At 46.0% G+C, this 102,258-nt stretch overlaps 1 protein-coding gene and 2 long non-coding RNA genes across 3 annotated transcripts; 1 reads left to right on the top strand and 2 right to left on the bottom strand.

The window, feature by feature from the left end:
• Positions 1–36,725: 36,725 nt before the first annotated feature.
• Positions 36,726–87,630, bottom strand: LOC139049637 ((3R)-3-hydroxyacyl-CoA dehydrogenase-like). The gene is made up of 3 exons (XM_070525286.1): positions 87,351–87,630; positions 76,561–76,754; positions 36,726–40,389 (listed from the first exon to the last, which is right to left on the bottom strand). Exons 1-3 carry the CDS (start codon positions 87,499–87,501, stop codon positions 39,973–39,975), a joined length of 762 nt encoding a protein of 253 aa, XP_070381387.1. The 5' UTR covers positions 87,502–87,630; the 3' UTR covers positions 36,726–39,972.
• Positions 45,721–50,440, bottom strand: LOC139049638 (uncharacterized). Its single transcript, XR_011508450.1, has 4 exons — positions 50,202–50,440; positions 49,249–49,347; positions 48,152–48,279; positions 45,721–46,103 (listed from the first exon to the last, which is right to left on the bottom strand). It is a non-coding gene; the product is annotated as an uncharacterized lncRNA (long non-coding RNA).
• LOC135904605 (uncharacterized) lies at positions 56,397–60,079 on the top strand. The gene is made up of 3 exons (XR_010565170.2): positions 56,397–56,542; positions 57,511–57,638; positions 59,685–60,079. It is a non-coding gene; the product is annotated as an uncharacterized lncRNA (long non-coding RNA).
• Positions 87,631–102,258: the final 14,628 nt, after the last annotated feature.

Here is a 102,258-nt window from a genome sequence, read left to right on the forward strand (position 1 = left end):
CCATGAAACTCGCCGTAAGGATGCGCTGCTGTAGCAGTTTCTTCTTGTAACAGAACATTCCTTTATGCACTGAAACACAAAAGTAACTTGAGCACGCCTGTATTTATACATCGCGTTGGGAAATATTACCTCGAAACTGGTGTCACCTTAGAAATTCATCTACAAATTCAATTCTCGTGTGGTACACCATTGATTGTCCCAAGGGTAAAGCAAGTGGTTGAATTCTTTTATTTGGCATGTCTCCTTTGCCGAACACGTTGAGCTAACAAATTATCTAAGTCTAGCGCTGATGTCAGCAGATGTTGGCGGAACATACATGACTAGTAGATGTAGGGGTGTACATGCAAGTGTGTCGGCCATTTCAATTAAAGACAACCCACCATGACCTGGTACCGAACAAGCGCACCGGACGTGAGGTCGAAAGAAATAATGTGTCTAGTATACTCAAAACGGTACTGTCTGAGGCTGAGGTGAGTGCTGAACACACTGACAAAGTATCGGTCAATATTATAGCTGTCAAAGAATTTACGGAAGTTCTTGAAGAGCTAAAATAATTGCTGAAATTTAGACAGAGACACTTAAGGCTGGTTATGTGTAGGAATGCGAAAGCATTATAGTCCCTTTGAGGAATTTTTTTTCGTACGCTCCTTGTCCGCGCAAGCTTTAGCCTGTGTTCCAACTGTGCTCGGCTCAGTAAGGCCAAATCAAAACCCGCCAAGCGCCTTAACGTGTTCGCTTGCCGGCGAAGAGCGTATAAACTTGAACTGAGCAATGACGCATCTACTAAGCACCTTAATTTTTACTGACCCAAGAACCGTGGAGCATTCCTGGCCTTCTTGCACCCCTGAGGCCCGGGTTCAGTTGTAACCGAGACCACAATTTAAGAAATGTTATTTTCAAAGGAATTAGTTTAGTTTGTTTACAGGAACAAACCTCAGAAATGTGGCGTCAATCCGAGCTTTTTTACGTGTTTTTATTATTTGCACTGTCAGTAAATTTTTGTACCATCTCTTGATGTTGCCGCATTTTCTCCCTCATGGGGCATGTACTGCTTTCGCATTAATAATTCTGCCTCAAATATTGGTGTAAAATCAAGAAGTCTCCTCGAGAATTCGTTTGCGAAAGTTGCGCTTCCTGGTGGTGAAATGGCAAAACATGGACTTTCTTCCTCTTTTACTCTATAAGGAATCAACCCCTCGTGTCTACTAAAACAACTATTTACATTCCTACTATTGCTTGTGCGCGTCTTTCCTCTATGAGCAACCCTGTTAATAGGCCCCAGGCTATTCTTGAAAAGGCGACATCAGCTCCATCTCGTAAACATGTGAAGCAAGCGAGCGATGGGATAAGTTATTGTCGTTGTTTCTTCTGTACTAGTGGTGCCTAGCCGTTATTGTGATCGGCGAAGCATTCGGTCGTTTCCACAAAATGAGTAGAAACACTTTGGTAAATAAAAGCTATCTTACTGGCGAAAGACGTACGTATTATTGCGTGGTAAAAAATGGACGCAGCCTGAAATCAGTGACTAGGAAACTTGCCATTGGACAAACTAAGATGTACGTTCCAAAAGCTAAGCAGAATAATATCATCAGCTACTTTGTTGATATAGTAAGAACAGCGGCAGGATTTCATACTGGCCTGCCCAATACTCGGAGCAGCCACTATACCTCCATTCGAAGTAGTAATTACCATGTTAGAGATGTTCAATCTATAACTAGCGATGAAGTTAGAAGGGCCATGCAAGACATGAAACGGAGAAAAGCGGCTGCAGAAGATGGACTAGCAGTCGATTTAATTTGATGGAGGAAACCTAATGCTTGAAAAACTGCCGGCGCTTTGTACGAACTTTTATCGATTTCAAGGGTCCTAGGGAACGGGAAGAATGCCAACATTATGCGAATCCGCGAAAAGGGAGATGTTAAAGAATCTAAAAATTTTATAACCATTACCTGACTTTCAGTATTATATAAAACATTCACCAAAATAATGTCCAGTAGAATAAGGGCAACACTAGTCGTTAGTCAACCATAGTAACAGGCCGGTTTCAGGAAGGGATACTCTACAATAGATCACATCCATGTCGTCAATCAGGTAATCGAGAAATCTAGAGAGTACAATAAGCCTCTCTATATGGCTTTCATAGATTATGAATAGGCACTTGATTCAGTAGAGATACCAGCAGTCACAGAGGCATTACGTAATCAAGAAGTACAGAACGCTTACATAAATACCTTGGATAATATCTACAGAGGTATACAGCTACCTTAATTCCACACAAGAAAATTAGTAAAATACCTTACAGCGAAAACGTCGGCTGAGTTGCCCAAAATGTAATGACAAAAAGAAAAATTTCGTTATGCAGACGGTTTCAGGCCCATTACGCTGTTGAATGTGGAATACAAAATTTATGGAAGTGTTTTATCGAATAGGCTTTCGGCAATGCAAGGGCTTATGTAATTAGGCGATGCTAATTGTAATTACGCCTCATCACAAATATGATTCAAAAGACCGTTCCACATAAACCAACTTTTGCATTGTGCGTAGAATTCTCCAATTGGGGCAATACTACCCTGATCATGTCGCGCTACTTGCAATGGCTCTAGCGAGAGCTGTTGATTGCGTTAGGAACCGCGCTTTCCTGTTCCAAGTTAGAGAACATATATGCAAACGTTGAGATGATTCATTATAAAATAGTTAGCATGTGCTGTTCTAACCGTTATACTGCGATCATTGTTAATACAAGTAGTACTCGTATTTTCATCTGTAAAACAAGAGTGACCAAAATCACGACTTCTGTTTGCCCTTCCTCTGAAGCCACCTTATATTAGCCTTCCACCGTGTAGGGAAAATCAGGGTTTTAACACCTTGGGCAACGAACTCAATGTATTGGCCGACACAGATGATCTTGCCTTTTTCTGTGAGAAAAATCTACCATCATAAGGTCCTGTCCTTGACTCATTGGTTTAAAATGGCTCTGACGTCCGGAATAATTCATCTAAAAGCATAAGAATTTCATTTAATTTGTGGGGTTTTACGCCAAGTCAATAGGCTCATATTGAATGGACATGCCGGTCACCACAATACCTTGGGGTTCCTTTAGAAGCATTTAAGCTCAGTGCACATCACTGCCGAGTGCGAGTACTGGCACCCTAGCGCTTTGCTAATAATTTTCTTCCACACCGTCTTTCTATATGTGCACGGGCAACAGCTTGTCATCTGTGCGTGGCTACAAGAATGTACCACGCATGACAGATTCTTCACTGTGCCAGGACGTATATGCAACGCTTCCAGAATGCATTTGCCACTTTTGTGTGCTCTTCTACCTTCGAACCTATGGGGCGAGATAACTTCGTTACGTCTGTATTCACTGTTCGGCTTGGTATAGTGTATCTTTTTTGCAACAGATAGTTTGTGACTTCGTCTTTTTCCATTGACAGTTAACATCCAATGTTCTCAAACTTCATGCAACCTAGTGGTGTCACCACGGTATTGTGATCTTCATTGTTGGGTTTTATGTATGAAGTTTATCTGGGGCGCATTTTCTTTGGTGCGTTTTCCCGTTGAAAATGTCTATGCAGTATCAAGGAAATGGCTGCTCGATGGTTTATTATTGAAGCGCTTTCAGAAACTACTTTACGGTTTAGATTTTTCTGGTGTAGCGGGCCACGACATAATTAGGCCAGAGTGCAAGATACCTGTTTCGCCATGCACAAGATCAATTTTCTATATACTGCACACAGAAAGGCTACCTAAATTTGGTTGCATAAAAAAAGGTACTGTTCTGTCTCCTGCAAATTGCCACTTTTGCTACGCATCGGAAATGACAGAGAATTGTTGTATCATGCACTTGTAAAGCTGTAGTATTTATTCAAGACAGTGTTAGAGAAGATTTTGAAAATAACTTTCATTTGGATGCGCATACCGTTCGATATTTGTTTGTGCTAAACAAAGATGATGTGTTCTTTTATGTATTCTTACTAATTCGTGTACACAAATTTTGAAAGACAAGAAAGTTGGACCACAATGTTTAGCCCATTGTTTCTCCGTGAGTACAGTTTATTGCAAGGATTGTTCAAGTAAAGACCATCTATGACCAAAGAGAACTTCATCCCAACTGGTTCCCTCGATCGATTAGACTTTGCCACCCTTTTAGGGGCAACAATGCTGGCTAATTTTGTAGGTTTCTACAAGTAGAAATTGTGCTGTTTGGTATCTTTAAAGTGACACGTATGGACCTTTTACCAGCGTAGTGAGGGCATCAGAAGATCAAAGCTTGCCGCAATAGATATGAAAAAAAAGTACGTGACAGAATGCTAGACTACCCAGTCATAAGTGCGAATCCTCGCGGCACAATAGTACGTGCATAGCCGAATGGGTGGCGCAGCTGTGCAGAGGAAACGACGTTCGAAGCCAACCGTCGGACCAACTAGGCTCACTGAGTATGTGGCAGTATGCCGACAGGGGTGACTGCGGATGCGGGACTAGGTAGGTAAGGGCAGGTCAAAGAAACTCTTTGACTCCGAGTCGGATCACTAGGTATGTGCCACTCAGTCTACGCTGGTATTCAATGAGCCCCATTAATGCCACCCTAGGTATCTGCCTATGTGCCATTAGGTGTGTGCCACTCTTCGATGAACGTATCTGATGCCAACTTAGCCAAGTAGGTATGCGCCACTCGGAATGTGCCCCCCTACTATGACGGTAAAGATCCCGTAAATGTCTGCATTGCTGACCGCAATAGAATCATGTCACAAGAGTTCTTCAAGAAAAAATACCTTGGTTATGTGCCGTTATTCAATGAACGCCTTTCAATCCAATGCATTTCACGAGCTGCGCCATGAATGCACTGTGCAAGTGCCACTCTTCAATAAAGATCTCGTCAATTTGTGTCAATGAGTATGTGCCACAGAGTGTGTGGCGAGTGATAGAATATTCCTAAGCACTCGTAGGCAAGGACGAGCTATGCTTCTTGTCTCGGAGGTCACGCACGGACTTCTTGTCAGACACATTATATTGTCACGCAGTAGTGACGGTTGAGGACACAGCAACCAAAATGTCGATGGCGAAACTAACTTTATTGGGCAAACTTGTGCCCAGAAAAAACAGTCTGCACTCAATGCTCAACGAAAACGGCGAACACAGTCGGCGATCTTCGAAAATCTTATCAGCGGGTCAAATGCGTCGGCTTTTATACATCAGTCGTCGAACGTTCCAGACTTATCCTTGGAACCCAAGTGTTTTCCACAAAGTTCGACGCTATTCCCGTCAGATTACGCAAGGTTCAGTGACAGGCATCGGATGGTACCATCGCTAACATTCCAGAAGCGTTCGATACATGCAGGCGCGTCCAAATGCGATGACATTTCTTAGGGGGTGGAACGTGGTCGCCCGATAAGGATAAGCAAGTACACGTGCCAACATGGCGAAGCGCGTCCAGTTAGAAACACGAGAGAGGATCTCGGTTGCCGCATGGCGTGTTTCTCAACGTTGTAACGCACTGGTACGCCATGCGTTTCGGGGCCACGCGCAGTCTTCGCGGTTGCGGCGCTAGATGACACCGAGTGTTCTTAGGGAAGCCCGAAAGAGGAACGGTGCTCTAGTACACGCCTTACACATAACCTGCTTCGATGATGGCGGTAGCTTATGTCGACATATAGATTCAATTTGAGACTCATTACCATCGACAATCATTGTGAGATAGGTTGTGCCAAATTGTTTTGTAGTTCTTTTATATAAAAGATATTGGGGCTCTAGTGATGGCCCTGGTAGACATCACAGCGACCAGCGGAGTTACACCACAGCATCTATTGCTGTAAAATAACCGCATTTCACATCTAGCTTCGCAACACCCTTTTCTTTCTGCCACCACAAGCCTCATTGGAGAATCGCCGTTACGGGGCTTCTCCAAGGGAACTGTCGACACGTCTTATTTTGAAAAGCCAGATTCAAGTTAGAGTACTCAGTGTCGATGAAACGTCCCTCATTGCTGAACTTTTCCCTGTACCGAAAGCGTTACTCGTTTATTTGGCCTAGACGCAATTTTCCATCTCTACAGCACGTGCATATTTCCAGCAAGCGAAAACATTTTTCTTTAACAAGCGCACTTTCACCTTACCAGTAGAACCAAGGCTTCGTAACAAAGAAATGTGCGCTTGCTGGTTCGTTAATTGTAGTATTTCCAACCAAATTGAGACAATGTAACAATATTTCATTCTTTGTCTTCACGTATTTTATTTTTGCAATATTATACAATGAACCACTAAAGAAATGAACTGCCTATCACCTCTTACGTTATGCCGTTCTCGCTTTTCAAACAGACCATCATCAGTACTGCACGATGTAATTTGTTTATATTACTAAGACTCTAAAGGTGTTTATTTGGCAGAGCACGGAGCAGCGCAATGTCGACGGGCAGGGCAGTCACAGCTTCCAAGCACGAGAGCCGTTGCTGAGCAGGAGCATTCGACCCACTAGCGTTAAGAGCCAGTAGCGCTGAACCCACTAGCGTCTCTCTTCGCTACAATCACCCCCCGGGAGCGAGAAGGGAGCCGTCCGGCAACCTAACAGCTCGTCAGGATGAGCGGGTCGTAGTAACGCTTTAAACGGTCGACATGGACAAGGTCTCGTCACGGCGGCGCATGTCTGAAGATGGCCAAACTGGTTCTATGACATAGTTCACAGGAGATGCGCGTTCGAGAAAACGATAAGGGCCTTTTGATGAGAGGCTAGGGGCTAGGGGCAGGTTAAGGGCCACGATAAGGACCAGTTTTGATGAGAGGCTAGGGGCAGTTAAAGGAACTGAGAGCCACACGAGCGCTCCCGGATCGAAGGTGACTGTGGCAGTGGCGTCACCGCGAGTGCTCCTCTGGCGCTCTTGATCAGCGGAAGTATCCTGAAGTATCCTTGATCCTGAAGAATTTAAAGAGCGTTTGCTTTCAAATTTTGGAAATTAGAATTGTATAGTTTATCTTTCCATTCCAAGTGTTGTTGCATTTGAAGTCACCTGTACTCCTATTTCGCTGCACTACTTAACCTGCGTTATTTCAATTCATTCTTGGTTTAACAACCTTGACTTGTCTGTGTCTATGATGACTCCCCCCCCCGTATGTAATACCCTGTAAACGGTCCTGGAGGGTCCAATAATGTAGGATACATATATATTTAGATATGTATATATATATATATATATATATATATATATATATATATATATATATATATATATATATATATATATATATATATATGTTGTAACGAAGAAGAGTAGCCGCCTGCGCCACAGCACCATCGCTACCGGCATGAGCTCGTGGTTGCTGTCTTTCGCCGAACGCTTGTGACAGCTACCCGTTCGCGCCCGTTGCTAATAAATCTCTTAGCAAGTGGTGGACGTGCTGGGTTTCGACCACCCTGGAACTTCGGAGTCGCACTCTACCTCCCATCATGCCCGACGACGCACGCACTCCTCCAGCTCCTCCAACGGCGCCGGCCACCTTGGTTTGTGCCGGTGCCTTGCGTCAGCGAGATCCCCCTATCTTCTCCGGCACAGATGACAAAGACGTTGAAGATTGGATCTCGTCTTATGAGCGAGTGAGTGCCCATAACCAGTGGGACGACGTTACCAAGTTAAGAAACGTCGCCTTTTATCTTACGGACGTTGCGAAACTATGGTTTCTCAACCATGAAGCCGACCTCACTTCGTGGTTGGTCTTCAAGACCCACTTTACCCAAGTTTTTGGTCGGCCTGCAGTAAGAAAGCTTCGTGCAGAACAACGTTTGCGCACACGTTCCCAAGAGACCGGAGAAAACTTCACGAGCTACATTGAGGACATTGTCGACCTTTGCAAACGGGTGAATGCGTCAATGTCAGAGGAGGAGAAGATCAAACATATAATGAAGGGTATTCAGGACGACGCATTTCAAATGTTATTATCGAAGAGTCCTCACTCTGTCGCTGAAGTCATCGAATTGTGCCAGAGTTACGACGAGTTGCGCAGGCAACGGCTTCACACCCGACGTCCCACCCCGCCCGCCGACTCTCTATCCAGCCTTGGGGTCGACGACTACAACCATGCTACTCTCTTCATAAAAATCCAGGAATTCGTTCGCGCAGAGGTCGCCCGCCAGCTATCGTTGATATCTTCTGTCCAGGAACCACCCCCTGCTTTGCATCCTACGATCCGCGACTTCATTCAAGAACAAGTCTCTCAAGCCGTTCCTCCAGCCGTAGAGCAGCCACCAGTCACGGCTCCTCTCACTTACGCTGAAGCAGTTTCCCGATCTCGTCCACAAGCGCCCCTGCCGCCCTCTATGCATCGACCACAGACATTTTTGCCGCCATCTATGCCGCTTCACGACCGCCGGCATTTTCCTCCTATGCCGCTGCCCGACCGACAGCCTTTTCCGAATCCTCAACCGCGACTCGGACCTTACCCCCACCAGTGGCGCACCTTCGACAACCGCCCAATATGTTTTGCTTGCGGTGGTGCTGGTCACGTGGCGCGCCAGTGTCGTCGTGGCATGCCTCCTCTTCAGAACATCCGGCGGGCGCCACCTTTCCCCGCTCCGTTTTCCTCGTCGCCTTCCAGCCTTCCTACTTCTTCCTTTTCCCCTGACCGCCCAACCGCCTCTACTCGCCGCTCACCATCTCCCCGCCGTCGCTCGCTTTCTCCGATGCGGCGTCGTCCCGTGTCCACCGAGCAGGAAAACTGATGGCCGCAGTTCCCGAGGCACGAACTGCGTCCACGTCGCAATGCCCAAGTCCTCGTCCCTCTCCAGCCAACGTCATCGAAGTCTCTGTCGAAGGAATCGCCGTCCTGGCGCTTGTAGATACAGGAGCCGCCGTATCCGTAATTTCCGCCGAACTCTGCCGCACACTACGAAAGGTTTTGACGCCTCTCTCCGACTTCTCCCTTCGAACCGCGAACGCTCAAAATATAACGCCTCTCGCTGCCTGTACTGCTCGCGTCTTCATTCAAGGTCTACTGTATACCGTCGAATTCGTCGTGCTGCCCACTTGTTCCCATGACATCATATTAGGCTGGGACTTCCTTGCAAATAATAACGCCGTTATTGACTGTTGTCACGCCGAACTCGAACTTTCTGCACTTCCAGACGTCGAGCCTATCGACAACGACCCTTCCAGTGTTAAACTGTTTGTTTCCGAAGACAATTCCGTCCCTCCACGCTCTTCCCTGCTTGTGCCTGTGTCGTGCGCCGCTATTTCTGATGCCACTGTTTTCTTTACGCCCTCTGAGCTGTTCATTCGCCGCCGATGTTCTCCGCTGCCCTTTGCTCTCCTTACTCTTCGCAATGGCGTCACGAAAATGGTCGTCGACAATCCCACAGCCTGCCCTTTAGCTTTATCTCATGGTGAATGCCTAGGCCTTGTTCAACCAGTCGACACCTTTTGCATCTTTGACACTCCTGCCGTTTCTACTTCTGCGGGCCTTGGCGCACTTACTTGTGACTCTGCGGTTGATTGCGGTTGATCAGTCACTCCTCGACGCTTTCCACTGCTCCATCGACGATGGCACGTCATCTTCAGAACGAAGCCAGCTTATTGCTCTCCTGCAGAGGTTCCGCGCTTCTTTCGACAGCCATGCTTCCGGTTTGGGCCACACATCGACCGTTTTTCACCAAATAGATACCGGCAGTCACGCACCTTTACGGCAGCGCCCTTACCGAGTTTCCGCCTCTGAGCGCCGTGTCATTGACCACCAGGTTGCTGACATGCTCAAGCGTGGCGTTGTGCAGCCTTCCAACAGTCCCTGGGCATCACCGGTCGTCCTCGTTAAGAAAAAGGATGGCTCTATTCGATTCTGCGTCGACTACCGACGTCTGAACAAGATAACGCGCAAGGACGTTTACCCGTTACCGCGCATCGACGACGCCCTCGACTGTTTGCAGGGAGCTGAATTCTTTTCTTCGCTGGATTTACGTTCCGGATACTGGCAAGTCCCCTTGGCACCATCTGATCGACCTAAAACAGCATTTGTGACACCTGACGGATTGTACGAATTCATCGTAATGCCTTTCGGCCTGTGCAATGCTCCCGCCACTTTTGAGAGAATGATGGATAATATTTTACGCGGCCTCAAATGGAACACATGTTTATGCTACCTGGATGACGTAGTTGTCTTTTCCGCTGATTTCCAAACCCATCTCAGCCGTCTCGAGCAAGTTCTCAAATGCCTTACTGTCGCGGGACTTCAACTTAACTTAAAAAAATGTCGTTTTGGTGCCCGAAAGCTCCCTATTCTTGGCCATGTTGTATCACGAGACGGCGTCCTTCCGGATCCAGCCAAGCTCCGCGCTGTCACCGACTTTCCGCAACCAAAGAAGTTAAAAGAGCTTCAAAGTTTTCTTGGTTTGTGCTCATACTTCCGACGTTTCATTCGAAATTTCGCTTCCATAAGTGCACCCCTGACAGCCCTTCTAAGTGGCGACAAAGAAATTTCCGCTTGGTCGCCCGCCTGTGATGACGCCTTCACGACATTACGCCGCCTGCTAACCTCGCCACCTATCCTCCGCCACTTCGATCCTGAAGCGCCCACAGAGGTCCACACCGATGCCAGCGGCATCGGACTTGGCGCCGTACTCGCACAACGAAAAGCGGGCTTTGATGAATATGTCGTTGCCTACGCGAGCCGAACTCTGACAAAGGCCGAGGCTAATTACTCTGTTACAGAGAAAGAGTGTTTAGCCATTATTTGGGCCCTTGGAAAATTGCGTCCTTATTTGTATGGTCACCCTTTCGATGTCATCACTGACCATCACACCCTTTGTTGGCTGTCTACCCTTAAGGACCCATCTGGCCGACTTGCTCGCTGGGCCCTTAAGTTACAGGAGTACGACATCCGCGTCCTCTACCGTTCCGGCCGCAAACACACGGACGCTGACGCCCTTTCTCGCTCACCGGTCTCCGCTGACTGCGCTTGCCTATCCGCCCTTGAGCCCACAGTTCCATCTCATGCACTGCGCAACATACCGTCGGAGCAGCGCAAGGATCCCTGGATCAGTGCTCTCATCAGCATCCTTTCTGATCCATCCACCTCATCACCTTCGCGCGCTCTTCGCCGCCAGGCTACCCACTTCTGCATTCGCGACGGCCTTCTTTATCGTCGTAATTACCTCTCTGACGGTCGCAAGTGGCTTCTCGTCATACCCCGCCATCTCCGTGACCTTATCTGCGACGCTTTCCACGCAGACCCTCAGTGCGCACATGCCGGCCTCTTCAAGACTTATGCTCGACTACGCCTCCGATTTTATTGGCGCGGCATGTATACCTACGTCAGAAAGTTCATTCGCTCCTGCGCTCCGTGCCAACGCCGAAAATTACCTCCCGGACAAGTCTACCCGTCCCAACCCCTTCCCTGCCCTCGTCGGCCTTTTGATCGTGTTGGCATAGACATCTACGGACCGCTACCCTCCACACCAGCAGGCAACCGCTGGATTATTGTTGCAGTGGATCACTTAACCCGCAAAGCTGAAACAGCTGCTCTGCCGACTGCCACCGCCCGCGACGTTGCCTCGTTTCTGTTACGACATTTCGTTCTTCGCCACGGTGCCCCTCGCGAACTTCTGAGCGACAGAGGCCGCGCCTTTCTTTCCGATGCTTTGAAGGCACTACTCGACGAATGCCGAATCGTTCACCGCACCAGTACAGCGTACCATCCGCAAACTAACGGCATGACCGAGCGCTTCAACCGTACTCTTGGCGATATGCTCTCCATGTACGTCGCCTCTGATCATTCAAACTGGGACCAAGTTCTCCCTTTCGTGACGTATGCGTACAATACTGCGACCCAAGCAACTACTGGTTTTTCCCCTTACTTTCTCCTATACGGACGAGAACCTTCTACTACTCTCGATACTATTCTGTCATATACACCTGACGCGTCCGAAAGTACTCCGCTATCTGAAGCTGCTCGTCATGCTGAGGAATGCCGCCAGCTTGCCCGCTCTTTTTCCACCGAGGACCAGTGGCAGCAGCAATCCCGTCAACCTGCCGGCCGTTCTGCACCAACTTTTTTTCCTGGCTCTCTCGTATGGCTTCGGGTACCCGCTACTACACCCGGCCTCTCCTCAAAACTTGTCGCAAAGTACCTAGGACCCTACCGCGTTCTCGAGCAAACGTCCTCCGTCAATTACATCGTAGAGCCCCTCACGCCATCGACGGACCTACGCCATCGCAGCCGCGAACTTGTCCACGTCTCTCGCCTTAAGCCGTACTACGACCCAATAGTAGTCTCTGCGCCTTGAGCCGCCAGGATGGCGCCTTTTTCTGCGGAGGGCGATTGTAACGAAGAAGAGTAGCCGCCTGCGCCACAGCACCATCGCTACCGGCATGAGCTCGTGGTTGCTGTCTTTCGCCGAACGCTTGTGACAGCTACCCGTTCGCGCCCGTTGCTAATAAATCTCTTAGCAATATATATATATATATATATATATATATATATATATATATATATATATATATATATATATATATATATATATATATATATTGACACGTGTATTTATATTTATCGGGCGACCAGGTTTCACCGCCTAACAAATCTTATCGCACAGCGCGGGACGCGCTTCCATGTATCCGAAGTTTCTGGAAAGTTATTGATGCTTCTATCCGCAGTCTGTTGTTGCCGAACCTTGTGTTATCTGATTTATTCGCCTGACGCGAAAGGTGTAGAACTTTATGGAAGGCACGCGGATCCCAACGATTAGTCTGGAACATTCGACGATTGCGTATAAAAGCCGACGCGCTTGAACCACTGATCAGATTTTTCGACGATCGCCGACTGTGTTCGCCGCTATCGTTGTGCTCTAAGTGTAGCCTGTTTTGTGGGCACAGGTTCGCCCAATAAAAGTTAGTTTTGTTGTTCACTGTATTGCTACTGTGTTATTCAACGTCACCACCACGTGACATCTGGTGGAGGTGCTTTTGGTCCATGTACCGGACGCCCCCGACAAGCCGTGATCCAAGCCTGGAACGCAAAGACAACACCAACGCAGTCCCGGACCTTCGAGCAAGCCGCCGTCTTCAACAACTGCCCCCGGAGCACGGACTTTTGCCCGAGACGACCAGAAAGATTGCCACCAAGTCCACCCCAATGGCAGCCCCAGCATCCCCCGTCGTGCTGCAGCAGCCCAGAAAGCCCCCCACGTTCCGCGGTTCAACATTCGAGGACCTGGAAACCTGGCTCGAGACGTACGAGAGGGTCGCTGCATTTAACAGCTGGAACAGCGACGACAAACTGCGACATGCCTTCTTCGCATTGGAAGACGCTGCCAGGACGTGGTTCGAGAACAGAGAAGCCACGTTAACGACCTGGGACCTTTTCCGAAGCGGCTTCCTGCAGACATTCACAAGCGTCCTACGACGAGAACGAGCCCAAGCACTACTGGAAACCCAAGTGCAGCTGCCCAACGAGACCACCACGATTTTTACAGAAGAAATGCGCCGCCTATTCCGCCACGCCGACCCGGAAATGTCCGAGGAAAAGAAAGTCCGGCTACTAATGCGTGGTGTTAAGGGGGAACTTTTCGCCGGTATGGTACGAAACCCACCGAAGACTGTCGACGAGTTTCTTCGCGAGGCCACTAGCATCGAGAAGACACTCGAGATGCGAAACCGGCAATTCGACCGCCGCACCAACGCTACAAACTATGCCGGAGTTCAATCACTGGCCTCCGAAGACCTGCGCGAGGCTATCAGGGCATTCGTACGAGAGGAGCTTCAGAAGATCTTCCCTTCGTCGCAGCCTCAAGTGGCCTCGATCGCTGACATCGTCAAAGATGAGGTTCAGCGATCGCTTGGGGTTCCTGAGGTGCAACCTCAATTACCACAGCCCCAGCCAGAAGTGATGACCTACGCCGCCGTCGCACGCCATCAAGGTCCCCCTCCGCGACAACGCCAGGGCCCTGCAACGACGCAATTCCGTCGTCCGCCGCCGCCGCCGCCAGCACGCCCACCCGTCGCCCAGCGCACCTACGCGAGGAAGACGGACATTTGGCGAGCACCCGACCACCGCCCGCTCTGCTATCACTGCGGAGAAGCCGGACATGTGTACCGCCGATGCCCATACCGCGACTTGGGACTGAGAGGATTCGCCGTGAATGCGCCGCGTCCACAGCTTGGCGAGCGCCCACGTGACATCGCCGATTACCTCGCCGCCACTCAGTGGAGCGCTCGACGATCGTCCCGTTCGCCATCACCAGACCGCTACCTGTCGCCGCAGCGCCGACCATACACTGGCCCGGCCCGGGGCCGGTCAGCGAGCCCATATCCGGAAAACTAAAAGCAGCAACCGATGGAGGTGCGGTTGCTGTCCGTCGAACTGTCGAAGATCCTCCGCCGCCGACGAAGACGCCGAAGAAACTACCTCGACGACATAACGACACGCCGCCGTCCCGACGAAGTCTGGAAGGAAAGAATGCGACGACGAAAGACGACCTGACGACGTCACATACCAGCCACAAGTCAACGCGACGCAGTCGTGATCCGACGCCAAGACCGAACTGTAATGCAAGACAAAGAGCCACCGACCTCGACGTGCTTCTCGACGGCCACGCAGTCACTGCCTTAGTCGACACAGGGGCTGATTACTCCGTCATGAGTGGACACATCGCCGCCCAGTTGAAGAAAGTTAAGACTACGTGGGAAGGCCCTCAAATGCGTACCGCCGGAGGACACCTCATAACGCCGACTGGACTGTGCACGGCAAGAATTACCATTCACGACCGGACTTACCCTGTCACCTTCGTTATCCTCCAACAGTGTTCACGAGACGTCATTCTCGGCATGGACTTCCTCAACCAACACGGCGCAGTCATCGACCTGAAGTCGAAGTCAATAACTCTGTCGGAAGACCATGCGATACCGTCGGAGAACCCTCGTACTCACCACGCCTTGAGTGTGCTCGAAGATCAAGTGAGCATCCCGCCTCGCTCCAGCATTGTTATTTCGGTCGGCACCGAAACACCCGCTGACGCAGAAGGTGTCATCGAAGGCGACCAACGTCTACTGCTAGACCGTGAAATTTGCGTCGCAAAAGGGATCGCTCGACTGCACGGAGGAAACACGAAAGTGTTGCTGACAAACTTCAGCCAGGAGTTCAAGCACATCAACAAGGGCACGACGATCGCATACATCGAGGAAATTCTGGAAAACAGCAATGCGTTTGTCCTCTCGGAATCCGCCGCATCTACCCCGACGACCATGGTTGCCGAACCAGACAACGACATTAATCCAAGTCTCCCCGTGATTAAGCAACAGCAGCTCAGAAGTCTGCTCCGGCGATACAAAGGCTGCTTTTCGACGTCATCGAGGATTCGACAAACACCAGTCGCCAAGCATCGCATAATCACCGAGGAGTATGCTCGACCACTTCGCCAGAGCCCTTACCGAGTTTCCCCGCGAGAACGTGAAGCTATAAGAGAACAAGTCGATGAAATGCTGCGCGACGACATCATCCAGCCGTCGAAAAGCCCGTGGGCATCTCCTGTTGTGCTGGTGAAGAAAAAGGACGGAACCCTTCGTTTCTGCGTCGATTATCGTCGTCTGAACAAGATCACGAAGAAGGACGTATACCCTCTCCCACGGATAGACGACGCATTGGATCGGCTCTGCAACGCTAAATACTTCTCCTCGATGGACCTCAAGTCTGGCTATTGGCAAATAGAAGTCGACGAAAGAGATCGTGAAAAGACCGCCTTCATCACCCCAGACGGCCTCTACGAGTTCAAGGTTATGCCATTTGGACTGTGCTCGGAGCCTGCAACGTTCCAGCGCGTGATGGACACGGTTTTAGCAGGATTGAAGTGGCAGACCTGTCTAGTTTACTTGGATGACGTCGTTGTATTCGCCGAAAGTTTTGACGATCACCTTAGGCGGCTTGCCACAGTACTAGAGGCCATGAAGTCATCAGGGCTCACTCTGAAGCCAGAAAAATGCCGCTTCGCTTAGGATGAGCTTCTATTCCTAGGCCACGTCATCAGCAAATCCGGAGTACGCCCCGACCCGCAGAAAACAGCTGCCATTGCAAAGTTCCCGCAGCCCACCGACAAGAAGGCAGTGCGTAGATTTCTTGGCATGTGTGCCTACTACAGGCGATTTGTCAAGGATTTTTCACGCATCGCTGAGCCGCTGACACAGCTAACTAAATGTGACGTCGAGTTCAAGTGGGAAACGCCACAGGCCGACGCATTTAAAGAACTCAAACGACGCATGCAGTCGTCGCCCGTACTTGCGCACTTCGACGAGCACGCCGATATCGAAATACACACTGACGCCAGTAGCCTAGGCCTCGGTGCCGTCCTAGTCCAGAGAAAAGATGGACATGAACACGTGATAGCTTACGCTAGCCGATCATTGTCAAAAGCAGAAGGCAATTATTCTACAACCGAAAAGGAATGCCTCGCCATCGTTTGGGCCACAGCGAAATTTCGCCCTTACCTATATGGCAGGCCATTCAAGGTGGTCAGCGATCATCACGCGTTGTGTTGGCTAGCCAACCTAAAAGACCCTTCAGGACGGCTGGCACGGTGGAGCCTCAGGCTACAAGAATACGACATCACTGTAACCTACAAGTCCGGAAGAAAACACTCAGATGCCGATTGCCTATCCCGCGCCCCCATTGACCCGCCGCCGCAAGATGACGAGGATGACGACGCCTTCCTTGGAATAATAAGCGCGGAAGACTTCGCCGAACAGCAACGAGGTGACTCGGAGCTAAAAGCCCTAATCGAGCATTTGGAAGGGCACACCGACGTTGTCCCAAGGGCATTTAAGCGTGGATTATCTTCGTTCACGCTTCAAAACAACCTACTCGTGAAGAAGAACTTCTCACCAGTCCGCGCCAACTAACTTCTTGTTGTTCCGTCGGCGCTACGTCCAGAAGTACTGCACGCCCTACATGACGATCCGACCGCTGGGCACCTCGGTTTCTGCCGGACGCTATCGAGGATACAAGAAAGGTATTACTGGCCGCGCCTAACCGCCGATGTCGCCCGTTACGTCAAGACATGCCGCGACTGTCAGCGACGCAAGACACCGCCGACAAGGCCAGCCGGATTACTACAGCCAATCAAGCCTCCTTGCCGACCATTCCAGCAGATCGGGATGGACTTGCTGGGACCCTTTCCGACGTCAACAACCGGAAATAAGTGGATCGTCGTGGCGACGGACTACCTCACCCGCTTCGCTGAAACTAAAGCACTGCCGAAAGGTAGCGCAGCCGAAGTGGCGAAATTCTTTGTCGAAAACATCCTGCTGCGACATGGCGCCCCAGAAGTCCTCATCACCGACAGAGGAACGGCCTTTACAGCGGAGCTCACTCAAGCCATTCTGAACTACAGTCAGACAAGTCACTGGAGGACAACGGCCTACCACCCGCAGACGAATGGTCTTACGGAGCGGCTGAATAAGACCCTCGCCGACATGCTAGCGATGTACGTCGACGTCGAACACAAGACGTGGGATGCCGTCCTGCCATACGTAACATTCGCTTACAACACGGCGGTGCAAGAAACACAGATCACGCCGTTTAAGCTGGTTTACGGCAGGAATCCGACGACGACGCTCGACGCCCTGCTGCCCCACGTCACTGACGAGGAAAATCTCGACGTCGCTAGCTATCTCCAGCGCGCCGAAGAAGCCCGACAGCTCGCCCGCCTGCGGATCAAGAACCAGCAGAGGACCGACAGCCGACACTACAACCTCCGACGACGCTTTGTCGAGTACCAGCCCGGTGACCGTGTTTGGGTTTGGACCCCTATACGCCGACGAGGACTGAGCGAGAAGCTTTTGCGTCGGTATTTTGGACCGTACAAGATCATCCGACGTATTGGTGCACTGGACTACGAGGTCGTGCCAGACGGCATTTCGCTGTCACAGCGGCGCCGCTCACGACCTGAAATTGTCCACGTTGTGCGGCTCAAGCCGTACCACCAGCGTTGACGAACTTTGGGACTTCGCGTAACTGACGTTTGGACTTTATTTCTTTTCGTTCTTTTGTTACTTATGTTTAATAAGTGTCCCTTTGTGTTTCGCTCTCTTTGTAGCATCGGGACGATGCTTTTTAAGAGGGGGGTATTGACACGTGTATTTATATTTATCGGGCGACCAGGTTTCACCGCCTAACAAATCTTATCGCACAGCGCGGGACGCGCTTTCATGTATCCGAAGTTTCTGGAAAGTTATCGATGCTTCTATCCGCAGTCTGTTGTTGCCGAACCTTGTGTTATCTGATTTATTCGCCTGACGCGAAAGATGTAGAACTTTATGGAAGGCACGCGGATCCCAACGATTAGTCTGGAACATTCGACGATTGTGTATAAAAGCCGACGCGCTTGAACCGCTGATCAGATTTTTCGACGATCGCCGACTGTGTTCGCCGCTATCGTTGTGCTATAAGTGTAGCCTGTTTTGTGGGCACAGGTTCGCCCAATAAAAGTTAGTTTTGTTGTTCACAGTATTGCTACTGTGTTATTCAACGTCACCACCACGTGACAATATATATCATCGTTATCACCAGCCTCTTTATGTCCACTGCAGGACGAATGACCCCTGTCAAGCGCCAAACCATTAAGCCTAGACCCCGGAAATTTCCTGATTTCATCGCACCACATAGTCTTCTGCCGTCCTCTACTGCGCTTCCCTTCTCTTGATACCCAATCTGTCACCGTAATGGTCCAATGGTTATCTAATTTGCGCATTACATGACCTGCCCTTCGGCATTATTTTTTCTGTTAATGTCTATTAGAATATCGTCTATACCTGTTTGCTCTCTGATCCAAACCGTTATCTTTCTTTCTCTTAAAATTATGCCTAGCATTCTTCGTTCCATCGCTCTTTGCGTGGTCCTCAACTTGTTCTCAAGCTTCTTTGTCAGTCTCCAAGTCTCTGCCCTATAAGGCAGCACCGGTGAAATGCCCTGATTGTACACTTTCCTTCTCAATGATAATGGTAAGCTCGCAGTCAGGAGCTCACGATGTCTGCCGTATGCGATCCAACTTATTTTTATTCTTCTGTGAATTTCCTTCGCATGGTACTCTGCTCTAATTCATTTTTGGAATGGACAGCTGCAGCATATTGCTATGTCACTTGTTAACGTTGCTTTTAGTCATTTTTATTTATATTGAGCAGGCTTAAACCAGCTCAAAATCATTTTTTTCAATGTATGCGATCAGGTTCTATGGCGATAAATGTCAACATTAGGTTTCCCTGATACTTTCTTTTTATATTCACCTTCCCGAACCGTTCGGCTCCGTTTTTTTATACTCCTTGCAACTTTCGAATATGTAACGTGCGGTTTGATTAATTATAAGCGGCGCTTCATCCTATCGATAATTTGAGTGTCCCGTCTTCGCATTGGTTATTCTTATGCAATGGCTCGTTCTGTTTCAGTGGCGCAATGGCATTGCAATTATTCTATAGCGTCTGCTACTCGTAAAATGGCGCCCATAGCAAAATACTCTGCGTACCTTTTCTTTTTTTTAATGTTCATATGCGTAGCTTGCACTCGAACACATCTTATAAGAAACTTTAAAAAGTTGCGATGCCCCGAGAAAACCCATCCACACCTTACTAATACATATCTTAAGACACAAACACGGAAAATATAACAAAAGACGTGCGGAAAGTTGTGGAGATTATCATTCGATTGCAAGAAAATAAAACAAAACCCACAATAAATTATTATGTAAGTGACCTGAGAAAGTCTTGGAAGAATCCGTGTAAACACTACGATAATTCATTGGTTAGAGCGACATCAACTTTCTTCGAGCAGTACCAAAATCTTTTGCATACATTGATGTCTGCAGTGATAGAATGAGCGAGAACTTGCCTTTTTGGCGTATTCCTCGAGCCGGGATGAAATGGTTTGCGTAGTGAAGATAAGCGCTTGCTGATGTCCAGAATGAAGCTTCACGGGAAATGCAAACCTGAAGGGCCAAGCTTGCAGCAGAGAGAGAGTGTGAGTGTCTGTGGGACGTGCAAACCGCACTGTAAACGCGCAGCTGCTGCGTGGCCTGTTTGGAGTGTATAGCAAGCCCAATGCCCAGATGGCCCCAGAAGCGAACGTTCGCAGACGACACTGGAGGAAAAAGTGGAGCGTTTACATTGAGGCACCCGCAGCATAAAGGCACTATTCTACTGAACGGTGATAAAGCATCTAGGGCGCTCGCACCTGCCAAGTGATAGCAGTTGTCCACGCAGTCAAAGCGGCAGAAGCACCCTGCTGGATGTTTATACGCTACACAACGGGTAAACAGCAGAGGCTTCCGCGCAGCTGGATCAGCGGCAAACGTCGTTTTGTTTGTCACCCGAAGAAAAAGGCATCACACAAGCACACAAAAAAAATGTTTTTGTGAAACACTGAAGCGTTGACAGATGTTGCTGCGGCATTACTAGGCGGATGTGGTATTACAAGCGCAATTAGGCGCTTGTAGGCGCGCAAACAATTTGCCTTTGAAAGCATGGCGATTCGATACTCGTACTTCCAATCCCCTTAGTTATTGTCAGTAAGGTTCTGTCACTCAGAGGCTGGTCCAGTTTTTTTTCTTTTCTACAATCAAAACAAATCGGAATTTTTTCCAACATCCGGGATGCTGAAAGCCATGGCGGAAAAGCCACTACAAGAGCATGACCACGACCACGACCCAGTACCAATAGCGGGGACAGCCGAATAAAGCACAGAAATGATATACTTAACGCAAACAACAGAAGAAATTGCTTATCCAGTCTCAGATGCGTGTATTCGCCGATGCTTGTGCGCTATACAGGGAAGTAAAATGCGTTGATGATGTGGCTGTTCTCCAACAAGATCTAGACAAAATCAACGAGTGCTGTGTAAAGTGGCACATGAAGTTAAATGAAAAAAGAAACTGTGTACATGACATTTACCAGAAAAAAGTATCCACACATGAGCGGTTAGAATCTGAACAGCATACCTTTAAAACAAGTATCAGATTACAAATACCTAGGTGTTCATTTTACATCTTCGCTAACGTGGCAGAGACGCGTTGATGACGTTGCAGCCAAAGCTGGGAAAGTGTTGGGCTTTTGGCGTCGGAATGCGAGAACGTTTCCTGTACCTACTAAAGAATTGTTGAACAAAACCAATTTTAGACCCCTTCTTGAATATGCCTGCACAGTCTGGGACCCTCCAGTAGAGCGGGACAATGATCAATTGGAATAGATTCAAAATTTGGCTGCCCGGTTTGTGTCAGGCAATTACCACAGGACTATTGGGGCGGAACGTATAAAAGAAACACTGAATTGGGAGCATTTAGATAATCGTCGACGTAAGTTGCGATTGAAATTCTTTCATGCTATTTACCATGGTCATGTCTGGATTGAAAATACAAAATATTTGCTTGCACCTCACTATGTCTCAGACAGAGTTCATCACATGTTCAAGGTATCGGAAATCGCATGCAAGACTGAGTTATTTCGATTGTCTTTCGTTCCTAGAACAATCCGGGAATGAAACCAATTGCCGTCAAACATTGCCTCTGTTATGTCTAATGATGTTTTCTTTTCTATGTTAGCATAACCGCGTTTAAGTTTGTGCCAATGACATCTGTATTTTGTGACTGATTGTGATTATTTTTATTAGTTGCGTGACTGACACTGTATGCGTTTCTTTGTCTTTTTTGTGTATATCCTCCCCCACTGTAACGCCTGTTAAGGTACTGTGAGTAATAAAGCAAATAATAAGTAAACAAATTAACATAAAGCAACCGCAGAAATTCAGGTTTCCCTTCTACTTCAGTGTAAATATCTGCTGCTATAATGAGCATGCTCTGCTGAACAACACATGAGGAATCCGAACTGCGAAGAAAAAATTATATGGCCCTTATCAAGGACAGAAGCCATGATCTTGTGAATAAGTTCCTCAAAATTCTCTGTTATGATATTATGGATACTGTAGAGATCTGCATGTAATAGTTCAGAATATTTGACTTCCCCGTCATGCAACACTAATTTATACACTTTCACTACTTGCAGCTTTAGTTGGTAATATTCCGGCCGGAAAAATAATGTTAAAGATATATACTCATATATCAGGAATAAGAACCAACACGTGTTTAATGGGGCTAATCTGAAGGTAGCCTGCATTGCAACTGACCCACTGTGGTTGCTCAGTGCGTATGGTGTTGGACTGATGAGCACGATGCCACGGGATCGAATTCCGGCCACGGCGGCCGCATTTCGATGGGGGCGAGATGCGAAAACACCCATGCGCTTCGACTTAGGTGCATGTCAAAGAACCCCAGGTGGGTGAAATTTCCGGAGTCCTCCACTACGCCGTGCCTCATATTCGGAAAGTGGTTTTGGCACGTACAGCCCCATAATTTTCTTTTTTTTGTGTGTTGCTGCAGGCGCAGTTTTTTTACAGGCGAAAAAGTAATAACCAATTGATTAGCAGTTGTGGGCACTGTAAATGCCCTTTCAGACGCCCCTTGAATGAGGCATTCAGCACAACCGGACTGTGTTCTCTCCTTGGTAAAGATATGAAAAGGTCATTGACCAAGTTTGCCATATCCGCTACGGAGATGTGTCCCCGCTTAACGCAAGCTCAGTAGGCCCGAAGGAATCACCGCTACTGCTAATGAGCTAATTTATATTACTCCAAGCTAAATATTTTTTTTCATATAATGAGTGTTGAACAGGCAAATTAGGTATTTTCTTTTTTTCATAAGGCATAGGCTGTTAACTGTATTTCTTCAGACTTTAGAATGTAGTACCATCTCTTTTGTTTTTCTCCTTTAGGGAAAGTAGGAGTAATTAATTTACAGAAGCTGAGAACCAATTTTCATGGTATCCATTTATTTTAGTGCAGTGGAAGGCTTACCGGTTATAGTGTCTAATCATGAAGTGGTAACGCGAGGAACGCCGCGGCACATTTGTTATCAGAATTTTTTTTATCTGCGGTTAGGATTGTAAGAGTTTGAGTCGGACATGGAATAAATGGTAGCTGGCCCATGCCCTCGTCCAACTCATCCACGCTGAGGACGTCGTTGAAGGGAGGGACTTGTTCTCATCGAGAACAAGGAATATGGCATTTATTTAAAATATGTACAAGACGGGTTGAGAACGTTACATTTCATAAGTCTAGCATGAGTGAAAGAGAATGCACCAAAGCAGACGTAACCAGCTGCTTAAGAACACTATCCTCCCTAGATCCCTAGGCGAGGAAAAACCACCGTCCAACCATCGACCAATGGGAGCGTCCAAAGTGATCGTAGTCGGGCCGCCTTGGAGGAGGAGAGTTCACACAATCACTTTCGCACTTTGATTTCACTGAACACACTGAGTTGAGGTGGTTCTCGTGGAGAGAGGTCCTGACCCGAGCAGGCACCTCTTGATCCCCGAGCTGATCCCGCAGTCAGTAGCCACCGCGTCTGTCCATTGACTGTGACAACTTCTGGGGCCCGTGAGAAAGCACCGCAAAACATCCTTTTCTAGGAGTTCTCTTGCTCCAAGCACACCGGAAGGCGACAGCGAATCAACTAACAATACTGAGCCCGCCGAACGTGGCTAGAGATACCGGCGCCGTTTGGCTGTTGAGGCGGCTCGTTGCTGTCTTTACAAAGCGTGTCATCGCAGCGGGCTGGGAAGGGTTCAGAGGTCGCTTCTCCGAAGATCGCCAGTCCCCACACGCCGATCGTAACAGCTCCTCCATGGCCCGAAAAATCTCGACTGGCCAGTGCTTATAACCACTGGGCAGGAAGAGAATGGCTGGTGGCAAGGAGGGGGGATGCCTTGGCTTCCAGCGACCATCTGTGAAATGTTGACACCACTTCGAAACATCCAACAAGGATGGCAACTGCAAAGCGAACCCCACAACATGGCTCTGCGCCGAGATGACGTATCGTGGATCTCAGTTGAGACCCGCTAGGCTTCACAGAAAGTAAAAGTGCAGAACCAACAAATGCTCCATTTCGCTACGCGAATTTTTGAAGGAATTTTGTGCTGACAAATTCAGCAATCACGGATGGAGCCAAGCTAAATGAGAGGGGACCTTCTTGGCTTAACAAAATTAACAATAACAAGCCCTTATTTTAGGCGGGATTCCTAAATTCAGAATTCAAATTAGCCTGCTCAAGCCATCCACATTGCTATGCAACTTTCCCTTCTTATATCTAGAGGAGAAGTTGTACTCTTGGAGAGTGAGGCTCCATCGGAGCAAGCGGCATTTTTTATCAGGCTTGATTGAGCCACGTCAGAGGGCAGTGGTCGGTCTCGAAGATGAAGCTCACTGCGTACATGTAACACGACACCTTCTGGGATGCCCAAACTAAACAAGCACATTCCTTCTCTAAAGCGCTGCAGGCTTCTTCTCTTACAGTTAGTTTACGGCTGACATAGAGGATAGGATGTTCCTCATTATCGTCGCGGACCTAAATACCACGGCCAAACTCCTGTCGCTTGCGTTGCACTGAACTATGAATTACTTTGTGTAGTCTGGAGCGCGAAACACAGGATGAGAAACCAATAGCGTTTTGAAACCTTGTAAAGCGTTCTCTTTCTCCTTATCCCAGTGCACGCTACTAGGTACTCCCTTTTGGAGGGCGTCTGTTAAAGGACTTGCTATTTGCGAGTAAATCGGAATGTACTGTTGATAGTACCCCACAAGTCCCAAAAATGAACGAATGTCTGTTTTCTTGTGGGTCTGCGAAAAATCTCCAGTCGTAGCTGTCTTTAGTTCGGCCGGTCATATCGTGCCCTGGCCGACAACATGGCTCAGATAAGCAACCTGCGAATAGCGATTTCTACGCTTTTCCGCCTTCATCGTTAGGCCTGCTTCCCTCAACCGTGAGAATACCTATTTGAGGTGCGATACATGCTGTTTCCAGCTGTCCGAAAAAAATGCTACATCATAAAGTACTCCGAGGTTACCTCCTGCATGTCTTTTAGGATAATATCCATTAACTTAGAGAAGCTAAACGGCACGTTTTTGAGCCCGAAGCTGCGGGCGAGAGGATGAAAAATGCCTACAGGGCAGATAAATGCTTCATAGTGGCTGGCACTTTCTGCCAGTGGAACTTGCCAGTATCCCCGCAGAAGATGTATAGTTGAAATGTATGTAGCAGCGCTAACATTTTCCATTCATTCCTCAATGTTGGGTATCGGGTAGAGCTGATTCCTAGTGATGGCATTTAACTTACTGTAATCAACACACGGACGAGGGTCCTTATTAGTGTTTCTACAAGTATTAGCGGTGACGAGTAGTCACTCTCCGCGTCCTCAATAACTCCCAACTCTAGCATGCACTGTATCTCAGCCTCCATAATTTCTCTCTGGTGTGGAGACACCCTCTAAGGCTTTGATCTGACGGGTTCGGTTGATGTTAGATCTATTTGATGTGTATTTCCCTAACAGGTATCTTACCTCATCTAGCTGCTCGAGTTTAAGAGCGTGCGAGCTTACCGAATGTTTTAACACTTCTTCCAGGCTGATTTCAGAGTTGGAGGTTGCCTTATACTGATTAAACTGGACACTAGTGTCATTCCGCTCCTTGAGGTTAATGCTGACGACTCCGCTCCACTGCACGTACGGCTTCATCAAATTGCAGTGGTATATCCTCACCTCCTTCCTGCGACTTGGCACTTTCAGAGCATAGTTAGTATGGGAAAGCTTGTGCAACCCTTTAACGGATCCGTCCCAGTGCACGTCAAGCTTGTTCTTTCTTGAAGGTTTGAGGATCATTACCTGGTCTCTGGTGTTAAATGTACGAAGCCTCGCATTCTTGTCGTAATAGAAATTGGCGTTCTTTTCAGCTGCTCCCATGTTCTTTTTGACTAGTTATGGGTTGCACTTAGCCGTTCTAGGAGATTTAGCACGTATTCTACCACTGCTGGACTCTCTCCTATTTCGTTCCACATCTCTCTTAACATTCTTAGGGGAGAACGGAGTGTCCTTCCATACACTACTTCTGCTGGAGAGAACCCTGTAGCCTCATGAGGAACCATTCGCAAAGCAAACAAAGTGGCCAGAAGACAATTCTCCCACTCCTACTTGTGCTTGTAACAGAGCACCCGCAAAAGCCGCTTAAGCCCTAAATGCCACCTCTCTACACTATATGAATGAGGTTGAGAGACGGAACTGTCTATCAACTTTACCCCGCACTTTTGTAAGAATGTGCAAGTCAGTGAGCTGGTGAATACTGACCCTTGCTCCGCCTGAATTTCAGCTGGAAACCCAACTCGTACGAATAATGACAAAAGCGCGTCTTCTACTTCGATGGAGCTGAGCTCTTTCAGAGGGATTGCTTCCGGAAACCTTGGTGCTGGACACAGCATGGTAAACAAGTACATGTAACCCGACTTCGTATTTGGTAGAGTCCCTACCGTGTCTATCACAAGTCGTCTGAAAAATTCTGGATTTAAGGGCACTACCTTTAGTGGAGCTTTCCAGGTTTCTCCTGGTTTACCCAAGCGCTGGCAGGCATCCCATGATCATACAAAGTTTTCTACGTCTTTGAAGCAGCCAGGTGAGTAGTATTCCGTGAGCAATCTTTCATTCAGTTTGTTTATGCATAGGTGGCCAGACCGCCCATTTCCATGACAGAGACTCAAAATGTCCTCCCTGTACTCAGTAGGTACGACTAACTAATCTTGAATCTTGCTCTTTCTGTTTCTGTAGTGCCGATACAACAATCCTCTTCTCTCCGGTATTGTCACGTTGCGCCTAGCAATGCCTTCTTTAGCTGTGCGATGCAGTTTAGCTAAGCTGTCATCATTCTTTTGCTTGGCTGCCAGTGACCATCTGTCCACATGTAAGAGCTGATCAAAATTCTTTGAGGCCGGTGATAGTAACGACCCTGTCTCGCTTGCGATTGTGTCAGCTGGCTCTTGCTGCAGGCCTTAACTTGGACACCGTAGTGATACGCTCTGATTGAGCTGGTCAACTGCTACGCTTTCCTCAACCGTATTTTTTCGTCGCTCGAACCTAGCTCAGATTCGGCTACTGAAGTTGCCTCTTTTGCTACTTCAGCTGGAGCAGCTTTTGCATTTTCAGCCGAAAGCGACGTGATTTTACGAGCCTGGTCTCGTGTCAACGCCTCTACTACGCCCTCTCCCTACTTAAGCCCTTTGTCTCGCAGTAACTGATCCGACCGATTCCAAATATGTAAGGGTACTGCAGCGACAAGAATTTGGAAACAGCAGCCTCGGTCATGAGCTCCCCGAATGGTCCACTGATTTTGATTTTGGCCATGGGCAGACACGCGCTGTGTTCTTCTACAACCTGTTTGATCCATGCTTCTTCTGCAGTGAAGTCATCTACCGTCACGTAGGTCGCATGGACAATGTCCATAGTGGCGACACTGTCTCGTAGCCCCCGGCGTTATTTGCCATTAACTTGCAGGTTGTGAAGATATGGGCTTTAAAGTTACGTATTCTCGTCTTTTTCATCCACGTAGGAGAAAACTGCGCTAAGCTTCCTGCAGTTTGTTGCCATATGTCCGAGTTTGTGGCACTTACAGCCGCGGATCTTTCTAGAATATTCAAACTTTCTTTTCTGCTCATTTCATATGGTTTCCCTATTTGACTTCTCCTCGCTCTTTTCTGAGGGCTTTTCCTCCACGTCTGCAGGCTCCTTTCGTCTAGTCTATGAACCCTTTTTGAACGGAAATGGTTTCCGTGGTCTATTTCAACCGTCCAAATTTCCGTCCTCGGCATTCAGCTTTCTACGCGTTGCACAGTCTTCGCATAATTCAGCCGCCGTTTCCACAGCATTTACATTTCCTCTGTCTTGCACCCACAGCTTCAGAGATTGGGAGATGCTTTTATAAAACTGCTCTAGACACATGCATTCAATAGTCATGTCTCTGCTCTCGTACGCTTCCGCGCTTGTCAACGACTCGACTAGGTTGGCCTTTAAGCAGTATGGAAACTCATGGTACTCCTTTCTATTCTTGTTGCCCGTGCTTCTGAACTTTTGCCGAAAACCTTCGGCTGAAAGGCAGTACTTCTTCTGAACACTAGCCCTAATTTTCACATAGTCATATGCATCTTGTGCAGTGAGTCTAGTGACCACTTCTGCAGCCTCACACGGCAACATAGAGAGCAACCGCTGTGCCCATGTACTCGGGCCGAAGTTCGTCTTCTCGCATATCATTTTAAAACTTTTTAGGAACCAGCCTATGACGTTCCCGACCTCAAATGACTTTAGCCTGTCCATGCGGTATGATTCTGCCTCATTTGATTGTCCCAGAGCCCTTTCAATGACTTGAGACTACTCCAAACTTTTTCTTTCACGGTCAAATTCCATTTTTCTTAACTCTCGTTCCGCTCTGTCCCGTTCTTCCCTCTTTCTCTCCCATTTCTCTCTTTTTCGAAGAAGTGCTAACCAATTTCAATGTACTCGTCACTGGTCTGTTCGGAAATTAGCTTCAGTAATTTCCCATTTTAGCTTTCCTTCCTTACCTCAAGGTTCAGTTCCTCACCAAGAATCAACAATTAGTCTCTGAGCAGTGTCCTTAACTCCATGATTGCTGCTTAACTGCCTTGATCCTGGTCGCTAAACATAACTAGGTAGCACAAGCTAGCTAACAATCAACAATCCAGCTTTTGTAAACTGAACAACCACAAAATGAAGCCTAGAGAGTCAAAGTAACAACCAAGGACTCACCACATACACAGTACCCCGTCGCAATGTTCGTCTCACCGCTGCCAGCCAGTTGTAAGAGTTGGGGTAGGGCATGAAATAAATGGTAGCTGTCCCATGCCGTCGTCCAACTCATGCACGCTGAGGACGTTGTTGAAGGGAGGGACTTCTCATCGAGAACAAGGAATATGGGATTTATTTACAATATCTACATGATGTGGAGAACATTACATTTTATCAGTCTAGCATGACTCAAAAAAAACCCCAAGCAGCGGTAAACGGCTGCTTAAAACACTGTCCTCCCTAGATCCCTAGGTGAGGGAAAACAACCATTCAACCTTCGCCAATGGGAGCGTTCAAATGCATCGTAGTTGACCCGCTTTTGAGAAGGGAGGTTTCAGACACTCACTTCCGCACTTACGTTTCACTGAACACACCGAGGTGAGCGGGCTTTCGTAGACAGAGATCTTGACCCGAGCAGGTGCCTCTTGATCCCAGAGCTGATCCCGCAGCCAGTAGCCGCCGCGTCTGTCCATTGACTGTGACGACTTCTGGGGCCGCGAGAAAGTACCGCAAAACATCCTTTTCCAGGAGTTTTCTTGCTCCAAGCAAACCGTGAAGTTGACAGTAAATCAGCTAACAATACTCGCCCCACCGAACGTGGCTAGACATGCCGGCGCCGGTGGGCAGTTGAGGCGGCGCATTGTTGTCTTTACAACGCGAGTCGTCGCAAAGGGCTTGGTAAGGTTTGGAGGTCGCTTCTCCCAAGATCACCAGCCCCCACAGGCCGATCGTAACAGGATGTAGTCCTTCACTGGAATCATACTGAAAACGGTGACAGGTGACTGGGATAGCGATTATACGTTGGCATTGGTGGGAGGCAGACCACAAGTGCGGCCGTAGCTGTGCGAAATTATTATTTTGTTTATAAAGCCCAAAGGCGTATCTACGGGAAGTTACGGGGGCCACTTATCCTGCTCCCCCACTGTAATACCTTTTGGGGATGGAAACATTATGTCATCTGACCTCGCCCCAATAATTGTCATTATCAGCCTGGCTCCGCCCACTGCAGGCCTCTCCCGTAGTTCTCCAACTATCCCGGTCATGTGCTAATTGTGGCCATGTTGTCTCTGCAAACTTCTTAGTCTCATCCGCCCACTTAGCTTTGTGCCACCCCCTGCTATGCTTCCCTTCTCTTGGAATCCAGTCCGTAACGCTTAATCACCATCGGTTATCTTCCCTCCTCATTACATGCGCTACCCATTCCCCCCCCCCCCCCCTATAGATGAAGCTAACTTTTCTTTCTTAGTAAAATGACCACATAAGTTACTCTTTACTATAATTATCCCTGCTTCTACAATGACGATTCTTTTTTTCTGACTTCTCGGGAAGCCCTGTAGGAGACGACGGGTGGGATTCGCCGTACATTGTTGCGTTGCGGATAGCGGCTGGCACTGGGCAGTTCCTGTTCTAGCTAACAAACTGTTAGCTTGCGCAATTTGCATTACGCCAGTATTTTTTTGGACTGCTATATCCCTATTCTAAAACACAATTTCCACCTTACATCTAATTTATGGGTGAGGGGGAGGTCCGCATAAAGTACTATGATCAGCCGAGCCCAACGACAAGTGTTACGGCTATAAATCATGGGATTATCAAATGCTGGAACTATTTATTCTCTGTCCGTTGCTGCGTTGCCGTCTCAGTATCTTATCACTATCAACAAATCTAATAACACCTCTTACAGGTATAAACGTCGAATTTCGCTGTGTAATCCCGATTTATCGTAAATAAGCTCGTGAAAATGACCTTGGTTGAAGTCGCAGAGACATTTCAGTAGCAATGGAACACTGACTTGAATTTTTTCGAAAAACATGTGTCACTACAGACTGGCGATTTCATTTTGAGGTTGTTTCTAAATAAGAGCTACTCTATTGCTTGTCCCCGGCAGGAGCAAACAGAGCAAATGTTTCGTATTTGAAAAAAAAAAAAACCCGACGCCACTTTCTGCTGATGTTTACCGAAAATTGGTAAAGGTTGCTTATGTACTCTAAAAAAGTTCTGACCGGTTGCCTAATGCCAATTTTTACGTGTTTTACACGGCATTTAGTTGTTTTCCTCGGGTATCTTCGGCAAAATCTGCGGGGCACGGTTCTCGTATTCATTCGACGTACGAACCAACGTTCTGAGAGACGAACGATATATATTTATTCTATGTAGTTTCATTACAGCTTTTGTAGAAAAATACTAATTGAAGCATTTCAATGTTTCATACTGCCGCTAATATAGATGTTTTCTAGACTCCTAAAACAACGCACGAGATACGTACGGGAAATTCTGCGAAAATGATAAAATTTTAAGCGCACTGTTTTGCGAACCTTTCCTGCTTTAAATGCAAGTGCCACAGATAATTTCTAAACCCTTGCTTTTTCATGTATTTTCGTGAAATACCTTCAGTCACGAATTACGATCGACTGCAGGTAAGCATGTGCAATTTACGTAATTTTGTCCCAAGGCACTAGATATTCCATATAGAAAGGAAGTCGAGGTAGCAGAATGAATCTGTGCCTTTTATAGTGGCCCATCATAGTTACTTAGTAATTAAGTATTCATTTGTTGCACAGTCAGTCATGCTACGTTTCTTCATTAAATGTATTGAATCAGACGCTAGAATTATATGCAGAGGTTAATTATTACGCAGAAGCGTTACAACAATGAAATAAATCTTTCGTGACTTCTTCTGCGAGGGACACGGATGGAGCAGCAGGTGGCGAAAGGAATGTAATGTCCAAAGTGAAAGACGGTGCACGACCGTACGTGAGGAGAAGAGACTAGTTAGTTGTGCGTTGGACGGCAGTATTATAGGCAAAAATCATGAAAGGTAGACTGGCCACGGAGTTTGTGTGATCGGGTCCAACATACGTAGACATGATGTTGGACAAAATTAAACTAAAACGCTGTGTAAGACGATTTGTTTTCAGATGGTACGTGATGCTGTCTTGTGAGCGGTATCAGAGGCCTGGAGGGCTTCCCGAAGCGCTTGTGAAAGGAACGTCTTGCCATGGTTACTCAGGAAAACACGAGGTCAGTAGACGGAAGAAAAACTTAGGCAACTGACTGTACCGGGCTACTCGGCGTGAGCTTGGACGTTTGGCTAGATGGGGACGTGTGGGCCGAAGGTCAAGCATGGGCGCTTGGCGACAGCGGAGAGCGCGACAGAGCATCGATATCGTGATGCTGCTTGCCGGACCTATGCGTGACAGTGGAGTCACATTCCTGCAAGCGCAGCACCCAACGGCTGGGCATCCGGACATGTTTTTTCAGGGACGACAACCAACAAAGAGCACAGTGGCCGGTGACAACTGTAAGGTTGCGCCCTTAGAGATGGGGTCGAAATTTTTTCATCGACCACACGATGGCGAGGCCTTCCTGTTCCGTTATGGTGCATTTGCGCTCGGCAGGAAAATGACTACGACTTACATAAAACACGACTTCCTTTTCAGACTTCTGGTTACACTGCAGCAGGACGGCGCCAATTCCATGCCCACTTACTTCAGTGTGTAGAATAGTAAAGGTGATTGCATCGAAATGACGGACCATCGGCCCTAATGCAAAACATCGCCTGAGGATGTTTCACAGTTGTCCACAGTTGTCCGACGACACAAAGGACATGCTCGAAGTCCGAAGAGGAGCAGTGATAGTGGTTAAGTCATCCACAAAGCGGCGGAAACAAGACGCTTGGTCCGGAAAGTTGCGGAGGTCTTCAAGTTTGCTGGGTGGCGTAAATTGCAACATTGCTGCGATATCATTGTATTCAGGCTAAATGCCATGTTTACTAACAACCTGGCCCAATACTTTAATGTCTTGGCTTGCAAATCGACACCGTTAGTATTCAGGTGGAGACCAGCCTTTGCTAGGCACGTGGGAACTTCGTGAAGACGCTGTAGATGCTGGGAGAACCTCAATGAGAAGATGAAAATGTCGTCCAAAAAAACAAAAGTTGGTCTTCCTTTTTGAGCCACGGAGTAATCCACCTATCATACGTTCAAACGTTGCTGCCATATTTCATAGTCCAAAAGACATCACGTTAATCACCATAAGGCCATCAGGTGTAGCAAATGCCGTCTTTACCAGGCTCATGCATCGGAAGCTTACAATATCCGGAGTGCAAGTTGAGGCTCGAAGAATACTCGGCACCTCGTAAGGTGTCCAATGCGCCGTTGATACAAGGCATTGGATTGACTTGCTTACGGACATTTTGTTTAGCACACTATAATTGATGAAAATGCACAGAACGATCCTTTCTTTAACAAGCAAAAAAAAGAAGGCCAAGGGCTTGCTGAAAACCTGATAACGTTGAATGTGAGCATGTCGCTCACTTTTTCTCCGTAAGCTTTCCTTCTGAAAATGGTACATGGCACGGGAGGCGATGAATGATGCGAGAGCCGTCTGTTACAATTCGATGAGTTGTTACGGTGGCGTAACTCAAGCCTCGCAATGGAACGTCAGAACAAGCGTTAAGCATCACTTAAACGGTGAGGAGGGCATAATTCTTGACTGAAATCTTCACTCAAAGTGGCCTTAATATCATCAGAGTAGCCCCATGCGGGCGTACAGTGCGTGAAGGACGAAGTAGGCGAAACAAAGACGACACATATTGGCACAACGTCGGCGAGGCTGGCGATAGGAGACCATTCCTGTAGTACTAGTGGCTGAGGAGTCGTGTTAAAGGCGCTGAGGTGGGCATAGCCGCACGAGAACCGGACCAAGCAAGAGCCGATGGCGAGTTCTCGAGAAATGTAGTGCCGAGAAGCCATTGTCACGTAGTAGTGACTCTCAAGAAACACAGCAGCAAAACTGCCAATAGCGTTACCAACTTTTCACTGGGCGAACATGTGCCCACAAAAGCAAGCTAGACTCAAAGCACAACGATAGCGACGAACACAGTCGGCCATCGCCGAACATCTGACCAGCGGGTCAATCGCGTGAACTTTTATACAAGATTCATCGGATGTTCCAGGGTAACTGTTGGTGACGTGTGTTCCAGAAAGTAATTCACAATTCGTGTCGTGTATACATGCAATCGATTCACGTAAGCTCCGTTCACAACAGAGAGCGGATAGAACCATTGATAACATTCAAGGAACTTGCGATACATCTGATGACTTCAGGATACAGGTGCATCCTGCGCTGAGCGATAACCTTTCATAAACGGGAACAGTCGGATAAAGAAAAACAAGTAAACGTGTCAGTATAACCAATGCGTCTTCGTCGACGATGGCTCTTGACATGAGGGTGAGAGAAAGTTCTTCCCCTGGTGGTAGAATAAAATCCGCTACTGGAATGAAAGTGAGACACCGAAAACCAAAAACGAAGGTTGATTTTTTTGCAGGCATTTTCGGCCCCCCCCCCACCTCACACAGAACTTTCGCTGAAAACTAACAGTCTGGACACCCTTAGCCTGGCCTTATCTGAACACATCCTCACGCCATTGGCAACATGTCTTCCGGCCGCTGTCGTCGTCATCCCATAGTCATCATGCCGTCGTGGTCACATCGTCGTCGACATGATATTGTTGTCATTGCGTCGTCAGCGTCTGTAGTCGTGGTCATATCGTCGTGATTGTTTCATGTTCTTAATTTTGTTGTGGTGATTCTCGTGGTGTCATGCCTTGTCCTCATGCTTTCATCGTCCTTCTAGCGTCGTCATACAGCCGTCTTCTTGCCGTGGTGGTCATTCCATTGTCGATCCTTCGTCATCGTGACAGGCATGTGCATGATCGTGCCCCAGTAATTTTTGTTTTTCGAGGCGTTTCTTAGTGAAAATGTGTCCAACTGGGTCCTGTGGTCTCTGCTTTCAAATGGTCGCTAAGGAAGAATAGAATTATTTACTAACGCCAATGAAATCTTGGCCGAAACATATTGCCACAATGTGTGAGGTCACAAGATCTTTAAACTAGAAGTAGCTTCCATTAGGCTTTCCCTTGTGCCAACAAATGCCATATATCATCTTAATTATTCATTTGGTTTTAATCTGTATTAGTGGCGCAGCCTTGTGTCCTCAGCTTTTCCTTCGTTCTAAAAGAGCCCCGACACTCATCCGTAATTTTCTGATGTATTTGACGCAGATTAGCTTTAAATGTCCACTTTGAAGTAATAACTGCTCAAACTGGTTTAGCTCACTGGATTTATCTCTTTTTTGGGGGGAGGGGGGTGTTAAGGCAAGCAAATCGAATTTTATTGAAGCATTTCAATTCACATGTCCACTTTCATAGTCACGTAACGTAAAATTAGGTGGATATTACAGCACTAGCTGTTGAAGTGCGTAAGTGCGTTTCCAGCGGCATTGGTCGTATTATCCTATAGGTTGCCTTCTTTGCTTTAGAACGCTAATGTTGCTGCAATACCTTCGTATTGATCATAATCATACTGTCAGCATGCCAACATTACAGTTGAACGCCTGAAAAGGATTGAAAAATCGGGGATCAGCCAATAGACAAGCTAGACGTTCACCTCCGAAAGACTTCTTGTTGCAATGACCCATGAGGTCTTTCTCCTTTCATTTCATGTTAATTATTACAGCTAAAAATGATATGCACTACGCGAACCATACCGCCTTCTTTTTTCTCAGTTTCAACAACTTTTATGAAGATAACTTGCTGCAGATATCAATATTCCACTTATACAAGTGAATTTCTGGGAGAGGTGAAGGGCGCTTTCAGGAGAAATCGCAGTGTCATTTACCAGTAAAAAAGTTTCACTAATTAATTTTTTGTTTTTCACTGCTAGTGGAAATGTAAGAAATGAAACTGAGATTGTCGTAACCAATCTTGTCGCATTCCTCAAGAAACACTATTTTCTAGACATCCGTCTCCAAAATCGGCTAAAGAATGTAATGGCGTCGTAACTAATATCGTTTTAGACTGACCAGGTTATGCTCTTAGGAAGCGGTGAACGCTAACAGCGATATATTTCATAGCACAGTTCAAGGACAGGTATCTTAAAAGGCGTGCTATCCTTCGGGTTTCTGCTAAGAAATGAGGTTACTACGGCTCAAGTTTAGGATTTTTATTTCTACGGACAAGTAGTCATTCAATTCTACGACACTTAGTAGAGCATGCAAAAGGTAAAAGAAGACAGACCAGGGGTGGTGCAGGGAAATACATTCACTTGCACAGCTACTCGCCCTTCCGATCCTGTATTCAGCATGGCCATATGCACACGATATCAAACCTGCCCGCTTTATTGCTGCTGTTGATGACGTTGGACACAGCGGGAGAGCATTCCTTGCACTGTTTGCCTATCCACGTGCCACTATTAGCTGCATCTCGCGCATAGGGACCGTATCTCGGCCTTCGCTGATCCAACACCTGCACCGCCAGACGTGGCTCCTCCGCTGAGCAATTACCATCCCTATAGTCTCAACAACAGCAAAATTGTGCCACATCGCGTGTTTTTAATTGACTGCAACTTAATGGGTTGCGCAAACAGAGAACCAATTGATTTGTATTGCTGCCCCTGCAACACACTCCGACACCACTTGAATGAACGCGCTTGCACGCGCTCGTTATAGGCCCCTACTGAGTGGCGCCTTGCCGAGTGTCCAAAAAGGGATAAATTGCCATGAACATATTGTTGATGATTTGCGTGCTCGCACATAAAACCAAACGAGGCCTTTCTATTCACATGCCATACAAAATTCTGATTCACGCCCTACACATGATTTCTTTTTCTCCAAGCAAGTGAACTTAGCCTAAGGCAAAACCGTTGGGGCTATTTATTTGGGTGCAGTTGGATGGCACAATTACTACCTCTTCGCACAATAAGATAGACAACACCAAAATAAAAGTTCAGCAAACTTAAATATTACATATCCTGAAAGCACTCGTGAGGCACGACACGTTCAAAAGCCGTTGCAAGCGTGGCACAACCGCTAAGTTTAAAAAAAACAAATGTCAGTGATACAATTTTCATGCTGGCGTCCTGCATAGTCAAAAACACGACGAGTTTCGACAGTGGCCACCGTCCAGCCGTAACTAAAACAGCCTGATATCACGATAGAATACGCAAGCGCGACTGAACGAGGACGTAGAAGGAAGCAGACACACATGTTACACATATAAGATACATTTATTAGAACATATAACTATTACATTATTGCACCATAAAAGTACCAGCAGAGCTTCTGAGTTCAAAATCTATGCACTATTTCACGTCCAGGCATTCATTTCACATCAAAGCGTTAAGACGGACATTTAAATTATGGGGTTTTACGTGCCAAAACCACTTTCTGATTATGAGGCACGCCGTAGTGGAGGACTCCGGAAATTTTGACCACCTGGGGTTCTTTAACGTGCACCTAAACCTAAGTACACGGGTGTTTTCGCATTTCGCCCCGATCGAAATGCGGCCGCCGTGGCCGGGATTCGATCCCGCGTCCTCGTGCTCAGCAGCCTAACACCATAGCAAGACGGACATTTCTATCAATGTGTGTCCGAATAATTTCCGCTTCACGCGTCATGCTTCGCTGTGCAGCGGACGAAGCCTTCCGGACTACACGTACACAAGTTTTTTTTCACGCGATCTCCTGGGAGTCTTTTGCGTATCTTTGTGTGCACACTTCTAAACCCGGACCAGTTTCTTTCCTGTGCCACTGAATAAGGGGGCACCTGCAGTACGCGAGAAGCGAGGGATGGTGAGGGTTGGTTGAAGCAAACGCCTTCGTGGATGGATGGATTGGAGCAGGTTAGAGCACCGTCGTGTCGCAGTCACATTGAATCAATATTGCAGCCGATTCGGATCAAATTTCTCAGTTTCGATCAAGCATGGTCGCTGCTACACAGTTCAGCAAAGCAAATCGAGTTGGTGTAGCCAACGATTTTGCTCACTCGGCATGACGGTGATGAAGACAGCCTTTAAGAGAATTATTTAGATATGTCGAAAGAAGTCGCAATACAAAAGAAGAATTCCGCGGGGAGCTCTGTTTTAAAGGCATAAGCATTTCTATGCCGACCAAACGAGAATACTGTCTGACACCTAAGACGAATGCAATGGCTCATACTCCCCTAAACAGTGGCTCGTTCACCGTAAGCAATCGCTCATAACCACGTAAGCAAGAAAAAGACGTAACAGGCATGCTCTGTTGGTGTTTCTTTCATGACATTTGTTTGTGGGCTGACATTCCCAAATTACCGTGGAATAACACTGCAAAGCATTTAATACAAAGTGTGAGCAGCTTTAATGAGAGAAAAACTTTAGTGCAGTGTAGAAAATCCCGACACGGGATTTTCTGCGACACGGGGCCTTTAACGCCTTTACGTTAAAATGCAATGGCTCATACGCACGTATGCGCTCAGCAAAGTGAGGCATGCATTCATTGGTATCACCCATACAAAACACACAGCAGCATACGTTTCAATGCAGAACAAGCTGAAAACAAGCACCTGAACCATCAATAAAGCATTGCATACCCCCCTCAGCTTTGCAAGGGTAGTTTTGAAACAGCTTCGCTGCATATCCAGGTTGATAATGACCGACAAGAGTAGATAGGGGTCGAATCCTGGTCGATAAGCTTCATAACGACCGATGAGGGTTTATAAGGGTTGATACTAGTGAGATGAAGTTTCATAACATTGACAATCACACCAGGCTGCGTGGATATGAGCAAGTTCCAGAATGATTACGCATACTTAGACAACTTCCAGAGGAGTTTCTGCGCGACAATTCTTTTCAATTTTATCCTGGTTAAAAAAATTTTTATGTTTTTTTTTTTCATCCGCTTACGTCAGCACATCTGTATCACGGCGCCTGGACAGGAATGCGTGGGCCGATCCCAGAGAGTGCACTACCGAACCGACCCGCTGCGGAGGTGAAGCAGGCTTCAAGCAGTCCGCCTACTTCCGAAAATAATTGTGATGTCTCGAGTCCTAATAGTTCCACGTAAATTCGACGTTGCGCGAGCAACAGTATATGTGTGTGTATATATATATATATATATATACATAAAGTTAGCCTTTATCCGCTTTATATGCTTTAAATCCAGGTTGACAAATACTGAGAGGGGGAAAGAGCGCGCTGACGACGCGTGGGCACCTAGCCTGCGCTTTTGTAGTTATAAGGTCACGCACGTCGTAGGTGCCGGCGCTGCTGCAGCAGTGGTTGCGGCTTATGCATGGCAGATGCGGTGACTGCAGCGGCGCACGTGTTAGCGTAGTCGGGCGCCGTATTAAAGAAATGCCTGCTTTCATAATGTATGCCGCTCATGTATGCAAACAGCTTCAGTGATAATGAATGTTGCGGTCCCACAATTTTATTTTTTGCCTTGGCAGCCCTTATTTGAAAGAGTGCTTATCTTGTATTTGTGTGTGTGTGTGTGTGTGTGTGTTTGTGTGTGTGTGTGTGTGTGCGTGCGTGCGTGCGTGCGTGCTTGCGTGCGTGCGTGCGTGCGTGCGTGCGTGCGTGCCCTACCTACACACCATTACATAAGCGATCAGTGGCACGCAAGCACGCAATGAGGAATTTTGGTGCATGTCGTTCCCAACGTCTTGCTGTTGTTTTTTGGTTATTAGATGTGATTAAAAGGCAAGGTAGGCTACACCGAAGTCGGCTATTGGTGGGGTAAAGACTAGGTGCACATACGCAGAAACACGCGCCTTTTTTTGTCAAAGGCACGAATCGCACATAACTGGGAAAATTATAAGTCAGGGCGTATTTAGAAATCGGGCAATCGGTTTTGTTTTCTTAACCTAATGAATTGATTTTAAGAAGCCTTGGAATGTCTCTCGTCGATGGAAATTGAACCAGATGGCTTAATGGTGATGACATCGATCTAATGTTCTTCCTATATGGCAGTGGTTATGTATATATTTTTCCCATTAGTTCTTTACTGGCCTCTAAGTAAGTGGCTAAGTGGGTCTCAGTAATAACGTGTCACCGTAAAGGGGAGCGGAACGACCCGGCGTGCAGCGCAGGTTGATGTGTTAGAAAGACGCCGCTTTGGCGGCTACAGACCAGGGAATAATGACTCGCTGTTAGTGCGAATTATTTGTATCGTATGCCTCGCCATAACGGACTTTATATAGGCTGCTGTAATCTCGTCTGGACGCAATTTAAGCTACTGTTCTCGTGTAGTTTGCATGACCACCAAGTAGGGTCAAATAGAGGTAAGCGTGCCCTCGTGTGCAGTGCCTATAGGCGAAGGCAGATTTTGAGATGCGAAAGTCCCCCTGCCCCCTTTTTCTCTCCCCCGTTTCTCGCTCGCTACTCGCACATGCACGCTAGGGTCGGGCAAAGGTGGCGCAGCTCTCGCTTGCCGGGATCCTTGAATAAACGGAACTAAACCACTGCTTAGACAGAAAATCACATTTTCAGCCCACCGGCGACTTCTAGCGCGGCTCCCGTTACGTATGAGCTAGCCGTGGGTGAGCAGAGGAACTTGACGGCCTCAGCGATCTCGCGAGAATGAGCGGCCCTTTTGAGAGCCGCCATTGAGCAGACAGCGGCCTTCTGTTCGTCGGGCAGGGACGCTGTCATGGGTGTATCGGTCCACCCAGGAAGCACTGTGTTGCAGCGGATGCCGTGCTCTGCCAGTTCCTGCGCCGCAGACTTGGTGAGTGCAATGACGCCGGCCTTAGAAGCGGTGTACGCCGAAGCATTCAACCAGCCGCCCTTGGCCGCGATGGTGGATATATTCACGATCGATGCGCCTCCTTCGGGCAGCTCCTTTGCTCTACGAATCATCTCGCGGCCAGCAGCGCGGGTCACCAGGAATGCGCCCTGCGAATGAATGCATAATATTGATACGCGAGCGAAGGACTAAGAACTGGAGACTATTTAGAAAGTATATTTACAAAGCATAACTGCAGCGCTGGCCAGTTCAGCCGGCAGCTCAAGAGCCAGAGTGCGTACATCCTCTTCGTTGGGGCGCCCGCGAGTATCGTCCACAAGAAATCCGCAATATGCATCTATCATTTCTCCCCGGCGGCAGAAGCACCGCACCAGTACGTCTAACTATCGGTGATAACAACAGAGTAGTACGGTTTGAGGCGTGTGACATGTGACAGATGAGGCACTGGTACTGACTGGGGCGATTTGCTACGTAACTGGAGTCACGGCACGCAGCACTCGATATGGGCCTGTGTACCAAGACAGGTATTTTTCTCACAGGCCAACAGGACGAGTCGAGGACCACAGGAGTAGCAGAGATCCACGCGAAGAGTGGTCGTCTCTCTGTTGGCGATCGTACAAACGCCGTTGCTTCTCTTGTGAGGTCAGGAGGCGAGCGCGGGAAATTTCGCGGGCTTGGGCTGCCCTTGTGATGGCATCAAGTGGATACTCGCTGCGCTCTGCTGCGGCGCATAGAAGGGATGCGTTTGACGTAATAGTTCTGCGGAAACACGCAAGGTGGAGGGAAGTAATTAATAAAGGCCAAATGAGACATCTACTCAATCTACCCAATAAGAGCAAATGACCTAAGTGTGTGCTATTCTGAATAGGCAAAGGAGCACTTAGTTCTACCGTGATGTTCCCTCAGATATTTACTGTCCTAATTTTGATTTGATCAAGTGCAGTTTATTGGATATCTGAGTATTCCACTGTTTCTGCTAGTGGATGTTCAGCTTGTGGCGCAAGTATGGTTTAAGATCTGTGGCTGGGATGGGTATGTTTGTGTCCGTGTGGCTAAAAGCTACTGAGGTAGCTTTCTCGTCAGCAGTTTCATTGCCTTTTATGCCACAGTGGCCAGGTGCCCGACATAGCATGGTCACTTGTTTAGCATTATAAGCAGAACATAGCAATGTATACAGCTCATTAACCATGGTGATTTCTTATGCTTTCGTAGATTCATTAGGGCTCAAACTACACTCAATGAGTCTGTGAACGCAATAGCCCTAGTGAGATTCATTTGCTTGATGTGCTTTACTGCAGAGAGCGTTGAGTACGCTTCCCCTGTAAAAATACACGTATGTGGGTTCCATGTACTGGATATATAAAATGCTGGTGCTACTGCTGCGTAAGCAACTCATTTAGAAAATTTATTCAGGCCAAGCAGCACTTGTCGCTCACAGACAATAAGCTTACATGACTTCAAACCTAGTTGGATGTCATATACATATACTGAATAAAAGATTGTACGTGGTGTGACATTTTGGAGAGAGTTCATTCTTTTGAAAAATAGAGTGCAGCTCAGCCATTCGCCCAGTGACACACCAGTCTCCTGAGTATATAGACGAGACAGGACGTTACCAATCGGAGCACGCAATGTGTGGTTGGACAGATAACTTTGATTAACGTTTAGCAAGTTGCCTCGGACGCAGATTCCAGCTAGATCACAAAGGATTCCGAAACGCTAAGTAGTATCATATGCTTTTTCCATGCCTAAAAGTACTGATCAGAAAAACTATTTGTGCGCAAAGGCATCACGGATATTTGTCTCGATGCGGACAAGCTCCCAGGTAGCACAAAGAGATACATAACGTTTCTGTATCGTTTATCTGAGACGAAAGAAATGGTTTAAAGAAGAGACGAGTAAGAGAACTTCGTTGGTAAAACGTCGTATATGCCTGCTAATGTACGGCTTGATTACCTTTTTTAGGACCACCTAGAGCAGCTCTTCACAACGTATTCGAAAAGCTGGTCTTGAAATAAGTTTGGGAAAGACATAAATAATCCCTTTGCCATGGCTCTTCATATATGATCTCTAATCGCTTTTAAGATGTTATCTCATAGCTGGCCTACAAGTAGCCTTTAAAGGTTTACGATACTCTGAAGCTCGTTTTCGCGGTTTCCAAATGAGTCGAAGCGTCGGTGTCTAGTGCTACTGAGTTCCTGGCACAGTGCCAAGCACTCTTGCCTATAGAGGCCGACGCATCCTTGACCAAATCCCTGAAAATGCACATGCCCACGAAAATGAATTCTCAATGCCGCTTTTGGTATGCAGCAGGGATGTTTATAAACGAAGTGGGAATGACGTTCCGCTAAGAAATGGGCGCGTCTTGACAATCGGTGATGCCAAGATTTTTGTGCCAAGGGCACATGAAAGGAGCATATCACAAGCCAACACTTTATTGCAAAAATAGTACTTATGCAAGGTTTGTGCAAAATATATGTGAAACGCAAGGTAAATTGAATTTAAGGCACATCAAGAATCACCACAGCTACCAGAAAGAATTCTTATTGAAGGAGAAATTGATTAACAATGGCTAGAACATACACAAACGAAATTCGTAAGTACACACTAAACATTTTAACACCCTTAAGGGTGTAAATCAGTTTGTCGCCAGACGAACACCCTAAGGGTGCTGTTGTCTACACCCTACAGTTGGGGTGCCATTATAGCACCCTAGAGGAAGGGTGTCCAGCAAAATAAATTTAGGGTATTTGCTCGTCCAAATTAACACCCATCTGTGTGGGTGTTGGAAGGGTGTACACCCTTATTTCTAGCGTGTATGGAAGGCAGGTTCGGCAGTACACACCTTCAATTACTACTATGTACAGCGATCCACGCGCAACTATTGCGTGTGCCAGAAGGTTCAAGTTCGGCTACCAAACGCACCGTCGAACAGCCGGCCTTAAAGCTTCGATGGGCATACACAACACCTATCCGTGTGGATCACATTACATATTAGTAATTCATGGTGTATATTGGAAAACCTGTCTTCACTGCACAAATACAAGCTAGCAAACTTGACACTTTTGGGCATGTATATGAACACCGAGGTTATCACGATTTCCATATTCAAATAACATGCAACACAGACTGGTAAGATATGTGCTGCATTTTCAAGAAAATGCAAATATATTTATTGCATGCAGCAATACAGAGTACAACATATACATAAATCACATGAAATATAAACATGCACAATCACCAAACACATCGGTAAGTACAAGAACATGTACATTTCCCATAAAGGTATCTAAAATATATGTATTGATCAAATCTGTTATTAGAGAAGAAACTATGTATAGCGGCACTGAAATAGCCTGGGTTGATTGCAGTGTTTTGGGCCACATAAAGGAATAAATTTTTAGTATTAGGCTCCAGTGAACGAAAATTCAAGTTTTGATGCCTTAAAAAAAAGGCATATTGCACAGGTGAATTAGGGAAGCAATTGAAATGCAGAGCAAACGCACAAGAAAGACACCTGTTATTTTGTACACTAATGTAATCACAAAGCATTATGAAAAGTTTGGAAAGTCGATGTAAAGCATAACTGGCCAACATTTTTCAGACTGAAACAATACTTTCCAAGCATAGACATGCTTTAAGTGAGGTTTGGGCCAGGAGCCTCATTGCTAATTTTCTATTTCCAACAAGATTACTTGAGCACAAAAATACGTAGAATTTTTTAGTGCCTACATAGTTTGTCCTCTTTTGTGAAACAAGAGTTCTCTGGGCTAAAGGCACCGTGTAGCGGTTTTTATAACTACAATACCAGTTTCTATAAATTTTTGTTTTGTAACTCAAAGGCACTGGTACATATACAATATGTAGTTTGAAAATAGGTTCTTTTCTTACTATAAATCAAAAGAGTGCATATTCCACATCTACTAGTGCCTGGGTGCAAAGTGCAGTAGGAGGCCTGATAAAAACAAACCACTGTTGATTAAACGATTTTGCTGAGCACAAAATGTGGACAGTGTTTTAAAATACATAGTAAATTTCTAAATTATTTGCACTTAGATGCAGAAATTCAAGATTGAAGCGTGCTGTAGCATGTCAGCATGCAAATTAGCAAATATGGTTTAATAAATTAGCCATACTCTGGTTACTAAAAGAACACAGGCATAGGCAGCCATGCAAAAGTTCAAGTTAAATATCACACTGTTAACATTTGCCAGCAAATAGTCGTATCAAACATTATAATTATACTGAACAAGGGTAGTTTCTTGGGATAGTTTGCAATGAATGAGACAAAATTATGTACAGCTTGAATGACAAGAACTGCGAGAGATGACAGACTGCACTGACTTCCAACAATATTTTATTACGTTGCCACATCATGTGTATATGTACAAAAGCGGGCATGCGCAGAATATGAGTCACAAGGGGTGTCCAACAGCAAGTGACTGTACTAAGAAATCGTCCTTTGAAAAAAATAAACATTAGAATTTCTATCTGTTGAGATACAAGACTTCACTAGGAGTCAGCACGATAGAGGGGTCACTAACGCACACACTAACCAGTTTTCTAGTGGAATCTGCTTCTATAGTTACCCGGATGACCTGTGTCTCGCTAAAGCTTCCGTACCTTCAAAGAGGGGCACGCAGCCGCAGTCCCAGCAATCGATGCCGAAGTGGCCTTGAACAGTGTTATGGACGTTGATTGGAGTTATCCAATCTTGGTTGTTATGGACGTGATTGGACGTTATGGAGGTAAATGATTGTTTAGGCGCCTGCCTGTCTGTCCAACAGTCAAATGAGATATTGTAAAGCTTTGCCTCCTTAACAGCCTCAATAAATCTTACTCACACGAGATGCAACATAGTGTTGCTGCACAGGTTGATTGCCTTTCTTGGGTTGGCTACCCTTTGGCCTTAATTTCAGCCATAGCGGAACAGCTTCTGAAGTGCACAAAACATGATGAGCGCACTCGGTCAAGGAACCAGCCGATTGAAAGACACAGGTTTGCATTGCTACCTTATGTTCATGATGTCTCCCATAGGCTAAAAAAGATTGGGGAACCTGCAGGAATCACAGTCCCTTTCTCAGCCCCAGAAAAGCTGGCAAGGCTCTGTAAGCGTGTAAACGCGCCTAAATCGCGTCAGAGTTGTTGCTCTGCCGGGCACAGAAAACGCTTTGCGATGTGTGCAACGAATGTGGTTTATATTGGACAGACAGGCAGGCGCCTAAATGATCGTTTAAGAGAGCACTATAACAACGTCAATAACACTGTTCAAGGCCACTTGGGCATTCATTGCCGGGACTGCGGTTGCATGGCCCTCTTTGAAGATATGGAAGTTTTAGCGAGACACAGCTCACCCGGTAAATTATTGAAGCTGATTTCACCAGAAAACTGGATAGTGTGTGCGTTAGTGCCCCCTCTATCACGCTGACCCCTAGTGATATTTTGTATCTAAACAGATAGAAATTGTGATGTTTTTTTTTTCAAGTGACCATGTTCTTTTTACAATGACTTGCTGTTAGAACACCCCTTGTGACTGGCTTTCATTTTCTGCGCATGACCCCTCTTGTGTATACACACACGATGTGGCAACGCAATAAAATATTGTTGAAAGTGAGTGGAGTGTGTCTGTCGCAGTTTTTGTCCTTCACACTGTACGTCATTTTTTATACTGAACAGCCAATATTAATTCAAAATTAGAAAAATATAGCACACATCTGAGCTGCAAAAATGCAAGTGATGCAGCAAATGGCCTTTAGCTTTCCAAAAGAAAAAGAAATGTTCACGGTTAACCACGAGGTCCAGGGACTCCATTCTCTCAGCATCTTGACCAACGCAGCACATGGCATTGCTGGAATCTTGCATCCTGCATTAGCAAAATAAGAAGAGAATCATGAGAATTAAGTCCGTGCAATTACACATGTACTTTGCGGAAAATTTGATAAAGCAACAAGCTCCTCAAAGTAACAAACTTAATTAATGTGACTGGGCAGAATGCACCACTCAGGCAACTGGGCAAGAGAAGTGAAAGGTAGAAGTTTCTATTTTGCAAATTAAGGAATTGCATGCTACTGTGAATGCTAAACCACTATGTCATTGTGAACACAAGGCACATACAGCAGCAAAAACATAAATTTACAGTAGCCTTTTCACCATAGAAAATAAGAGTGAATAAAATTTAAAGACTACCAATGACATCTCTCAACAAGAGACATTTGTCCAAGAGTATGTATGTGACCTTAATACAAAATTGACATTATGAAATCTGCAATATATCTGCATTACACTTTATAAGTACTGCAGGTGAGAAGCTTACGGGACATGGCACAATAAGAGTGAAATGCACAAGGCATTAAACAATGACTGTTTTTATACATTATTACACTAGGAGACAAAGAGTACTGTTTTCCAGAGAGGGCATACAAAATGAAAATGAGGGAATCCCCACTGGCATTCTCATTTGCCCCTGCAATACATGCATCCAGCTCAACAATATCCAACTCTCCAATGCAGTTTATTAGACACTTTCTGCATCCTAAAATTTATCGTGTATTTCTTATTTACTAATTTAGTAAGAATTGGCATTTTGGCATACTTTCCTCAAAAATTTAGCATGTGTTGTCAACTATTTTTCTTAGAGCACGCCCCCTTCTTTCAACGGGTTAGCTTGGCAATGCACTGACAAGTAGTATTCCTTTATTTGAACTTATGATCCTTCCTCATGCTCCCACTTCATGCTCTAAACTGTGATGCCCCTCCGACGCAGGTTATGTTAATCTGTGACTATTTACATGGTCCTTCTTTCTGTAGCCTCTCAACTAGAGCCTGAAATTTCTTGTCTCCTAGAACAATCGTCTTTCTTGCCCAAATCATATTGCACGGTTACCCCTCAAAGGCGGGGGGTACTGCATGAGTTTTCACATATTCAATGAACCTCAGAGACACAACCATTTCTCATCCTGTGTTGCTACTACCCGCATGAGTCACAATGGTTGTAAATTGGCTACCTGCCCTCTCTCGCTTAAAAGTACATTTTGCCATGTGGAAAATGACCCCAAGCAGCACATTTCCTTGAATGAGTGCTCCTGTGCATGTTTTTTTTCCGTCCTGTAATGGCTAGGTTCAACATGGTCAAGTTGTTTGAAAACTGTCTAGCCTCAACCAATACTTTGTGTAGTTTCAAAATTATGAAACATTCATTTTTCAAAACTTGTCCCAAATTAAGCATGAGACATTGTCATGATGCAAATGAGGTAAGGTTGTGCTTAGAGACTATGATAGGCCTGTTATATCCTGCAAAACTGTGTGAAATGAAATATGCTTGCAATTTTCATGAGCAGCTAGATCAGTACAATTAGGCACATTACCTGCGGAAACGTTTTTTTAACGCTCCCGAGAGGTCCTGGTTTCTTGTAATTTCTTCAAATCCCTTGCAGTCTAGATTGCAATCCGGTGCATTTTGATTTTGATATTGTATTCAAAATAAAAACAGCTGAAATTTTAAGGTATTGATAATTATATGGGAATAAATTAAAGGTAGAAGAGTGTAATGCAATGAGCAAATAACAAGCTCATTGCAGAGAGTAAACAAATATTCCTTACCTGCAAATAAATTGGTAGCAGGAAGGTCATACGAAATTAGCAGTGAATGCACAATAAAGAATATGATGCTACAATGCCCCGGCATTCTGTGAATATTCTTGCACAAAGAAAATCCTCATTATGAAAGACCATCAAGAAAATGCAAATGTATAGTTTGGATCAGCAGTCATACTTGCAGTATGCACTGTACCATCGGCAATATTTACAACCACAGACAACTGCACATCATATCAAGCTTAGGCGGCCAAGGAGCCTGAGTTTTAAATTATAACTTGACTTATTATATTACACTACACAACTATATCTACTTACAATGTTGTCTTCTCAACCGCTTTCAAGAAGACATTAACCATCTGTCTGAAGGCGAACGCAAGTGGCTTGCTCTTGATGGGGGGCGCCAAGGCTGGGCATTGTGAAATTGCTGCTGCCATCTGCATGACCTGCGAGAAACGACGCTCTAAGTACAAGATAAACAAATGCTATTAGAGCAAAAGGCAAGATCATTGGCAATGAGCCTCGTTTTGGTTTGCACGAGAAAAGCCAAGAATATGGACTTTGTGCTGCTTTCTGAAGAAGAAGCAAGCCTCCTTCCAGATGTTGCAGTCATGCATTAAGATTGTCACACAGCTGCATGCTTGTATGCTCAAATGCTGCTGTCGCCAGTACGCCAGTATGCTTTGAAGTTTATTATTTCAAGTTAAATTGATTATTGTGTTTTCTTGCCGATTCTTGGCAAACAGACCAGCAATGAGGTAGCTCACTTACACACATACTCCCTTTTGAGGAGCGAATTCACACGCACGCACGCATGCATGGGCGCACACACACACGCACACACATGCCTCCATCACATGAGCAGCTCCTACGCTTGACACACATACTTTTTTTTTATCCTGTGTCACTCCTACTGCTAAGGCATAAAAAATCCTTTGTGTTACCAACCCCAAACTCCTCAACCTACACCTCCAGCTTAAACACTTTCTCGAGAGCCAGGACAAGCCTTCTAGCTTCCCCAGTGCTCCAAACTGTAGTTACGAATTTGAATAGGGCTATAGGTGACAGCTCTCGAAGGGCATGCAAATTACCCGGAGACCTAAAGCTTGTATATGATACCTCTAAAGCACAACACTTCAAATTTTCAAAATTCATTAAAGCTCCTGAAGACAATTGCTATATACGTAGAACGTCTCGAATAACCTGCCGCTAACAATTTCAGCGGTTGTCTGCATCAAAAGAAATGTGGGCTAATGGGAAATCCACGTCTTTAAGATTGGAACTAGTGTAATGGCGAAACACACTACCAGATTCCTAATCATTTATTTATGCTCTGGATGTAATGTTCCTTTCACAATAACAATCAAGGATATCGATTCATCAGGGCATGGGAGGAAAAAGGACGAATCGTATACTTGGCGCCTTCCCACTGGTGCTCCCGAGAAACGGCGCCTCATACAGCAGTTGTCCAGGGTGGCTTGAAACCAAACTCGGCTTTCAGGCGGGAACACTCGCTGCACCAAATCGGAAGAGTTTTGTTGCGAGTAAAACTACCGGCCTCATGCAATACATACGCACGCACACAAAACACACTCACACGCACACGCAAGTATACGCACTCTCAAAGCGCAGACACAAAAGCGCGCACGCGCACATTGATGCACACAAAGAAGCACACATATATGCATGCAGGCAGACACGCTAACACGTGCACGCACACACAGCAACCCACAGACAACGCACTCACAAAACACGTACGCACTAGACACGCGCAAACACGCCGGCCCATACAAACCGGCATGTACTGCACGCGCGCGCGCACACACAGCGAGCCGAGCGCACGCACGCACACACACACAAAGCGAGCTGAGCTGAGCGCACACACGCACACACAAATCGAGCCGAGCGCGAGCCCGCGCACACGCACAGACAAAGCGAGCAGAAAAAATGCTGAAGGCGTCCGGCAAGCAGCAACAGCAGCACGCGACCGCATCAGGGAGAACCAATACCGCGCCGGTTCTTTCGAAAGGTGGCAAAGCCAGTCGTCCCTTTTCTACGCGACGCAAAAGTGGTCGACCACATTTAACTGAAGTGCGAACGACCGTATTACAAGCAGCCGCGCTGAACGCACAAGAGAATCACATCAATGAACGCTCAAGCGCTGAGAAACAAAGCGTAACTATGCAGGCGCACCACGCCCGATGTAGATTTGACAAACATTAGTCACACGGGACGCGACCGAGGTAGTTCACTTGCCCTAGTAGGAGTGCAGCTGCTCTTACATTAGCGAATTATGAATTATGCTACGAGATCACAGTGAGATATTTCTAAAGCGAACAAAACAAATACCAAATAAACGGGCACTTGCCTGAAAATTTCCGTCATGCCAGTACTACCGACCGGGCACGTTGCAACTTCTCGTTTCAGCCTTCGTGGATCCATCTTCCAGTGCGTACGAACGCTTTGCTTTGAAGTGGGGCACGAGTAATACACAAAGCAAGGGCCACATCTTTTTCTACCCCGCGCGCAAAACTAATCACACGTTTAAAATTATTTCGCACAGCGCGCGACGCGAACGCACGCGAAAACGAGCATGATGGCGCAGCTTCCGCCTTCCCGTCCTGCCGCGCGCCGAAGTGATGGTACAGCGTCGGCCGTCACTTCCGGTCGCTTTTCATTGGGCATGGGGCGGTCGCGCAAATTGAACGTTTATTCTGGCAGGTTTGCTTGCTCGCATGGCCGCCTGTTTGCTGCTGCTTCGTTGTGCTCTCTAAATAGAGCGGTGAGGTGGGTAGTTGCTACTACGTTTCGTGCTGAGCATATTATTTTGGGGTGGGGGGCGCAGTTTGTGCTGCATCACTGAGGGTACAGTACACAAATCGGGACCGTGAGCGAGACGATCGGCGCTCTTCTGCTGGTGCGATTAGATGATTTGCTGCGTCCGAACGAAGTAACTTTGCGAGGTCACAGCGTAGTTTCAGCGATAAAGACGCTCACATCTTGGACGTGCGACAGCGACGCGTAAACATTCATGAGGAGACTGAAGACTGCGTTTGCAAGTGCGTATGCTCTGGATAAGAAATTACAGCTTTGATGACACCAGCCCTTAATATATAGGCTCAGCCTTACAAACTGTATTTGAGGATGCACTTAGAAAGCAGATCAGTAGCTTAGTAAACCTCTGAATGAATTAGGCAAGGTACGTGGCAATTCGGGTTTGAGAACTTCCAACGTGATCTCGCCTCTATAAGTCTTCTTTATGGATTCACCATGCAAATTGTACGTTGATGCCATTGTACAGCAGAGGCTCGTCTAACAGCACGTCCCTGTTTGTTCAGAAATGTATCCAAACAGCTTCTTCCATTTCACCACTTTTTGTTGGGCTATTAAGGGCACCGGAATATTAGTGCAGAATTGCGGAAGTTGCTCTCGTGTTTTCGCTCTGCTACTGCAGTTTTTCTTGAAGTGTTTATTTGCATGTTAATATTCCTGGGAGCACGAAAAATAATGATAATGGAATTGTAAGTGAAAGGGCGTTCTTTTTCTGGATGATACATTTTTGGAGTGGCCGTCATGCCAGTAACATCAGAATCCTTGAAGAAATATCGACAGTCACTTAGGAATGCGAAAACCTAATCCCTTCACGCATCTACACCTGCAATTGTCACGTGACCATGATACGTTCGATCATACATTGTCACGTGTTCTTCACAGTTCTACCTTAATCTCCCGTAATCCACCGTGCTATAGTTTGTACGAACCTTAATGCAATTTATTCCACCCTTATTCACATTATTTACCCTTAATTGCTCATAATTAACGTTGTTGTATTTACTACCTTCTGTATCACTACTGACGTCATACAAGACGGTGATGACTTCCCATTTTATTTATTTATTATACATACATTCAAGGCCTAGTAGGCACAACAGAAAGGAGTGGTGAAAATATGCAATAATTGCAATGCAACGCAAGACTAGAAAATCAAACCATAAGATAATTTGAACGGCGACCTTGAATTAGTGGTGTCACAAATTGAGACTGTGGAGGCGGGAAGACGATTGCATTCAGTGGCTTATCTTGGCAAAAAGGAAGAATGGCACATCAATTTTGTGTTGATGGTCGATGCGAGACGAGAACTTGGTGTGGTGAAAAGATTTTCTTTACGAGAAGGGCTAAATTAGCATATTCTATGAAAAAGACAGAGACGAAAGTATTTGCGACGTAACCAAAGGTCAGGTTCACCTAGTGTTCTTTTCATGGACGTGACGCTAGAATGAAGTGAATAATTTGAGAGAATAAAACGGGCGGCGCAATTCTGAATGCTTTCAAGGGAAATGACAAGATTGACGTGAGCAGGGTTCCGTATGGATTGTTGTTGCGGAGAACGCCACCTTTCCTACCTGAAAGGCCATGAAACGCTTTCGTATTAAAAATGCAATACATACACACATTGCTCAATGCGTGGACGTGTACACGTTACTCAGATTTATGCATCAATACGTTCAACACCCTTCAGGCGTCGATTTAACACCCTTATTCGAGCAAAGTCGCACCTTATGTGGGGTATACACCCTTGTGATAGGGTGCTTTGACCGAAAAGGGTGCTAAAAGGGTGTGGGCATGCGTGTAAATGCCGAAAGCACCCCTATTAACACCCATAAGGGTGTAAAAAGTTTAGCGTGTACGCATACAATGACGAACAGCAAGAACGCGAACTGCGTCAAAGTTTCTTATTTTGCATAGCAAAGAGCCCATGCTATCAGACGAACAGACGGGAGTTGTTTAGAAATTGATATCACAGCAACTGCAAGAAGCAGAATGAAAATGCGATATTTAATTGCATGGTATCTGCCTACAAGCTATGTGACCAATAATCTAGGAGTTGAAACTAACACAAAAACGAATAGCGACACATACGATCAAAAATCAAAACTGTGATAAAAACCAAACAATGGGAACATGTTAAGCTTGAAAATATTGTCTCTATGGTACATAAAATATAGTACTGGTGAGAGTATTAAAAGAACCTCAAAACTGAAAAACAATCTCGTGGATGATCCTTAAGAATACTGAAACAAGGAAATCTGTGTAACAAGTGAGCACCACTGTAATGCAGAGTACAATGTGACTGGGTAAGGCTACACATAACAAAAATAATCATAGTACTCTAGTACGCAAGAAATCAATGTACAAGCCTCATTATTAGAAGATTGAATACATTGGTACACCTTGCGCACCTCTCCAGTCTCCTAAAATAAATAAAAGAAATTGGCTCACCATTCCGGCCCCTGGGCAAGTGGATGCCCAGCGAAGCTGTTTAATACAACCACTACAACTGGTGTGGAGGTATGCAGTGCTTTACTGCTTTACAGTGAGAGTAATTTTGACAGCACGCTGCCACCCCTAGCGGTGCTGCAACAATACTGAAATCAGGTGCTACACACTAAACATTTTTACACCCTTATGGGTGTTAATAGGGGTGCTTTCGGCATTTACACCCATGCCCACACCCTTCTAGCACCCTTTTCGGCCAAAGCACCCTATCACAAGGGTGGATACCACACATAAGGTGTGACTTTGCTCAAAGAAGGGTGTTAAATCGACGCCTGAAGGGTGTTGAACGTATTGATGCATAAATCTGAGTAACGTGTACACGTCCACGCATTGAGCAATGTGTGTATGTATTGCATTTTTAATGCGAAAGCGTTTCATGGCCTTTCAGGTAGGAAAGGTGGCGTTCTCCGCAACAACAATCCACACGGGACCCTGCTCATGCAAATCTTGTCATTTCCCTTGAAAGCATTCAGAAAGCACTCAGAACCGCGCCGCCCGTTTTATTCTCTCAAATTATTCACTTCATTCTAGCGTCACGTCCATGAAAAGAACACTAGGTGAACCTGACCTTTGGTTACGTCGCAAATACTTTCGTCTCTGTCTTTTTCATAGAATATGCTAATTTAACCCTTCTCGTAAAGAAAATCTTTTCACCACACCAAGTTCTCGTCTCGCATCGACCACCAATACAAAATTGATGTGCCATTCTTCCTTTTTGCCAAGAACAGCCACTGAATGCAACCGCCTTCCCGCCTCCACAGTCTCAATTTGCGACACCACTAATTCAAGGTCGCTGTTCAAATTATCTTATGGTTTGATTTTCTATTTTTGCGCTGCATTGCAATTATTGCATATTTTCACCACTTCTTTCTGTTGTGCCTACTAGGCCTTGAATGTATATAATAAATAAATAAAATGTGAAGTCATCACCGTCTTGTATGACGTCAGTAGTGATACAGAAGGTAGTAAATACAACAACGTTAAGTATGAGCAATTATGGGTAAATAATGGGAAATAATGTGAATAAGGGTGGAATAAATTGCATTAAGGTTCGTACAAACTATAGCATGGTGGATTACGGGAGATTAAGGTAGAATTGTGAAGAACACGTGACAATGTATGAACTAACGTATCATGGTCACGTGACAATTGCAAGTGTAGATGCGTGAAGCGATTAAGTTTTCCCATTCCTAAGTGACTGTCGATATTCTTCAAGGATTCTGATGTTACTGGCATGACGGCCACTCCAAAAATGTATCATCCAGAAAAAGAACGCCCTTTCACTTACAATTCCATTATCATTATTTTTCGTGCTCACAGGAATATTAACATGCAATTAAACACTTCTAGAAAAACTGCAGTAGCAGAGCGAAAACACGAGAGCAACTTGCGCAATTCTGCACTAATATTTCGGTGCCCTTAATAGCCCAACAAAAGTGGTGAAATGGAAGAAGCTGTTTGGATACATTGCTGAACAAACAGGGACGTGCTGTTGGACGAGCCTCTGCTGTACAATGGCACCAACGTACAATTTGCATGGTGAAACCATAAAGAAGACTTATAGGGGCGAGATCACGTTGGAAGTTCTCAAACCCGAATTTCCACGTACCTTGCCTAATTCATTCAGAGGTTTACTACGCTACTGATCTGCTTTCTAAGTGCATCCTCAAATACAGCTTGTAAGGCTGAGCCTATATATTAAGGGCTGGTGTCGTCAAAGCTGTAATTTCTTATCCAGAGCATACGCACTTGCAAACGCAGTCTTCAGTCTCCTCATGAATGTTTACGCGTCGCTGTCGCACGTCCAAGATGTGAGCGTCTTTATCGCTGAAACTACGCTGTGACCTCGCAAAGTTACTTCGTTCGGACGCAGCAAATCATCTAATCGCACCAGCAGAAGAGCGCCGATCGTCTCGCTCACGGTCCCGATTTGTGTACTGTACCCTCAGTGATGCAGCACAAACTGCGCCCCCCACCCCAAAATAATATGCTCAGCACGAAACGTAGTAGCAACTACCCACCTCACCGCTCTATTTAGAGAGCACAACGAAGCAGCAGCAAACAGGCGGCCATGCGAGCAAGCAAACCTGTCAGAATAAACGTTTAATTTGCGCGGCCGCCCCATGCCCAATGAAAAGCGACCGGAAGTGACGGCCGACGCTGTACCATCACTTCCGCGCGCGGCAGGACGGGAAGGCGGAAGCTGCGCCATCATGCTCGTTTTCGCGTGCGTTCGCGTTGCGCGTTGTGCGAAGTAATTTTAAACGTGTGATTAGTTTTGCGCGCGGGGTAGAAAAAGATGTGGCCCATGCTTTGTGTATTACTCGTGCCCCACTTCAAAGCAAAGCGTTCGTACACACTGGAAGATGGATCCACGAAGGCTGAAACGAGAAGTTGCAACGTGCCCGGTCGGTAGTACTGGCAAGATGGAAACTTTCAGGCAAGTGCCCCTTTATTTGGTATTTGTTTTGTTCGCTTTAGAAATATCTCACTGTGATCTCGTAGCATAATTCATAATTCGCTAATGTAAGAGCAAGAGCAGCTGCACTCCTACTAGGGCAAGTTAACTACCTAGATCGCGTCCCGTGTGACTAATGTTTGTCAAATCTACATCGGGCGTGGTGCGCCTGCATAGTTACGCTTTGTTTCTCAGCGCTTGAACGTTCATTGATGTGATTCTCTTGTGCGTTCAGCGCGGCTGCTTGTAATACGGTCGTTCGCACTTCAGTTAAACGTGGTCGACCACGTTTGCGTCGCGTAGAAAAAGGACTGGCTTAGCCACCTTTCGAAGGAACCGGCGTGGTATTGGTTCTCCCTGATGCGGTCGCGTGCTGCTGTTGCTGCTTGCCGGACGCCTTCAGCATTTTTTCGGCTCGCTTTGTCTGTGCGTCTGCGCGTGCTCGCGCTCGGCTTGATTTGTGTGCGTGCGCTCGGCTCGCTGTGTGTGTGTGCGTGCGCGTGCGTGCGTGCGTGCGTGCGTGCGTTCAGTACATGCCGGTTTGTATGGGCCGGCGTGTTTGCGCGTGTCTAGTGCGTACGTGTTTTGTGAGTGTGTTGTCTGTGGGTCGCTGTGTGTGCGCGCACGTGTTAGCGTGTCTGCCTGCATGCATGTATGTGTGCTTGTTTGTGTTCATCAATGTGCGCGTGTGCGCTTTTGTGTCTGCGCTTTGAGAGTGCGTATACCTGTGTGTGCGTGTGGGTGCGTTTTGTGTGCGTGCGTATGTATTGCATGAGGCCAGTAGAGTTTTACTCGCAATAAAACTCTTCCGATTTGGTGCAGCGAGTGTTCCCGCCTGAAAGCCGAGTTTGGTTTCAAGCCACCCTGGACAACTGCTGTATGAGGCGCCGTTTCTCGGGAGGACCAGTGGGAAGGTGTCAAGTATACGCTTCGTCCTTTTTCCTCCCATGCCCTGATGAATCGATATCCTTGTTTTTTTATTGTGAAAGGAACGTTACATCCAGAGCATAAATAAATGATTAAGAAATCTGGTAGTGTATTTCGCCATTACAATAATTCCGATCTTAAAGACGTGGATTTCCTATTAGCCCACATTTCTTTTGATGCAGACAACCGCTGAAATTGTTAGCGGCAGGTTATTCGAGACGTTTTACGTATATAGCAGTTGTCTTCAGGAGCTTTAATGAATTTTGAAAATTTGAAGTGTTGTGCTTTAGAGGTATCATATACAAGCTTTAGGTCTCCGGGTAATTTGCATGCCCTTCGAGAGCTGTCGCCTACATCCCTATTGAAATTCGCAACTACAGTTTGGAGCACTGGGGAAGCTAGAAGGCTTGTCCTGGCTCTCGAGAAAGTGTTTAAGCTGGAGGTGTAGGTTGAGGAGTTTGGGGTTGGTAACACAAAGGATTTTTTATGCCTTAGCAGTAGGAGTGACACAGGATAAAAAAAATGTATGTGTGTCAAGCACAGGAAGCTGCTCATGTGGTAGAAGCATGTGTGTGCGTGTGTGTGTGTGCGCCCATGCATGCGTGCGTGTGTGTGAATTATCCTCAAAAGGGAGTGTGTGTGTAAGTGAGCTACTTCATTGCTGGTCTGTTTGCCAAGAATTGGCAAGAAAACACAATAATCAGTTTAACTTGAAATAATAAACTTCAAAGCATACTGGCGTACTGGCGACAGCAGCATACAAGCATGCAGCTGTGTGACAATCTTAATGCATGACTGCAACATCTGGAAGGAGGCTTGCTTCTTCAGTAAGCAGCACAAAGTCCATATTCTTGGCTTTTCTCGTGCAAACCAAAACGAGGCTCATTGCCAATGATCTTGTCTTTTGCTCTAATAGCATTTGTTTATCTTGTACTTAGAGCGTCGTTTCTCGCAGGTCATGCAGATGGTAGCAGCAATTTCACAATGCCCAGCCTTGGCGCCCCCCATCAAGAGCAAGCCACTTGCGTTCGCCTTCAGACAGATGGTTAATGTCTTCTTGAAAGCGGTTGAGAAGACAACATTGTAAGTAGATATAGTTGTGTAGTGTAATATAATAAGTCAAGTTATAATTTAAAACTCAGGCTCCTTGGCCGCCTAAGCTTGATATGATGTGCAGTTGTCTGTGGTTGTAAATATTGCCGATGGTACAGTGCATACTGCAGGTATGACTGCTGATCCAAAGTATACATTTGCATTTGCTTGATGGTCTTTCATAATGAGGATTTTCTTTGTGCAAGAATATCGCAGAATGCCGGGGCATTGTAGCATCATATTCTTTATTGTGCATTCACTGCTAATTTCGTATGACCTTCCTGCTACCAATTTATTTGCAGGAAAGGAATATTTGTTTACTCTCTGCAATGAGCTTGCTATTTGCTCATTGCATTACACTCTTCTACCTTTAATTTATTCCCATATAATTATCAAAACCTTAAAATTTCAGCTGTTTTTATTTTGAATACAATATCAAAATCAAAATGCACCGGATTGCAATCTAGACTGCAAGGGATCTGAAGAAATTACAAGAAACCAGGACCTCTCGGGAGCGTTAAAAAAACGTTTCCGTAGGTAATGCGCCTAATTGTACTGAGCTAGCTGCTCACGAAAATTGCAAGCATATTTCATTTCACATAGTTTTGCAGGATATATAGCAGGCCTATCATAGTCTCTGAGCACAACTTTACCTCATTTGCATCATGAAAATGTCTCATGCTTAATTTGGGACAAGTTTTGAAAAATGAATGTATCATAATTTTGAAACTACACAAAGTATCGGTTGAGGCTAGACAGTTTTCAAACGACTTGACCATGTTGAACTTAGCCATTACAGGACGGAAAAAAACATGCACAGGAGCACTCATTCAATGAAATGTGATGCTTGTGGTTATTGTCCACATGCAAAATGTACTTTTAAGCGAGAGAGGGCAGGTAGCCAATTTACAACCATTGTGACTCATGCGGGTAGTAGCAACACAGGATGAGAAATGGTTGTGTCTGAGGTTCATTGAATATGTGAAAACTCATATACAGTACCCCCCCCCCCCCCTATGAGGGGTAACCGTGCAATATGGTTTGGGCAAGACGATTGTTCTAGGAGACAAGAAATTCCAGGCTCTAGTTGAGAGGCTACAGAAAGAAGGACCATGTAAATAGTCACAGATTAACATAAACTGCATTGGAGTGGCATCACAGTTTAGAGCATGAAGTGGGAGCATGAGGAAGGATCATAAGTTTAAATAAGGGAATACTACTTGTCAGTGCATTGCCAAGCTAAGCCATTGAAAGAAGGGGGCGTGCTCTAAGAAAAATAGTTGACAACACATGCTAAATTTTCGAGGAAAGTATGCCAAAATGCCAATTCTTACTAAATAAGTAAATAAGAAATACACGATAAATTTTAGGATGCAGAAAGTGTCTAATAAACTGCATTGGAGAGTTGGATATTGTTGGGCTGGATGCATGTATTGCAGGGCAAATGAGAATGCCAGTGGGGATTCCCTCATTTTCATTTTGTGTGCACTCTGTAAAACAATTCTCTTTGTCTCCTAGTGTAATAATGTTGTGTAAAAACAGTCATTTTTTAATGCCTTGTGCATTTCACTCTTAATGTGCCATATCCCGTAAGCTTCTCACCTGCAGTACTTATAAAGTGTAATGCAGATATATTGCAGATTTCATAATGTCAATTGTGTATTAAGGTCACATACGCACTCTTGGACAAATGTCTGTTGTTGAGAGATGTCATTGGTAGTCTTTAAACTTTATTCACTCTTATTTTCTATGGTGAAAAGGCTACTGTAAATTTATGTTTTTGCTGCTGTATGTGCCTTGTGTTCACAATGACATAGTGGTTTAGCATTCACAGTAACATGCAATTCCTTAATTTGCAAAATAGAAACTTCTACCTTTCACTTGTCTTGCCCAGTTGCCTGAGCGGTGCATTCTGCCGTCACATTAATTAAGTTTGTTACTTTGAGGAGCTTGTTGCTTTATCAAATTTTCCGCAAAGTACATGTGTAATTGCACGGACTGAATTCTCATGATTCTCTTCTTATTTTGCTAATGCAGGATGCAAGATTCCAGCAATGCCATGCGCTGCATTTATTGGTCAAGATGCTCAGAGAATGGAGTCCCTGCACCTCGTGGTTAACCGTGAACATTTCTTTTTCTTTTGGAAAGCTAAAGGCCATTTGCTGCATCACTTGCATTTTTGCAGCTCAGATGTGTACTATATTTTTCTAATTTTGAATCAATATTGGCTGTTCAGTATAAAAAATGACGTACAGCGTGAAGGACAAGGACTGCGAGAGACACACTCTACTGACTTTCAACAATATTTTATTGCGTTGCCACATTGTGTGTGTATACACAGAGGGGTCATGCGCAGAAAATGAAAGCCAGCCACAAGGGGTGTTCTAACAGCAAGTCATTGTAAAAAGAACATGGTCACTTGAAAAAAAAAAACATCACAATTTCTATCTGTTTAGATACAAAATTTCACTAGGGGTCAGCGTGATAGAGGGGGCACTAACGCACACACTACCCAATTTTCTGGTGAAATCAGCTTCAATAATTTACCGGGTGAGCTGTGTCTCGCTAAAACTTCCGTATCTTAAAGAGGGGCATGCAGCCGCAGTCCCGGCAATGAATGCCCAAGTGGCCTTGAACAGTGTTAGTGACGTTGTTATAGTGCTCTCTTAAACGATCATTTAGGCGCCTGCCTGTCTGTCCCATATATTTACTGCCTCAAAATGGGAATTTGGGAAACCACATTCGTTGCACACATCGCAAAACGTTTTCTGTGCCCGGCAGAGCAACAACTCTGACGTGATTTAGGCACGTTTACACACTTACAGAGCCTTGCCAGCTTTTCCGGGGCTGAGAAAAGGACTGATTTCGGCAGGTTCCCTAATATTTTTTAGCCTATGGGAGACATCATGAACATACGGTAGCACTGCAAACCTGTGTCTTTCAACCGGCTGGTTCCTTGACCGAGCGCGCTCATCATGTTTTGTGCACTTCAGAAGCTGTTCCGCTATGGCTGAAATTAAGGCCAAAGGGTAGCCAACCCAAGAAAGGCAATCAGCCTGTGCACCAACGCTATGTTGCATCTCGTGTGAGCAAGATCTATTGAGGCTGTTAAGGAGGCAAAGCTTTACAATATCGCATTTGACTTTGTTGGACAGACAGGCAGGCGTCTGTCCAACAAACATGTTGGACAGACGCCTGCCAGGCGATGTGTTTAGGCAACACATTGCCTAAACAATCATTTAGGAGAGCACGATAACAACGTCCATAACACTGCTGAAGGCCACTTCGGCATCCATTGCTGGGACTGAGGCTGCGTGCCCCTCTTTGAAGGTACGGAAGCTTTAGCGAGACACGGGTCATCCGGGAAACTATAGAAGCAGATTTCACTAGAAAACTGGCTAGTGTGTGCATTAGTGACCCCTCTGTCATGCTGACCCCTAGTGAAGTCTTGTATCTCAACAGATAAAAATTCTGTTTATTTTTTTCAAAGGACGATGTTCTTAATAGAGTCACTTGCTGTTAGACACCCCTTGTGACTCATATTCTGCGCATGCCCGCTTTTGTACAAATAGACGTGATGTGGCAACGTAATTAAATATTGTTGGAAGTCACCGCAGTCTGACATCTCTCACAGTTCTTGTCATTCAAGCTGTACGTAATTTTATCTCATTAATTGCAAACTGTCCTAAGAAACTACCCTTGTTCAGTATAATTATGTTTGATACGACCATTTGCTGGCAAATGTTAACAGTGTGATATTTAACTTGAACTTTTGCATGACTGCTTATGCCTGTGTTCTTTTAGTAACCAGAGTATGGCTAATTTATTAAACCATATTTGCTAATTTGCATGCTCACATGCTATAGCATGCCTTAATCTTGAATTACTGCATCTAAGTGCAAATAATTTAGAAATTTACTATGTATTTTAAAACACTGTCCGCATTTTGTGCTCAGCAAAATCGTTTAATCAACAGTGGTTTGTTTTTATCAGGCCTCCTACTGCACTTTGCACCCAGGCACTAGTAGATGTGGAATATGCACTCTTTTGATTTATAGTAAGAAAAGAACCTATTTTCAAACTACATATTGTATATGTACCAGTGCCTTAGAGTTACAAAACAAAAATTTATAGAAACTGGTATTGTAGTTAGAAAAACCGCTACACAGCACCTTTAGCCCAGAGAACTCTCGTTTCACAAAAGAGGACAAACTATGTAGGCACTAAAAAATTCTACGTATTTTTTGTGCTCAAGTAATCTTGTTGGAAATAGAAAATTAGCAATAAGGCTCCTGACATAAACCTCACTTAAAGCATGTCTATGCTTGGAAAGTATTGTTTCAGTCTGAAAAATGTTGGCCAGTTATGCTTTACATCGACTTTCGAAACTTTTCATAATGCTTTGCGATTACATTAGTGTACAAAATAACAGGTGTCTTTCTTGTGCGTGTGCTCTGCATTTCAATTGCTTCCCTAATTCACCTTTGCAATATGCCTTTTTTTAAGGCATCAAAACTTGAATTTTCGTTCACTGGAGCCTATACTAAAAATTTATTCCTTTATGTGACCCAAAACACTGCGAATCAACCCAGGCTCTTTCAGTGCCGCTATACATAGTTTCTTCTCTAATAACAGATTTGATCAGTACATATATTTTAGGTACCTTTGTGGGGAATGTACATGTTCTTGCACTTACCGATGTGTTTGGTGATTGTGCATGTTTATATTTCATGTGATTTATGTATATGTTGTACTCTGTATTGCAGCATGCAATAAATATATTTGCGTTTTCTTGAAAATGCAGCATATGTCTTGCCAGTCTGTGTTGCATGTTATTTGGATATGGAAATTGTGATAACCTTGGTGTTGATATACATGCTCAAAAGTGTCAAGTTTGCTAGGTTGTATTTGTGCAGCGAAGACAGGTTTTCCAATATACACCATGAATTACTAGTATGTAATGTGATCCACACGTATAGGTGTTGTGTATGCCAATCGAAGCTTCAAGGCCGGCTGTTCGACATTGCGTTTGGTAGCCGAACTTGAACCTTCTGGCACACGCAATAGTTGCGCGTGGATCGCTGTACATAGTAGTAATTGAAGGCGTGTACTGCCGAATCTGCCTTCCATACACGCTAGAAATAAAAGCGTGTACACCCTTCCAACACCCACACAGATGGGTGTTAATTTGGACGAGCACCCTTACACCCTAAATTTATTTTGCTGGACACCCTTTCTTTAGGGTGCTATAGTGGCACCCCAACTGTAGCGTGTAGACAACAGCACCCTTAGGGTGTTCGTCTGGCGACAAACTGATTTACACCCTTAAGGGTGTTAAAATGTTTAGTGTGTAGGCTAGTTATTCAATATACGCAACGCTAGGGACGTCACTTCCCACGTCGCGAGCTACCATCACCGCGGTAGCTTCTGCTGCAGTAATCGCTATCGGGAAGCGTATGCGGGGAGGGCTACGGGCTTCGCTCTTACCAGGCGCACCTTATCAATCATGTAGCTCGGATGCTTGTTTTGCGCTTGTTCTTTATTGAAAGGTACGCTGTTCTATATGTTGCATCCGTGTTTCCAAAGAATGTATGCAATGTGCGCTTCACTTTACTGAAGCCTCTGCCTTTACGGGGTTACGATCCGTTGTTTCTGGACCTGCACTGCCGCCATGATCGGCACATATTTTTGTTAAAGGACACGGGCACAAAAAATGCCGACCATGTAGGGGCTACCAGCTTCGCTGTAAAACATCACTCCGAATGACAAAAACCTTTCATACATGTAGCCCGGAGCCAATGCTTTACCAGTTCACCCTCACTTTCACATCCAAAAATATTTGGCATAGAACCCAGGTGGCGTTCCACTGATGAACAGCTTGGGAGAACACCACTTTGTACTCTACAGTTCCGCTGGCAATGACACTGCCGTACATGCCGGTACTTCAAATGTCTTAAATGTAGACACCCTTGCTGACCTGGACAGGTATGCCCAGATATTTCCACTGGTGCTCCATTTCGTTGAAGTGGACCCGACATTTTGCACTACGGTGGTAATTGAAATGTTTTGAATGCAGATGCAGTAACTTCACCAGAACGACTTGCCCACATACTATATCTGGCACATGTATGCGTTCACTCTTCACTTGGTAGCACTGAACTTTAGGTGTTCCCACTCGGTGTGCTTGCCAGCTAAGTGGGCAGGCCTCACACTCAAATTTTTGCAGCTTCTAATCAACCATATAACAGCACACTTAAGCTACATTATGGAAGATATGCTAAATTTATGACTCGTGAAAGTGGCATGAGCACAAGATATGCAACTACAACACTGTATCGAGATAATAAAATGACCATAAGCAATGCTAACTATAAAACATGCATTGCGGCAATTGCTTTGACCGAACTGTTTAATGAAATGGGCACATAATATGTAGATTCTGCATAAAGTATAGTAAGAATTTTAGCTAGGGAATGACAATGTAAATTGCGTTCAATCGCCCTTCCTGTGCTAGCAATCTGATTACTTGTATTGCTTAAACGATTTGGAGGACGTCCTTAAAACCAGTGAGGGAAGATGCCCCGATGTGTATCCACATATTCCCCCACCCTTTTACCAGGGAACAGTGCTTCTTATGTTACCTGTCATCTGCTTACTACCGTTCAAGACAGCACGCTAAGTTACGAGGCGTTAGTATGTTATTGCTTAATTTATTGGCACACTGTCGCCTTTTAATCACAATTTCAAGTAAGACCTCCAGGTAGTGACAAATATATTCAATTAATCATGGACAAATCCGTTACAATACAAGGCTAAATTGCTGTGCAAATAACCCATAATGCCGCAGACAGCCCTCCACATGCCAGTTACGAGCACTCGTGAGGTACCGTTCCAAGCGCCTTATCGCTAAGGCCCCTAGGCATTGCGCATCGCATAGCCATTCGAAGAGCGCCAGCAACGGCTCGCGAATGGCGATATACCACGTGTGCCTCGTAGAAGCGCGCACGGCAGCGTCCGAGTCCCCCCGTCCAATGAGAAGTCACGGCGTCGCTACTGGTCTTCGGGGCGCGTGAAAGTGTGTTCGGTGTGATGGCGCGGTTCACTGTTGATAGGCTCCGGTTAACTCTGCTTTCAAATTGCGTGAAACTGCTTTAGGCTTGAGTTTCCGTGCACAAGTTCGCCCACAATAAACCAGTTTGTTTAGTGTGCTTCATTGAAGAGTGCTACATTTCTTGTGTAGGTCCGGGTAGCACCCAGTTCGTAAGAGAGCGGAACACCGACTCTCAGGCATTGAAATCCCGAGAACTGACTCCAGTGCACCAGCGCACAAGTCGCTGCCTCCGAGGAGACCCGGCCGAGTTCGGACAATTTGTTGCTGCAGCTGTGCAGGCAACAGTTACCAGCGACGGCGCAACCATGCCCAGCCCGGTGGCATCTTCTCAGCTCATCATGCACCCACCATGTACCACCCAGTCCTTCAACGACGATACGATCGAAGATGTGGAAGACTAGTGAGAACACTCCGAGCGAGTCGCAGATTTCAACGGCTGGGACAAGACAAGGAAGCTTCGCAACGTGTATTTCGCGTTAGAAGAGTCAGTGAGGACATGGTACGTGAATCATGAAGCGGCGCTATTTTCATGGGAAAAATGTCTGAGGCAGACGCTTGCCACGTATGCCAGCACTGATCGGCGAGAAAAGGCAGAGCACGCCGTCCAAGCCCGAAACCAACGCACTAACGAGAGTGCTCGTAATTGGCATGTGGAGAGCGCTCTGTGGCATTACATGGCAATATTAAACGAACTCTAGGCAGCAAGTGCTACGCATTTTTACCCATCAACTTACTTAATGAACCGACATGCCTAAATGCCGAAGAGGTTCCTCCGTTGCACGTACGCTTGGAAAATTTGTTGCACAAGGACCAAGAACAGCGGATGCCCTGTTGCACGAAGTGCATGAACAGCGCACAAATCCGAAAAAAAAACGCGCGAGCGGCTCCGAAACTCCGGGCGTACACAAGACGCATGCACGAACTCGGCGTCTGCTGAGTTCGAGGCTGAGCAGCGCTGTGGCCGGCACCAGTCACAAACATAAAAACGATAGTCACTACCTGGAGTAACAGGTTATTTTACGCCAAGGTGATTCACGACTCACAACCGCAGTATCCCCTAGTGAGTTATACATTGAATATGGGGTATCCGATCACGAACTGGAAACTATAACAAGGACAAAGCTTTAGAAGCAGCGAAAGATATTGCTAGCATTCCGTGGCGCCAAAGAAAATCGAATTTGGCAGTCTCATATTGGACATAAAGTTCCTCTTAACACCATGAAATGCCAGCCACGTGGGAAAAAAGGGGTAAAATACAATCGAAGCCTAATCACAAGCGATAACTGCATGGTGTGGTTCACACAATATTCTACGAGTGCGCTGTAGAGCAGGGCACGGCAATTCGAGGGGCATCTCACCTGATGTCTTGCGCTACCGCACTCGTGGTGAACATTAACAAACAGCCCGTTTGTCAGTTCTCACGTCTGCAACATTCTTGCTAAACGGAAGAGTGAAATACCACAGTGACTGGTGTCTAGAGGATATTGGTAATGTGCGCGGAATTGGCATTCCCGCGTTTCTTCGCATTCTGCAGAACTTGCTACTTTCCCGCATGGCGGCCGATCCCGATGCCAGGCACCCAAAAGCAACATTTGGTCGCCAACTTTTATCTTAATACTGCTCTGAACGCCTTAATGACAACGCCACTGAAGATGCCTTCACACACACACACACACACACACACACACACACACACACACACACACACGCACACACACACACACACACACATATATATATATATATATATATATATATATATATATATATATATATATATATAGAGAGAGAGAGAGAGAGTCACACACAACACAGCCATACCGACATGACCGTGAGCTTGAAGGGCAAATTAGTGCCCTCCACTCTGCGCTCTGGGACGGAAACCACAGCGACTCTCCAATTTAACAACATACAAACAAATCGATGCACACGCTATGCGAAGTAAGACAACAAAGCACAATACTTGCTTCCCAACGGACAGCGCAACCGAAAACAGAGAGAAACATATGACTACCCAAACGAGCACAATTGCGGAACCGTACACAGAGCGCTTTCACACGGCAGCCACAACAGCAGCCAAGGCCGCCTTTGCCACACCCTCGGTCATCTTACCGATGTGACGATGGTATCGTATCACCACCTTTCGTAAAGTTGAATTGTGTTGACGTGCTGTTGAAGCGCCGCGGTGTGAGCGCTTGGTGTGCGCGTCGGCGTGTCGTGCGCGCTATGCGTTTCTGTGTAGCGACCGTGAATCATGTCCCGCAGAGCCAGACGCCGCCCTCTCTTCCGTTCTTTCGCGCGCTGCCTCGCGTGCTCGATATGCCGCTGCGACTCAAACCGGAGCAGTGAGCTGGCCGTTCCCGTTGTGCATTTCGCAGGCCTTTCATTGCGGATGCCGTTAGTGCCGCATCATTGTGGTTGCACGGTCGGTGCGTCTCACCAAGCGTGATCACACCAAGCTAAGCGCGCAAGCGTGTCGAGACCGTACCGTTGAGTCCCATGAATATTAAAGCGAATAGCTTACTGTCTCCGGCTTCTTTTATGCTTGTTAAGAGGTCAGTGGTCGGCCGTAAGTACTGTTGATGTGCGAGGAGCACGTTCGTTTGTTCTTTTGCTCTCTCGCCAACTATATTTCGCTCGTTCTCTTTCTTTCTTTTGTTCGCTCACTCATCGGGGCTATTCGCTTGTACTGACATTCATCGGTGGTGGTTTCTGCACATTGTTTTTGTATACATTGTACTCACAGTAAAATTCACCACACCACTTTCTGCAGAGCACCGTTTCTACAGTAACAGATGTACCAATGCATTCCTTCGGTGCCATCGAAAGTGTTGTTCGCTCTTTAACTCGATCACTTCATTCATGCGTAATATAGATTAAGCCTTATAAATACAACGCATGGGAATGCTAACAAAATGGAACAGGGAAAAGATTAACATGCTATTGGTAAAATGCATCTCATTGTGTAAGAAACTGTGAAAAAGATGCGTAAAAAGTAAACAAATTATTTAGCTTGCATGGGCACTGCGCTCAGTGTGTAGCAGCTCTTTGAATTTAGCTGCGTATCCTTCAGTGCCTACGTGCGATGGCAAGTTGTTCCATTCTACAATAGTGCGCGCTATGAATAAATTTGCAAAACGATGAGGGCAACATATCGACCGTTTCAGATTTGCCCTAATGGTCATGACAAAAAAAATTACTGTAGGGCACTGAAAGAAATCATCAGAAAGAAATGACTGATGATAAAGTTTATGAAAAAGCCAAATCTGTTAAAGTAGAGGATACAATGTGAAAATCAGCACTAACACCCGCATGGTCTACTGACTGGCAGCGCCCCTCCGAAGTCTATGTGGAGCCATTGTCCGCGTCACAGAGAGCGGCTTCAATGTTACTGCACTCGCGCACAATTCCTTCGTGGCCTGTGGCGCTGTCAACTTCGCTTGCAATCATTCGCCTCTTCTGTCAACACCACAACATGCTTCTTTTTCCCAGCCGAACTCAAGCTCATAAGCTCATGCAGGTGCAAATACAGCAGCAATTGACACGAGTGCCGCTTGATAAATGGAGAATTCTTCCGCCTAGAATGGCGCCGTCGAAATCCCAACACGCTAACTGAACAGATACGGCCAGACTTACGCAAATATTTTCGAAACGCATTCACCCCTCGTTTTTAAGCTATCCTGCTTGCGACGTTTTTAATCCGTCGAGTTTGGTCAAAAATCTGTTCGAGACGTTGAACCCCTTAATACGAAGTTTTGAAGACTGTGTGCTACCTGGGAGATGATCTGTTGTGAGTCTATGTTCCCTGAAGCCACAATGCAAGGGATACAGTATCTTGTTGCTTTCAAAGAAATGGACCAGGCGCCGGTGAGCAAGTTTCTCAAAAAAGCTTACATAGGCAGCTTGTTAGAGCTATAGTCGTATAGCTGCTGGCCAAAGGCGAATCCCAGCTTTCTTTCGGAATAGGAATTATGGCTGCTTGCTTCCAGGCGGACGGAACATAGCGGGCAGAGAATACGGCGTTCAAAAGACATATGTTTTGTTTGCTTCGGAGTGCAGGTGTTCAATAATCTCGTAGACTATTCGATCATGTCCAGGGGCCGATTAATTACAACTCTGTACTGCACCCTGAAATTCTGCCATATTAAAATGACGTTTTAAGGATTCATTGATTTTGCCTTTCCAATCCAAAGGCAGTCGCTCGGCTTGCTGCTGGTGCCTCAAGAATGAATGCAATGAGCTAAAAATGTACTCAAAATGTGCCTCGAGACAATCAGCTTGGAATGGAATGAGAGGCCTGCCGGGAAGGCAGGCTTCTCATTTACTTATTGACAGTGCTTGTGCCGCTCTATTTGTTCCCACCTACTCTGTATATTTTCTTTTTCCTGGTTGAAAAAAATATCAGGATCGCAAATGTACATACATGCATGAAAGTTTGTACACCCAGTCCTGTAATAAGCCCCATGGAGTAGACAGTGGGTTGAAATAAAAATTAAAAAAACAGCAATAAAAGCGTTTTCCAAGCGTAACAGCAATGAAAAAATGAACTTGGCTCGATCCCTTTGTTTGAACGACAAAGCAGCTAGCTAGTTCACGCCTTAAGCTGTTTTATTCAATCTTCCATAGTCATGCGAGACTCTACTCATCTGAAGGTCACATTATGTTCGCTAGATAAACACCCTCCACTTAAATTTAGGCGGTACCTTTCCAGGACTGATCTCTTTGAATATTCATTTTTCTAAGAACCACTGTCACTTCGAATTCACTGCCTGCCGATACGGTGTACAGCAACGATGTAGATGTTTGCTGCCCGCAATATTGCCTTATTTGCACTGCGGGTCAATTATGGATAAAGAATAAAATTCAAATCATCAGCGACACTCGCGCAAATTGCTATTTACACCATTTAGTTCCGGCGTCAAGGTCAGAGAGGATTCTGTTGATATCCTCGCCATTTCTTTTTTCTATAGATAACTCAATCTTCAGTGAACAGAACAGAGGGGACGAATGTTTACTTAATTGCATTAGGCCCTTGCGGATACAAATTTCAAGCCTAACTTTTTTAGGTCCCAGGCTTCACCTTTCCTCGATTTACAGCCACGTTCATTTGCTTTTCAAAGAAGTGATTGTTGACAGATACTTTAAAACTTGATTAAATTTAAATTCAAATCACACACGGAATCGATAGCGGTACAGTGGGTGGATGCTGGTCCCACAAGCACAGCGAAAGAAATCAGCATTTGCTACCCCGCAGCACCAACTCGTCATTCTCTAGCTTAATTATGAGCGCTGCAGACAATTAGTGGCTACTCATTTTTCCGCATTTTCATTTGTAATACGACGCATGTAGTAGGCATTCCCATTGTCCTGGGTCAGATGAAGTAGGCAGGGCCTTCATATTTGTAGAAATGGATAATGCTACTTTAGTTGCACGTCCAAAGTTTCATTCGTGTCGGTTAATTGCGGCGTTATACTGTGCTCCCATTTTTAGGCGTCTTGGGAGAACGAGATGTCACCCTCGCTTTCACTGTGTAGGAAATGGGTTTCAAGCGTGCATACACATTGGAAGACGACACGCGCCCAATGTTTTGAGCTGTTTCTTTTTTTTTCAATATTAAGGCAATTAAAATTTCTACTGCAACTTCTCGACAGAATTAGGATCGCTGGTAATTTTGTAAGGTAGCACAAATCCTGTGAGTATTTGAGATAGTCAGATTATATCTTGATAATTTTTCCGCAGTGTGTTAAGAATAACTTGAAACTTGCACATCTGTAATGCACTTTGCAGCATAGTGCCTTGAAATTTTTCGTTGTACACGACTGTAGCATCTACTAAATTATTTCATTTAATGGTATAATGTAAACGTTATAAAATTCCAGAAGTCAGCATTTAGGGATCTTTAGTGAACCAGAAGCTCTTCTGATTAACACCCACGCCTTACTCCTTTCTTTCCTCTACTTCTTTAAAACATTTCCCGCTGTGTTGCCACCGACAACGTGAAATGCGGCAAACAATCATTGATCCCGCTGTTGCTCCAGCAAGGTGAATTGTTGTCTGCCGTATTTGAAGCTCTCCTTCCAAGAGCGACCCCATCCCATCGTAAGGCAATATACGACAGCTTGCTGCTGTCGATTGAGGAGTGAAACAATTAACCTAATTTAGGCATGTTGCCGGAAGCACGCCAAGGTTTTTATTTTCCATATAGAGGGCGCTTCACGTAACTTGAACCAATGATATTATTACGATATTATCGGCAGATACCCGAGAGACGAGCCGCCGCGAGAACGACGACGAAGTGAGTCGTTGCCCTTAGCTCGAGAAAATGTCGGCCTGGTGCTCTGGCTCCAGTCCAGTGTAAATAGCTTGTAAATAGCCTCTTCCGTATGTATCGTTCTACACGTAACATTCTGGTGGAGGTGCGCGATCCCCGTCCTCGCCACGGAACTCCGGAGTGGTCGGTCCATCGAGCTTGTCACCATGCCTCCCGGTGACGAGACCACCTCTACAACGGCTTCGGCTTGTCGACTGGTCCCGTCGTCAGGGTTGCCCAACATCGCGACCCTGGTGTGTTCTCTGGCCTGGCGGGACAAGACGTTGACGAATGGATCAAGCTATATGAACATGCCAGCGCTAATAACAGGTGGGACCCAACGATCATGCTCGTCAATGTCATCTTTTATCTCGGTGGCACCCCACGCGTGTGGCACCAGACGCATGACGACTAAATAACCAGTTGGGACAATTTAAAAGAAAAGCTCAGGGAACTGTTCGGTGACCCCACTGGCCGCAAGGTTGCCGCGAGAAAGGCTCTTGCGTCTCGTGTTCAGACATCTATAGAGCCGTACCTATCATACATCCTCGACGTCTTGGCTCTATGCTGAAAATCTGACGACGCTATGGCTGAAGCTGATGAAGTGTCACATGTCCTAAAAGGCATCGCCGACGACGCTTTCAAGTTACTTATTTTCGGCAACGTCTCAACAATCGACGCCATCATTAAAGAATGCCGTCGCCTTGAACAGGCTAAGAGCCGCCGTATCACACACCACATCACGCGGCTACCCAACACTGCTGCTACGTCGACATGTGAGGGTCGACCACGTCAGGCTACCACCTGTGACAACGTCACCCGTATTGTTCGCCACGAGCTCGAGGCCGCCTGTTCGCCAACTTTCGCCGCGACGCCTCCCGATCCGCCAGCAGCCACGTTTGCGATGATTCAGGCCGTCGTCAGACAGGAATTTGAGAACATGGGTCTGAACTCCGCGTGTACAACGTCTCAACCCAACGTTCCCCAGTTCTCTACCGGCTCTCATCGTCCCCGACAGTCCTTCTCTGCCATATCTCGCCACAACCCGTCCGAATGGCCTACCCCTGATGACAGGCCGATCTGTTTCCACTGCTGTCGCATCGGCCATGTCGCTAGCCACTGCCGCAGCCGATGGCCACCACCTCCTCGGGCATACGCCGCCACTTATTCCCGCACTTTTGGGCCTTCTGTTCCCTATGCCACCCTCCATGAACCCACTCTTGCTTATGCCCCTGCTCCGAGCCTTCGCTACAGCCGCTCGCCCTCACCTAGACGCCGTCAGTCTCGTTCGCCCCAACCCCACCGCTTCTCTTCGCCACCTATCGCCTCCCGGACCCAGTCGGAAAACTAGGCACTGCAGCTTCGGGAGGTGAAGCTGCGTTGTCGACCCTGCCCTCAAATCCACTGCTCACGTTACCAACGACGTTGGTAACGTTGACGTTGGTAACGTTGGTTGACGTTGGTAACGACGTTGGTTGACGTTGACGGCTATCCTGTCACTGCACTCATTGATACAGGCGCACATCTTTCTAATATGAGTGCTGCCTTCCAACGACGACTCAAAAAGCTCCTCACCCCAGCTTCGGCACGCGTCGTCCGCGTTGCAGATGGCGGTACTGTGCCTATTATCGGCATGTGTACGGCACGAGTCAGCATTGCTGGCCGCCGCACCCCTGTCCTCATCACCGTGATTGCTCATTGTCCCCACGACTTAATTCTCGGCCTCGACTTTCTCTCCGCGCATTCTGCCCTTATTGACTGCTCTGCCAGTACCCTTCGCCTTGAGTTGCCGATTTTCGCAGAACCTTCTGACGCAGCCCAGTGCTGCCTACGCCCCACCGGCTTTATTCGCCTACCGCCAAAATCAATAGCCTATATTGAACTCTTGTCTTCCCCACCAGTCCCTGATGGCGAGTACCTCGTCACTCCTCTGCCCGACATTCCACTACATTATGACGTTACCGTGCCACACAGTATACTTACTATTACTGCGAACCACACTCGCATGCCTATCTTTAACTTTGGATTGGCAAAGCCACTTCTACCGCAAGGTATTTGCCTTGCCAACGTTGATTGTCTCGGTGACCATCACGTGGCAGCGTTATCAACCGATGCTTCTTGCAAGCCTAGCACGCCCATCGTGCCAGCCTCAGCCGCCGATACCAAGATGCAGAAAATGGTTGTGAAGGACGTGTCTTCTGCGCAGGCTGAAGGCCTTTAAGTATTACCGTCCTACAAAAATATTTTCGACTTCGACGATCGCCCTTTACGTCAGGTGCACGCGGTCGTATTCTTACTGCAAGCATCGGATTCTTACTGGCGATGCTACTCCTATTCACCGACGACCGTATCGCGTTTCTGCGTCGGAACGCCGAGTAATTCAAAGCGAAGTTAACAGAATGATAGACAAAAACATCATTGAGCCCTCTTCGAATCCCTGGGCGTCACCTGTAGTGTTGGTTAAGAAGAAGGATGGCACGTGGCGCTTATGTGTAGAGTACCGCCATCTGAACAACATTACTAACAGAGACGTCTACCCGCTTCCATGTATAGACGACGCCCTTGATTGCCTCCACGGTTCCAGCTATTTCTCTTCTATCGATCTTCATTCTGGATACTGGCAGATTGCTGTTGACGATAGGGTCAGAGAAAAAACCGCGTTCATCACACCTGATGGCCTATACAAATTTAAGGTAATGCTGTTTGGATTATGCAACACCCCTGGCACCTTTGAGCGTATAATGGACTCCATGCTCCGTGGTTTCAAATGTACCCCATATCTCTGCTCCCTTGACGACGTCATCGTCTTCTCGCCCACGTTCCACACTCACCTTGAGCGTCTAACAGCTATTCTTGATGTATTTCGAAATTCGAAGCTGCAACTTAACTCGTCGATATGTTTCGGCCACCGCCAAATTACTGTTCTGGGCCACCTCGTTGATGTTTCCGGAGTACAGCCTGATCCAGACAAAACTCGCCCTGTTCGAGACTTTCCGGTTCCGAAGACAGCCGCAGACGTTCGAGGTTTTGTCGGGCTATGCTCGTACTTTCGTCGTTTTGTTCAAGATATTGCGGCAATTGCTAGATCCCTCACAAAGCTTTTGAAGAAAGGTGTACAGTTGTCGTGGGGTACTGCAGAAGCCGCCGCCTTCTCTCGTCTCGTCACTCTTCTCTCCTCACCACCCGTTCTCGCCCACTTCGACCCTGATGCCCTGGCAGAATTGCGTACAGATACCAGTGGTCATGGCGTAGGTCCCGCTTTAGGCCAGCGTAAGCGTAGCCAGGATCGCGTTATTGCTTATGCAAGCCCCCTCCTCACACCATCGGAGTGCAACTATTCCATTACGGAACGAGAATGCCTTGCTGTAGTCTGGGTGATTGCGAAGTTCCTTCCTTACCTCTACGGTCACCCTTTTTCCGTAGTCACTGACCATCATGCTCTCTGCTGGCTCTCATCCCTAAAAGATCCTACAGGCCGGCTTGGTCGATGGGCTTTGAGACTACAAGAATTTTCGTATTCTGTGGTCCACAAGCCTGGCCGCCTGCACCGAAACGCTGACAGCCTGTCGCGTTACCCTGTTGACAACCCTGACTCCTCCAATATTACCAGTGCTGCTTCTGTATTCTCTGTGTCGCAGCTGCTTCATTTCGCCGACGAGCAACGTCGTGACGTCAACATCAGACGACTCATCGACCGTTTTGAACACTTTCCGGCCGACGCCACTCTACGCCTCCTCGTCCTCCGCGATGGTACTCTGTATCATCGTAACCTTCATCTGGACGGCTCTGAGTTCCTACTTGTCGTACCTAAACACCTGCGTTCAACCATTTTAGAAGAACTCCACGACGCACCAATGGCAGGACACCTCGGCGTATCTCGAACCTATTACCGTGTACGTCGCGGTTTTTTCTGGCCGGGCCTTGCCCGTTCCATTAGACGTTACGTAGCCGCTTGTGAACATTGCCAACGACGCAAGAAGCCTTCCCAGCCCCCCGCTTGTTACCTGCAGCCACTCGACATCCCTGCCGAACCCTTCCATCGTGTTGCCTTAGACTTTCTCGGCCCATTTCCGGTATCTACATCAGGAAACAAGTGGGTTGCAGTCACGGCTGACTACGCGACCCGCTACGCCATAACCCGCGCTCTTCCGACCAGTTGCACAACTGACGTTGCGGTCTTCCTTCTACGTGATATCATTTTGATACATGGTGCTCCGCGTCAATTGCTAACAGGCCGTGGCCGTACATTTTTCGCGAAAGTCACTGACGACATCATGCGGGCCTGCTCCATTGAGGATATATTTACTACATCCTTCCACCCTCAAACGAACAGCCTCACTGAGCATTTGAACCGCACCCTCACAAAGATGCTATCCAAATAAGTTTCAGACGACCACCGTGGCTGGGACCTGGCTCTACACTACATTAACTTTGCATACAACTCTTCCCGTCTCGAAACTGCCGGCTTTCCCCCGTTTTATCTCTTGTATGGTCGTGAACCGACGCTGCTACTAGACACCGTGCTTCTGTCCACCACAGCTTCAACTAGCGCTTATGCGCGTGATGCAATCGTCCACGCTGTCCATGCTCGTCAACTTGCGCGCGTTCGTCTACAAGTCTCTCAGGACAAACAGTAACGACGCTACGAACTCCGTCACCGTGATGGCCATGTTGCGCCCGGCAACCTCGTGTTGCTCTGGTCACCATCGCGTAAAGTTGCCCTTTTTGAGAAACTGCTTTCCTGTTATACCGGCCCATATCGCATGCTCCGCCAAGTGACCGATGTCACCTATGAAATTGTTCTAGCCACGCCCAATACATCCTCCGGTGTGACAACCAGTGACATTGTCCACGTCACCCGACTTAAGCCCTACAGCTCTCCACGTGCCTTGGATATTTAAAAGCACCGTGACGGCAATGTTGCCGCCGGGGGTAGTATTCCGATATTATCGGTAGATACCCGAGAGACGAGCCACCGCGAGAACGACGACGAAGTGCCTCTCTGCCCTTGGCGCGAGAAAATGTCGGCCTGGCACTCTGGCTCCAGTCCAGTGTAAATAGCTTGTCCATAGCTTCTTCCGTCTGTATCTTTCTACCCGTAACAATATAAAAAAGTGGTTAACCGAAACTGAATGAAACCATCGACACATGGTTTGCCGTCTTGTGGCCCTCTTTAGGTTATTTTTTTTATATTCCGGTAACTCAGCTGAATAACTAAGATCAAATATGCACATTTTTAATATTTCTTTAAGGTCCAAGTGCGTTTCGTTGCGTTGTAGAGGGCATTAGAAAACGGCCGATCCAATATTTTGACGCAATTTACATGCTGCGGGGCGAGATCTTTAGGTGTTTATAGAAACTCCGCAAAATATGAAAGAAAACCACGTGATTGCGCTCATGCGCTATACTATCGCGGCGCTATATCATTATTGTGATATCGTTATTATTTAATATCACAATGAAACGCCTCCTCTCTCTCGTTCAGCGTTACCTTCAAATTGATCCTAATGAGGTCGTCAAACAGTTCATCTGTGCAGTCGACGAGAGGCACCGCAGCATGAATCGCGGCGCTGTTGACGACGATGCTGAGAGGAAGTGCAGATGCGTGGCGGATGCTGTTGAAGAGCTTCTCAACAGAGGAAGCGTCGCCGATATCCAAGTATAGAGCCGTGTGTTTCGCTTCACCTGCGCAGCACAGTTAAGGCGCATTTAGTTAGACGCTTTCTCGTCGCCGCCAACTGGTGAGACTTAAAAGCGCCTCCGCAAGGGCAAACACGTTCAGTTGCACAACGAGGTACGCAAAGTACGCCAACCAAGATACAACCAAGTACGCAAGTACAACCACGTTCAGTTGCACAACGAGGTCAATTCACTCGCGCATGCACAAACGCGAACACGCACGCGGACCCAGAACACGGCACGTCTTAAGTCAACCAAATAAGCGGAACACGCCGAGACTCCCCCCTCCGTCTCCCTCTCACAGAATATAGTATACCTATAGCTTAGGGCTCACTCATGTTCACCAAATATATACTCAGCTGTAGCCACTCGGACTCATACCATCGCCTTGTTTATTACTACTCGTAGGATTCGCCGCAAGGCAATGCAGTAGAAATATCTAAATAAAAGAACAAATCAAGCCATCGCAGGATCATGTGAGACAAATATTGATGCATTTGACTTGCGAACTTGATGCCAGTTATGGGAGGGTCATACTGCTCCAGAAGATTAGTTTTGAGTCTAGCTTCCCTGTGCGTCGTATGCTTGATATACCGAGTACCAGAGCACAATGACAGAAGGTGGTAGGTGGCCGCCCTAGGCTCAGCAACAGCACGCTTCAGACACATTCGGGGATTCTCGGTTGTATATCCTCAGGCCTAACTAATAGCAGGTCTCATAGCCACCAGAGCACGAATCCTCCAAAGACAACGTTCACCACATGAAAAATGTTGCAGGAAACTCGCCAAGATAAAGCGCAGCCTGGTTCACTTAGTCTGACACTCACGAAAGCCAGAATCAGGCAGGCTCATCCGGACACGCGGCCCAATGTAGCCGGGCTCTCCAGGGCGCACTCATATGCGTGGGTTCACCAACTTGTTCGTAAATGCTTCCAACTTATATGCTTTCAGGCGCACAGAGCATGCACACGTATTTAGGTTTATTTTGGGACTTCCCTGGTGTCTAGCATTGCGATTTTACTTATAGAAATGACCCAATTTAATGTAGTGAACTGTTGTTCTGACGGAAATCAAAATTAAAACGCACGTAACCAATCCCGCCATAATAATAAAAAATAAGAATAAGATCCTGCATTTGCAAATGCCCTTCCGCCAGCTGTCATGTGATGCTTTAATTTCTTGTTAAGATCACATATTTCACCGAGACACGTTGATTTCAAGAAAAGTGAATTCGACATACGTGGCGTGAAAAACTTGCAATAGCAATGTCTGCAGAGTTCCCCTCAGCGTTAATAAAAAGGCCGTGTTCATACAGCTAGTCAATCTCGCACGTTCTAATTTTCGCCCGTTTAGGTGTACCAAGTGCGCATGCGTGTTTTAATTTTTTCTGTTGTTTCATTATTCCCATCACATTATTTTTTCTGAACTGCTTCGTATGGTCGAGAAAAGGCACTCATCGTAATCACGCTTCGCTTTCTTTTTGGTGTACGTCAGGAATATGTCAGGCTGCCGCGTACGTATAATGGCGTAATAAATAGCCTCTTTCTTTTTATTGCGTTTGTACAAGTCTTTGTCGTACCATGGTTTGCGTATCTTTTTACGTTTTATTATGAAGCCTCTGAGGCAGCAAAGACATTCCTTGAAAGGCGAGCACATTTCGCAGAAACAAAGCGAAAGCTCTCTTTATCCCTGTGTCATTATATATCTGAATGGCTCTGCAGTATTCCCCCGATTACTGGGTTAAATTGCTGTTTGGGGCCACTTTTTTGTTTGTCAGGGTCTTTACGTATAAGACATAAGACAGGTACGTCGTAACTTACATATGCTCTTAGTACCCCTGATCTGACGTCATGTTCACTTAAATTGGAAAGGCATGCAACTAACAATGTAGCGCTATGGACTGTTACCTCTGTTGGTACAATAACGTAATTGCTGCAGCGATAACGAGAAAACAGTGCCTTGAGTATTTCCGACCATGTTTCATCAGCAATGATCATGACATTCACATCACCTATAATTACACGCTCGTTCATCGTGTCAAAGGTTTTCCCATAAAACTACAAAAGGCTGCCTGGTCTCCATTTGGGGGTCTGCAGAAAACGCTAACAATACTTTTATTTAGGTGCACGCTCTAACATTCCACATCATTGTTATACGAAAGTGTTCAATGACAATCATCCTGAATGAGTCTTTAACACAACCTACTACAACTCCGCCTGCTTTATTTTCTCTGATATGATGCGACTGATACACAGAGAACTGTGGAACTGGATCATTTATAGGCAAACATGTATCTGCTAAAAGTACCTCAAAATTTTCAGTTCTTTATTGTAATAACTCATTAGTTCCACCCAACTTCTTGCAATGCTTTCTGTATAGATATGTACAGGTGATAACATCTTGGATGCTGAATATTCTTCGTTCAACGTTTGCATGTCATAGTAAGCACCTATCGCTCGGACACCAGGCGACGTATTTTTTAAATGCTACCATACTGGACACATATAATTTGTCTGCTGTTGATGTTCTTATTGACTGGGCTATGGGGCATTTCAGCAGGAGGCAGGCGCCTACAGACAATCGGCACTTTAGCAGCAGACCAAATGGACATGTCCACCAGGTGGATATTTACAGAATACCCTCCTTCCTCTACCCCGATGAATGAGCAGACACCATCCCTGGGCCATGATTTATGCTTATGGGGTTGAAGTAGGTGCCGATTTCTTTTGATGCTAAGATGGGCGATCATTCTCCTTTCCAAGCAAGCACCGTACTATTGGTGGCCCAGACATATTGCCATTTTGTTTTCTTTCTTTTTTGTCACGAAAACGCGAGACGTTTTTGTTTTGTGCCATCAAATGCGTGTTCACTTACATTGAGCTATATTGGTGAAACCAACATCTTTAGAAATTATCCACTTTTTCTTGCTTTAGCGCGCATACAGTTTTGTTTCGTTGTTTGCACGAAACACACGAAATATTTCTGACCCCAGTCTTTGCAGTGAACACACATTGACACGTGTGAACATCACTTTCTGAGCTTGGCTCAGCAGGTTGCAGCTTTCGAGAAAAATATCTCAGATGGTGCCACGCGAAGTCAATGAGCTGCCGTCGCTTCCTTGTTTGAAGAAGAAGGTCAATGAGTGGTTGCAGAAGCTCCGTGCAGGGATGTATGAAACGCCTAGAGAAACTGACGAGCCCCCAAAACTCTCGCAGTTTGCGAAGTTCTGTTGCGCTACCGCGGCGCACGCTCCGAGGCCTACCGCTGCGGCGATCGCTCCGAAGTAGCATCACAGAAGCGCGCGTGGTCTGTTCACCGAAGAAGCCATCAATAAGGCATGCTGCGGTCGCGTCAAAAGAAAGCGCTGCGTGAGCGTGGATTTGTCTGCGGCGGCTGCTCTGATTCGCGCCCACGCGCGAATCAGAGCAGACGTGGAATCGGCGATGGGTAAAGTCAAAACAAAATACACTATACTGATGGGCGACTTCAATGCCAGGGTAGGCAAGAAGCAGGCTGGTCACAAGTCAGTGGGGGAATATAGCATAGGCTCTAGGAATAGCAGAGGAGAATTATTAGTAGAGTTTGCAGAACAGAATAATGTGCGGATAATGAATACCTTTTTCCGCAAGCGGGTTAGTTAAAAGTGGACGAGGAGGAGCCCGAATGGCGAGACTAGAAATGAAATCGACTTCATACTCTGTGCGAATCCTGGCATCATACAAGATGTAGACGTGCTCGGCAAGGTACGCTGCAGTGACCATAGGATGGTAAGAACTCGAATTAGCCTAGACTTGAGGAGGGAACGGAAGAAACTGGTACACAAGAAGCCAATCAATGAGTTAGTGGTAAGAGGGAAACTAGAGGAATTCCGGATCAAGCTACAGAACAGGTATTCGGCTTTAACTCAGGAAGAGGACCTTAGTGTTGAAGCAATGAACGACAATCTCATGGGCATCATTAAGGAGTGCGTAATAGAAGTCGGTGGTAAAGCTGTTAGACCAGAAACCAGTAAGCTATCGCAGGAGACGAAAGATCTGATCAAGAAACGCCAATGTATGAAAGCCTCTAACCCTACAGCTAGAATAGAACTGGCAGAACTTTCTAAGTTAATCAACAAGCTTAAGACAGCGGACATCAGGAACTATATTATGGATAGAATTGAACAGGCTCTCAGGAACGGAGGAAGCCTAGAAACAGTGAAGAAGAAACTAGGAATAGGCAAGAATCAGATGTTTGCGTTAAGAGACAAAGCCGGCAATATCGTTACTAATATGGATGAGATAGTTCAAGTGGCTGAGGAGTTCTATAGAGATTTATACATTACCAGTGGCACCCACGGCGATAGTGGAAGAGAGAATAGCCTAGAGGAATTCGAAATCCCACAGCTAACGCCAGAAGAAGTAAAGAAAGCCTTAGGAGCTATGCAAAGGGGGAAGGCAGCTGGGGAGGATCAGGTAACAGCAGATTTGTTGAAGGATGGTGGTCAGATTGTTCTAGAGAAACTGGCCACCCTGTATACGCAATGCCTCATAACCTCGAGCGTACCGGAATCTTGGACGAACGCTAACATAATCCTAATCCATAAGAAAGAGACGCCAAAGACTTGAAAAATTATAGACCGATCAGCTTACTGTCCGTTGCCTACGAAGTATTTACTAAGGTAATCGCAAATAGAATCAGGAACACCTTAGACTTCTGTCAACCAAAGGACCAGGCAGGATTCCGTAAAGGCTACTCAACAATAAACCATATTCACACTATCAATCATGCGATAGAGAAATGTGCAGAATATAACCAACCCTTATATATAGCTTTCATTAATTACGATAAAGCGTTTGATTCAGTCGAAACCTCAGCAGTCATGGAGGCATTACGGAATCAGGGTGTAGATGAGCCATATGTAAAAATACTGGAAGATATCTGTAGCGGCTCCACAGCCACCGTAGTCCTTCACAAAGAAAGCAACAAAATCCCTATAAAGAAAGGCGTCAGACAGGGAGATAAGATATCTCCAATGCTATTCACAGCATGTTTACAGGAGGTATTCAGAGGCCTGGAGTGGGAAGAATTGGGGATAAAAGTTGATGGAGAATACCTTAGCAACTTGCGATTCGCTGCTGATATTGCCTTGCTTAGAAACTCAGGAGACCAATTGCAATGCATGCTCACTGTCCTGGAGAGGCAAAGCAGAAGGGTGGGTCTGAAAATTAATCTGCAGAAAACTAAAGTATTGTTTAACAGTCTCGGAAGAGAACAGCAGTTTACGATAGGTAGCGAAGCACTGGAAGTGGTAAGGGAATACATCTACTTAGGGCAGGTAGTGACCACGGATCTGGATCATGAGACTGAAATAACCAGAAGAATAAGAATGGGCTGGGGTGCGTTTGGCAGGCATTCTCAAATCATGAACAGCAGGTTGCCAATATCCCTCAAAAGGAAAGTGTATAACAGCTGTGTGTTACCAGTACTCACATATGGGGCAGAAACCTGGAGGCTTACGAAAAGGGTTCTGCTGAAATTGAGGACGACGCAGCGAGCTATGGAAAGAAGAATGATGGGTGTAACATTAAGGGTTAAGAAAAGAACAGATTGGGTGAGGCAACAAACGCGGGTAAACGACATCTTAGTTGAAATCAAGAAAAAGAAACTGGCATGGGCCGGACATGTAACGAGGGGGGAAGATAACCGATGGTCACTAAGGTTTACGGACTGGATTCCAAGGGAAGGGAAGCGTAGCAGGGGGCGGCAGAAAGTTAGGTGGGCGGATGCCATTAAGATGTTTGTAGGGACAACATGGCCACAATTAGTACATGACCGGGGTAGTTGGAGAAGTATGGGAGAGGCCTTTGCCCTGCAGTGGGCATAACTAGGCTGATGATGATGATGATGATGATGATGATGAAGAAGAAGGAGAAGAAGAAGAAGAAGAAGTTGATGATGATGATGCACTAATTCTTTTCAACTTAGGTTAACGGAAATTTTTGTAAGGGCTATGAATGTTGAGCTAGTAGGTAATTCAAACGCTCCCGATTGCTTGTTCAAAAATTGTAGGCATTTAGTCTGCCTAAAAAAATTTTGTTTATCGAGATGCTTCATGCAAGAAAATTATGCGCATGAGCGGGATTTGAATTCTACGCTGAAAAGAAAAACAAAATCTACATGAACAGAACGGTACAAAAGAAACCTAATTCAGAGAAAGCGGCTATTTCCTATGAAACCTTACAGCGAAGCTGTTAAGGGCTAGTTCACTCCAGGATCGTATCCGTGTTGGTATCCGATCGCGAAGATAGCGCATTGCGGTGAAGGAAAAGCAGGCGTTAAGTGCTCCCCATACGTGGGCCGACACCGATAATAGTGCAATGTCGGGCTGTTCCGTGGCGGAGGTTCAGTTGACCATTACGGGCCCACATATACAGTTTCGCTGCTCATCCTTCTTCACAGAGTGGAGGGGCACTGAGTGTTTTATAAGGATTGTGCTTTGCTTTGCGCGATGCCTAAAATTGTACGCCATAACTTTATTTTCATGCCTTTATAATGGGGAAAAGGCCGATTTGTAGCCTTTCTGGGATTTTATGCATGTTTAAATTTATCCAAACTATTCCTGGCAGTCATGGCTCCAAATAATTGACTAAAATTGTTTGGCATGCAATGACCACGGAATGTAGGACAATAATGATCGCGAATTTACGTGCATGTTTTAAGCAGTAAATTCCGTAATCAGGTAGGCCACCATGAAATATGAAAGGAAGTGTGTTTCATAGAAAGTCACATAGCAATTAATTTCAGGACATTTAATTGGAATAATGTTTCTTTTAGGTAACAAAATAAATTTTTGGTACATGCTCCATAACACACCATTAACTAGCAGTGCATCTTCACTTCAACGAATGCCTTGGCGTTTCGGAAAGCTTTGTGTACTGGCGGACCTTTTCTGAGCAGAGCGTTGCAGAAGTGTTTGAGACCGCTCTCCCTCTGACCTACCTCAGATTCCCATGTGAATAAAGAGAAAGTTATAGAGCATTTGAAACGTTATTATCTTGTAAGAAAGCAGCAAGCGAAATATTTGTGGGGGCTGAAAGGTACTATAAAGAAAGATGAGGCCATTGTGTTCATGCAATTTGCATAGAATTAGCACTCCGTTGTTCAGGATAGTATTTTTATTCCTTGAAAGAACAGGCTAAAATGTATCAAATGGTCGCCTACTTCTATTGGGATGTTCAAAGCAGCAATGAAAACTCTTTTAAATCAACTCTACTCATTTCGGACTGCCCAGAACACGTCACAGAATCCGTGTAAACGTTCCGCGCTCATTTTCTTGAAATTGTCAAATAGTTTACTGATACTCGGAACTCAACTACCTTTGGTGATTGAGTGTCGTGCCAATACAAGGACAGATAAATTTTCTCGCGCCTCTGCTACCGCAAACATTACTACAATCTCTCTACACAATTGACTTTTTCGGTTACTTCGCCTGGGTAAAGTCATACAGGACGGAATACATTAGGAGAGACCGTCACGTGGCAATCTTGAAGACCAGTAATAAAGAATATAGCTGAGAAGTAGGTCCTAGTCACGTGATAGGTAAGCGGTAGATTCTAGTGGGCTAGTTTTGGTTGGGTTTGTTGCGATGGTTTCGGAATAGGCGCAAATGGTAGGTGTGACAAACACAGGTCGAGGTTAGTGAAGGTTCAAGCGTGCGAAGCAGTGCAGTCTGTATTCTGTCAGTCAGGGAGCGCACCGAAACAAAACACCACACTTTACGGAGACACGGCTCGCCAGTTAAGATACCGACCGGCGCCAAGGCTGTAGAGAACGAAGGCGTGGGGTAATTAACCGGCATTGTACCCAACAAGCCGCGACGGCCACAGGACGACTGGTTGCGTTTCGAAGTGGTTTCTGGGAAACAAGAAAGCCTTTCGCTACACAAACGGGTGCCTGCAACCAGGCTACCCATCCAAGGGCGATTCGTCTCGTCTGGGGACGTACTTTGGGAAACAATGACGCTTTTCGACCCCGAAAACAGGCACAGAGAGTGTCCAGAGTCCAAAGCTAATTTTTTCCTATGGGGAAAAACATCGTCCCTTAGTGTGCCTAACGACGAACCGGCGAGCCACGGAAACCGAATGTAGACTAAAGGCCGTGCCGGCCTATTCTTAAGGCAGCAAATTGCAGTCGTCGCTGTCGTTCTAGTCGGTATTCGGCCTTTCAGCAGACCGGCAAGCATGCAACAGGCGCGTATCAATAGTGTAACGACATCGCACCACACAAAGTTACAAAACAGTGCACGAAACATGAAGGAAATGTGAGGAATTAGGTGTTCGGGGTGCAGGCTACTGATATTTATATCTCTCTAACCGAAATACAAACAGCAGAGCCTTGTACTAAGCGAAAGCACGACAAGGAGGTGTCCTGAAAACATCTCGTCTCTTCCTAGGTGAAATACGTACAGCGGGAGAAAAATTGACGAGAAATAAGGCACCGCAGTTTAAGGCGCACAACAGCTGATTTGAAGAAACAAAGTGAGTGCGTGGGGAAAATAGACATCGTTCGGGCGTTCTGGGCCGCTTTCGAGGCTAGAGTACTGGCGACACCGCCAACCGCGGCAGCAAGGGCAAGTGACGCTTTTAAATCTCGGTTTTCATGGGTGAGGTGCCCCGGCTTTTCTCCACGTTTGAAGGCAATGCATTTGAAGTGAAGAATGACTGGCGCGGTAACAGAAAACCACCCGTTATTACCTACGTGCCTCCATGCCTGTGGCGGCAGGCGCCATTCAACGTTGCCACTTTCCAGACAATCTCGAATGGTCCAGCAACCATGTGGGACGAATCCTACCAAAGAGACACTACGCCCATTGCCCCGGAAAGCCGGAGGGGCGGCGTCAGAGGGCGTTGCCTTGCCGAGGCTATGGGATCACGGAATGCTCCCTTTTATTATTATTTTTTTGTTCGGCTTCCTCCACAATAAAGGTGTCTGCGACGACTTTCGCAATACTATTAAGCATTTCGGGACATTCGATTAAACTTTCGCCTCGATGTTGAAAGGTATTTTTTTCTGGAATATTCATTGTCCTTACGATTGCGCAATTTCACTAATAACACAGTCCTACAAATACGTCGCTCATAAACATGCACACTACTGTAGCTACCGTCAATCTAATGTAAGGTTGTCAAATGAATATCCGTTACACTTATTGTCAAGAGTATTTTGTTTAAAAAGCAGTCACTATATAGGAGCGCCGCTTTCATGTATTTATTTCGCTTCATTTGGACTGATAGCTTCGTATGTGAAATTCCGGCATCCATTGCAGATATCAGCAACTTCCAGTTTAATGAGTGGGTACTTAAAAATAAAAGTGGCAGGGTCGCAATAGTTTTGCAACACTTCTTGGCCCCCATTGACAAAAAAGCTTTTACGCATAATTTTTCGTATGATAAAATTCCAGCCAATTCTCACGTGGCAAGTGTCATTTGAGAAGGCGGCTACTGGCGAATGGCACATAGCGCTTACGCGTGAAAAGCTTTGTGAATTTGACCCCACATGTGCAAAGGGGCCAAGGACAGCATAAGACGATACGAGCTGCAATGTACTCATTAATTGTTTGCACCTAAGGAAGACTGCATTAGTAATAAACAAGTCTCGTGATTCTCCCTTTCGCAGAACACGGGCTTTTTTGCAAATGCAGCCAGTGCATATATGGCCTGCTGCAGTGCGTATACACGCCTTCGTTCGGAAATTCCACGCCGTAATAATTAGCTTTCACCAAGTCAGTGACGTTCAAGTAGACTTTACTGAAGGCGGTGCTTTCTTGTATGCTAAATGTAGATGTTAGAAACGGCGGAATTAAGGAAAGGTGTGATTAAGGAGTCAGCTCGCGCCTGTTAAAAAAAAAAAACACTGCTCTAAACGCTTGCTGGAGTTAGACAATCAAGCACAAGAAGAATAATATGAAGGTCATATCACTCTACAGTTTGTTTTACCGCAGCCAATCGTCTCGCGCGCTCGAAAGCAGCGAATGGAAACATACTTGGGTTGTTTATTCCTAAATATGAGGACCATTAACGTTCTTAGCTCCCTGATTGGGCTCTTAGGTGTTACTTGGTATTCCTCTCGAGCGATAAAAGCACCCAACCTATTCAACGGAGCTGGCATTGCACCGTAGGAGAAAGAAAGCTTGCTGGTTTGAGAGCGCGTCTGGGCACTTAGAGAGCAAGTTAAGGATGGGGTCTCCCAATATTTCTGTTCCTCCTTTGCTGGATTTTAGTCATTTGCATAAATTAAGTAGCGCCGGCTTCCTCAGAAAATCTTCTGTATCATCAAAAATAATCGCTTGCACTGACGATGTTCTTGAATAAAAATATACTATAGCACTTTCAGCGGTGTATATCCGTCCAAGAGAAGAGAGATTAGGCGCGACATAGTTTCGCGGGTAACCTGTATAATCCAATATGTCGCACATGGTGTACTGGGCTTTTCCCAGCGTCAACAAGCCCGTTCGGAAGAAGGAGTAGAAAAAAGAAGCTTCTGAATAAAGCAAGCGGCAACTTCAAGGAAACGCACGGTCTTTTCGAGCGAACCTATGGTAATGACGATTTCGGTCGCTTACCTGGCAGAGACTGGACCACTTTCCTGGCGACATCGAGTCGTCTGCCAGCGACGATCACCGTTGCTCCTTCAGCGGCGAGAGCATGGCAGATGGCCTCACCGATGCCACTAGTGCCTCCAGTCACTAAAGCAAGACGGCCGCCGAGAGTCATTTCGTCTACCCTACAAGCAAGCCCCCTGTATCTACCGCAGTAAAAAATGAGTGACGGATATATAACGGCAGACTACCCACGAAAGTACACTGATTACAGTGAACTCCATGTGCCCCTTATCTGTTCTTTAATACCTGCCTGCAACGTTTAGTCCATGTTTCAGATTACCCGACTGAGATGAAGGTCTCGTCACAAACAATGCAATCGGCGATGGGGCACTCTTGCTCTTTTGCACTGGCGGCGCGAAAAATAAAGGCCCTGAGAAAATCGTGTCCGCCTCTATGGACGCAGATAACTGTGTTTTTACACCGAGCCAGTGAAGGGCATGGCAATCCTGCTTGAGCACAAATAGAGCTGACGTGTTTTTGTAGTCGCTGCTGGCCTGCCGCGATTTAACGATACCTCGAGGAACAAGGTGGCTTTAACTACTACAGAGCGAGACTTCAAGTGCCTGTGTCATGAATGTATTGCCTACTTTCTTGTTTCTTAAAACACGTTGGTGGGCTGGTTGGTTAGAATCCAAGATAGAGTGTATAAGCGCGACTGAAAGAGGACGTAGAAAGAAACAGACAAACAGCGAAAGCGCTTTACTTGAAACTATAGATTTTATTTTCGCACGCATCCATGTATATATACCATACGAGCGGAAACAAATGTGACAGAAAAAAAAACAACACCATTCAGTGGTGCATATTGATGAACCATACATGTGTGCAAGGCACGGTGAAAATACATACTGCAATGGATACGAAGATAAACCAAGGAACCGTATCTCCTTTTCAGATAGCGACATTGATGGCTTGCTCACGCACCTTTCCTGCCATTTTTGCAGTTTCGCAGGCTTCCACAATCTCCCTTGTCATCCTGCTTTGAGCACTACACAGAATGTAAGTACTTTCAAACATTGGTTGCAATGAAAACCTAAATGACCCGATATTACGCTAGTGACGTTATATAAATGCTCTTTTACTCTCTCATTGACGCACCTGCAGGTTCGACCAACATACGTTCTTCTGCACGAAAGTTGAATAGCATAGACACCGTTATGAGTGCAGGTTACAAACTTATTTATTTATTTATTTTACAATACTGCCGCTCTCACCCGAGAGACTAGCAGACGGGCATGAACACTTTCTTTTCCGTACATAAATACACGTGCGAGCTACACAAATAATGAAAAAGCAACGATATTCAGCAAACAATAAGTTATACAAATAGTACACTAAACTACGCAATATAATATCAACAACAACTGGGGCACATCATAGACAAAGCAAAATCGTGAAATATTTGGGAACAAACAAGTGCATGCAATTCTTGTTTCTAAGTAATGTCAGTTTAACATAAAGAGAATAGGGAACATTAGAAGCCGTTAATAATCTCTTGTGATCAGCTCCAGCTGCGAGAAGAACACGGATAAAGAGTTTGTTGGTGTTAATGAAGAGTTAAGTTCATTCCATTCTCTGATTACCTGAGGAAATAATGAGTACCTGAATGCGTCATTACAAATGGAATACTCGGTTAGCGTATGCTCGTGTTGATGCCGTGCTATTCTAGATTTCGAATAAGACATGTACTGGGTGGTAGGAATTTTATACTGACGATGCAGAATTTGAAAGAGGAATTTTAGTCGGCCTTGTTTTGCTCTCGTCGATAATGTGTTGAGGCCTGAGGAAGCTAAGAGACGTGAAGGTAAGTCAGTAGAACGATATTTGCTATGAATGAACCTTGCGGTTTTCTTTGTACGGCTTCAAGTTTAGCTACGTTAGTTGCTGTGTAATGAAACCAAATTGTGTTCGCGTGTACTGAAATAGGTCTCACAAATGTTTTGTAGGCCAGAAGCTTAATGTTCGTTGGAGCGATCTTTAGGCTCCTCTTAGATAAAATAGCTTTCGGTCGTTATGGCTGTTGATTTCTTTATATATTACGCAATCATCCGCGAAGAGTTTGATTGTGCACGCAATATTATTGGTTATATCGTCAATAAAGATGAGAAATAACAGCGGCCCGAATACCGAGCCTTGTGGTACTCCAGATGTGACAGGAACGACATCAGATGGCATATGGTCAAACATAAATTGTGAGCGGTGCATAGAAAAGCTGTTACCCAAGCAGAAACTTCACCCTTACTGATGGCTTGCTCAACTTTTGCAATTAACTTAGTGTTACTCACGCAATCAAAAGCTTCAGATATGTCAAGATCATGTCAGCTTGAGAACGATTATTAACACTAAGAGCAAGGTCATGAACTACCTCTGTTAGTTGAGTGATGGTTGATAAGCCAGATCGGAAACCATGCTGGTTAGGCGATAGGATATTTCTGCGTGCTAGAAACACTGTCATATGCTCTAGAATGATGTGTTCTAGTATTTTGCATGAAGTGCAAGTGAGAGATATGGGTCTGAAATTAGAAACATTATTTTGGTCTCCTGTTTTTGGATCGGTATTATTTTAGCCTTTTCCCAATCGTGTGGTACATTAGTAGTTGCTAGTGACTTACAAAAATGGCTGTGGCTTAGGTAAGGTTAAGCCCAGGATGCGAAGCATACTAGCCTTTATTTTAGTTGTTGAACCACTGTTTAGCCTGGTGGACTGCTGTTGCTTGGCTATATTTGGTTCGGCTAGACGAAGAAACAACTCATGCATTACTGCTTCGCCTTCAAGAGTGGAACGCGACAGCGTTCCCGTCGACCTGCCAAGGGGTGTAAGACAATGGGCTACAGGGCAGCGACTACGCGCCCCGCATTGGACGCGGTGAGCGTCGAGCAAAGCAGCGTTCGGCGCGGCACTGAAATGTGCGCCTGAGCAAGAGACGCACGCCTTAGAAACAGCTCGTTTCTAAGGCAACACCGCATTCACTAGAGGCGCTTTTGTACCGCTTTGAAGCATCGTACTCGTGGCTCAGTGGTAGCGTCTCCGTCCCACACTCCGGAGACCCTGGTTCGATTCCCACCCAGCCCGTCTTGCAAGAGTTGAGCCAAAGCCACTTCTCCTCTGTCGTGACGTCACGGTGTCACGTGGTTTCATGGCGACACCGCCGCGCCTGAGGAGCTGGGTTGAGCTCTCGTAATATGCTTCGCATAAAAATCTGTCCCAGATATCTACTGCGCCACTCAGCCTATTGTTTTATGCGAAGCATATTACAAGAGCTCAACCCAGCTCCTCAGGCGCGGCGGTGTCGCCTTCAATACCACGTGACACCGTGACGTCACGACAGAGGAGAAACGGGGCTCCAACTCGCGCCGTCGCTCGCGGCGTCGCGGCGGTGTATAAGCACCTGCGCTTGCCTCTGATAGACACTCACGAGGTGAGACGCCTCCTGCAGACAGAGCTGCTCGTTGGAATGAGAAGCGAAGGGTTGCGGCGTGCTACAGAGACTGTTTCTAGGTGGCTTTGCTACGGCGCAGTGACTACGTGCCCCGCATCGGGCGCGGTGAGCGTCGAGCAACGCAGCGTTCGGCGCGACAGCGAAATGTGCGCCTGAGCAAGCGTCGCATGCCTGAGCCGACGCCGACGACACCGGCTTTTCTGTGACACGACCTCCTTAACGCTGTCGCGTCAAAATAAAGGCTAGTATGCTTCGCATCCTGGGCTTAACCTTAGCTAAGCGACAGCCATATTTTTAGGAATTCGTTTGGAATTTCTTCAGCGCCCTTTGCTTTCTTAGGGTCAATGTTGAGGAGAAGATTGTGGATTCCGGCGTCCGTTATTATTAAGGAGTCAAGCACTGAGGTACAGGATGGTGGAAGAGGGGGAAAAGTAACCATTGTCTTCCGTGAAGACTGACTTCAAGAAATCGTTATACTTATTTGCCATTGAACGTTTTTCCTCTTCGGTTAGTTTGGTTGTTGTCTGCTCGGTACTGCGCAGATGTTACCAGAATCATTGTGGGCTATATTTTAGGAAGCTAACAAGAGTGGCGCTGTAGTAGTATTGTATCGAATCTTTCAGTTTCTGCTTGAAGTGCATAACTTCAGATTTTAATTTCAAGATTGTAGATGGTTTTGGGTTATTCTTGTTTGCCTTACGAAGCCGATTTGCGCACCGTTTAGCAGGAATGAGTTCATCATCATCATCATCAGCAGCAGCAGCAGCAGCAGCAGCAGCAGCAGCCTGGTTACGCCCACTGCAGGGCAAAGGCCTCTCCTATATTTCTCCAACAACCCCGGTCATGTACTAATTGTGGCCATGCCGTCCCTGCAAACTTCTTAATCTCATCCGCCCACCTAACTTTCTGCCGCCCCCTGCTGCGCTTCCCTTCCCTTGGAATCCAGTCCGTAACATTTAATGACCATAGGTTATCTTCCCTCCTCATTACATGTCCTGCCCATGCCAATTTCTTCTTCGTGATTTCAACTAAGATGTCATTAACTCGCGTTTGTCCCTCACCCAATCTGCTCTTTTCTTATACCTTAACGTTACACCTATCATTCATCTTTCCATAGCTCGTTGCGTCGTCCTCAATTTCAGTAGAACCCTTTTCGTAAGCCTCCAGGTTCCTGCCCCGTAGGTGAGCACTGGTAAGACACAGCCATTATACGCTTTTCTCTTGAGGGATAATGGCAATATGCTGTTGATGTTCTGAAAATGCCTGCCAAACGCACCCCAGCCCATTCTTATTCTTCTGATTATTTCCGTCTCATGATCCGGATCCGCAGTCACTACCTGCCCTAAGTAGATGTATTCCCTTACGACTTCCAGTGCCTCGCTGCCTATTGTAAATTGCTGTTCTCTTCCGAGACTGTTAAGCATTACTTTAGTTTTCTGCAGATTAATTTTTAGACCCACTCTTCTGCTTTGCCTTTCCAGGTCAGTGAGCATGCATTGCAGTTGGTCCCCTGAGTTACTTAGCAAGGGAATATCATCAGCGAATCTCAAGTTACTAAGTATTCTCCATTAAATTTTATCGCCAATTCTTCCCAATCCAGGTCTCTGAATACCTCCTGTAAACAGGCTGTGAATAGCATTGAAGAGATCGTATCTCCTTGCCTTACGCCTTTCTTTATAGGGATTTTGTTGCTTTCTTTAAGGAGGACTACGGTGGCTGTGGAGCCGCTATAGATATCTCAGTATTTTTACATACGGCTCGTCTACACCCTGATTCTGCAATGCCTCCATGACTGCTGAGGTTTCGACAGAATCAAACGCTTTCTCGTAATCAATGAAAGCTATATATAAGGGTTGGATATTCCGCACATTTTTCTATCACCTGATACATAGTGTGAATATGGTCTATGATTGAGTAGCCTTTACGGAATCCTGCCTGGTCCTTTGCTTGACAGAAATCTAAGGTGTTCCTGATTCTATTTGCGATTACCTTAGTAAATAGTTTGTAGGCAACTGACAGTAAGCTGATCGGTCTATAATTTTTCAAGTCTTTGGCGTCCCCTTTCTTATGGATCAGGATTATGTTAGCGCTCTTCCAAGATTCCGGTACGCTCGAGGTCATGAGGCATTGCGTATACAGAGTGGCCAGTTTCTCTAGAACAATCTGCGCACCATCCTTCAACAAATCTGCTGTTACCTGATCCTCCTCAGCTGCCTTCCCCCATTGGATATCTCCCAAGGCTTTCTTTACTTCTTCCGGCGTTACCTGTGGGATTTCGAATTCCTCTAGACTATTTTCTCTTCCATTATCGTCGTGGGTGCCACTGGTACTGTAAAAATCTCTATAGAACTCCTCAGCCACTTGAACTATTTCATCCATGTTAGTAATGATATTGCCGGCTTTGTTTCTTAACGCATACATCTGATTCTTGCCAATTCCTACTTTCTTCTTCACTGTTTTTAGGCTTCCTCCGTTCCTGAGGGCATGTTCAATTCTATCCATATTATACTTCCTTATGTCAGCTGTCTTACGCTTGTTGATTAACTTCGAAAGTTCTGCCAGTTCTATTCTATCTGTAGCGTTAGAGGCTTTCATACATTGGCGTTTCTTGATCAGATATTTCGTCTCCTGCGATAGTTTACAGGTGTCCTGCCTAACGGAGTTACCACCGAATTCCATTGCACACTCCTTTATAATGCCCACCAGATTGTCGTTCATTGCTTCAACACTAAGGTCCTCTTCCTGAGTTAAAGCCGAATACCTGTTCTGTAGCTTGATCTGGAATTCCTCTATTTTTCCTTTTACCGCTAACTCATTAATCGGCTTCTTATGTACCAGTTTCTTCCATTCCCTCCTCAGGTCTAGGCTAATTCGAGTTCTTACCATCCTGTGGTCACTGCAGTGCACCTTGCCGAGCACGTCCACATCTTGTATGATGCCAGGGTTTACACAGAGTATGAAGTCTATTTCATTTCTAGTCTCGCCATTCGGGCTCCTCCACGTCCACTTTCGGCTATCCCGCTTGCGGAAGAAGGTATTCATTATCCTCATATATTATTCTGTTCCGCAAACTAATAACTCTCCCCTGCTATTCCTAGAGCCTATGCCATATTCCCCCACTGCCTTGTCTCCAGCCTGCTTCTTGCCTACCTTGGCGTTAAAGTCGCCGATTAGTATAGCGTATTTAGTTTTCACTCTACCCATCACCGATTCCACGTGTTCATAGAAGCTTTCGACTTTCTGGTCATCATGACTGGATGTAGGGGCGTAGACCTGTACAATCTTCATTCTGTACCTCTTATTAAGTTTCACAACAATACCTGCCACTCTCTCGTTAATGCTATAGAATTCCTGTATGTTACCAGCTATAGTCTTATTAATCAGGAATCCGACGCCTAGTTCTCTTCTCTCCGCTAAACCCCGGTAGCACAGGACGTGCCCGCTTTTTAGCACTGTGTAGGCTTCTTTTGGCCTCTTCACTTCACTGAGCCCTTTTATATCCTATTTACTGTCCTCTAATTCCTCCAATAGCACTGCTAGACTCGCCTCACTAGATCACGTTCTAGCGTTAAACGATGCCAGGTTCATGTTCCTTCGGGTGTGATCAATGGATTTTTAAGGCGCTGTTTTTTTCTTTTGCATTGAAATATAATTAGTTATAAAGTCCAGGACAATGCTTTCAAAAAGTCGCCACAATGCATCTACACCAGTAGATTCCTGAGATGCTTTTTCCAAAAAGGGATCGAATTCATGCGACAAATAAGTTAGTATGCTGGCGTCATCTCCTTTATAAAGTAAAAAAAAACCTTTTTACTGTAGGCAGGGTAGTAATACAATGATCACGCTGGAATGAGCACTAGGTATACTGTGATCAGGTATCCTTCAAATAATGTCCATTTGTACTTGACTTCTAGAAAAATGTTTGCTAAGAAATGTGAGGTCGAGGATATTTGTTGTTGTTGAGTATTGAACGCAAGTAGGACGAGTGACAACTTGATGTACGTTAAAATTTAGCATTAAGCCTATTAGCCCTTCTGAGGCTTCTCATGTGTGATGCATTGTGGGCCAGTCTATGTCAGCAAAGTTAAAGTCGCCCGCAAATTGTTTGTGATGTTGGATACAACATGTGTGTCTTTTCTTATTTTCTGTATTAACCTGTTTGCATACCTTCTGTAGGCGCTCAGGGGCCGAGAGAACCACGTCCACCCCCGATCTTGCCGATATTCTTCTGAGAATATGTGAAATGCAATGAATCTGTGCTACCACAGCAACTTTCTTTGCTCTAAAAGCGCTTTCTGTCTATACATGTTTCTTTCTACGTCCTCGTTCAGTCGCGCTTATACACTCTATCATGGATTCTTGTTTCTACTTTACTTTCCTCTCTGCACCCGAGCTAATCATAAGGCTTTGAGAACAATAATTGTCGCGAAGTTATTGTTTTTCGTTTCTCTTCTTTTTTTGTTATTTTCATTTGCTTTGCTGGCCGGGAAGGCACATGCAACGGATATGCTTACCTTTTTAACGATCATATGAGGGCCATATAGTAAGGCACGCCACGGCCGATATTCGCCGCCAAAGGGCCTATATTGGGACGGTGGTGTACCAAGACAGCGATGAACGTTATTCATAAATCTGGGCTGCAGATGCAACCGTAACATAATGTAACATTGCAAACAACACGCAGAGATGAAAAATGCGTAGAAAGGCGGGGAAGTTGACCAGATGCACTTCCGGTTGACTTCCCTGTACGGGAGGAAAGGTGAAGGGGGATAAAGAGAGAAAGAGAGCGGAAGGGGCGGATAGAAAGAAATAGAGACTAGCACGACCAAACCGCGCAGGGGCCGGCGTTCTTACAGCCTTTCGTAAAACCCCGCAGACCGCAGGAACTTTAATAACGCGAGTAAGGCCTTTAGCGTGGATGTTCTGTGGGAGTACTAAACTAAAGCTTTCCGTTCTGAGAGTGGACGATTGTCGAACTCGTCCAGTATTCTGCACTGCACTTGTCTCTGGGCACTATATATCCGGCAGAAATATGTGCGAGCGTCTCATCGATGTTGCATGTGGCGCACGTGGGGCTGTTGCCCATTCCAATAGGGAAAGCATGCAATTTTATAAATGGAACGCCTAGCCACAGACGGTAGAGCATAGTTTGTTCACGTCGTGGTAACCCAGGCGGTAGGTGCATCCTTATCTCCGGAGACAAGAAGCGCAAACGACACATGGTGAAAGCGTTCGAGTCCCACAAAAGTAAAGTACATTCACGGGACATCAGTCGCAGCCCAGCCGCATCGTCTGTTCGCGAAAGCGGAGTAAAGACACGTTGACCACATTCATGTGCAGATCGGGCGGCTTCGTCGGCGCGATTATTACCGCTGATACTGCAATATCCTGGAAGCCATTGAAAGATTATATTGTGTCCCTTGTCATGGCTGCGGTGATACATGTGTCGGATTTCTGAAGCGAGTTGTTCATTCGGTACGTGGCGAATTGGGCTTTGTATGCACTGAAGGGCTGCCTTGGAGTCACAAAATACTGCCCATTGTTGCGGTGCCTCCTGATTAATGAAATCAAGAGCAGCGTGGAATGCCGCAAGTTCAGCACCCGTTGATGTGGTCACACATGAAGTTTTTATTTGATTTCTTCAGATTTTGCCGGGATGATGACTGCAGCAACTGAGCTGTTGAGTTTTGCCGAACCATCTGTGTAGACATGTTGCCGGAATCTGTCTCCGTTGTGAATCTCTTTTAAAGTTGCTGTTGAAAAGCTTGCAACGGTGCTCCTGCTTTCTTTCTGATTCCTGGAATTGTGAATTGCACTTGAGGTCGGCGCAGACACCACAATGGATCAGATAATCGTGTATCACCCGTAAATTGTGATGGCAGGTAGGACTAATATCTTACAACAATTTTGACAAAAGTTGAATGAGGCGTCTTTGCTGGCAAGCAAGCAAGATGGTGTGAGGGAATCCAAGTGAGGTATCGGATACGTGCTCTCAGGACATCTGTATCTATACAGACTGTCAGAGGAGTGTCTCCGGCAGCAACCACTCTCGCACTCGATGACGTAATTTTGGGGAGACCGAGACAAATTTTAGATGCTTGTGCTTGCACACTCTGAAGTTTGCGAATATTTGTAGCGCAAGTATTTCCTAGTACAGGTAAGCTTTACAGTAGGAAGACCAAAATCAGTGCTTTATATAATTGCAACATTGATGGTACTGTTGCGCCCCAGGACTTCCCGCCGAGAAATGCAAGAATGTCCATGATGGTGCCCAAACGCTGCGTCATGTACGAGGCGTGAGGGCTCCAAGACAAGTCCTTATCAATGATGACGCCAAGAAAGCGGTGCATTCATCTGTATCATACAGTTTGGTCATTAAGCCGCAAAGCATGCGGGGCCATGGCTTTGCGAGTAAACGTAATGAGTGTACATTTCTCAGCGGAAAGCTCCAGGCCTTGCCTTCTTATGTATGTTGAAACGGCCACTAAAGCCTTCTGAAGTCGTGCGCGGACTTGTAGACGTGTCACTCCTTAAGCCGATATGCGAATGTCGTCAGCATATACGGCGACCTGAACGGTTCGCGGTGATGAATCGGCGAGACCAAGGAGCACTAGGTTGAGCAGGGTCGGGCTGAGTACTCCGCCTTGCCGTGCACCACAACTGGCATAACAAGATGGCGTTGGTCCTTCTTCAGTCAAAATAAAGAAAGAACTTCTATTCAAATGGCTGCGTATCCAGCGAAAGGCATGTCCACCAATCCCTACAGCTTCTAAGGCGTTTATAATTGCATGATGATAGACATTGTCGTACGCACCTTTAACATCAATTAGTAAGGCCGCAGTGATTCGCTTCAGATGTTTCTCGTGTTGTACATATTTTACAAGGTCGATAGCGCTATGCATTGACGAGCGTCCACGTAGAAAGCCAGCCATTACCTCTGGATAGATGTAAAATTTCAAGTACCATTCTAACCGTGTAAGGATGATTCTCTTCATTACTTTGCCGACACAGCTGACCACTGCTATCGGATGGTATAATGAGAATTCCCGTGCTGTGCAGACATGCCAGGCTTGAGGAGTGGAACAAGGCGACTGGATTTCCCCGTGGTAGGGGGCAGGCCGTCACGCCATGATGCGCTGTATAGGCCAAGAAGTGCATCTCTGGCCTCTTGGCCAAGGTTTGCAATCGCATAGTATGTGATGTCATCGGGTCCTGGTGACGAAGATCGTCTGCACCCAGTAAATGCTGCCCCCAGTTCTTCTATGGAGAAAGAATCATCCATACGACGACTTCAGTAGCGAGGGAGGACAATAACAGGAATAGGTGCGCAAAGTGAATGGGTGAATGCCGGACCCGCGATCCATGAGCAGTAATCTTTGGCTACGTCGACTTCTCCGTGTCCTTGATGGAGGGCTAGAGATTTAAATGGCCGGCGCTCTTGAGGAGCTGTTCGAAGTTCGCGTACTTCAGACAACTGGCAGGGGTTTTTGCGGATCTAGAGACTTAAAAAATGATTTCCAGCGTTGATCTTAGAGCACAGCAAGACGGCGTTGAATTTTCTTTTGAATACGTCTGGCCTTTCTAAGGTGGTAAACCGATTTAGTCCGCCTGTATCGTCGCTCCGCTCGCCGGTGCACTGCACGGAGGCTCTGTATTTCCGCATCAAAACTTGTGTATTTCTCCAATCGCCAAAATTATCGCGTAGTATCCTGCATAGCCTTGGCGATCTGAATTTCAAGTGTGGAATAAACGCCTTCGTGGCATGCATCTTCAAAAGTGATTTAAACCCGGGCCAATCTGTTGTTTGATTAAAATTGGATGGGACGGATTGGGTTAGGCCTTTCATTTTCAGGTAGGTAATAATGTGGTTGCTTCCGTGGGTATCTACGTCTTTGAACCAAAGGACGCGGCGAATGAGGCATTGCGAGACAAAAGCCAAGTCTAAATAACGACTGTACGTCCGGCCGCACTAAAACGTGGGAGTGCCATCATTTAGACAGCAAATTTCATGGTCGCAGGCAAAGGAAACCAGGTTTCTTCCTTTGGAGTGTACCTTGACGCTTCCCCGAAGCGAATGATGTGCGTTAAAGGCCCCAACAACATTCCATGAACCAGGAGTCACATTTATGATGCCACTCAGTCCCTGCCTATTGAAACGATATGATAAAGAAAGGTAAGCATTCACAAGAGTAAATGAAAGTTTGCGCTTTTTTACGGTCAAACAGACATACTAAAAACTGTCATGTGGCAGCACTGGATGAACAATGTAAGTAAGTTCACACCATCTGTACATGATAACCTTGCTAATTTCATCACAAGTCGATGACACATATTGTTCATAGCTTGGGAATCCGTACCGGTTTCTGTAGGTTCGTTTCACATGTCAAAATATTGGGCAATCTGTTGGTGAAAATGTAGTGGTGAAAATCAGCAATACGAGATTTTAGTCCACGGGCGTTTCATTGGATAATAGACGCTTCCTTGACTTGTCTGAAGAACGGCTGATGCGGTAGCGCCATTATGCTTGCTATTCGAGGCTCGCAAGAAGCGGATCCAGACCGTCCAGCATTTGCAGTGCACCCCAAGCAGATTGCGTCTGCATGTCATTTATCAACACGTGAATGACTGTCATTAGAGACTTGATTATAGCGGAAAAAAGCAAGCAGGCTTTATGACGTAGCGAAACAAGCAAATGTTTGAGAGCTTTAGTATACACCGCAAAACGCTTGTATTTCAGCGTTTAAAATCGTTCACTAAGCGAACAGTACGTACGCTCCATCCTTTTAAACAAATACGCACTGTTTGGGTCGAATCTCGCCACACAACTACAGTCATCATCTGTCTTGCTTGCGTTCCCTTTTTTGAAACCGCTGCACTCGCTACTTTCCTGTGGAGAATCATCTGTCATGCTGATAACACGCATGCCCTTCATGACTTGGATGTACCGGACTCCAAGCGTTAGTGAATGGAAATGCGGACAAGGCAGATGACGTTCATTGTTGTGTAGCAAGATACGACTCAAAGGGTGTAATTTTCTTTAAGTGTGCAGAGCACGATGCGAATTAGTCGTTTAGAATGGCGTAAACAAGCGGAACGCTGACCCAAATAGTGGGTGTGCACCCTAGACTGTATTATAAATGTATAATGTAAGCAGTACGGTTGCAACTGGTTAAAAGAATACCTAAATTTAAGAAAACAGAAAGTTGTGCCTACTGGCAAAACATCCTGTGAAGTTGATGTGTCCTCTGGCAGGCCCCAAGGATCATTCATAGGACCATTTTTATTTCATATCTATATAATTATATTTCTTCCGGTATTTTATCGCAAATGAGGCTAATTGCCGATGATTGTGTTTTGTGCAGGACTATTCTTACAACCCATGACTGTAATGTTTTACAAAATGACCTGTACAGGGTAAATGAGGGGTGCTACAAGCGGCACATGCTTATTATTTAAAAAAAAACGGTTCAGATGAGTTTTTCGAGGAAAAGAACAACTCATAACTTATGTTACTCTTTAAATTCAACCATGATATTATCGGTTCACGGCACAAACATATTGGTGTTTATTTCAAGCCTATTCTTTCTCGTAGCCATCACATTGATCATATCACAACTAAATCATGCCTCGTTCTAGGTTTCCTGCGCAGAAATGCAAGAATTCTGCTACTGGAGACCAAGGTATCATTGTACAAATCTAATGTCCGATCTGTTCTGAAATATGCTTGTGCTGTGTGGGATCCGTTGTCGGTACGTGACGTGAACAGTTTAGAAAGAATTCAAAGCATAGCACTTCGTTTTTTTATTCAATTTACACCAGGAATTTCAGTGTTTCGAGAGCAAAGAAAGCCTCGGTTGGGAACCACTACAGCAACGTAGGAAATATCTGAGAATGAAACTCTTTCACAACATATTCCACTCTCGAACAGGCATAGACCCCGGGAAATATATTTTCAAACCTGATTACCTTTCTCAATGGCTGGACCATGAAAATAAGGTTAACGAAGCCTGCCAAGCGGAACCGTGTAAAATGTCATTTCTCCCCAGAATCATAAGCCAATGGAACAAGCTACCATCTGATGTCGCAACGATTCTATCAAACGATGGATTTTCAAACTCCATACGCCCACTGAAGTAAGATAGTGTTTTTGTGTGTATGTGCGAGTATGAATGTGTTCCGGGTACAAGTTGTGCTTCGCCTGCTCTATTTATTGGTTCTTTGTTTCTTTCTCCCCCCCCCCCCGCGGTAATGCCTACGGACGCTGCGGGTATTGTGATAAATAAATAAGAATAAATGAATAAATAAATGTTTACACAGTGCAACTTAACCTGAGGCATACAAAAGCTCAAGCGAATCGCATGCTGTATTCTTATTATCCGGGCAGCACCGACAATGGTGGCACCGAGAGCACATTGCGTTTGCACAAATGTATCGCACGATCATAAAATTTATAAGCTTTAGGTTTTGGCACCATCTATCGCACGAGCAAACACTCGTAATCTACGGGTTTTCAAATCTGACAGCGCGCGCAGCTTGCTGCCAGATTTGCTAGCCCCCATGTCTTTCTCTAATGAGCAGAAGAAAAACACGATCCTTTCCTTGGGAACTGCAAATGGCAACTAGAGGAAGGCCGCAAATATATATCATTCGTGGAAGTGTGGTGGTAGAGCGAACGCATCGACTATCATCAGAAATTACGAAAACATGACAGAAACCGGCAGCTTCCAGAAACAGTGGCGGAGGACTCCATCTTTGAGACCTAGCCTACACACGGATGTTCGAGAATTTATGGCTCCAAACCCTTATGCAGCATGCGGGACCTGGCTGCCGAAGTACCCCTTTCCAGTTCATCATATTTTAGGACTCTAAATGGCTCGGCCTTTCAATCGTACCACGTTAACCAGCACCGTTGCTTGGAAGAGAGGGACCTGCAGAATTGTCTAGATTTCTTGAATTGGGTCCTCATGAAAGCCGATAAGTCACATTACTTTTGAAGCAACATCATCTGCACAAATAAAGCCAATCTTTGCAGAAACACCCAGGTAAATTTGCATAATGCACAATAATAAAGTGGCTCCCACCAGCACTGGGTAAAACGCACTCGGCACCAGTGTCATCCGTCTTTCAATGTGTGGTTTGGAATTTACGTCGATGCTATAATCGGACCCATCCTCTTCGACCACACACTGAACTGGACAGCGTTACGCGAACGATCTCCTTGAAGGAGGGGTGGATGAGTTTCTCAGCGAAGTGCCGCTGTCACATGTTTCACTTTTGTGGTATAGGCAAGATGGGGCTTCAGCACATAGCAGCAGCCGAGAAGAAAACTTGCTGTATGCGACTCTTCATGTGCAATACATTGGAAGGCACGGGCCTGTAAATTGACGGCTAAGTCACCTGACCTCTCTCCCCTCGATTTATTTCTTTGG

Source organism: Dermacentor albipictus, chromosome 9 (genome assembly GCF_038994185.2).
Source record: "Dermacentor albipictus isolate Rhodes 1998 colony chromosome 9, USDA_Dalb.pri_finalv2, whole genome shotgun sequence".
Taxonomy (NCBI): Eukaryota; Metazoa; Arthropoda; class Arachnida; order Ixodida; family Ixodidae; genus Dermacentor; species Dermacentor albipictus.

Coding starts and splice junctions, on each gene's coding strand:
- LOC139049637 (XM_070525286.1), bottom strand. CDS start 87,501: ATGACTCTCGGCGGCCGTCTTGCTTTAGTGACTGGAGGCACTAGTGGC. Junction 76,755..87,350: donor AGTGGTCCAGTCTCTGCCAG/GTAAGCGACCGA, acceptor TGTGCTGCGCAG/GTGAAGCGAAACACACGGCT. Junction 40,390..76,560: donor TCATTAGGATCAATTTGAAG/GTAACGCTGAAC, acceptor ATTCATTCGCAG/GGCGCATTCCTGGTGACCCG.